The 142829-nt window shown below is 53.1% G+C and overlaps 2 protein-coding genes across 7 annotated transcripts in view; both read left to right on the top strand.

Moving 5' to 3' along the window:
- Nucleotides 1-39931, top strand: part of snapc4 (small nuclear RNA activating complex, polypeptide 4) — a 98896-nt gene extending 58965 nt beyond the window's left edge. For 3 of the 4 annotated variants that reach the window (XM_072488878.1, XM_072488877.1, XM_072488879.1), the window contains 15 exons: nucleotides 7171-7243; nucleotides 7996-8160; nucleotides 9939-10086; nucleotides 11817-11923; nucleotides 12531-12625; nucleotides 13063-13157; nucleotides 14333-14418; nucleotides 22437-22880; nucleotides 23680-23890; nucleotides 29539-29609; nucleotides 30740-30787; nucleotides 31379-31406; nucleotides 31498-33188; nucleotides 36252-36355; nucleotides 39583-39931. In XM_072488878.1, the coding sequence (XP_072344979.1) occupies nucleotides 7171-7243; nucleotides 7996-8160; nucleotides 9939-10086; nucleotides 11817-11923; nucleotides 12531-12625; nucleotides 13063-13157; nucleotides 14333-14418; nucleotides 22437-22880; nucleotides 23680-23890; nucleotides 29539-29609; nucleotides 30740-30787; nucleotides 31379-31406; nucleotides 31498-33188; nucleotides 36252-36353 (3364 nt within the window). In that variant the 3' untranslated portion in view covers nucleotides 36354-36355; nucleotides 39583-39931. The remainder of the gene's footprint in view (nucleotides 1-7170; nucleotides 7244-7995; nucleotides 8161-9938; nucleotides 10087-11816; nucleotides 11924-12530; nucleotides 12626-13062; nucleotides 13158-14332; nucleotides 14419-22436; nucleotides 22881-23679; nucleotides 23891-29538; nucleotides 29610-30739; nucleotides 30788-31378; nucleotides 31407-31497; nucleotides 33189-36251; nucleotides 36356-39582) is intronic. The other variant, XM_072488880.1, reaches the window with a different exon arrangement.
- A 17598-nt stretch (nucleotides 39932-57529) lies between these two features.
- On the top strand, nucleotides 57530-141401 carry card9 (caspase recruitment domain family, member 9). 3 transcript variants are annotated; one of them, XM_072488876.1, is made up of 13 exons: nucleotides 57530-57768; nucleotides 66313-66524; nucleotides 69319-69456; nucleotides 72267-72592; nucleotides 76477-76656; nucleotides 80914-81057; nucleotides 92875-93000; nucleotides 110603-110794; nucleotides 120421-120462; nucleotides 132359-132404; nucleotides 134232-134317; nucleotides 140417-140496; nucleotides 141143-141401. In XM_072488876.1, exons 2-13 carry the CDS (start codon nucleotides 66335-66337, stop codon nucleotides 141270-141272), a joined length of 1680 nt encoding a protein of 559 aa, XP_072344977.1. In that variant the 5' UTR covers nucleotides 57530-57768; nucleotides 66313-66334; the 3' UTR covers nucleotides 141273-141401. The 3 variants fall into 3 exon arrangements, with proteins under 3 accessions (XP_072344977.1, XP_072344975.1, XP_072344976.1); XM_072488874.1 differs by having other exon boundaries at nucleotides 57532-57768; nucleotides 140414-140496; XM_072488875.1 differs by lacking the exon at nucleotides 57530-57768 and adding an exon at nucleotides 65912-65976 and having other exon boundaries at nucleotides 140414-140496.
- Nucleotides 141402-142829: the final 1428 nt, after the last annotated feature.

Genomic DNA, 142829 nt, shown 5'->3' with positions numbered 1-142829 from the left:
GTGTGTGCCGGGGGGGGGGGGGGTCTGGGGCGTGTGTGCCGGGGGGGGGGGGTCTGGGGCGTGTATGCCGGGGGGGTCTGGGGCGTGTGTGCCGGGGGGGTCTGGGGCGTGTGTGCCGGGGGGGTCTGGGGCGTGTGTGCCGGGGGGGGGGGGTCTGGGGCGTGTGTGCCGGGGGGGTCTGGGGCGTGTGTGCCGGGGGGGGGGGGGTCTGGGGCGTGTGTGCCGGGGGGGGGGGGCGTGTGTGCCGGGGGGGGGGGGTCTGGGGCGTGTGTGCCGGGGGGTCTGGGGCGTGTGTGCCGGGGGGGGGGGGGTCTGGGACGTGAGTGCCGGGGGGGGGGGGGGCTAGGGCGTGGGGGGGGGGGTCTGGGGCGTGTGTGCCGGGGGGGGGGGGTCTGGGGCGTGTGTGCCGGGGGGTCTGGGGCGTGTGTGCCGTGGGGGGGGTCTGGGGCGTGTGTGCCGGGGGGGGGGGGGGTCTGGGGCGTGTGTGCCGGGGGGGGGTCTGGGGCGTGTGTGCCGGGGGGGTCTGGGGCGTGTGCGCCGTGGGGGTCTGGGGAGTGTGTGCCGTGGGGGGGGTCTGGGGCGTGTGTGCCGGGGGGGGGGGGGGTCTGGGGCGTGTGTGCCGGGGGGGGGGGGTCTGGGGCGTGTGTGCCGGGGGGGTCTGGGGCGTGTGTGCCGTGGGGGTCTGGGGCGTGTGTGCCGGGGGGGGGGGGTCTGGGGCGTGTGTGCCGGGGGGGGGGGGTCTGGGGCGTGTGTGCCGGGGGGGTCTGGGGCGTGTGTGCCGGGGGGGGGGGCTGGGCTGGGGCGTGTGTGCCGGGGGGGGGGGTCTGGGGCGTGTGTGCCGGGGGGGGGGTCTGGGGCGTGTGTGCTGGGGGGGGGGGGGGTCTGGGACGTGGGTGCCTGGGGGGTCTGGGGCGAGTGTGGCGGGGGGGGGGGTCTGGGGCGTGTGTGCCGGGGGGGGGTTGGCGTGTGTGCCGGGGGGGGGGCCTGGGGCGTGTGTGCCGGGGGGTCTGGGGCGTGTGTGCCGGGGGGTCTGGGGCGTGTGTGCCGGGGGGGTCTGGGGCGTGTGTGCCGGGGGGGGGGGTCTGGGGTGTGTGTGCCGGGGGGGGGGGGTCTGGGACGTGGGTGCCGGGGGGGGGGGGGTCTGAGGCGTGTGTGCCGGGGGGGGGGGGGGCGTGTGTGCCGGGGGGTCTGGGGCGTGTGTGCCGGGGGGTCTGGGGCGTGTGTGCCGGGGGGGGGGGTGTCTGGGGCGTGTGTGCCGGGGGGGGGGGGTGTCTGGGGCGTGTGTGCCGGGGGGGGGGTCTGGGGCGTGTGTGCCGGGGGGGGGTCTGGGGCGTGTGTGCCGGGGGGGGGGGGTCTGGGGTGTGTGTGCCGGGCCGGGGGGGGGGGTCTGGGACGTGGGTGCCGGGGGGGGGGGTCTGGGGCGTGTGTGCCGGGGGGGGGGGGTCTGGGGCGTGTGTGCCGGGGGGGGGGGGTCTGGGGCGTGTGTGCCGGGGGGGGTCTGGGGCGTGTGTGCCGGGGGGGGGGGGGTCTGGGGTGTGTGTGCCGGGGGGTCTGGGGCGTGTGTGCCGGGGGGTCTGGGGCGTGTGTGCCGGGGGGTCTGGGGCGTGTGTGCCGAGGGGTCTGGGGCGTGTGTGCCGGGGGGGTCTGGGGCGTGTGTGCCGGGGGGGGGGGGTTGGCGTGTGTGCCGGGGGGGGCCTGGGGCGTGTGTGCCGGGGGGTCTGGGGCGTGTGTGCCGGGGGGTCTGGGGCGTGTGTGCCGGGGGGTCTGGGGCGTGTGTGCCGGGGGGGTCTGGGGCGTGTGTGCCGGGGGGGGGGGGTCTGGGGTGTGTGTGCCGGGGGGGGGGGGTCTGGGACGTGGGTGCCGGGGGGGGGTCTGAGGCGTGTGTGCCGGGGGGGGGGGGGCGTGTGTGCCGGGGGGTCTGGGGCGTGTGTGCCGGGGGGTCTGGGGCGTGTGTGCCGGGGGGGGGGGGTCTGGGGCGTGTGTGCCGGGGGGGGGGGGGTGTCTGGGGCGTGTGTGCCGGGGGGGGGGGTCTGGGGCGTGTGTGCCGGGGGGGTCTGGGGCGTGTGTGCCGGGGGGTCTGGGGCGTGTGTGCTGGGGGGGGGTCTGGGACGGGGGGGGAGGGGGGTCTGGGGCGTGTGCCGGGGGGGGGTCTGGGGCGTGTGTGCCGGGGGGTCTGGGGCGTGTGTGCCGGGGGGGGGGGGGGGGTCTGTGGCGTGTGTGCCGGGGGGGGGGGGTCTGGGGCGTGTGTGCCGGGGGGGGGGGGGGGGGGGTCTGGGGCGTGTGTGCCGGGGGGTCTGGGGCGTGTGTGCCGGGGGGGTCTGGGGCGTGTGTGCTGGGGGGGGGGTCTGGGACGTGGGTGCCGGGGGGGGGGGGTCTGGGGCGTGTGCCGGGGGGGGGGGTCTGGGGCGTGTGTGCCGGGGGGTCTGGGGCATGTGTGCCGGGCCGGGGGGGGGGGGGGGGTCTGGGACGTGGGTGCCGGGGGGGGGGGGTCTGGGGCGTGTGTGCCGGGGGGGGGTCTGGGGCGTGTGTGCCGGGGGGGGTCTGGGGCGTGTGTGCCGGGGGGTCTGGGGCGTGTGTGCCGGGGGGTCTGGGGCGTGTGTGCCGGGGGGGGTCTGGGGCGTGTGTGCCGGGGGGTCTGGGGCGTGTGTGCCGGGGGGGTCTGGGCGTGTGTGCCGGGGGGGGGGGGGGGGTCTGGGGCGTGTGTGCTGGGGGGGGGTCTGGGACGTGGGTGCCGGGGGGGGGGGGGGGTCTGGGGCGTGTGTGCCGGGGGGGGGTCTGGGGCGTGTGTGCCGGGGGGTCTGGGGCGTGTGTGCCGGGGGGTCTGGGGCGTGTGTGCCGGGGGAGGGGGGGGGGGGTGCGGCGGAGGCTGGCAGAGGGTGTGGCATCTCTATATTCATCGACATGTATGTTGTGTGATCGGCATGAGTGTATGTTCTGTGTGTTCGGTGTCTGTGTTATCTGTGTGCCCGTGTGCAGTGTTGCTCCTCCCTTTGCAGAGTTGATACTATCCGTATTTACTGTTGCTGTTTTTTATGTTGTGGATTCCAGTATTTGAGGTATTACTTTTCAGTGACTTTGTGCTTAAAAGAAAAACTTGCTATTTTGTGAATGCAGCAGTGAGATGAGTGACGAGCTCTGGGGTTGTTGGGGACAGTGAATTGCCCAGGATCCTGGGAGATCTCCCTGCTCCTCATGGTGGGACCTGAAGAGTGTGTGTGTGTTGTCGAAAATGTCTCCTATGTCTTTAAAATTTGTTTTCACTTTAATATTGCTTGTGTGGTCCTCCAGTTTGCATGCTCTGTTTATACTGTGCAGCAAGCCAGGCTCTACAGGCCTCCCCCTCCCCTTTCGAGGGTAACCTCAAAGGCTTTTTGAGTGGACTGGAACGGAATGCTCCCAATGAGGAGCAGCAATGTATTCGGAGATGTTCTTATTTCCTTCATTTAAGCTGGGGGAGTGGTGTTGTGTGTGTCTTCCTGAGTGCTCCTCCCGAGTGCAAATGGTGTGTTCCCATCTGCCACACCGATTAACTGAGGCAAACGGCCTGCAAAGCCAGTTGTTGGCAAATCGAAATGTTGATTGTAGGTTTCTGGGGCCGGTTATCAAGACTGGGTTTGGGAGGCTCCTGTTGGGTGAAAAGCAACTGCCCAGAGCAGCCTTGTCTGACTGGATGAAGGAGCGGCTGAAGGGTCCAGCTCCTCCTCCTCCCTACGTTTTGCGGACAATATGGGACATGCGTTAAAATCATGGAAACATTGATTTGTAGCAGATCTAGGATATTTAATGCAAGTAGCTTTAAATAACTTCACTGTTCTGGTAGCGAAACGTTATCGAGTTAACACTTGTGTGCGGGCTTGGTTGCAAGCAAATGTCTTCTCAGGGTCGCAAGTTGATGAGACACAGGTGCCATTCGGCCCATCGAGTCTGCTCCGCCATTCTATCATGCGTTCCTCATCTGCTACCTACACTATTACAGACCCAAGAGCTGGATTGCGAAATCAGCCAGAGCATCTCCTCCCTACAACACATGACCTAGGAGCGGGAATAGGCAATTTAGCCTCCCATGGGTTTCTGCTCCTGCCGCCATTGCGTTCAGCAGCTAGTTTTGGTCATATGACTGACTTGGTGAGATTGCAATGCGTTACTTGTAGGTTCAGTGTTTTGAGGTCAGCTTGGGTGAACAGTGCATTTGCGACAATTTGCACTTATTTAGGGCCTTGGACACGGGAATGTGGCTAAAAGGATATCAGCAGAGAGTGTGCTGGGGCTGAACTGCAGCCCACGGGGAGGCTGGGAGAGGTCATTTTTTTTCTTTATTTATAAAATAAATTTAGAGTACCGAATTTCATTTTTTCCAATCAAGGGGCAATTTAGCGTGTTCAATCCACCTACCCTGCACACCTTCGGGTTGTGGGGGTGGGACCCACGCAAACACGGGGAGAATGCGCAAACCCCACACGGACGGCAACCCAGAGCCGGGATCGAACCCGGGTCCTCGGCGTCGTGAGGCAGCGATGCAACTGCGCCACCGTGCTCTTCACCCTGGGGGTGAAGAGGTGAATATCAAGCCTCGCTGAGAAATGGCTTTTTAGAAGAGTTGAGGGTGGACAGGGGGTGTAAGAGAGATCAGGAGGGATCAGAAAAAGGGAATCCTTGAACGGAAAGGGCCCAGATTTTCATCTCCATCTGTATTGGAGCTGAGGCTGAAGGACATTAAAAATGGTGGGCGGGATATAATTCCGGGATTCCTGTCTCCGTTCCTGCTTCCGGCATGGGATACACGACCCTTCACTCGCACCCTTATTGGTACATGCTGGTCCTTTACTGGGGTTTGTTCAAAGGTGACAAGCTCTTAGTATTTTGCCACAATTCTTCACTCTGAGAGTTAACACAGTGAATGTTGCTGAGTTATTTGACTGTGACTGGCATCGCAGACAAAGCTGATGTTGTTTTCACTCAATATTCGTACGTATGCAACTATCCCCAGTTGTCACTGACATCGTGATCAGAAACGCCAACCCTGACTGATTAACGGTAATCGTAGCCCACTGGCCACGACCAGCTCGCCCCTTTGTATCCAGTACACATTTTGGGCTTTAGGTTTTTTAACTTGCTAAGCTGTCACGACGACAATAGATCACCTCCAGGTGGAGAGAGTTCAGTGGAGCAGGATGTCTAATGATGTCCCTCTGCGTTGACGATCTCATTTCCCAAATCTCTCATTTCAAAGATGCTATAATTTTGGTGTCGGGACTTTGGAAATCCCTCTCCCATTCTCAATCTCCTCCGTGTCAACAAACCTTTAATTGAATTAATTCATAGATCTTCAAGCCAAATATTTTGACCGGGTGGATTGATAATACTGTGGGGTGAAAGATGGAAGGGGTATCCACCGCGTCGAAGAATAAGAGTCACTTTGTTTTGGATAATAATTTACAAGACTATAGGGATTGTGACAGGAAATTTAATATTGAATTTTGTTATGGGCCAGGGTTTAAAAAAACTCCAAAGTATATTATGAAGTTCACCTGACCGCAACTTTTTATTGATATTGGCTCGGGTGAGCAGAAGAACCTGCCTTTCAGGGTGTTAGTCAACAGACTTCTTGGGCACTTGTAATCAAAATAACAAGCTTTATTTGAAGAATTTAGTTAACATTTGTATAAACACAAGCACAGCAAGAATTTTTATCAACTACAAACATAAAGACCCCACACAGCTACAGTAATCTATGTATAACCCTTAATGAATTCCCCCTTAACTGTTCCAATTCAATAACAAAATCCAAGTAAAACCAGAAACCCCTTTTCAAAGACGTGGCCCAGCACACGGCATTCTCACTGTCTTTCTTAAGACTTGTTAGTGATACTCTGTTCCCCTTTTCAAACAGCAGATTTGAATTCCGTCCAGAAAGCAATTCTCTCTTTTAAGCAGTTTGGAAACAGCTTTCAAACTGAAGATAGAGGCAGGCCAAAAACACTTAATTCTCTGTCTGAGTCCATAGCAGCCAAATGTGAAAACGAAACCCCCCAAAAAACTCCCACAGCCCAGCTCCACCCACACTGTGACATCACTGAAGCCATGTGATAAGACAAAACCTTCCTTAAAGTGACACTCCCATGACAATTTACTGACTCTTGCTTGACTTGAGCAGAGTTAATTGTGGTGCCTTGTTGAATCAAACCAGGCAGTTACTTTATTTCCACGCATTCCGATTACTTTACCAAACCCTCCCATGATTAAGTCAGTGATATTTGTAGCTGATTTCTGGCTACCTTCGATCTTCTCCTTCATTGAAAATAAACATAAATTCACCCATAAAGATAAAATAACAAATGTAGCAAAGTAGACCGGAAAAGCAAAATAATTTGGCGTTGCCCCATTTGGGGGAGACGTTCGTGTCAGTGCTGGGGGAGGTGGTGATGCGCTGCGACACTGCGAGGGGCAAAGCAACAAATGTTGCCTCTGGTCCTTCGATCTGTTCTCCGGCGTTTGAACAACACGTCCATTGCTCCCTCCACAAGGGTTGCCGAGGGAATTGATTGTGGCTGGACCCCGTTAACCGAGTGGGGACTGACAGTCATATTTAGGCCTGACCCAGTGAGGTCTATCAAACCACGAGGGTTTATTGACAGAGTGGATACAGAAAAGGCCTTCTCACTGGCACAAGGATCAAGAGCAAGAGGGAGCAGATTTGAGGTAATTGGTAAAACAAACAATGGGGGCACGAGGAGAAACTTCACGCAGCAAGTGGCTGGCATCTGGAATGAGCTGCCCGGGTGTGTGGGAGAGGCAGAGTCGGTCAAGGCATTTGAGAGGAAATTAGATCATTATTAGAAATTTCCATCTGATGTATGAATAACCAGAGTGGAGCTGTCTGCTGACCGTGAAGTAGCTGAATCATGATGTATCAGAGCCATCATTCTGTTGCGTTTTGAAGAACCATCAGATATTTTGGCTGCAGTGAGTTCAACAAGGCCTCCTCCTTTCCTCCCGTCTTATACTATTGCATTTAATTCATGTTATTGAGTACAGTCATTAACGAGCGCTGACCTCAACGTTTCACCGAACTGAAACATGACGATGTGTACTTGCAGCTGGCTGAGTTTGAGCATTGCCAATAACTCGCTGAGCTTTATAAAAGAGTGTTACTCCTTAACTTTCTTATAGCCAGATGACGCAGCGGCAGTTGTTGGGAAATAGGTTTGATGATCACGACTGGATAAAGATCTCCAATATTGATGTAAGTATGTTCAGGTTTTATGGGTCTTTTTAAAACATCGATCCAGTACTTTCATGATCGTTTTTTAAAGAATTTTTCCAATTATGGGGCAATTTAGCGACACCAATCCACGCTATCTCTAGGTTGCGGGGGTGAGACCCACAGGGAGAATGTGCGTCCATTATCATTTTCTTTTTTTATTCAATTTTAGAACACCCAATTAATTTTTTCCCAATTAAGGGGCAATTTAGCGTGGTCAATCCACCTACCCTGCACATCTTTTGGGTTGTGGGGGCGGAACCCACGCGACACAGGGAGAATGTGCAAACTCCACACGGACAGTGACCCAGAGCCGAGATCGAACCTGGGACCTCGGCTCCGTGAGGCAGCAGGGCTAACCACTACCCCACCCTGCTGCCCTACCATGATCATTATTAAAGAGAGAGTTTATCCTGGGTTTATTAATTAATGGAATTTTAATTTGCCCCAGCTCCTGTGATGGGATTTGAATTTGTCTCCAAAGCACTGGTCCAGGCTTCTTGGGCCAATTGTGCTAGAATTACCTCCGTCCAGACCAGGGATTGAACCTGGCACCTCCTGGGCAAAGATGGTGGAAATGTACTTGCCAACTAACTCTTGGGAGTCTTTGAGGTCTTGTGGAGGAGCATTGAATATGTTGTTAAAACTGTCTGTCCCTCCAGCTTGCCTGTCCCCCTCGTGTTCAACGCCATCTTTTTGCACATTAGTGACGCAATGCTCGTTTGTGTTTGCAGTTTGACGGGAGTCGCAGAGCTGAAGATATTAAAAACCTCTGGCAGAACTCCGAGCACCCGAGCATCAACCAAGCAGAGTGGAGCAAAGAAGAGGTGGAGAAGCTCTTTCAGATCGCAGGTCTCAAAGGCTGTGTGGACTGGGAGTGGATCGCGAGCGAGCTGCAGGTACAGAGGTTTTTCTCCTGCCATGTCTGGCTTCCGTCCCGGGCGAACAGTGGCTTTGCCAGGTGCGTTGGTGGGGCAATTCATCAGCGGGAGGCTCCGCTGCTCAGCTTCACCCTCTTCCCTAGGAAACGACGAGCAGCACTTGCCACCGTAAACCCTGCTGGGTTTTCGGAACAGCGGTTAGAAAATAGGAGCCGGACGAGGCCATTCGGCCCTTCGAGCCTGCTCTGCCCTTCATTATGGTCATGGCTGATCATCCAGCTCAATAGCATAATCCCGCTTTCCCCCAATATCCTTTGCTCCCCTTTCGCCCCAAGTGCTAAATCTAACTGCTTCTTGAAACCATACAATGTTTTGGCCTCAACTACCTCCTGTGGTAACGAATTCCACAGGCCGACCACTCTCTGGGTGAAGGAATTTCTCCTCATCTCTGTCCGAAATGATCTACCCCGTATCCTCAGACTGACCCCTGGTTCTGGACACCCCCACCATCGGGAACATCCTTCCTGCATCTACCCTGTCCAGTCCTGTTAGAATTTTATAGGTTTCTATGAGATCCCCCCCCCCTCCCTCATTCTTCTGAACTCCAGCGAATATAATTCTAACCGACTCAATCTCTCCTCATCCTTCCTGCCACCCGGAGGAAACCCACGCAGACACTGGGAGAAGGTGCAGACTCCGCACAGACAGTGACCCAGCCGGGAATCGAAGCTGGGACCCTGGAGCTGTGAAGCAACTGTGCTAACCACTGTGCTACCGTGCTGCCTGCGGTAGCATAACACACTAGCCCGCTTCTGACTCCTTACACACTTGGCCACAATTAAATCATGGCTGATTCTATTTTTCCTGCTGGAACTTCCCACCAACTCCAGTGGGTTTGTACAAAAAAAAAACCACAGCTATCCCAGGAGTTAAATGTGTGGGTTTGAATTTTGGGTGGAATTGCCTCGGCGTTGCGATAGATTCCGAGTTTCCGGATGAAAGGGGGCAGGACCGTCTGTACGTGCAGCTGCCGTTTAAAGATCGCCCTTTCCGCTGCGATAGACTTAACCCAGGGAAGGGATGAAAGAAAGGCTTGCATTTCGCGAAGCCTTCTCATAGCCTTTAGTCACTGACGCAGGCAGTAAGATCCAAACAGATGGAAACGAGGGAATGGGTTGGCATGGGGGCAGTGGTTAGACCCGGGTTCAATTCTGGCCTCTGGTGACTGTGTGAAGTTTACACGCTCTCCCATTGTCTGCCCGGGTTTCCTCCGTGTGCTCCAGTCTCTTCTCGCATTCCAAAGATGTGCAGGTTCGGTGGATTGGACGTGATCAGTGTACGGGGGGTGAACCTAGGCAGGGTGCACTTTCAGAGGGCCGGTGCAGACTCAGTGGGCCGAATGGCCACCTACACTAGCGATTCTATTGATGACCATTTGAAATATCATTTGCCATTAATGCTGGTGGAGACCGATTTTGGGAAGTGGGAGCTCGGTGGCTACTAGTGGCTGTGGGATCCTTTGATCCAGCTGAGGCAAGTAAGCCTTTCTGACACCTCATCCAAAGCCCGTCAACAGCTCTGCACTCTCAGTAAGTTCTGTAGTCGCTCTTGAACCCGGACCGAGTGACTGAGACGAGAGTCACTGAGATGTGGCGGATATTCGGGAGGATGTGTGAACGAGTGAAATGAGAACCAAATAAACCGATCCAGCAGCTGTTCGAAAAGCGATTTAAGAATCTGCTATTCTTTATTCCACTTTCTCTCTCTCTTCCCCTCTCCTCCCTTTCCCACTACAGACAAACCGAACTGCTTTCATGTGCCTTCAGAAGTACCAGGAGTTGAATAAAGAACTGACGAAGAAGGAATGGACAGAGGAAGAGGATCACATGCTGATTGAGCTGGTGCAAAAGATGAGAGTTGGAAGCTTCATTCCGTACACTAAGAGTGAGTGCTCCTGGATTGCAGGGCAGCAAGTTGGGCTCGGACTCTGTAACCTGGCTTCAAATCCTGCCCCAGATCTGTCGCTGCTCAGCTTGTAAAGAGTGAAGTGAGGTGCACAGAGGCTGCTGCAGCAAGTGGCTGTGATGACTGGTAGCAGAGAGTGAAGCTGCGGATATAGTGATTTCTATGTTAATGTTAATCGACGGGGCCTCTGCTCTGCGTAATGTCTCCCTCCTGTTGTATATGAGGCTGCTTTAGCTCAGTTGGCTAGACAGTTGGTTCGTGATGCAGAGCGACTGAGGTTATTCATGAAGGACCCGCCTCTTCAACCTAGCCCCTCGTCTGAGGTGTGGTGGCCCTCAGGTTAAACCGCCACCAGTCAGCTCTCCCCCTCAAAAGGGGAAGCAGCCTCTGGTCATCTGGGACTTTTCGTGTAAGCCGAAGTATTTAATTTGTTGCAGTGAGGCTCTCTTTCTCTCTCTCTCTCTCTCTCTCTCTCTCTCTCTCTCTCTCTCTCTCTCTCTCTCTCTCTCTCTCTCTTCCCCCCCCCCCCACACACACACACCCACACACAGCTCAGAAATCACCATCTATCTTCACTCCAGCCCAAAGGCATCTCTCCCTGTTCCTTGTTGGAACAAATGCCCACATTTTCCCCCTCGAGGTGTCTGAACCTGCAGGTTCAGAAAGCCAGTATTAGTCAGAAATCCAACCATGGAAGGCATCGCAGGTCGTTTCCACCTCTGGCACTCCAGCACTGGATGGCTTACTGCTTTTCTGCACCCAGTACTCTTGAATGTCATCTCCTGTCCATTCGCAGCCCCCTTCGCACGCGGCAGAGATTCCGTTGGTCAATCGGGATATAGCTGGACTTTTCCAATCCTTTTTGGATCTGTTGCCAAGGGAGCCCCCATGCCTGTTGTCCCCCAGATGCCGATTTGGGAAGGAAATAGATTTCTAGACTCTAAAGGTGTTTGGGGAGGGGGGTGGGCTGCTGAGATCAGCCATAATCCTAGTGAAAGGTGGGGCAGGCTCGAAGGGCTGAATGGACTTACTCCTATTTTCTATGTTTAGCTCGAGGGGTGTCTGCTCCCAAGGTATTTGCGTTAACATCCCCCCTTGACAGCTCAATGGGTAAATACCCTGCCCCCTGGGTGGTGCTGGCTCTGCAAGGTTCCCGGTTCAATTCCTTGCCTGCACTGATCCAGTTTGTCTCCGTTAGCAGAAGCTGCAAATGACCTGGGCTACGGAGAACCTCCGTCCTGGTCCTGATCGCTGAGACCACCCCAGGTAGACGGAATCAGACTAGAAAACGTCTCCTGGTTTGAAACTGCTGATACTCACCTTACACCTGCCGAATGGCCAATGTGGGCAGGCTTTTATTAACTCTCAGGATCTGGACGCACCTGGTGAGGCTGGTGATTTCTGCCTATCCCTAACTGCCCCTTTAGAAGATGGTGGTGAAGAGCTACCACATTGGAGCTCTGCATTCTGTGTGATGAAGGTACTCCAAATGTAAGGAGAGAGTTCCAGAACTGTGACCCAGTGACTGAACTCCAACCCAAATCCGCCTCTTTAGAGGAGACGGGACAAGTACCATGATGGAAATAAACCAGAATCGCTTCAGTCTTTTGATGGGCACGTTCGCCAGCGCAGGCTGCAGGCTCCTGATGTGCGGTTGGCGCCTCTGGATACAATGCTGAACTGTAACTTAATGCTGTTCTTCACAACAGTTGCATACTTTATGGAGGGACGGAATAGCACGCAGCTGTTGTACCGCTGGTCAAAGACGCTCGATCCCATGGTGAAGAGAGGGAAATGGACACCAGCAGAAGATGAGGTAAGTTATCTCTTTTTTTTTTAGATATAAATTTTAGACTACCCAATTTTTTTTCCAATTAAGGGGCAGTTTAGCGTGGCCAATCCACATAACCTGCACATCTTTAGGTTGTGGGGGTGAGACCCACGCAGACACGGGGAGAATGTGCAAACCCCACACGGACAGTGACCCAGGGCCGGGATCGAACCTGGGACCTCGGCGCCGTGAGGCAGCAGTGCTAACCCACTGCGCCACCATGCCGCCCTGAGATAAGTTATCTCTGACTGTGGGCCACCCCCCATGCTGCCTTGCTTGTGGTGTCATGGTAGATTAGGACTGTGGGCCGTACCCACTCAGCCTCCCTTCTTCAGCGGGGGTGGTTATTCTCCCTCTCCTCCCTGCACCTTACCAGAGCTGTGACTGCAGTGGGTTTCCATTGAGCTTTGGGCCCCCCCATTATCAACAGAGCCTGAGCTGTGAGGAAGGTGCACCTTTGATTCTCGAGGTTATTACATTGGGTGAATAATGAGCTGGAGAAAGATTTGAAAGGTTTATGTTACCCTTCCATGGACTACAGGAGGATTAAAATCTGTCGCAATGGAGATCTTTACAGTGATTTGTTTTTCAGATGCTGCTGAAAGCAGTGGAAAAATATGGAATACGGGACTGGTTCAAAATCCAGGAAGAGGTTCCTGGAAGGGTCGATGCTCAGTGCAGAGGCAGGTGAGTGGTTTTGTCTTTGTAGAGCAGTGTGTCAAAGTCAGGGGAGAGGATTGTGTGTCTGTGTCACTCAATAGGCATGCCTTTCCCACCCAATGTTGACATTCCAGCAGGGTTTGCCAGATCGAGATGTGGAATGGTGCAGAACACTGACCCTCCCTCTCATCCCGTACCCCACAAATATCCAGACACAACTGAAGCCAATTGTGTGCCCATGCTGTCAGTCAGTTCTCTTGAGCCGAGGGAACCCACGCTGTGATTGGCGGTCGAGGGGCTGATGTGGGTGAGGCGAATTGCCCTGGTTGGGCGATGGAGGGGGGCGCTCAGGTGCCTTTTTAACTGTTATAATTGGTTTTTGAATAGGGGATGGATTGGCTGAGGACAGAGCCTTGAGGGTTGAAGCTGTGTGTTAGGTAATGGCGGTGTTTAATCTTTCACAGGTTCCGGAACACGCTGAACCAAAACGTCAGGAGAGGGAAATGGTCAGAAAAAGAAGTGAGCGATTTCAAAATGCTGGTCGAAAAGCATGGAGTTGGTAAGAGATGATTTGCACATGTACTGGCATACATGCACCACCATACATGCACCATCACATGTCATGCGTGTGCCACCGTACATGGCGTGCATGCGCCGTTGGGTAGGTCACATGCGCCATCAGAAAAGGCTATTTTGCTTTACTGCACATTTTTATCTTGTTCCCCCATTTTGTGACACCCCCTGAGGGGTGCATGTGCTCTGCCAAGCACACCGGATTCTGCCTTTCCATTAACTGTCCTTCATCATATCTTCAACTAACCTGTTAATTTATTCAGCGTGACTTGCCTTTATCAAATTTCTGGATACCCTTAATTTGCCCATAATTCAATGCCGTTTTATGGCCTACAGGTGTTCACCCAGTTCAAACTTGCCCACACTGAAAAACATGAAATAAACAATTTCTAACTTTGAACTGCAAAATGAAGCTGAAATACAAAGTATGTAAAATTTAACAAGTTGTCAGAGTAACTCGCGTTAAACAAGGAGCATGGCTGCTGCCTTCTGTTTCCCCCCCCTCCAGGCTCTGCAGCTAGACTAGTGTTCTCTTTGCCAACACAAATGCTTCATATCGTTTCTCCTCCTCCTCCAACCTGGTGAGCTAGGAGCAGACTGCGTTCTGAACCGATTGGTTTCAGCCGCTGAACATTGTGAGGAGGGAGCAGAAACCGACAATGCCTCCTCTTCCATGTGGACAGGAGGGTTCGCCGCTGCACCTCACACAGTGACAGGAGAAGGTGGATGCTGTGTGTGTGTGCAAGGGGCTGCATTAGGGCCAGCCTCCCCGAACAGGCGCCGGAATGTGGCGACTAGGGACTTTTCACAGTAACTTCATTGAAGCGTACTCGTGACAATAAGCGATTTTCATTTCCTTTTTCAAAAGGTGACGGTGCGGGTTTTCTGAAAGTGGGGAGGGAGGTAGCTATATCTGTGAAGTCGGAACCTGTGTTCTACTGCTCCATGTGGCCAGCATCTTCCACTATTTCCTTGGCTCAGGAACCTTGAGCTGGAGATATTCCCTGACCCTGAGTGCCCTGTTGTTCAAACTATGGAGCAGCAAAGTCTCCCGAGGTTGTCATGAGGAGTCTGTACGTGTGATGTGTGCCTCTGTTCCAGATGGTTTATTATTTCAATACTGTAACATACCATTTTCTTTTGAATGTCTATTTTTTACAGGTAAATGGGCCAAGATATCTGCAGAGTTGACCGGCAGAACAGAAATGCAATGTCTGCACAAATGGAAAGTAATATCAGGCGTTAAGGTCTGTAAACAATGGGCTCTCTTTCCTTTTAATATACTAAAAGTCAGCTTATAGTGAAATCCATTGCATCAGTATGTAAAGTGACCACAGTCCCAGATGACCAGAGGCTGCTTCCCCTTTGAGGGGGAGAGCTGACTGGTGGTGATTTAACCTGAGGGTCACCCACATTCGGGCACGGGGCAAGGTTGAGAAGGCTGGGCCTTCATGAATGACCTCAGCCCGTATAGGAATTGAACCCGCGCTGTTTACATAGATGATTTGGAGTTGGGGACCAAGGGCAATGTGTCCAAGTTTGCAGACGACACTAAGATAAGTGGTAAAGCAAAAAGTGCAGAGGATACTGGAAGTCTGCAGAGGGGTTTGGATAGGCTAAGTGAATGGGCTAGGGTCTGGCAGATGGAATACAATGTTGACAAATGTGAGGTTATCCATTTTGGTAGGAATAACAGCAAAAGGGATTATTATTTAAATAAAATATTAAAACATGCTGCTGTGCAGAGAGACCTGGGTGTGCTAGTGCATGAGTCACAAAAAGTTGGTTTACAGGTGCAACAGGTGATTAAGAAGGCAAATGGAATTTTGTCCTTCATTGCTAGAGGGATGGAGTTTAAGACTAGGGAGGTTATGCTGCAATTGTATAAGGTGTTAGTGAGGCCACACCTGGAGTATTGTGTTCAGTTTTGGTCTCCTTATTTGAGAAAGGACGTACTGGCACTGGAGGGTGTGCAGAGGAGATTCACTAGGTTAATCCCAGAGCTGAAGGGGTTGGATTACGAGGAGAGGTTGAGTAGACTGGGACTGTACGCGTTGGAATTTAGAAGGATGTGGGGGGATCTTATAGAAACATATAAAATTATGAAGGGAATAGATAGGATAGACGCGGGCAGGTTGTTTCCACTGGCGGGTGAAAGCAGAACTAGGGGGCATAGCCTCAAAATAAGGGGAAGTAGATTTAGGACTGAGTTTAGGAGGAACTTCTTCACCCAAAGGATTGTGAATCGATGGAATTCCTTGTCCAGTGAAGCAGTAGAGGCTCCTTCATTAAATGTTTTTAAGATAAAGATAGATAATTTTTTGAAGAATAAAGGGATTAAGGGTGATGGTGTTCGGGCCGGAAAGTGGAGCTGAGTCCACAAAAGATCAGCCATGATCTCATTGAATGGTGGAGCAGGCTCGAGGGGCCAGATGACCTACTCCTGCTCCTAGTTCTCATGTTCCGTTGGCCTCGTTCTGCATCATAAACTAGCTGTCTAACTAACTGCCCCTATCACTATGTACTACTTTTGATGAAATTGCTACAGACCTGATGAAAGTTTGCGTTTTCCTTCTTGATTTTCGTCTGTCTCAGTTTAGTGGAAGTAACTATCCCAAGTGACGGTAGTTTCCAGCTTTGACCTTTGCAGACACAGTTGAGATTTGTATCACACCCAGTGAAGACCAGACAGCTCAGGGGGCTTCTGGTTCAATTATGGCCTGTGATGCATTAGCTGATACCAGCCATGGGGAGGTTAGTTGAACTACATACACTTGGGGTGGAGGAAGAGTCAGGCTTCATGTATTTGAGAGATCTGTCTTTTTTTCTTTTTTAAATAAATTTAATGTACCCAATTATTATTTTTTTCCAATTAAGGGGCAGTTTAGCATGGCCAATCCACCTAGACTGCACATCTTTGGGTTGTGGGGGTGAGACCCACGCAGACGGGGGGAGAATGTGCAAACTCCACACGGACAGTGACCCGAGGCCGGGATCAAACCTAGATCCTGAGCACCACAATAATAATTGCTGATTGTCACAAGTAGGCTTCAATGAAGTTACTGTGAAAAGCCCCTAGTCGCCACATTCCGGCGCCTGTTCGGGGAGGCCGGTACGGGAATTGAACCCGCGCTGCGGGCATTGTTCTGCATTACAAGCCAGCTGTTTAGCCCACTGTGCTAAACCAGCCCATAGACAGCACTGCGTCACTGTGCCGCCCTTGAGTGCTCTGTCTGCCTTTAACCCAGGACCACTAAGTCCCAGCTGAAGTTGGCCAACTCTGTACTGACTGCAAATAAAAGCCGTTCGCCAGCTTAGCGGTTGGAAGCGATGGGCAATGTTTTAAATGTGCTTTTGTCTGTGTGCCGGTGAGCACTGAGATTTGGTGAGAATCCCTCGAGTTGAAACAGATTGAAACCGTGAACAGCTAGGTCAGTCGGAATCACTCCACTGTAGATACAACCGAGGCTTCAAAAGTACTTCACTGGTTGGAAAGCGCTTTTTAAAAAAATATATATATTTTATTCAAAATTTTTGGCCAACCATGACAGTACATTGTGTATCCTTTACACAGTAATGTAACAATATAAATAACAATGGCCAGTTTTAAGCAAGAAATAAATAATATATAAACAACATCGAAATTAAAAAAACAAAACTAAGTGGCAACTGCCTTGTCCCAAATAAATACTCTCCAAAAATGCAATTTAGCAGTCCAATATACAATTACCTATAACAACAACCTATACATATTTTACATATACACTAACATCCCTGAGAGTCCTTCTGGTTCCTCCCCCCCCCCCCCCCGGGTTGCTGCTACTGTCTTCTTCTTTTCCATTCCCTCTATCTTTCTGTGAGGTATTCGACGAACGGTTGCCACCGCCTGGTGAACCCTTGAGCCGATCCCCTTAGGACGAACTTAATCCGTTCCAACTTTATAAACCCTGCCATGTCATTTATCCAGGTCTCCACACCCGAGGGCTTGGCTTCCTTCCACATCAACAGTATCCTGCGCCGGGCTACTAGGGACGCAAAGGCCAAAACATCAGCCTCTTTCGCCTCCTGCACTCCCGGCTCTTCTGCAACCCCGAATATAGCCAACCCCCAGCTTGGTTCGACCTGGACCCCCACCACCTTCGAAAGCACCTTTGTCACCCCCACCCAAAACCCCTGTAGTGCCGGACATGATCAGAACATGTGGGTGTGATTCGCTGGGCTTCTCGAGCATCTCGCACACCTATCCTCTACTCCAAAAAATTTACTGAGCCGTGCTCCAGTCATATGCGCCCTGTGTAACACCTTAAATTGTATCAGGCTTAGCTTGGCACACGAGGACGATGAGTTTACCCTACTTAGGGCATCAGCCCACAGCCCCTCCTCAATCTCCTCCCCCAGCTCCTCTTCCCATTTCCTCTTCCCATTTCCCTTTCAGCTCATCTACCATAATCTCCCCCTCGTCCCTCATTTCCCTATATATGTCTGATACCTTACCGTCCCCCACCCATGTCTTTGAGATCACTCTGTCCTGCACCTCCTGCGTCGGGAGCTGCGGGAATTCCCTCACCTGTTGCCCTCAGTTGCATATACCGGAATGCATTCCCTTGGGGCAACCCGTATTTTTCGGTCAGCGCTCCCAGACTTGCAAACGTCCCATCTACAAACAGATCTCTCAATTGTGTTACTCCTGCTCTTTGCCATGTTCCAAATTCCCCCATCCATTCTCCCCGGAGCAAACCTATGGTTATTTCTTATCGGGGACCACACCGAGGCTCCCGTCTTACCCCTATGCCGTCTCCACTGCCCCCAGATTTTCAGAGTAGCCACCACCACCGGGCTTGTGGTGTATTTCTTCGGTGAGAACGGCAACGGCGCCGTCACCATAGCTTGTAGGCTAGTCCCCCTGCAGGACGCCCTCTCCAATCTCTTCCACGCCGCTCCCTCCTCTTCTCCCATCCACTTACATACCATTGAGATATTGGCGGCCCAGTAGTACTCACTTAGGCTCGGTAGTGCCAGCCCCCCCCTATCCCTACTACGCTGCAAAAATCCCCTCCTCACTCTCGGGGCCTTCCCGGCCCACACAAAACTCATGATATTCTTCTCAATCCTTTTGAAAAAAGCCTTCGTGATCACCACCGGGAGGCACTGAAACACAAAGAGGAATCTCGGGAGGACCACCATTTTAACCGCCTGCACCCTCCCTGCCAGTGACAGGGATACCATGTCCCATCTCTTGAAGTCCTCCTCCATCTGTTCCACCAACCGCGTTAAATTTAACCTATGCAATGTACCCCAATTCTTGGCTATCTGGATCCCCAAGTAGCGAAGGTCCCTTGTTACCTTCCTCAGCGGTAAGTCCTCTATTTCTCTGCTCTGCCCCCCTGGATGCACCACAAACAACTCACTTTTCCCCATATTCAGTTTATATCCTGAAAATTCTCCAAACTCCCCAAGTATCCGCATTATCTCTGGCATCCCCTCCGCCGGGTCCGCCACATACAACAACAAATCGTCCGCATACAGAGATACCCGGTGTTCTTCTCCTCCCCTAAACACTCCCCTCCACTTCCTGGAACCCCTCAGTGCTATTGCCAGGGGCTCAATCGCCAGTGCAAACAATAATGGGGACAGAGGACATCCCTGCCTCGTCCCTCTATGGAGCCGAAAATATGCAGACCCCCGTCCATTCGTGACCACGCTCGCCATCGGGGCCCTATACAGCAGCTGTACCCATCTAATATACTCATCTCCAAAGCCAAATCTCCTCAACACCTCCCACAAATAATCCCACTCCACTCTATCAAATGCTTTCTCGGCATCCATCGCCACCACTATCTCCGCTTCCCCCTTTGGTGGGGGCATCATCATTACCCCTAGCAGCCTCCGTATATTCGTATTCAGCTGTCTCCCCTTCACAAACCCAGTTTGGTCCTCATGGACCACGCCCGGGACACAATCCTCTATCCTCATTGCCATTACCTTGGCCAGAATCTTAGCGTCTACGTTCAGGAGGGAAATAGGCCTATAGGACCCGCATTGCAGCGGGTCTTTTTCTTTCTTTAGGAGAAGCGATATTGTTGCCTCTGACATAGTCGGGGGCAGCTGTCCCCTTTCCCTCGCCTCATTAAAGGTTCTCATCAGTAGCGGGGCGAGCAAGTCCACGTATTTCCTGTAAAATTCAACTGGGAATCCATCCGTCCCGGAGCCTTCCCCGCCTGCATGCTCCTAATTCCTTTCACTACTTCCTCCATTTCGATCTGTGCTCCCAGTCCCACCCTCTCCTGCTCCTCCACCTTAGGAAATCCCAGCTGGTCCAGAAAACACATCATTCTCTCCTTCCCATCCGGGGGCTTAGCTTCATATAATCTTTCATAGAATGCCTTGAACACTCCATTCACTCTCTCCGCTCCCCGCTCCATCTCTCCCTCCTCATCCCTCACTCCCCCTATTTCCCTCGCTGCTCCCCTTTTCCTCAATTGGTGGGCCAGCAACCTGCTCGCTTTCTCCCCATATTCGTATTGTACACCCTGTGCCTTCCTCCACTGTGCCTCTGCAGTACCCGTAGTCAGCAAATCAAATTCTACGTGTAGCCTTTGCCTTTCCCTGTACAGTCCCTCCTCCAGTGCCTCCGCATATTGCCTGTCCACCCTCCGAAGTTCTTGCAGCAACTGCTCCCGTTCCCTACTCTCCTGCTTTCCTTTATGTGCCCTGATTGATATCAGCTCCCCTCTAACCACTGCCTTCATCGCCTCCCAGACCACTCCCACCTGGACCTCCCCATTATCATTGAGTTCCAAGTACTTTTCAATACACCCCCTCACCCTTAGACACGCCCCCTCATCCGACATTAGTCCCATGTCCATTCTCCAGGGTGGACGCCGTTCTTTTTCCTCCCCTATCTCCAAGTCCACCCAATGTGGAGCGTGATCCGAAATAGCTATAGCCGTACACTCCGTCCCCCTCACCTTCGGGATCAGCGCCCTTCCCAAAACAAAAAAGTCTATTCGCGAATAAACTTTGTGGACATAGGAGAAAAACGAAAACTCCTTACTCCTAGGTCTACGAAATCTCCATGTGTCTACTCCTCCCATCTGCTCCATAAAGCCTTTAAGCGCCTTGGCTGCTGCCGGCCTCCTTCCAGTCCTGGACCTCGATCTGTCCAGCCCTGGTTCCAGCACCGTGTTAAAATCTCCACCCATTACCAACTTCCCCACCTCTAGGTCCGGGATACGTCCTAACATGCGCCTCATAAAGTTGGCATCATCCCAGTTCGGGGCATATACGTTTACCAAGACCACCGCCTCCCCCTGTAATTTGCCACTCACCATCACGTATCTGCCCCCACTATCCGCCACTATGGTCTTTGCCTCAAACAATACCTGCTTCCCCACTAATATAGCCACCCCCCTGTTTTTCGCATCCAGCCCCGAATGAAACACCTGCCCCACCCATCCTTTGCGTAGTCTAACCTGGTCTATCAGTTTCAAATGCGTCTCCTGTAACATAACCACATCTGCCTTAAGTTTCTTTAGGTGTGCGAGTACCCATGCCCTCTTTATCGGCCCGTTCAGCCCTCTCACATTCCACGTGATCAGCCGGGTTGGGGGGCTCTTTACCCCCCCCCCCCTTGTCGATTAGCCATCCCCTGTTACCCAGCTCCTCACCCGGTTCCCACGCAGCTGTGTCCCCCCCAGGCGGTGCCCGCCCACCCCACCCCATACCAGCTCCCCCTTCTCCCCAGCAGCAGCAACCCAGTAAATCCCCCCCCCCCAACCCCCCCGCTAGATCCCCCACTAGCGTAGTTACACCCCCCATGTTGCTCCCAGAAGTCAGCATACTCTGGCCGACCTCGGCTTCCCCCGTGACCTCGGCTCGCACCGTGCGACGCCCCCTCCTTCCTGCTTCCCTATTCCCGCCATAATTATCATAGCGCGGGAACAAAGCCCGCGCTTCCCTTTTGGCCCCGCCCCCAATGGCCAACGCCCCCAGCTCCTCCACCTCCCTTCCTCCCTTCCCCACAACCTGTGGAAGAGAGAAAAGTTACCGGGTCGCAGGATCAACAACATAAAAATCCTCTCTCCCCCCTTTTTCCCCCCCTCTTCGCCCCCCATATTCGCCCCACCACTTTGTCTCGAACGTTCTTTTTTAATAACCCACTCATTCCAATTTCTCTTCAACAATAAATGACCACGCCTCATCCGCCATTTCAAAGTAGTGGTGCTTCCCTTGATATGTGACCCACAGTCTTGCCGGCTGCAGCATTCCAAATTTGAAATTCTTTTTATGAAGCACCGCCTTGGCCCGATTAAAGCTCGCCCTCCTTCTCGCCCACCTCCGCACTCCAGTCTTGATATACGCGGATCACCGCGTTCTCCCATCTACTGCTCCGAGTTTTCTTTGCCCATCTTAAGACCATCTCTCTGTCCTTAAAACGGAGGAATCTCACCACTATGGCTCGAGGAATTTCTCCAGCCCTCGGTCTTCGCGCCATAACTCGATAGGTTCCCTCCACCTCCAGCGGACCCGTCGGGGCCTCCGATCCCATCAACGAGTGCAGCATCGTGCTCACATATGCCCCGACGTCCGCCCCTTCTGCACCTTCAGGAAGACCAAGAATCCTTAAATTCTTCCTCCTTGCATTATTCTCCAGCACCTCCAGCCTTTCCACACATCGTTTATGGTGTGCCTCGTGCATCTCCGTCTTCACCACCAGGCCCTGTATATCGTCCTCGTTCTCGGCAGCCTTTGCCTTCACGACCCGAAGCTCCCGCTCCTGGGTCTTTTGCTCATCTTTTAGCCCTTCAATCGCCTGTAATATCGGGGCCAACAGCTCCTTCTTCATCTCCTTTTTAAGCTCTTCCACGCAGCGTTTCAAAAACTCGTGTTGTTCAGGGCCCCATATTAAACTGCCACCTTCCGACGCCATCTTGGTTTTTGCTTGCCTTCCTTGCTGCTGCTCTAAAGGATCCACCGCAATCCGGCCACTTTCCTCTCCTTTTTCCATCCGTATCCAGGGGGGATTCCCTTCTGGTTTACCGCACAGTGCTTTTAGCCGTTAAAATTGCCGTTGGGGCTCTTATTGAGAGCCCAGAAGTCCGTTCCGCCGGGAGCTGCCGAAACGTGCGACTTAGCTGGTCATCGCCGCACCCGGAAGTCTGGAAAGCGCTTTTTAATGTCCTGGGATTGTAAGCGAGGAGAATCAAAGTCCTTTCTTTTCAAATTATGTTGTTTTTTTTTAAAGCAAGTGTTCATTTATTTTTAGGCCAAGCAATGGCACCAGGAAAAACACCGGAGAAAGAAGAGGTGGAAACGCATCAGGAGGAAGAAACGGAAAAGTAGCTCAGAGTCCTCGGAATTCTCCTCCGAGGATGTCAAACTTGTGGAGTCGGAGGAGGAGGAGGAGGGGCAGGAGGAAGAGGAGAGTCCAGTGAAAGCTCGGCAAGTGGAACCGAAGAAAAGGAGGGTGAGGTGCTGGAATCCAGTGCAGTCCATCGTGCTGGATGTGGACCGATGGGTCCCGGTTGTCGAAAGCAAACCGGTGCCCGCCAGGGAATCGGACAGCCGGCAGGGCTGTGACTCAGTGACTGTGAAGATGGAAGGTCAGAACCGCCCCGGGAGACCCAAATCTAGCAAGATCTGGAGAAACCTGTCCTGCGGGGACCGCGCTCTTCCAAAAGCTCGTGAACCTGAGAAGAAACTGATAGAGGTGAGAGTCCTCAACAGAAGAAATGGGACCCGTTCCTAATTTTGTATTATTTTAAATCAAAAATTAGTATTAAGCATTTACACGTGGTTTTTTTTGAGTTAATGAGAATGCTTCCTTGATCATTTATTTAAAATGCTAATGGTTTGGGAGAGGTGAAATTAGTATTCTGGATCAGCCTTAATCTCGCTCTTTCTCTCTCTCCACTTCTTTCACTCAGAAGATTGCTTTATTGTGTTAAAAGCTCACATTGTTTTATGTGTGGGGCATTGAGCATGAAGAATGGGAGGGGGCAATTTAGCGCAGCCAATCCCCCTACCCTGCACATCTTTGGGGTTGTGGGAGTGAGACCCACGCAGACACGGGGTGAATGTGGGAACTCCACACGGACGGTGACCCAGGGTCGGGATTGAACCTGGGGCCTCGGCGCAGTGAGGCAGCAGTGCTAACCACATGGCGGCACGGTGCCGTCCTGATCAATAATAACTTTGAAAACTGAATTGGATCGAAAATAATTTGCAGTCTTATGTGGACCTAGGGGAGTGGAGCTAATTGGATCACCCCTTCAGAGAGTTAGCACTGGCCAGATGGTTTCCTTCTGTAATGTTCTGTGATACTGAGTTCTGAAACCAGGTGAGGGTGTGTTACAGAGAAACCTGGCCCATCCCTGCCCGTCTGGGGAGCGGTGTGGCCGCGGAGCCATTGGGCAAATCACTTGCAGAGTGGCGGGTGTGGAGAAAGGCAGGAGGAGCCGGAACCAGTATTTTATAAAGATATCAATTCCCTTTCTATGTTTGCACAGGTGGAACGGGCCCTGCAAGATGATGGAGTACCGAATCCAACTGTGCCCGATACCACTACCCATTCAGCGGTGAGTGTCCCACGCAAGCCTCCGCGAGCCAGAAAGGAACCCAAGAAGGCGATACGCCAGATACACACGGCCAATCTGGAGAAGAAGCTGCTCGTGGAGATGTGTCGATGGACCGAAACAAAGATAGTCAACCAAAGGGGAGGTGAGACTCCACTCCCGGGTTCATCACCCCTGTGCTGGCTGACCTGCGCTTTCTCCCTGAGGGGGGGGGGGGGGGGTACGCCATTCTGCAATCCAGAATAAAAATGTTGGGAATGGAGAAGAGAGACTTGCATTTATAAAATAGTTTTCACGACCGTGTCAGCCTGAGGCACTTCACAACTAATGAAATATCGCCACTGTCACAACGTGGGATTGCACTGAGTGCTGAATTTGGTGCTTTTTGAGTGCGATAGTGAGAGTTTGGTGACCGAGGGAGTATAAGGCTTCATTTTTATCTAAAGTTTAGTCTTTCTTTTATTTAGTTAATTAACTTAAAAGTTGCTGTTTGGTTTAGAAGAAGGTGAATTTTCAATCAGCTTTAAACAGGCTTCTACTTCTAGGCACTTGCAGCTGGAGCTTGTTAATTAGTTAATTGGATTAGGCCAGTTTTTCAGAGGCTAGATTCACAGTATAAAAGTGATCCCCTACAGTGCAGACTTTGTTTGCACTGAGTGCTGAATTTGGTGCTTTTTGAGTGCGATAGTGAGAGTTTGGTGACCGAGGGAGTGAGGTGAGGAGGGAGTAAGGTGCTCCTTTCATTTTGTTTCCGACATTTCCGCAAAGAGTGCGAAGAGAGCCAGGAGTTTACAGGAAGTGTAGCTGACTGGGAGCAGAGTCGAAGGGCGGAGATCTAGTTAGTCCACACTGCAGCTATATTCTTTAAGGTAAGAGGGGATGGAGGCTAGGCCAGTTACATGCTCCTCCTGTAGGATGTGGGTGGTGAGGGATACCACCGGTGTCCCCACTGACTATACCTGCGGGAAGTGCACCCAACTTCAGCTCCTCAAAGACCGTGTTAGGGAACTGGAGCTGAAGCTGGATGAACTTCGGATCATCCGGGAGGCAGAGGGGGTGATTGAGAAGAGTTACAGGGAGGTAACCACACCCAAGGTACAGGACAAGAATAGCTGGGTTACAGTCAGGGGGAAAAAAACAAACAGGCAGACAGTGCAGGGATCCCTCGTGGCCGTTCCCCTTCAAAACAAGTATACCGTTTTGGATGCTGTTGGGGGGGATGACCTACCGGGGGAAGGCCCTAGCGGTCAGGTCTCTGGCACGGAGTCTGGCTCTGGGGCTCAGAAGGGAAGGGGGGAGAATAGAAAAGCAATAGTTGTAGGAGATTCAATGGTTAGGGGAATAGATAGGAGATTCTGTGGTCGCGAGCGAGACTCCCGGAAGGTATGTTGCCTCCCGGGTGCCAGGGCCAGGGATGTCTCGGATCGTGTCTTCAGGATCCTTAAGGGGGAGGGGGAGCAGCCAGAAGTCGTGGTGCACATTGGTACCAACGACATAGGTAGGAAAAGGGGTGTGGAGGTAATAAACAAGTTTAGGGAGTTAGGTTGTAAGTTAAAAGCCAGGACAGACAGAGTTGTCATCTCTGGTTTGTTGCCGGTGCCACGTGATAGCGAGGCTAGGAATAGGGAGAGAGTGCAGTTGAACACGTGGCTGCAGGAATGGTGTAGGAGGGAGGGCTTCAGGTATTTGGATAATTGGAGCGCATTCTGGGGAAGGTGGGACCTGTACAAGCAGGACGGGTTGCATCTGAACCAGAGGAGCACCAATATCCTGGGAGGGAGGTTTTCTAGTACTCTTCGGGAGGGTTTAAACTAATTTGGCAGGGGAATGGGAACCGGATTTGTAGTCCAGCAACTAAGGTAGCCGATATTCAGGACGCCAAAGCATGTAATGAGGCAGTGGGGAAGGGAACACTGACAAAGGAGAGTATTTGCAGGCACGGAGATGGGTTCAAGTGTGTATACTTCAACGCAAGAAGCATCAGGAATAAGGTGGGTGAACTTAAGGCATGGATCGGTACTTGGGACTACGATGTGGTGGCCATCACGGAAACTTGGATAGAAGAGGGGCAGAAATGGTTGTTGGAGGTCCCTGGTTATAGATGTTTCAATAAGATTAGGGAGGGTGGTAAAAGAGGTGAGGGGGTGGCATTATTAATTAGAGATAGTATAACAGCTGCAGAAAGGCAGTTCGAGGAGTATCACCCTATTGAGGTAGTATGGGTTGAAGTCAGAAATAGGAAAGGAGCAGTCACCTTGTTAGGAGTTTTCTATAGGCCCCCCAATAGTAACAGAGATGTGGAGGAACAGATTGGGAAACAGATTTTGGAAAGGTGCAGAAGTCATAGGGTAGTAGTCATGGGCGACTTTAACTTCCCAAATATTGAGTGGAAACTCTTTAGATCAAATAGTTTCGATGGGGTGGTGTTTGTGCAGTGTGTCCAGGAAGCTTTTCTAACACAGTATGTAGATTGTCCGACCAGAGGAGGGGCAATATTGGATTTAGTACTGGGTAATGAACCAGGGCAAGTGATAGATTTGTTAGTGGGGGAGCATTTTGGAGATAGTGACCACAATTCTGTGACTTTCACTTTAGTAATGGAGAGGGATAGGTACGTGCAACAGGGCAAGGTTTACAATTGGGGGAAGGGTAAATACGATGTTGTCAGACAAGAATTGAAGTGCATAAGTTGGGAACATAGGCTGGCAGGGAAGGACACAAGTGAAATGTGGAACTTGTTCAAGGAACAGGTGCTACGTGTCCTTGATATGTATGTCCCTGTCAGGCAGGGAAGAGATGGTCGAGTGAGGGAACCATGGTTGACAAGAGAGGTTGAATGTCTTGTTAAAAGGAAAAAGGTGACTTATGTAAGGCTGAGGAAACAAGGTTCAGACAGGGCATTGGAGGGATACAAGATAGCCAGGAGGGAACTGAAGAAAGGGATTAGGAGAGCTAAGAGAGGGCATGAACAATCTTTGGCGGGTAGGATCAAGGAAAACCCCAAGGCCTTTTACACATATGTGAGAAATATGAGAATGACTAGAGTGAGGGTAGGTCCGATCAAGGACAGTAGCGGGAGATTGTGTATTGAGTCTGAAGAGGTAGGAGAGGTCTTGAATGAGCATTTTTCTTCTGTATTTACAAATGAGAGGGGCGATATTGTTGGAGAGGACAGTGTGAAACAGATTGGTAAGCTCGAGGAAATACTTGTCAGGAAGGAAGATGTGTTGGGCATTTTGAAAAACTTGAGGATAGACAAGTCCCCCGGGCCTGACGGGATATATCCAAGGATTCTATGGGAAGCAAGAGATGAAATTGCAGAGCCGTTGGCAATGATCTTTTCGTCCTCACTGTCAACAGGGGTGGTACCAGGGGATTGGAGAGTGGCGAATGTCGTGCCCCTGTTCAAAAAAGGAACTAGGGATAACCCTGGGAATTACAGGCCAGTTAGTCTTACTTCGGTGGTAGGCAAAGTAATGGAAAGGGTACTGAAGGATAGGATTTCTGAGCATCTGGAAAGACACTGCTTGATTAGGGATAGTCAGCACGGATTTGTGAGGGGTGGGTCTTGCCTTACAAATCTTATTGAATTCTTTGAGGAGGTGACCAAGCATGTGGATGAAGGTAAAGCAGTGGATGTAGTGTACATGGATTTTAGTAAGGCATTTGATAAAGTTCCCCATGGTAGGCTTGTGCAGAAAGTAAGGAGGCATGGGATAGTGGGAAATTTGGCCAGTTGGATAACGAACTGGCTAACCGATAGAAGTCAGAGAGTGGTGGTGGATGGCAAATATTCAGCCTGGATCCCAGTTACCAGTGGCGTACCGCAGGGATCAGTTCTGGGTCCTCTGCTGTTTGTGATTTTCATTAATGACTTGGATGAGGGAGTTGAAGGGTGGGTCAGTAAATTTGCAGACGATACGAAGATTGGTGGAGTTGTGGATAGTAAGGAGGGCTGTTGTCGGCTGCAAAGAGACATAGATAGGATGCAGAGCTGGGCTGAGAAGTGGCAGATGGAGTTTAACCCTGAAAAGTGTGAGGTTGTCCATTTTGGAAGGACAAATATGAATGCGGAATATAGGGTTAACGGTAGAGTTCTTGGCAATGTGGAGGAGCAGAGAGATCTTGGGGTCTATGTTCATACATCTTTGAAAGTTGCCACTCAAGTGGATAGAGCTGTGAAGAAGGCCTATGGTGTGCTCGCGTTCATTAACAGAGGGATTGAATTTAAGAGCCGTGAGGTGATGATGCAGCTGTACAAAACTTTGGTAAGGCCACATTTGGAGTACTGTGTACAGTTCTGGTCGCCTCATTTTAGGAAGGATGTGGAAGCTCTGGAAAAGGTGCAAAGAAGATTTACCAGGATGTTGCCTGGAATGGAGAGTAGGTCTTACGAGGAAAGGTTGAGGGTGCTAGGCCTTTTCTCATTAGAGTGGAGAAGGATGAGGGGCGACTTGATAGAGGTTGAAAAGATGATCAGGGGAATAGATAGAGTAGACAGTCAGAGACTTTTTCCCCGGGTGGAACACACCATTACAAGGGGACATAAATTTAAGGTGAAAGGTGGAAGATATAGGAGGGATATCAGAGGTAGGTTCTTTACCCAGAGAGTAGTGGGGGCATGGAATGCACTGCCTGTGGAAGTAGTTGAGTCGGAAACATTAGGGACCTTCAAGCAGCTATTGGATAGGTACATGGATGACGGTAAAATGATATAGTGTAGATTTATTTGTTCTTAAGGGCAGCACGGTAGCATTGTGGATAGCACAATTGCTTCACAGCTCCATGGTCCCAGGTTCGATTCCGGCTTGGGTCATTGTCTGTGCGGAGTCTGCACGTCCTCCCCGTGTCTGCGTGGGTTTCCTCCGGGTGCTCCGGTTTCCTCCCACAGTCCAAAGATGTGCGGGTTAGGTGAATTGGCCAATGATAAATTGCCCTTAATGTCCAAATTGCCCTTGGTGTTGGGTGGAGGTGTTGAGTTTGGGTATGGTGCTCTTTCCAAGAGCCGGTGCAGACTCAAAGGGCCGAATGGCCTCCTTCTGCACTGTAAATTCAATGATAATCTATGATTAATCTAGGACAAAGGTTCGGCACAACATCGTGGGCCGAAGGGCCCGTTCTGTGCTGTATTTTCTATGTTCTATGTTCTATGATTGTCTGCACAGCAAGATCCCACAAACAGCGACGTGATCATGACCAGTGAAGCTGTTTCAGTGATGTTGACGGAGGGATAAATGTTGACCCAGGACAGGCAGGAGTGACCATTGTACCTCTTGCATCTACCCGAGGGGGCAGTAAGAGGGTCCTCTTTAATGTATGGCCCCAAAGGATGGCCCTCCCATGTTGCAGCATTCTTTCAGCGAGCTCTCAACCCTGCGTAGCTGGGGAAACAGAAGAGCAGCGAAGGAAGACATATTAAAAATAAATTTAGAGTACCCAGTTATTATTTTTTTCCAATTAAGGGGCAATTTAGCGTGGCCAATCCACCTACCCTGCACATCTTTAGGTTGTGGGGGTGAGACCCACACAGACGCGGGGAGAATGTGCAAACTCTACACGGACAGTGACCCGGGACCGTGGCGCCGTGAGGCAGCAGTGCTAACCACCGTGCCGCCCTCTAAGGAAGACACTTTTTACAGTGCTCGTGCAGTTCATTGAAGTTGTCACCTGACCTGCATGGCATGCATTTCCCAGAGAGGTTGACATCTAACTGGGCCTTGCACCTGCTGGAAGGGATGTGGCGTCCTGAGATTTTATGTCATTTTCTCAAACTGTTTCCTCTTCCCCATCCAGTTGACCGTGTACGTGAGAGACTGGAAGTGACTGGTTTAAAGAGTACATCGGTTTTTGCACTCCTGATACAGGTGAGATTTTTCTGTGGTGTTGAGGTGTCCTTTAAAGAATTCCTGTGTGGGACTTTGCCATGGTTGGGTTTGGAATCTGGATGGAATCATCTATCTTGACACCTGTCTACACATCGAGTTTGGCCAATTTCATAGAATCCTGACCGTGCAGCTGGAGGCCATTCGGCCCATCGAGTCTGCACCAATCCTCCGGAAGAGCACTCTACCTAGGTCCAGTCCCCCGTCCTATCTGTACAAAGCGGAGTATTGCGTGCAATTCTGGTCGCCGCATTATAGGAAGGATGTGGAAGCATTGGAAAGGGTGCAGAGGAGATTTACCAGAATGTTGCCTGGTATGGAGGGAAGATCTTATGAGGAAAGGCTGAGGGACTTGAGGCTGTTTTCGTTAGAGAGAAGAAGGTTAAGAGGTGACTTAATTGAGGCATACAAGATGATCAGAGGATTGGATAGGGTGGACAGTGAGAGCCTTTTTCCTCGGATGGTGATGGCTAGCATGAGGGGACATAGCTTTAAATTGAGGGGAGATAGATATAGGACAGATGTCAGAGGTAGGTTCTTTACTCAGAGAGTAGTAAGGGCGTGGAATGCCCTGCCTGCAACAGTCGTGGACTCGCCAACACTAAGGGTATTCAAATGGTCATTGGATAGACATATGGACGATAAGGGAATAGTGTAGATGGGCTTTAGAGTGGTTTCACAGGTCGGCGCAACATCGAGGGCCGAAGGGCCTGTACTGCGCTGTAATGTTCTATCCCATAACCCCATCAAAACCGTTGGACACTTCAGGGACAGTTTTGCAAGGCCAATCCACCTAAACTGCACATCTTTAGGCTGTGGGAGGAAACCGGTGCACCCGGAGGAAATCCCCCGCAGACACGGGGAGAACGTGCAGAGCCAAGGCTGGAGTCGAACCCTGGTCCCTAGCGCTGTGAGGCAGCAATGCAACCGCAGTTTTGTGCTCTGACTGTATGATGACCCCTGTTGGAAATTAATGTATATGGTCATTCAACAAGCAGGCTTAACGGTGATGCCTACCATGGTCTAATTGCCCTTTGTGCAATATGGGTCTGAGTACCCAGCCAGAATTAATCCCTTCACAAGTGCTGACTTTTCCATTGTGTTAATTGCAGGTGTATCGGATTGATAAAGAAGGCTGCATGCAGATCATCAAAGAAAAGGTAATTTGACTGCAGCAAACTGGCTAAGAGACAACTTGAAAAGGCCTTGTGCGAACTGACACCGGGCGAAGGGGCTTGTTACTTGGCCATAAATGGGGGGAGGGGGAAAGATTGGGGTTGAGGGGCAGATGTGGGGGTGGGTGAAGGCTTTTGGAGCAAATGTAGGCCCCAATGACTATCAAAACTGTGATCGGTAGCGCACTGCTACTCCCCCAGTGATTCAGGAGTTTAACTGAGGCACTTAGACCAAGACGGACCCAACTAGGCCAGTGACCGCATCGCATTTGGCTTCTGGGCCCCTGGGGTGCTGGAAGTCGATGGAATAAGCCAGAACTCGCTCCCTCTCTTACCCAAGCGCTATCTAGTGATTCCTGTTGGCAAATACACTTCGGGCAAGTCCATGATGAGGCTGGGTGCCCCTCACAGTCGAATAGCCGACCAACACTTCACCCGAGAATGCAATGGTAATAGTTTTGCTCATTTCAGTTTTTTTTAAATAGTAACTTGTTTGTACTGATGGGGTTCTATTGTATTGGGCTGCAGGACTGATGGGAAAATGTCACTTAATATGTTCCCTCTTCCCTCTTGTAGATGGACAGGAATGCGCAGAGTTTGGCAGGTGTGGTATAGTTTTTGATCCGGTCTCTTCACTGAATTTCGCGTGGGGGCACCTTTTATTTTTCACTCCTGTCTCTTTTTCCTCTGGTTAGAAAAGGAGCAGTGTGCTGCCCAGCTGAGGCAAGACGCCTGCTGCCTGCAACAGGTTAAAGACGACACCGTCGACGTGGGCAACGGACACACCATGGAAGTCACTCGGTTCAAGCTGGGCACTGCACCCCCGAAGGCGAAGCCAAAGTCCGTCCTCCAATTACTCGCCGAGAAGAGAAATGCCAAGGCCTCGGTCACCACCCCGGAGTCCCAATCGCTGGCAGCACTGGCAAAGCTGACAACCCCACCCAGCAGTCTGCCCTGCCCCAGTGGTCAAGGGTTGCCGGCCTGTAAGCAGACGCGCCCGCCTTCGCCTGTTGGAATCAAGTTGCCGAGGCGGAGAGTGAAGCCGGTGAGCCACTCTTCAGCCCGGCCAGTTGCTCGTGGCAGATCGGTGCCCGTCGCTCCTCCCGTTCAGCGTGACACTGCCAGTAACTGCCGTCGGCTGCAACCCATTGCCCCAATGCCGTCCAATATTCTGCAGCCCAACAGGGTGGTGGTACCGCTGATGCTCCCCAACTCCACTGTGCCCGTCATGGCAGTGCTCACCCCCAAGGGTTTGCTCTACGTCCCCCCGGGCTCGATCACAGCTCTACCCCCCCCAATAACCCAGGACCCTGCCGCAGCCAGCCAGGCCACGCCCTGCTCCACAGAGCAGGATAACACCCTGGCTCGTTCCATGGTGCCATCATGCAGCACACAGCCAGCGGGCACCACGGTTCTGGCACCAGCTCACGGCCTGGCTGCCAACAGCCAGGCTGATGGCTGTGTCTTTGTTCCGACGCAGTCCCCCTCTGGAACCAAATCAGAAGCAATGCAGCCCCTGACCTCCCCTTCACCGGCAATTCGCCTCACGCCGGCACCTGTACCCCCAGCCCCACTCCCCGTTGTAACACTGACCGCAGGCCCCCCAATTCCTGGACATGACCAGCTGCCAGCAGCCACCTCTGTCAATTCAACCGTGCACCTTAACCAGGGAGGGGGAGCATCGCTGTCTCGATGGGTTCCAGGTATCGACAGTTCAAGTGTAAACCCCAGCAGCCTGGCACAGCACGGTGGTGCTGACCCCCCTCTGACCAGCTCTCAGCCGCACAAACTCCCTGTTGACTTTAAGCTTTTGTCTAACGAGCCAGATGCGTTAATGAAAGACTGGCTCCAAGGCCAGGGTGGTGTGCGGGTGCCAGGCACGACCATTGCACTGCCCTACCTGCCGCCCTCTTCCTCCACGCTACGAGCCTTCTCGAAGCTGCTGCTGCACAAGAAAGTCTTGGAACAGAACCTGTCAGAGTTTGGGGCCCCTGAGGAGACTGACCCCAAAAAGAGACTGGAGGCAGCCAGGACAATGGTGTCTGGTCGGCTGCAGAGTAATCCTGCCTATCAACTCCTCAAATCCCGATTCCTCTCCACCTTTGTGCTGCCGGCATTCCTAGCTACGCTGCCACCACGGGGAACCCGCACCACAGTGGGACCGTTGTCCGGAGTCCCTGAGCAGGATTCTGAGGAAGAAAGTGAATATACGGACACAGACCGAGAGAGCGAGGACAGTATTGGAGATTCTCGGCTGCACTATTTCCCAGATGAAGGTGTCGTGAATGAAATGGTTGCAGATGAAGTGGCCGACAGAGAGTTGAACCAGCCCTTTGAAATCTCCTTCACCGATCTGGCGCTTGGCTGCAACTTGCCGGGCAGCCTGGTGAGTGAGAAAGTAGATCTCGTGTCTGAACTCTGCTCTTTGTTTCCTGATATCACTCACTCCCTCGCTCTCGCCCTCGCCCGCGCTCTCGCCCTCCCGCGCGCTCGCCCTCGGTCTCCCTCGTCCGCGCTCTCGCCCGCTCGCGCCCTTGTCCTCGCCCCCCTCCCTCGCCCTTGCCCCCTCCCTCGCCCTTGCCCCCTCCCTCGCCCTTGCCCCCTCCCTCGCCCTTGCCCCCTCCCTCGCCCTTGCCCCCTCCCTCGCCCTTGCCCCCTCCCTCGCCCTTGCCCCCTCCCTCGCCCTTGCCCCCTCCCTCGCCCTTGCCCCCTCCCTCGCCCTTGCCCCCTCCCTCGCCCTTGCCCCCTCCCTCGCCCTTGCCCCCTCCCTCGCCCTTGCCCCCTCCCTCGTCCTTGCCCCCTCCCTCGCCCTTGCCCCCTCCCTCGCCCTTGCCCTCGCCCTTGCCCCCTCCCTCGCCCTTGCCCCCTCCCTCGCCCTTGCCCCCTCCCTCGCCCTTGCCCCCTCCCTCGCCCTTGCCCCCTCCCTTGCCCTCGCCCTTGCCCCCTCCCTCGCCCTTGCCCCCTCCCTCGCCCTTGCCCCCTCCCTCGCCCTTGCCCCCTCCCTCGCCCTTGCCCCCTCCCTCGCCCTTGCCCCCTCCCTCGCCCTTGCCCCCTCCCTCGCCCTTGCCCCCTCCCTCGCCCCCTCCCCCTCCCTCGCCCTCGCCCCCTCCCTCGCCCTCGCCCCCTCCCTCGCCCCCTCCCTCGACCTCGCCCCCTCCCTCGACCTCGCCCTCGACCTCGCCCCCTCCCTCGACCTCGCCCCCTCCCTCGCCCTTGCCCCCTCCCTCGCCCTTGCCCCCTCCCTCGCCCTTGCCCCCTCCCTCGCCCTTGCCCCCTCCCTCGCCCTTGCCCCCTCCCTCGCCCTTGCCCCCTCCCTCGCCCTTGCCCCCTCCCTCGCCCTTGCCCCCTCCCTCGCCCTTGCCCCCTCCCTCGCCCTTGCCCCCTCCCTCGCCCTTGCCCCCTCCCTCGCCCTTGCCCCCTCCCTCGCCCTTGCCCCCTCCCTCGCCCTTGCCCCCTCCCTCGCCCTTGCCCCCTCCCTCGCCCTCGCCCCCTCCCTCGCCCTCGCCCTCGCCCCCTCCCTCTCCCTCGACCTCGCCCCCTCCCTCTCCCTCGACCTCGCCCCCTCCCTCTCCCCCGCCCCCTCCCTCGCCCTCACTCCCAGCCAGAGGCTGCAGGGTCCTTCCTGCAATCCCCTGCAGCTCCTCATCTGCATCTTCACACTTCATCGTCCAGCTCATGATCTCTGACCTTGGCCGGACGTCTGCTCCACACGCACACACTGGGCAGACGTGGACACGGGACGACTGCAGTGGGATACTTTGTTCCTGTACTCAGCCCCTCCCTCACTGGGGCAAAGGGCCCATTTGTTGCCCCTGGATCCGCTAACTGAATACAGACAGGAGAGCAAATTGGGACTTTTCCCGATCCACGCAGCCACAGGCAAATGTGGAACTTTGCAAAGTATTTTTATTAGTTCATTCTTGGGAGATGGGCATCACGAGTACGGCTGCCATGCCCATCCCTCCCTGCCCTGAGGAGATGGTGAGCTGCCTTCATCAATCACGGGTGGGTTTTATACAGTGTTTTAAAAGTATTTTTATTCAAGTTTTTAACATTTACAAAACATTACAACACAAAATATTTTAAAAAAACAACAACACAAGACGGGAGGCACGTGGCACGGCGGTTAGCACTGCTGCCTCACAGCGCCGAGGACTCTGGTTCGAAACCCGGCCCCGGGTCACTGTCCGTGTGGAGTTTGCACATCCTCCCTGTGTCTGCGTGGGTTTCGCCCCCACAACCCAAAGATGTGCAGGGTAGGTGGATGAAAAAATGAATTGGGTACTCTAAAATTTATTTTTAAAAAAGAAGAGGAAAAAAAAGAAATAAATTGCCCCTAAATTGGAAAATAAATAAATAATTGGGTACTCTAAATTTATTTTTTAAAAATCGACCTCTTCCGCCCCGCCCCCCCCCCCCCCCCCCCCCCCCCCCCCGCCCCCCGATGATACAACAATTTCATCCATGCCACAAACTGAAGCCCAATCCCAAACCTTTCCAACATAAAGTGTAGAAGATTGTAGTTTAGTCGGGCTTGGAGGGCCAAAGGGCCTGTTCCTGTGCTGTACTTTTCTTTGTTCTTTGTAACATAAGCTGCTTTGTAACTTCGCGAATAGCTCCAGTCCACTCGATCACGCGCCTTTCCACCCGATCACGCGCCCTCTCCGTATCCGGCACCACCACCCGGCCCTTGTGCCTTGCCCGTCTGCATTCTCCTTATCACCCCCTGCACCTGCACTTCACCCTCAGTGGCTCCGCCAACCCTGCCCCCTCCTCTCCTACTTTGGGGCACTCCAAACTGGATAAGGACATGAGGGGCATTGGTCTCCGAGTTGAGTTTGTTGCGACAATCCAGCAGCTTCATGGTTAATTCTCCAGGTTATTTTAAACCAACAACCACAAAGTATTCCAATCTACTGGAAACAATGACTCATTCTGTTCAGGGCGACTGCAGTGGGTTGTTTAACTGTTCAATGACATGGTATTGAGGCAAAAGCAAGTCCACGTTCAGTTGTCTGATTGAAAATTAAATGAAATGAAAATCGCTTATTGTCACAAGTAGGCTTCAATGAAGTTACTGTGAAAAGCCCCTAGTTGCCACATTCCGGCGCCTGTTCGGGGAGGCTGTTACGGGAATTGAACCGTGCTGCTGGCCTGCCTTGGTCTGCTTTCAAAGCCAGCGATTTAGCCCTGTGCTAAACAGCCCCTGCCAATGTGTGGCCCCTTCTAGCTCCTGGGAGGGCTGCAGGTGAATAGCTAAGCCAGCCAATTGTTCCAGCTCCTGGGTCACTTAATCCTTTCGGAAAGTCAGCTCTGAGGACAAGAGCGGAGTTACCTGCGATGCCCTCACAGTTGAGAAGCCGCCATTGAGGTCCACGTGAAGGACGGCTCCTTGTCTTTGCCTATTACTTTGCAGTTGTAAAACCCTCTTGTTTCTAAATTTTGGCAGGAAACTGAGAATCAGCTCAGCGCCCCAGAGCGGCCCTCTGCCCCCAAGGACGAGACGCGGGTAGTGACCAGATGGAACCTTCGCCCAAGGAAGAGACGCTGAGGGTATGGAAGCAGCTGTTGTTTGAAATTTCCAGTGACGGAGTGTGAAACTGGCTTTTGATGTTGCAATGTTTCTGTGGCTGTGTGTGGGGGGGGGGTTGGGAAACGCGCAGCGTTAAGGCAGTATCTTAAGATAAGCACTGAAGTTTAGTGCGAGGATGGTGCCCTGTTCTTGCTCGCTGATGGACTGAAATAGATTGCAGTGGGTAGGAACACGAAAGGAAGTCAAACCACATTGAAGAGCGAGGGTGGAATAGGTCCTTCAGTTACTCCACTGAAGGGCTTGCATTTCTGTAGAGCCGTTTGACATCCGAGGGCATCTCAAAATGCTCTGTAACCACTGAGGTACTTTGTGAAGTGCGGTGACTGTTGTAATCAGCCAATCAGTGCACATAAACAACAAAGTCGTGATGTCTAAATCTGGTTTTTTTTTTTGTAAGTGATGTTGGTCGAGGGATGAATGTTGGCCAGGACACTGGGGAGAACTCCCCAACCCCTTTTCAAATAGTGGCAATGGGATTGTTTATGTTTGCATGAGAGAATAGAAGTGGAGGTGGGTTTAGGAGGCCGATATTCCCATGCTTGGCATCAAGCTAAGGATATCTGTAGCAGTGAAGCAGCCGGAGCTCATGGAGAGGAGGAAGGCCGATGTCGTGGCCTTCGTCTCTCTGATTGCACGGCGGCGAATTTTGCTGGAGTGGCGGTCGGCATCGCCACCGGGGGTAGCGGCTCGGTTGGGTCACCTGTACGACTTCCTGCGATTAGATAAAATACAATATGAGTTACGGGGCTGCGCAGACGGGTTTGAGGAAAGGTGGGGGGTGTATGTGACCGTGTTTGAGGAGCTGTTTGTCAGTGGGGGGGGGGGTCGGTCTAGGGACCACCAATATGCGATAGACCCCAACAATCCACTGGTGAATTGAGGAGAAACCTGTACCCAGAGAGTGGGGCGAATGTGGAACCCGCTCCCACAGGGAGTAGTTGAGAGGAATAGTATCAATTCATTTCAGGGAAAGCTGAATAAACACGAGGGAGAAGGGAATAGAAGGATAGAGTGAGAGGATAGGATGCAGTAGGAGATGGGAGGAGCATAAAGACCAGCATTGACTGGGTCGGGTCGAATGGCCTGTTTCTGTGTTGTGAACAATTAGATCAATTAGCTCTTGTCTTATTGGCCAGTTTGTTGCTCTCCTGAACACCATTTTAGCAGGTTCTTCAGTTTATTGAAACAGTTGATAGAGAAAGAATGGATTAGTCGGTTCCCCACGACCATCCCATTGTCCTCCCACTCACCGATACCCCTGTGAGGTAGACGACTGACTCACCCCAAGGTCATTTTGTCACTGATTCGACTAACTGCCACTGCTATCAGCTGTGGTGTACTCGAAGCCCACAGGTTACCAGAATAGGAAAGATTGTTGAGGGAAGGTGAGATCAATTGGGGAGTGGACGGAGGTTAATCAAAAGACTGGAGCTCAAAAGCAGAATCGGAAGGATTTGCACGGTTGCAGGCATGTCAAAGGGGGAAGGTGGGTATGTGGCACTGGAGGGGCAACTTTGGGCGGCACGGCAGCACAGCGGTTAGCACTGCTGCTTCACAGCGCCAGAGTCCCAGGTTCGATTCCCCACTGGGTCACTGTCTGTGCGGACTCTGCACGTTCTCCCCGTGTCTGCGTGCGTTTCCTCCGGGCGCTCCGGTTTCCTCCCACAAGTCCCAAAAGACGTGCTGTTAGGTGAATTGGACATTCTGGATTCTCCGCCTGTGTACCTGAACAGGTGCCAGAATGTGGCGTCTAGGGACTTTTCGCAGTAACTTTAATGTAAGCCTACTTGTGACAATAAAGATTATTATTATTACTGACAACACTCCAGCGTACAGCAGCATAATGGGATCGGGAATTGGGCGAGCGTGTGTGTGTGTGTGTCGCGCACGTGTGTGGCCATGAACCGCTGCAGTCCCTGAGGTGTAGGTACACCCACTGTGCTGTTAGGGAGGGAGTTCCAGGATGTTGCGACAGTGAAGGAGCGGCCGATATATTTCCCAATCAGGGCGGTGAGTGACTCGGAGGGGAACCTCCAGGTGGTGGGGTGCCCAGGTATCTGCTGCCCTTGTCCTTCTAGATGGTAGAGGTTGTGGGTTTGGAAGGTGCTGCCTAAGGATCCTTGGCGAGTTACTGCAGTGCATCTTGTAGATGGTACACACGGCTGCCACTGTGCGTCGGTGGTGGAGGGAGTGAATGTTTGTGGAAGGGGAGCAATCAAGCGGGGCTGCTTTGTCCTGGATGGTGTCGAGCTTCTTGAGTGTTGTTGGAGCTGCACTCACCCAGGCAAGTGGAGAGTATTCCATCACACTCCTGACTTGTGCCTTGTAGATGATGGACAGGCTGTGGGGGAGTCAGGAGGTGAGTTACTCGCCGCAGGATTCCCAGCCTCTGACCTGCTCCTGTAGCCACAGTATTAATGTGGCTGGGTCCAGTTCAGTTTCTGGTCAATGGTAACCCCCAGGATGTTGATTGTGGGGGATTCAGCGATGGTAATGCCATTGAATGTCAAAGTGCAATGGGTGGATTCTTTCTTGTAGGAGATGGTCATTACCTGGCACCTATGTGGCACGAATGTAACTTGCCACTTGTCAGCCCAAGCCTGGATATTGTCCAGGTCTTGCTGCATTTGGACAGGGACTGCTTCATTATCTGAGGAGTTGCGAATGGTGCTGAACATTGTGCAGTCATCCGCAAACATCCCCACTTCTGACCTTATAATGGAAGGGAGGTCATTGATGAAGCAGCTGAAGATGGGTCAAGGACACTGCCCTGAGGAACTCCTGAAGTGACGTCTTCCTTTGTGCCGGGTATAAGAACATAAGAACTAGGAGCAGGAGTAGCCCATCTGGCCCCTCGAGCCTGCTCCGCCATTCAATGAGATCATGGCTGATCTTTTGTGGACTCTGCTCCACTTTCCGGCCCGAACACCATCACCCTTAATCCCTTTGAGTCACAGTATGACTCCAACCAGCGGAGAGTTTTCCCCTGATTCCCATCGACTCCAGTTTAGCTCGGGCTCCTACATACCCGGAGTGTGGTGTGTGTCTACCTGTGAGTGGGGGGGGGTTGTGGTTGTGGTGACGTGTGTGCCTGGGGGGGGGGGTGGGGGGGTGCATGTCTCAAATAACCTTGTGCTGAAACTTACCCACACTGCCAAAATGTAATGCTAATATTCTTTAATTTCAGGAATGGAAACCCCTGGTTTCTGGATTTTCTTCACCAGCGGGTGTTTGGAGACAGCGGTGTGAAGGAGCCCGACCCTGAACAGCTAATCTGCATTTAACCCACCTAACGAGGGATGGGGGGGGTCTAATATTGACTGATTTTTTTTAATGCTCTCTCTGATTTAATACTGGGGGGTGGGTTACAGCAGCTGACATTGTCCCTGTGCTCAAATTCTAGGCGACTGGTGTCTCAGGGAGTCGATGTGACAAATGCAGGATCGTGCGGCTCTCTGGAATCTTAATTGTTCCTTTTCGTATAATATCTGCAGCACCAATACAGCAAGTATTTTAATAAAGTTCTTTTTTCAGTTCCAAGTGTTTTTTTGTTGACCCTGCGGTGACCCAGAGAGGGTGGGGGCTGCGAAATGAAAAGGTGGACAGGCAGCAATTCTGTCTCGGGGAGCTGACACGGGATGTTCCCGAGCACCGAGTGTGGGAATCACACTCCAGAGGTGTGAAGAATTTTCTCAGCAGTGGCTGTGGTTCTGTTTCAGGACCAGTGTCTTCAGAGGTACTTGACCAGCAAGTCTCGTGTTCTTTGTCCCTCCGCTTCCTGCAGTGGGAGTGACATCTGCCCCTCCAACATTCAAACTAAAATCCTATTCACCATGTGTCAGCAGGACATTCAGCATAACGAACATCAGGGGACAGCCACAAACCCTGCTCTCAATCCATCTCCATACCAGCAGGAACTCTCGCTCACATTCCTTTCCTATCCTCCTCCCCTTCCTGGCATCTTCCCCACATCCCTGGCAATCTAGAGCACTCCAAGGATATTTTCAGGAAAGTAGCTGCATATTTTTTTCACTCCGAATTAAGTTCCTCTTTTGATGGTGTCAGTCTGCAAGAGATCATCTCACACAATCTACCACTTCCTTTAAAGGGAAATTGACCATTTGTATACGGGGCCCATTTCAGAAACCCAACTGCATCCAGCCACATTAATACTGTGGCTACAGGAGCAGGTCAGAGGCTGGGAATCCTGCGGAGAGTAACTCACTTCCTGACCCCCCAAAGCCTGTCCACCATCTACAAGACACAAGTCAGGAGTGTGATGGTTTACTCTCCACTTGCCTGGATGAGCGCAGCCCCAACAACACTCAGGAAGCTCGTCACCATCCAGGACAAAGCAGTCCCGCTTGATTGACACCCCGTCCACCACCTCCAACATTCATTCCGTCCACCATCGACCCACAGGGGCAGCCGTATGTCCCGTCCACAAGATGCACGGCCGAAACTTGCTAAAGCTCTTTTGAGCTTCCAAACTGCAATCCATGCAATCTGGAAGAACTCTGGCAACAGGTGCATGGGAGCACCGCCTGCAATTTCCCATTCATGTCACCTATCGGCCTGATTTGGAACTACATCATTGTTCTGTCTACCTCTCTGTCCTTGTTTGCACGATAATTCACTGTCTTCCAGTCCCTCTTTGCACCAGAGCCCACCCTGACCTCCTTCATATCTCCACCGTTTCTAACGAGCTCAAGGTTTGTGCCAGATCCACCTTTCTGCAAAGTTTGTTCATTCATTGATCAAAGGGTTAAGCTGAAACATCCGTCTGGATTCACTTAGATAACCAATCTGAACTGAAATGGAGAACTGGAAATGATGTTTTCATTATCTGTGATCTTAACCGCCTTCAGTGGCATCAAACTGGAAACAAAAGGGTGACAAATATTGGGAAGGAGCAGTCGGGTGACAGTGTGAATCTACACTTCCCACACCCACACCATCACTGTGCCAATCAAATACTCCTCCAGTGTCGTCGTCTTCAAACGCGTGCAGAACAGGTACAGCACGGGGTTAGATACAGAGTAAAGCTCCCTCTACACTGTCCCCATCAAACTCTCCCAGGACAGGTACAGCACGGGGTTAGATACAGAGTAAAGCTCTCTCTACACTGTCCCCATCAAACACTCCCAGGACAGGTACAGCACGGGGTTAGATACAGAGTAAAGCTCCCTCTACACTGTCCCCATCAAACACCCCCAGGACAGGTACAGCACGGGGTTAGATACAGAGTAAATCTCCCTCCACTCTGTCCCCATCAAACACTCCCAGGACAGGTACAGCACGGGGTTAGATACAGAGTAAAGCTCCCTCTACACTGTCCCCATCAAACACTCCCAGGACAGGTACAGCACGGGGTTAGATACAGAGTAAAGCTCCCTCTACACTGTCCCCATCAAACACCCCCAGGACAGGTACAGCACGGGGTTAGATACAGATTAAAGCTCCCTCCACTCTGTCCCCATCAAACACACCCAGGACAGGTACAGCACGGGGTTAGATACAGAGTAAAGCTCCCTCCACTCTGTCCCCATCAAACACAGCCAGGACAGTGTCCAAAGATGTGGGGTTACGGGCATCATAGAATTTACAGTGCAGAAGGATGCCTTTCAGCCCATTGAGTCTGCATCAGCCCTTGGAACGAGCACCGTATCTAAGCTTGCGTCTCCACTCCAACCCAGCAACCCCACCTAACCTTTTTGGCCACGAAGGATCTTTGAATCGGATGGTTGTCTTTAAGCAGACCTTCCTTCAAAGTAAGCTTTCAGATCCAGGTCTGTGCTTGCAGTTTCAGTAATACAGAAACTCACAGCCTTTCTGGAGAGAGAAGAAGAGCAAGTCCTTCCCCTGTGTGTCCAGGATTCAAACTGAGCTCCTTGGGTCTCTGGAAATTATTCCACTCGAATAGGACCTCATCGCCTGTTACCGGGTGGCGGATTACGGCCTTTTGGCCAATTCCTTGGTCACCAGCCAATCAATCGAACCGAGTCCCACCCCATCGCACAGGTGCCAAAACGTCTGGGTCCAAACATTGGATAGACATATGGACGATAAGGGAATAGTGTAAATGGGCTTTAGAGTGGTTTCACAGGGCGGCGCAACATCGAGGGCTGAAGGGCCTGTACTGCGCTGTTATGTTCTATGTTTTATTGTCCAAAGCTAGCAGCACATATTGTCTTGTAACTTCTTGAATTCGGAATTATTTTTGCTGCTTGGCCTTTTTAAAAAAAAAAGCGTGGCCAATCCACCTAACCTGTACCTCTCAGGCAGACACACAGACACGGGGAGAATGTGCAAGCTCCACACGGACAGTGACCCCGGGCCAGGATCGAACCCAGGTCCTCAGAGCTGTGAGGCAGCAGTGCTAACCACTGTGCCGCCCTCTGCTGCTTGACTTAAAGACACATGTCCATTAACCACCCATGGATCAAAAATGATAACAGCAAAAATAAAGAACGGGGAAATAAGGGAATCAGCAGGGAGGACCCTTGCACTAGTTTCATAAAAAAAATAACTTCGAGTCTTGTACGCTTATCATCAGAGGGACCTGTGTTCTTTGTTAAACGTTAGCGTCTCTGCTTCCACTGAGGTATGGCCATTTCAAACTTCCAGGACAAAACTTCTAACTGAGGCTAACAATTGTGACGAATTCAGTAAAGTTGTATCAACATTTTGCAGCAATTTGCTACGACCATTGATTCTTTGAAGTAAATTGTCCCACACATCCGTAAAAACTACAATTTCATACTTTTCAGACTTGGTTTCTCTGATTTTGATGTGGCTCTGTCTGATAAACATTCCTTTATATCGATAAAGTTCAGCCTCAAAGCCAGAACAGCGTCTGCACGAGCGAACCACCTGGTGTCACAAATTTGTTTGACGGTTAAGTGTTTCCCTGTGCCTGTTCCGAGTGTAATTGCAGCACGTGTGGAAACCGAAAAGAAGGCATACAACTTTTGAACAAATTCAAAAAGGAGCGACTGGAACACGGGGTGAATAATGCTCAGGGACTTGCATTGTTCAGTCTTGCTTGTAGACCTGAATATTTCCCTGCCATATTTGCAGTCTGATTGAAGCTCCGCCTACCGACGATTTTTGATGTTCAAATCTAAATTTGAAAGATTTCCAAAACCGTTGTCTTCAGGCACTGAGAAGTGTGGAATTCTAGCTGGACAAAACAGATAAATATTTCTACAACTTCACCATCACTGATCTACCTTGCATGTCTTTGGGTTGTGGGGGTTAGTTTACAAACATAACAGTGACTGCCTTGGAGGTTTCTGGAAAAAAATCAACCAGTTTCTCTTTTCCATCAGGTTATCCTCAGAAACTGGGACTAATGAAGAATCCAAACTACTTTCGGCCTCAAACCTCAAAGCACTTTTCTCAAATTTTCCATGTTACCTGTGTTCTCGGGTCTATTGTGAAATATTCAATCATACTCAACAGGCAATGTCTTCAGGGTAGGTTTCTTCCCTCACTTCAGCTGCAGAACAAGGAGCGTGAGCAGGATCTTATCGTTCCAGTCCCATTTCGGATCCATGTCTTGTTCAGGTTTTTCAGGTGATGTGCTGTCTCTGGGAATCAGCAGGTGGAAGTCATCGGACAAGTCACCAAAACTTACTGTGGCTGTTGTTTCAGATGTGCAGTTTGGGCTGTGCTCAATACTTCAAACCTTTGAAAGTAAAGTGCGAAACTATCCATTAAACTATCACAGCAGAGCATAAGGAGGCCACCGACCTTCTGAAAGAGAACCCTGCCCCACTCCCCGCTCTAACTCCACTAACCCTGCACATCCCTCGACATTAAAGGGGCAATTTTATCGCGGCCAAACTACCAAATCGGCACATCTTTGGACTGTCATTTTGATGATCTTTGTCCTCTTGCCTCTCCTTCAGTTTTCTGCGTTTTTGACTGTCAGATTCATGAGGCGGAATTCTCCGTTTCTGATGTGAAGTGCCAGCACCAACGGAGAACCCCTAACTGATTCCGGTACTGGTCAGGGGTTAGCACCGGTGCCGCGTGAAACACCCGCGGGTCGCACAGAAAGCGGCTGGAGAATGGCCGGGTCCTTGGCCGCGCAGGGCTGATGGCCTGCACCAGTCAGGCCAGGGAACATGGCGCTGGCCTTGCTGGAACCCTAACCCGCTCCCCCAGCCCGAGCAGAGGGCCCCCGGCCGGCGACACGGATCTCGGGCGAGTGTGGCGGCGCTGGATACCGTCCGCAGCCGCCACGCCGGGTTCCCGGCCGCGGAGACCACACGTGGCCCGCGCCATGGGGAACTCAGCCTCGGGGATGGAGCATCGTGGGTGGTCCGGCCGATGACGCGCCAACGGCCTTGCGATGTGTGTGCCGCGCGCCCCAATGATGCCGGTTTGGAGGGGGCTGAGCATCAAAGACTGGCGCCAAACAGGTGCTTGCCCTGGTGTAGCCATCTGGGATGGCCACATCCTGGTTACAAAATGGACACTTGCAAAGAATGCAGGGAAAATTGGACAATGCTAAGAAACAAGCAGGTGCAAACTGTCTGTTGATTAGAACCTTAAGCTCTCAGACAGGACAGAATCTACCAAACGATCTACATATTAATGAGCCATCTCCAGGGAAACATTTCGATACACAATGTTAGGACAGACTCCCCGGCGCCAGAAGAGACTAAAACAAAGCAGACCAGCGGTCACCTAGGACACGCCCTCAATCAGGGAACCAACGCTCTATTGGAGGAAGGTTGATACGACTGATTGGGAAAGACCCAATTAGTTGAGGCCATGTTCAAGGCCCGCCCAAAAGCGCGCGAAGCCCCTTTCAGTATAAAAGGTATCCCCCAAGGGAGAATCTTCCTCCTTGGGCTTTGGCTCTCACCGAAGAGAGAGACCTGCCTAGCAGCTGCACCAGACCAAGTAAGTCCCAAGTCAATGCACGCTACGAGATAGACGCTCCTAGTTGCTACCCTGTAAACAGCTCAACTCAGCAGCCTCCGAACCGAGCAACGGCCATTGTTCCTCTGACTGAGTGGGCACCCGAAGCCAAGTATAGGCTTTAGTAATAGTGGTAGTTTAGTTTGTAGAGTTTATGCATGAGTAGGTTTGACTGTGTGTAAATAAATGAGCTTTGCTTTTGAACTTACTAACTGGTGTATCGAGTCATTGATCAGTATTCGGTTCTGAACCTTGTGGCGGTGTCGAAAGATACCTGGAGACTCTTGAGCAAAAGTGATTAAACAGAGCCAAATTAAGAGCCAACCAAAAGTTAGCAACATTTGCTGGCGACATCTGACGGGACTCGATTTAGAAGTGGCTTAACCACTCCGAGAGAACCCAAAATTTGAATTGAGAATTCAATTGGGAACAGAAAGAAAAACCACAAGCGCCAAAACAGTACTGATCAAGCCTCTGAGATTCGGAAGTGTGTTAATGCATGCGTACTAACAGGGATACAAGGTAAACCTGAGAGATTTTGTTGCGAGAAACTGTCGGGAGTTTTGTAGGCCGGAAATTAGCCTAAGCCATACCCGTGTTTACATCACCACTTTATCACCCCCTGTTCCAAATTCGTTAGAGATCCTAGTAGAGAGAATGGCAATGAAGGCAATGGAACGCCTTATGAACCCCCAGGAATTTGAGGTCGCAGTGACCAGTAGAGTAGGACAGTGTCCCGTTTGGGAGGAAGAGATCAGGAAATATCTCAAAGGGAAAGGATGGCCCCTTTGGAGTGAATTCTGTGATAACGAGGAAACCGGTCCCGGGAGTATAGGACATACTTGGTGGGAGAACCTGTCAGGGATCCACAAGAAGAGCTTGGGAAAAGCTCGCAAGCCAATGGCAATCGTGTCCTGTTTGGCACAATTGCGAGGCACAGAGGAGGTCGTTAGGACGCTCCATAGAGAGATAGAGGAGAGAGACATAACCAGTGAGGTAGACGTGAGTGAGGTAGAGAAAGAGAATCGAGACCTGAAAGAGCAGTTAGCAGCAAGGGACAGAGAGGTGGATGATGCCAAGCGGTCACATCAGTCTTGTCTCGCACATTTGAACAGCTTTCAGATACAATACGATAAGGCCTACTAGGACACGCAACATGCGGTCTTGGTAAGACAAGAAACAGAACAGCAAGTTGAGAAATTGCAGAAACAATGCAACGATTTAAAAGCAGCCCTACGAGCACCCCATACTTCCACAACGGAACAAAGGCAGAGCTCCGTCGACCACGCAAAGTGCCGGAAGCAAATTGCAGAATTGCAATCTCTGCTGTCCGTGCAAAATGGATTTCAGAGTACAGTCTGACCCCAATTAGATAAGAAAACGGTCCTGATTGGCAGGAATTGAACGAGACTGCCCATAGATGCGTACATGGGACATGAACGCAGGAAAAAAACCAGAAAAGGAAAGCGCCCCAACCCCCAACCGAACAGGCAGAACACACCCCCATGAATCCTGTGACCACACACCGCAGGAGAAGGAGAAGCAGACTTCCTTTACACAACCCCGTTAACCGTGACCCAATTACGGGACGCGTGTGGAAAAATTACACCCTTCCCACTTCAGACCCCCACCAATTTTTCGCGCAAGTCAGACAACAGGCAACCATGTACGGCCTGGACGAAAAGGAGCAAGTGAAGCTCACAGTTTTAAGCCTCGACCCTTCAGTCGTAGCAGCCCTTCCCGACCCACAGAATGTAGGAGGAGGCACACTCCAAGAGATGCACACAGCGATCCTTGATGCGATCGGCTTTAACAGAGGAGACCCCGTAGAAGGCCTAAATAAGTGTAGGCAAAAGAAGACAGAGCACCCCACAGCGTTTGCTGGACATTTGTGGATTCACTTTACCGCAGTTTTTGGAGAGTTAGCCCGCGCCCATTTGTCCCCAGATAATATGGCCAAATGGACCCAAATTCTAGTCTCCCACGCAGGCAAAACCGCATTTATAACACCCGATGAAGAGCAGGTAGAAATGAACCCAGTTAAGGCACACCAGAACCCCGCATGCGTAAATGAGGGCAGGAACAGCCAACCCCAGGCCAAAGCTCAGGAATGTTATAATTGTGGACAGCTAGGGCAATTTGCACGAGAGTGCAACGTGCCCCAGAAGCAGCAGAGAAACCAACAGACAGGCACCCTAAACAGGAATAGGACAAAGTCGATCCATAGTGTTAGCGCCAGTTCAGAGAATGCAGACATGAATGGCACCGACTGACGGTGTTCGGGCTCCCCAACTTGGGTCTGCGACACCCTTTGGGACAAGTCTGGTCGACCGGTAGTAGCAGGCAAAGTTCGGGGACAACCCATGGAATTTCTTTGGGACAAAGGAGGGTCCCGCACCACACTCAATTCCTCCACGATGTTCCAGCGAGACACGTGGCCCACAACAGACACCATCACACTCAGGGGTTTTACAGGCCATTTACAACAGGGACACATCACAGCCCCTGTAGCAATACAGATAGGGAACATCGCAACCTAGCACCCCGTAGTTTTAGTAGATCTGCCCCAGACAGCAGAACATATCCTTGGGATCGATTTCATGAGCTCCCATAACCTCTCTTGATCCAGTTAACAAGTGTGTTTGGAAAATGGCAAAGGCAGCACGAGCCCCCGCCACGCTCACAGTAGGAGAGCACGTAAACCGGATTGGCTCAGTAGGAGACTTCTGGTTTGACCCTCGAGCCATTAGTGCAGACAAACAGGTTAGGGCAGTCCTGCAGGAACATAAAGCAGCATTTGCACAGCACAAGCACGACTGGGGCAGTTTGACTGGCTTTGTGAACATTACAGGTCCCGACCCTAAACCCAAGAAGCAGTACGGATTTCCCCAGGAAGCAGAGGGAGAAATCTCCAAAGTAATAGAGAGTTTGTTGGATCAAGGCGTACTCAGATCAGTAGCCTCCACAAACAACACACCGATTTGGCCCGTCAGGAAACCGGATGGATCATGGCGACTGACCATTGATTACCAGGAACTGAACAAAGTAACCCCAGCAGCAGCCCCCACCGTAGCCACGAGTCCCGAGACCATGCTCAAACAGGGACTCAAGTCAAAAAGAATTTCGGTTTTGGACATTAGTAACGGCTTTTGGACATTAGTAACGGCTTTTGGTCCATTCCATTGGCTAAAGCGTGCCAGCACAAATTCACCTTTACATTCCAAGGGCAACAGTACACGTGGACGTGCCTTCCACAAGGCTTCCACAACTCCCCCTCCATTTTCCACCAACAGCTGGCAAATGGTTTAGCAAACTTTTCCCGCCCCGATTGTCTGGTCCAGTATGTAGACGACTTGTTACTACAGACAGACACAAAGGGAGAGCACATTTTGCTTCTCGCCGAACTCCTAGGACTCCTAAAAGAAATTGGTTGTAAAGTCAACCCCAAGAAGGCCCAGATTCTGAAAGAAAAAGTGATTTACTTGGGAACAGTGATCACTCATGGTAAACGCGAGATCGAGCACAAGAGAATTTACTCTATCGTCAAATTGCCCCTTCCCCACAATGTCTCAGCCCTCCGGTCATTTTTAGGACTGGTTGGCTACTGCCAAAACCATATTGATGGTTTCACCACTAAAGCAGCGCCCTTTTCCGAACTTCTCAAGAAGCAGGCACCTTGGGAATGGCTTCCACAGCATACGGATGCTGTGGATGCTTTAAAAAGAGCCCTCAGCACAGCCCCCGCACTACAGGTCCCAGATCCACATTCCCCGTACGCTATCGAAGTTGCAAGCACCGACTGAACCCTTTTGGCCGTGCTCCTCCAGGAATGCCACGACAGTTACGCCCCGTAGCATACGCTTCACGCGTGTTAGACCCCGTAGAGCAAGGATTTTCTGCCTGTGAAAGGCACCTGCTCGCAGTTTTTTGGGCAGTGCAATACTTCGCCTACATTACAGGACTCAACCCCATCACCATTCTCACTGAACACACCCCGACACAACTATTGTTAGACGGCCGACTTAAAGATGGCACAGTCAGCCAAATCCGCGCAGCCCGTTGGACCCTTCTTTTACAGGGACGGGACATCACGGTAAAGAGAACCAAAACCCACACCTTCCTTGCCGATAATTTGCAGTATGCAGGCACCCCTCACGAATGTGAGATCATCACCACGAAGCAGAACACAGGCCTTTTTATTCCCAAAACACCCCCCCCCCCCCCCAGGAAAACAGGTAGTACACCCCAGAGACCCAGCCCACAGACACGTGCGCACTCCTAAGGATTTATGTGGATGGCTCATCCACAGTGTTAAATGGAGAGAGAATTACCGGTTGCGGTATATATGTAGAGGACGCGCAGGGACGCACCATAGATGAAATTTTCTTGAAGTTGCCAGGACACTTAGGCAGCAGAGCTGGCAGCAATTGCGTATATTGTAGACCACCCAGACTCGTTCCCGACCCCAGCAGACATCTATTCAGACAGCTTGTATGTCTGTAATAGTTTGACAGAGTTCCTACCACTCTGGGAAACAAGAGGATTTGTTTCCGTGGACGGTAAACCCTACCCTCCGCCCCATATCTTAGAGACAGCGAAGGATAGGAAATACGGAATAATTAAGGTCCGCAGTCATCACCGTTCTTCCCCCCCCCCCCTGGAAACGTTAAAGCAGACGCACTAGCGAAGGCAGGCTCCAGGCATGGTTATTTTTGGAACCCCTCCGAAAGCACCCCAGTACACGCAGTTCAGGTCTCACAGACCAACATTCAGGATTTAGCGAAGGCACAGAAAGAAGACGAGAAACTCGGAAGTTTTAAAGGGAACCTTCCCAACCCCGTATGACAAGTTTAGAAACGCAATCACCACACACGACGGTGTGATTTTAAAGGATGGCATTTATATAGTTCCCAGCCAGGACAGGAACCAGATCATTTGTCAGTTCCATGACAATCATGGACACCAAGGAATTGAACCCACCCTAGCCCACCTGAGACCGCTCTGCTGGTGGCCTGATTTAAAAACCGATGTCTCACACTACGTAGAGAATTGTTTAATCTGTGCCCAGAACAATCCGGACAGATATGCTAAAAAGGCTCAATTTAGTCATACCCGCCCCGTTAATGGACCCTGGACAAATCTCCAGATAGATTATATAGGACCCCTACCCCTGTGCAGAAATGGTTACAAGTATGTGTTGGTGGTCATAGACACCTTCACAAAGTGGGTGGAAGCATTTCCATCACGAACTAATACGGCCAAGACAACGGCTAAAATATTAACACACCACATCTTTACAAGATGGGGCCTCCCACGCAGTATAGAATCCGACCAAGGCTCCCATTTCACCGGACGTGTAATGAAAAACGTCCTCACCATTTTCGGAATTACACAAAAGTTCCATATCGCAGACCGCCCCCCGTCGAGTGGTATTGTAGAACGAATGAATAGGACATTGAAAGCCACCCTCAGGAAAATGGTACAGCAAAATAATAGCACCTGGGGTTCAGTACTCCCATTTGCTTTGATGTTTTTAAGAAACACGGTATCCACATCCACAGGATACACCCCACACACCCCCATGACCGGATGCCCCATGAAAGGCACTGAGTATTTATTAGGACTGGATTTGGCCAGCCCCGCAGTTACAGCCCTCACGCCTGAAAATGCGGTTACACAACTAGTACAGAACATAAAGGCAGCCCAACTCGCCGCAGCAGTGAGACTTGGAACCAGGAAGAAACAGAGCAAGGCCTGTTTCGACAAAACAGTACACGCCACTGAGTTTACAGTAGGGCAACAAGTTATGCTTTCCCTTTACAACCCCAGTTCATTCCTTTCCCCAAGATTTTCCGGACCGTACTCCATTTCGGACAAAGTCAGCCCCTCAGTATACAAAATAACCTATCCCAATGGTAAGTCTGTGTGGTTTCATATAAACCATCTCAAGGCTTACGGCTCACAGAATAACCACACACACCACATCCTGCTCGCAGCAGCAGACGATCATGCCCCACCCACAGATGATGTATTCCTACCCTCCCCCAACCACTCCAGCCCACCCTCAGACACAACTTCAACTCCGCCCCCAGAGGCACAACTCCGCCTCTCCCTTCCCTCAACCGACAGCGACAGCGATCACAATGACGACAGCCACAGCACACCACGATACGACTACACCCCTGCACCAGGCCCCACTCCCAGTGAATCTGAGCATGATTCTACTGACCCATTTGAAATCACTTACATCAAAGCCCCTGACCCAGATCCACCGCCCGACGATTACGGATTGAAGCATAGTAGCTCCAACCTCGACACATGATTCTGGCACCGAGACAATTCGTTCAGGCTCATCCGGAATGATGAGATGGACCCCAATTCGCCCCAAGCAGCTTTAGCACGGTTACTACAGACAAGAGTTTGGCAGCCGGGAGAAGATGATGACTTAGAGTCTGACTCCCAACAAACAAATCCCTTTGCGACCCTGTTCGCTATTGAGCAGTGAGGTGTCCAGATGATGGAGAAAAAGGAACTGATGGAGAGATACGGTGTCCTTTCTGATGGAAACTGCACCATGTTTGTTGAATGTTTGTTCATTAGTGTTATCATTAAGTGTTGTGTGTAAACTTGGAAAGTTTCTCACGGCCCCACGTCACCACTCCCTTTGACGGCCGATGGCTGTTAGCGGATCTAGTTTGTCCCCAGAAACTTGTTAATGGAACAAGTTTGTCCCAGACAATAGTTCAGAGGAACTAGTTTGTCACCAGAACCTTGTTAAAGGTACAAGTTTGTCCCAGATAATAGTTCAGAGGAACTAGTCTGTCGACAGAACATGACTCATAGTTGCTCTCCTAATTCGAGAGGCAGCCCCCACGACGACCACATTCTTACCCGTTCTTGCCGGTTGCTCAGGCAGTGGAGAAACGGCATTGGTCCCCGCCCTGCTTGATGACCCCCCCTCTGGTCAGCTACGCTCTGGTAGAGCACATACCAGATCACCGTCCTACCCGGGGATTCCACCCATTTCTTACCCACCACGGCCCATACGCACCCCATTTTGGCTCATTACGTTTGAAATTCTTTTGTTTGGCTTTGGCAACCCTTAGGTTGCTTCCCTCTGCTATTTACATCCTCCAACACTGGGATGGTAAATCTCACAGGCTGCGAGACGGCTCGCAGTACGGCAGTGTTTTCTTAGATGTCTTGTCCAAATATTCGGGGTTTTTTTTTAAATGAGGGAGTCACAGATGGTGACCAATTATAAAGGGAAATTGGCAGCAAAGGACAGACAGACAGACATCCGAGATCCTAAGCAAGACAATAACAGAAATTACGCTTGCGTTCACAGAACTCCAGAAACCCAGGAACCACAGAGGAAGACAAAGAAGTCCGACAAAGATGAAGACAGCCTTCGTGTTCACATGGATCTTAGCGGGATCCCTTCAGTTGCGCGCGGACGCTACCCCCCTGACCCCTACCACACAAACCGTAAATGACTCTCACCCCTGCAATACACGGAACCCCAAGAATACTAGCCCAGCGACAGCGAGCAGTACCCCGACCTGGTGTGATACGTTTATCACCTGGTACTCACTCTCATATGTAGTCGAAGCACTCTTGGTGCTGGCGATACTTTGCAGTGTCGTGCAAACGTTTAGAGTCAGGAAATGGCGAAAGAGAGCATATCGCTCTCACACCCCAGTATACAGATTTAGGTCCCCCATTTTCGGATTTCACCAGACCCCCGAACCCATTGGGACGGATTAAAGAGCATCCATTTTCTTTAATGTATTCTATGGAATAAAGAGATGTAAACCTCGGTGTCTGACTGCCTAGCCAGATAAATTTGTGTGCTGCTATTTTGTACAGTTTAAAATGCATAGATTATTTTTGGATTGTTTAAATGAGGATAGTTTATTGAGAATAGTTAGAGGTTCCAGTTTTTTATTTTTCTGTAATTCATGTGTTAATGTCATAGCGCCCCGTAGAACTTTTTGATAATGAATGTATTTAAAATGGTTCAGGTAAAATTGTGTTGCATAGGATAGGACAGTGTAGAGCCTACGCATGGGTGCCCCGGGGATCAGAGGATGAAGACGCCATGGTAATGTGATCCTTCACGCTTCGGAGGGAGTGTAGCCATCTGGGATGGCCACGTCCCGATTACAAAATGGACACTTGCAAAGAATGCAGGGAAAATTGGACAATGCTAAGAAACAAGCAGGTGCAAGCTCGGTCTGTTGATTAGAACCTTAAGCTCTCAGACAGGACAGAAACTACCAAACAATCTACAGACTAATGAGCCATCACCAGGGACAAAAGGGAAACATTTCGATACACAATGTTAAGGTAGACACCCCGGCGCCAGAAGAGACTAAGACAAAGCAGACCAGCGGTCACCAGGACACGCCCAGCGATCAGGGAACCACCCCTCTATTGGAGGAAAATCTATACCGATGATTGGGAAAGACCCAATTAGTTGAGGCCAAGTTCAAGGCCCGCCCAAAAGAGCGCAAAGCCCTTTTCAGTATAAAAGGTATCCCCCAAGGGAGAACGCCCTCCTTTGGCTTTGGCTCTCAGTGAAGAGAGAGACCAGCCTAGCAGCTACACCAGACCAAGTAAGTCCCAAGTCAACGCACGCTACGAGATAGACGCTCCTAGTTACTGCCCTGTAAACAGCCCAACCCAGCAGCCTCCGAACCGAGCAACGGCCATTGTTCCTCTGACTGAGTGGGCACCCGAAGCCAAGTATAGGCTTTAGTAATAGTGGTAGTTTCGTTTGTAGAGTTTATGCAGGAGTAGATTTGACTGTGTGTAAATAAATGAGCATTGCTTTTGAACTTACTAACTGGTGTATCGAGTCATTGATGAGTATTCGGTTCTGAACCTTGTGACGGTGTCGAAAGATACCTGCCGACTCTTGAGCAAACGTGATTAAACAGAGACAAATTAAGAGCCAACCAAAAGTTAGCAACACCGGATCCGGTGTCGGAATCCATTCTCCGTCTGATCGCCGATCCCGATTTCAGCATTGGGCTATGGAAAATCCCAATCCACTTTTAAATGCAGTTAGCTCTCAGGAATACCTGTTGTACAGAGATGTGTTGGATCCTCCACTTTGAGAAAGAGAGATCTTTTGAGATTGCTTGAAAGAAAGAGACCTGACCCGCTGTCAGAATAATGCAGAATCTCTGGCTGTATTTCTTCAGAAACCTTCTCAGCTCACCTTCCGGTCAAAAAATAACCCTGAAAACCTCAACATCTGACTGCTTCCATCCATGCTCCTCCCAGTAACTACATCATCTCACTAAGCTGAACACAATGTCTCTAATTATCTACTCCCCAGGGGACCCTCTTAATATAAAATAAAAGCCCATTAACCCAAACTTTTACGATGCTTTAATTGTACCTCTGTCTCCGAAAGGTCTACTGTCATTCAAACCAGGATTTTTAAAACATGACTGCAGCAGTCACACACACTAACCCAGGCTTTTAACCCTTACAGCACCAAATACATATCATACAATATATCAGAAATCCCCGCGTTCATCATAAATGAGAAGGGAATCATCGGCAGTTTAGTTCGAGGTCCCTTGAGGATGAGTGACCATAACATGACAGAATTCTTCATCAAAATGGACGATTGGGAAATATTACTAACAGGGATGACAGTCGATAGGCAATGGCAAACATTCAAAGAATGCATGGGTGAACTGCAGCAATTGTTCATTCCTGTCTGGTGCAAAAATAAAATTGGAAGATGTCCAGACCATGGCTTACAAGGGAAATTAGAGACCGTATTAGAGCCAAGAAAGAGGCAGACAAATTGGTCAGAAAAACAGCAGATTATTGGGAGCAGTTAGAATTCACGAAAGGAGGACAAAGGGATTGATTAAGAAGGGGAAAATGGAGTCCCTTACAGTCAGAAACAAGGAGATGTATAATGTGAAACAAAGAAATGGCTGAGCAATTACAGACTAACTTTGGTTCTGTCTTCACAAATGAAGACACAAATAGCACATCCAGAATGTTGGAGAACAGGGTTTAGTGAGGGAGGAACTGAAGGAGATCAACATTAGTAGAGAAATGGTGTTGGAGAAATTGATGGGGTTGAAGGCTGATAAATTCCCAGGGCCTGATAATCCCCATCCCAGAATACTCAAGGAAGTAGCTCTAGAAATATTGGATGCATTGGTCGTCAAAAGTTCCTGCAGATTGGAGGGTAGCTAATGTTACCCCACTACTTAAAAATGCAGGTAGAGAGAAAACAGGGAATTATAGACCAGTAAGCCTGACAACGGTGGTGAGGAAAATGCTGGATAAAAAGATTTTATAGCTGAGCACTAAGAAAACAATGGCAGGATCGGACAGAGTCAGCATGGATTTATGAAGGAAAAATCATACTTGACAAATCGACTGGAATTCTTCAAGGATATAACTAGTAGAGTTTTTTTTTAATTTAAATTAAGGGGCAATTTAGCGTGGCCAATCCACCTACCCTGCACATCTTTGGATTGTGGGGGTGAGACCCACACAGACACGGGGAGAATGTGCAAAGTCCACATGGACAGTAACCCTGGGCCGGGAGTAACGAGTAGAATTGACAAGGGGGAGCCAGTGGATGTGGTTTATTTGGACTTTCAGTGTGATTTGGACAAGTTGAATGAGTGGGCAAATGAATGGTAGATGCAGTATAATGTGGATAAATGGGAGGTTATCCACTTTGGTAGCAAAAACGAGAAGGCAGACGATTATCAGAATGGCCACATATTAGGAGAGGGGAGTGTACAACAAGACCTGGGTGTCCTCGGACACCAGTCACTGAAGGTAAGCATGCAGGTGCAGCAGGGGGTAAAGAAGGAAAATGGTAAGTTGGCCTTCATTGCGAGAGGATTCGAGTACAGGAACAGGGATGTGTTGCTGCAATTATACAGGGTCCTGGTGAGACCACACCTGGAGTATTGTGGGCAGTTTTGGTCTCCTTACCTGAGGAAGGATGTTCTTGCTCTCGAGAGAGTGCAGCGAAGGTTTACCAGACTGATTCCTGGGATGGCGGGACTGACGTATGAGGAGAGATTGAATCAGTTAGAATTATATTTGCTGAAGTTCAGAAGAATTGGATTGGATTTGTTTATTGTCACGTGTACCGAGGTACAGTGAAAAGTATTTTTCTGTGAGCAGCTCAACAGATCATTAAGTACATGAAATGAAATGAAAATTGCTTATTGTCACAAGTAGGCTTCAAATGAAGTTACTGTGAAAAGCCCCTAGTCGCCACATTCCGGCGCCTGTTTGGGGAGGCTGTTACATGGGAAGAAAAGAAAATACATAATAGGGCAACACAACATATACAATGTAACTACATAAGCACTGGCATCGGGTGAAGCATACAGGGTGTAGTGTTAATGAGGTCAGTCCATAAGAGGGTCATTTAGCAGTCTGGTGACTGGGGAAGAAGCTGTTTTTGAGTCTGTTCGTGCGTGTTCGCAGACTTCTGTATCTCCTGCCCGATGGAAGAATGAGGGGGGATCGAGAAACCTATAAAATTCTAACAGGACTGGACAGGGTAGATGCAGGAAGGATGTTCCCGATGGTGAGTGTCCAAACCGAGGGGCCCCAGTCTGAGGATACGGGGTAGACCATTTAGGACAGAGATGGGGAGACATTTCTTCACCCAGAGAGCGGTCGGCCTGTGGAATTCGTTACCACAGGAAGTAGCTGAGGCCAAAACATTGTATGTTTCCAAGGAGGAGTTAGATTCAACTCTTGGGGAAAAGGGGATGAACGGTTATGGGGGGAAGTGGCAACAGGTTGGCTGATCCCCCATATCCGAGCAGGCCTCAAGGTCTCCCAGATTTTTATGTTGCTATACATGGGGTCACCTCCAGCTGCAAGTGGAGATGCAAGCATTTAATTTTCAGGATTGACCCTCCTTTATATTTGAGGTTACCAGTCCAGTAACATACTCATCCCTCGCCAATGCCCTCGATGTCAAAATCATTATTTTCTATGGCTACCAAATTCAGGGAACCAGCACAGGCTTGATGGGCTGAATGGCCTCCTGTACTGTCTGATTGATAAATGCAGTCATATGACAGTGAATTGGTGACCCCAGCCAGCGTTGTTCATGACCGAGCGAAACTTCCTCTTTGTGGAGCTTGCCTGCCGCTCAGAACCTCCTTCCAAGATTCACTTCCAATTGTTGCTGAAACCTCTGAATGTGAGTTTGAACGGGGAGCCGAGATCTTCCGGCGAATCGCTGAATCAGGGCCACAGGAGGGTGGGTGAGTGAGTTTCTTCTGTATCCAACTGACCATTTCGACGGCAAAGCTGAAAAAAAAACCCACAGTCTGAGGTTTTCACACCTGACCGCACAGGAGTGCCAGGACAGCCGGACTCCGCAACGACTGAGCACGGCCGCGTTGTGTCGGGTTTACAGGTAGGAGGCTTCGTGCAAAACTCACTGGCAACACTTGTAATTGTGGATGTATTTCATTTGTTGACACAAATACTTCACTTCTGCTCCTGATCAATGCTCTCAGCATATAAGTGACAGCTGCCACTCACTGACTCTCACTGGGGTACGGGTCCCACACATTGACTCTCACTGGGGTACGGGTCCCACACACACTGACTCTCACTGGGGTACGGGTCCCACACACACTGACTCTCACTGGGGTACGGGTCACACACACACGGACTCTCACTGGGGTACGGGTCCCACACATTGACTCTCACTGGGGTACGGGTCCCACACACACTGACTCTCACTGGGGTACGGGTCCCACACATTGACTCTCACTGGGGTACGGGTCCCACACACACGGACTCTCACTGTGGTAAGGGTTCCACACACACTGACTTTCACTGGGGTACGGGTCCCACACACACTGACTCTCACTGGGGTACGGGTCCCACACACACTGACTCTCACTGGGGTACGGGTCCCACACACATTGACTCTCACTGGGGTACGGGTCCCACACACATTGACTCTCACTGGGGTACGGGTCCCACACACACTGACTCTCACTGGGGTACGGGTCCCACACACACTGACTCTCACTGGGGTACGGGTCCCACACACACTGACTCTCACTGGGGTACGGGTCCCACACACACTGACTCTCACTGGGGTACGGGTCCCACACACACTGACTCTCACTGGGGTACGGGTTCCACACACACTGACTCTCACTGGGGTACGGGTCCCACACACACTGACTCTCACTGGGGTACGGGTCCCACACACACTGACTCTCACTGGGGTACGGGTCCCACACACACTGACTCTCACTGGGGTACGGGTCCCACACACATTGACTCTCACTGGGGTACGGGTCCCACACACACTGACTCTCACTGGGGTATGGGTCCCACACACACTGACTCTCACTGGGGTACGGGTCCCACACACACTGACTCTCACTGGGGTACGGGTCCCACACACACTGACTCTCACTGGGGTACGGGTCCCACACACACTGACTCTCACTGGGGTACGTGTTCCACACACACTGACTCTCACTGGGGTACGGGTCCCACACACACTGAGTCTCACTGGGGTACGGGTTCCACACACACTGACTCTCACTGGGGTACGGGTCCCACACACACTGACTCTAACTGGGGTACGGGTCCCACACACACTGACTCTCACTGGGGTACGGGTCCCACACACACTGACTCTCACTGGGGTACGGGTCCCACACACACTGACTCTCACTGGGGTACGGGTCCCACACACACTGACTCTCACTGGGGTACGGGTCCCACACACACTGACTCTCACTGGGGTACGGATCCCACACACACTGACTCTCACTGGCGTACGGGTCCCACACACACTGACTCTCACTGGGGTAAGGGTTCCACACACACTGACTCTCACTGGGGTACGGGTCCCACACACACTGACTCTCACTGGGGTACGGGTCTCACACACACTGACTCTCACTGGGGTACGGGTCCCACACACACTGACTCTCACTGGGGTACGGGTCCCACACACACTGACTCTCACTGGGGTACGGGTCCCACACACACTGACTCTCACTGGGGTACGGGTCCCACACACACTGACTCTCACTGGGGTAAGGGTTCCACACACACTGACTCTCACTGGGGTACGGGTCCCACACACACTGACTCTCACTGGGGTACGGGTCTCACACACACTGACTCTCACTGGGGTACGGGTCCCACACACACTGACTCTCACTGGGGTACGGGTCCCACACACACTGAGTCTCACTGGGGTACGGGTCCCACACACACTGACTCTCACTGGGGTACGGGTCCCACACACACTGACTCTCACTGGGGTACGGGTCCCACACACACTGACTCTCACTGGGGTACGGGTTCCACACACACGGACACTCACTGGGTTACGGGTCCCACACACACAGACACTCACTGGGGTACGGGTCCCACACACACTGACTCTCACTGGGGTACGGGTCCCACACACACGGACACTCACTGGGGTACGGGACCCCCACACACTGATTCTCACTGGGGTACGGGACCCACACACACTGACTCTCACTGGGGTACGGGTTCCACACACACGGACACTCACTGGGGTACGGGTCCCACACACACGGACACTCACTGGGGTACGGGTCCCACACACACTGACTCTCACTGGGGTACGGGTCCCACACACACTGACTCTAACTGGGGTACGGGTCCCACACACACTGACTCTCACTGGGGTACGGGTCCCACACACACTGACTCTCACTGGGGTACGGGTCCCACACACACTGACTCTCACTGGGGTACGGGTCCCACACACACTGACTCTCACTGGGGTACGGGTCCCACACACACTGACTCTCACTGGGGTACGGATCCCACACACACTGACTCTCACTGGCGTACGGGTCCCACACACACTGACTCTCACTGGGGTAAGGGTTCCACACACACTGACTCTCACTGGGGTACGGGTCCCACACACACTGACTCTCACTGGGGTACGGGTCTCACACACACTGACTCTCACTGGGGTACGGGTCCCACACACACTGACTCTCACTGGGGTACGGGTCCCACACACACTGACTCTCACTGGGGTACGGGTCCCACACACACTGACTCTCACTGGGGTACGGGTCCCACACACACTGACTCTCACTGGGGTAAGGGTTCCACACACACTGACTCTCACTGGGGTACGGGTCCCACACACACTGACTCTCACTGGGGTACGGGTCTCACACACACTGACTCTCACTGGGGTACGGGTCCCACACACACTGACTCTCACTGGGGTACGGGACCCACACACACTGACTCTCACTGGGTTACGGGTCCCACACACACAGACACTCACTGGGGTACGGGACCCACACACACTGACTCTCACTGGGGTACGGGTCCCACACACACAGACACTCACTGGGGTACGGGACCCCCACACACTGACTCTCACTGGGGTACGGGTTCCACACACACGGACACTCACTGGGGTACGGGTCCCACACACACGGACACTCACTGGGGTACGGGACCCACACACACTGATTCTCACTGGGGTACGGGACCCACACACTGACTCTCACTGGGGTACGGGTCCCACACACACTGACACTGACCGGGGTGCGGGTTCCACACACACTGACTCTCACTGGGGTACGGGTTCTACACACACTGACTCTCACTGGGGTACGGGTCCCACACACACTGACTCTCACTTGGGTACGGGTCCAACACACACTGACTCTGACTGGGGTACGGGTTCCACACACACTGACTCTCACTGGGGTACGGGTCCCACACACACTGACTCTGACTGGGGTACGGGTTCCACATACACTGACCCTCACTGGGGTACGGGTCCCACACACACTGACTCTGACTGGGGTACGGGTCCCACACACACTGACTCTCACTGGGGTACGGGTCCCACACACACTGACTCTCACTGGGGTACGGGTCGCACACACACTGACTCTCACTGGGGTACGGGTTCCACACACACTGACTCTCACTGGGGTATGGGTCCCACACACACTGACTCTCACTGGGGTACGGGACCCACACACACTGACTCTCACTGGGGTACGGGTTCCACACACACGGACACTCACTGGGGTACGGGTCCCAGACACATTGACACTCACTGGGGTACGGGACCCACACACACTGACTCTCACTGAGGTACGGGCCCCACACACACGGACACTCACTGGGTATGGGACCCACACACACTGACTCTCACTGGGGTACGGGACCCACACACACTGACTCTCACTGGGGTACGGGTTCCACACACACGGACACTCACTGGGGTACGGGTCCCACACACACGGACACTCACTGGGGTACGGGACCCACACACACTGACTCTCACTGGGGTACGGGACCCACACACACTGACTCTCACTGGGGTACGGGTCCCACACACACTGACTCTCACTGGGGTACGGGTCCCACACACACTGACTCTCACTGGGGTACGGGTCCCACACACACTGACTCTCACTGGGGTACGTGTTCCACACACACTGACTCTCACTGGGGTACGGGTCCCACACACACTGAGTCTCACTGGGGTACGGGTTCCACACACACTGACTCTCACTGGGGTACGGGTCCCACACACACTGACTCTAACTGGGGTACGGGTCCCACACACACTGACTCTCACTGGGGTACGGGTCCCACACACACTGACTCTCACTGGGGTACGGGTCCCACACACACTGACTCTCACTGGGGTACGGGTCCCACACACACTGACTCTCACTGGGGTACGGGTCCCACACACACTGACTCTCACTGGGGTACGGATCCCACACACACTGACTCTCACTGGCGTACGGGTCCCACACACACTGACTCTCACTGGGGTAAGGGTTCCACACACACTGACTCTCACTGGGGTACGGGTCCCACACACACTGACTCTCACTGGGGTACGGGTCTCACACACACTGACTCTCACTGGGGTACGGGTCCCACACACACTGACTCTCACTGGGGTACGGGTCCCACACACACTGACTCTCACTGGGGTACGGGTCCCACACACACTGACTCTCACTGGGGTACGGGTCCCACACACACTGACTCTCACTGGGGTAAGGGTTCCACACACACTGACTCTCACTGGGGTACGGGTCCCACACACACTGACTCTCACTGGGGTACGGGTCTCACACACACTGACTCTCACTGGGGTACGGGTCCCACACACACTGACTCTCACTGGGGTACGGGTCCCACACACACTGAGTCTCACTGGGGTACGGGTCCCACACACACTGACTCTCACTGGGGTACGGGTCCCACACACACTGACTCTCACTGGGGTACGGGTCCCACACACACTGACTCTCACTGGGGTACGGGTTCCACACACACGGACACTCACTGGGTTACGGGTCCCACACACACAGACACTCACTGGGGTACGGGTCCCACACACACTGACTCTCACTGGGGTACGGGTCCCACACACACGGACACTCACTGGGGTACGGGACCCCCACACACTGATTCTCACTGGGGTACGGGACCCACACACACTGACTCTCACTGGGGTACGGGTTCCACACACACGGACACTCACTGGGGTACGGGTCCCACACACACGGACACTCACTGGGGTACGGGTCCCACACACACTGACTCTCACTGGGGTACGGGTCCCACACACACTGACTCTAACTGGGGTACGGGTCCCACACACACTGACTCTCACTGGGGTACGGGTCCCACACACACTGACTCTCACTGGGGTACGGGTCCCACACACACTGACTCTCACTGGGGTACGGGTCCCACACACACTGACTCTCACTGGGGTACGGGTCCCACACACACTGACTCTCACTGGGGTACGGATCCCACACACACTGACTCTCACTGGCGTACGGGTCCCACACACACTGACTCTCACTGGGGTAAGGGTTCCACACACACTGACTCTCACTGGGGTACGGGTCCCACACACACTGACTCTCACTGGGGTACGGGTCTCACACACACTGACTCTCACTGGGGTACGGGTCCCACACACACTGACTCTCACTGGGGTACGGGTCCCACACACACTGACTCTCACTGGGGTACGGGTCCCACACACACTGACTCTCACTGGGGTACGGGTCCCACACACACTGACTCTCACTGGGGTAAGGGTTCCACACACACTGACTCTCACTGGGGTACGGGTCCCACACACACTGACTCTCACTGGGGTACGGGTCTCACACACACTGACTCTCACTGGGGTACGGGTCCCACACACACTGACTCTCACTGGGGTACGGGTCCCACACACACTGAGTCTCACTGGGGTACGGGTCCCACACACACTGACTCTCACTGGGGTACGGGTCCCACACACACTGACTCTCACTGGGGTACGGGTCCCACACACACTGACTCTCACTGGGGTACGGGTTCCACACACACGGACACTCACTGGGTTACGGGTCCCACACACACTGATTCTCACTGGGGTACGGGTCCCACACACACTGACTCTCACTGGGGTACGGGTTCCACACACACGGACACTCACTGGGGTTCGGGTCCCACACACACTGACTCTCACTGGGGTACGGGTCCCACACACACAGACACTCACTGGGGTACGGGTTCCACACACACAGACACTCACTGGGGTACGGGACCCACACACACTGACTCTCACTGGGTTACGGGTCCCACACACACAGACACTCACTGGGGTACGGGACCCACACACACTGACTCTCACTGGGGTACGGGTCCCACACACACAGACACTCACTGGGGTACGGGACCCCCACACACTGACTCTCACTGGGGTACGGGTTCCACACACACGGACACTCACTGGGGTACGGGTCCCACACACACGGACACTCACTGGGGTACGGGACCCACACACACTGATTCTCACTGGGGTACGGGACCCACACACTGACTCTCACTGGGGTACGGGTCCCACACACACTGACACTGACCGGGGTGCGGGTTCCACACACACTGACTCTCACTGGGGTACGGGTTCTACACACACTGACTCTCACTGGGGTACGGGTCCCACACACACTGACTCTCACTTGGGTACGGGTCCCACACACACTGACTCTGACTGGGGTACGGGTTCCACATACACTGACCCTCACTGGGGTACGGGTCCCACACACACTGACTCTGACTGGGGTACGGGTCCCACACACACTGACTCTCACTGGGGTACGGGTCCCACACACACTGACTCTCACTGGGGTACGGGTCGCACACACACTGACTCTCACTGGGGTACGGGTTCCACACACACTGACTCTCACTGGGGTATGGGTCCCACACACACTGACTCTCACTGGGGTACGGGACCCACACACACTGACTCTCACTGGGGTACGGGTTCCACACACACGGACACTCACTGGGGTACGGGTCCCAGACACATTGACACTCACTGGGGTACGGGACCCACACACACTGACTCTCACTGAGGTACGGGCCCCACACACACGGACACTCACTGGGTATGGGACCCACACACACTGACTCTCACTGGGGTACGGGACCCACACACACTGACTCTCACTGGGGTACGGGTTCCACACACACGGACACTCACTGGGGTACGGGTCCCACACACACGGACACTCACTGGGGTACGGGACCCACACACACTGACTCTCACTGGGGTACGGGACCCACACACACTGACTCTCACTGGGGTACGGGTCACACACACACTGACTCTCACTGGGGTACAGGTCCCGCACACACTGACTCTCACTGGGGTACGGGACCCATACACACTGACTCTCACTGGGGTACGGGTTCCACACACACTGACTCTCACTGGGGTACGGGTCCCACACACACTGACTCTCACTGGGGTACGGGTCCCACACACACTGACTCTGACTGGGGTACGGGTTCCACACACACTGACTCTCACTGGGGTACGGGTCCCACACACACTGACTCTGACTGGGGTACGGGTTCCACACACACTGACCCTCACTGGGGTACGGGTCCCACACACACTGACTCTGACTGGGGTACGGGTCCCACACACACTGACTCTCACTGGGGTACGGGTTCCACACACACTGACTCTCACTGGGGTACGGGTCCCACACACACTGTCTCTCACTGGGGTACGGGTCCCATACACACTGGCTCTCACTGGGGTATGGGTCCCACACACACTGACTCTCACTGGGGTACGGGTCCCACACACACTGACTCTCACTGGGGTACGGGTCCCACACACACTGACTCTCACTGGGGTACGGGTTCCACACACACTGACTCTCACTGGGGTACGGGTCCCACACACACTGACTCTCACTGGGGTACGGGTTCCACACACACTGACTCTCACTGGGGTACGGGTTTAGAAAGGAGCTGGATTGGTAGAGATACAAATAAAACAGGAAATGCTGGAAACCTCAGCGGCACTAATACCATTTGTGGAGGGAGATACAGAGTTAACGTTTCGAGTTGGTATGATTCATCCTCAGAGAGGAAGAGTGGGTGAAATGTGATATATTTAATACTGTTTCAGAGGGGATCGGACAGAGTACGCGGCCTGGGACAGGGGGAGCTGGGGGAGATTTAACTAAGATGTGATGAACACCAGACAAAGGGAGAGTTAATTGTCGTGTTAAAGACTAAAGTAGGTGTTGATAGTGGAATAAAGGTAACATAACAAGAATGCGTTCTGAGCAGATCGAGGGTCGATTATCTGTGAAAGCAGAAGTTAAGATCGAGTGATGGCTCCGTGGGAGAGAGGGGTGGACACTGGGATTGACAAATTGGATTTTAAAAGGGCATTGAGAAGGAGAGAGTTCATTGGGCTGAAGTTGTTGAACTCACTATGAGTCCTTAGCGGTGTATTGTGCGTCATCGGGAGGAAGGGGGCGTTGAGGGAGTGCGGGGGAGCAGAGCAGCGGAGGGGCCATTGACGTTTTGACAGTGCCATTTATTTTGCAATTCCTTCCCTCCGGAATAGATTTACAGGAACTGGAGTCAGAATGTCGGATCAGAGTGATACTGACGCCAGTGAATTGTGGAGCAACCTGGAGAATTATCGGGCGAAGTTAACCTCAATGATTGAGCCGTCCAGGATCACTGCCTACCTGCGACAGTGCAAAGTCCTCATCTATGAGGACGAAGAACAAATCTTCAATGACCCTAACCTGGTCACCAGGCGACGGAAAGTAGGTGTGTCCTCAGAGGAATCTCGGGGAGGGTGCGGTGGAGGTTTACCAGAAAGTTCCAGGAACGAGGGACTTCAGTTAATGTGGAGAGAATGGAGACGCTGGGATTGTTGTCCTTACAGCAAAGAGGGTTAATCGAGGCGTTCAGAATCAGGAGTGTTTTGATCGAGTAAACGGGGAGAAAGTGTTTCCAGAGGCGGAATAGCCGGAAACCAGAGGTCAGAGATTCAGAATCATTACCAGGAGAATTAGAGGGAAAATTAGGAGATCTTTCTTCACACAGAGGTGTGTTAACATCTGGAAACACAATCTGCAAGAGTGGCAGAACTTTCAAAAGACTATTGGCTATTTGGTTGCAAAAGATTAATTTATAAGGTTGTGGCAAATAACCTGAGGGATGATTCCAAGCGGAGCTTTCAAAAAGCCAGCGTGGACAAGATGTGCCACACTGTCAGAGGGTCAGTACTGAGGGAGTGCTGCACTGTCAGAGGGTCAGTACTGAGGGAGTGCTGCACTGTCAGAGGGTCAGTACTGAGGGAGTGCCGCACTGTCAGAGGGTCAGTACTGAGGGAGTGCTGCACTGTCAGAGGGTCAGTACTGAGGGAGTGCCGCACTGTCAGAGGGTCAGTACTGAGGGAGTGCCGCACTGTCAGAGGGTCAGTACTGAGGGAATGCCGCACTGTCAGAGGGTCAGTACTGAGGGAGTGCCGCACTGTCAGAGGGTCAGTACTGAGGGAGTGCTGCACTGTCAGAGGGTCAGTACTGAGGGAGTGCCGCACTGTCAGAGGGTCAGTACTGAGGGAATGCCGCACTGTCAGAGGGTCAGTACTGAGGGAGTGCCGCACTGTCAGAGGGTCAGTACTGAGGGAATGCCGCACTGTCAGAGGGTCAGTACTGAGGGAGTGCTGCACTGTCAGAGGGTCAGTACTGAGGGAGTGCTGCACTATCAGAGGGTCAGTACTGAGTGAGTGCCACACTGTCAGAGGGTCAGTACTGAGGGAGTGCCGCACTGTCAGAGGGTCAGTACTGAGGGAGTGCCGCACTGTCAGAGGGTCAGGACTGAGGGAGTGCTGCACTGTTAGAGGGTCAGTACTGAGGGAGTGCAGCACTGTCAGAGGGTCAGTACTGAGGGAGTGCCGCACTGTCAGAGGGTCAGTACTGAGGGAGTGCTGCACTGTCAGAGAGTCAGTACTGAGGGAGTGCTGCACTGCCAGAGGGTCAGTACCGAGGGAGTGCTGCACTGCCAGAGGGTCAGTACCGAGGGAGTGCTGCACTGTCAGAGGGTCAGTACTGAGGGAGTGCTGCACTGTCAGAGGGTCAGTACCGAGGGAGTGCCGCACTGTCAGAGGGTCAGTACTGAGGGAGTGCTGCACTGTCAGAGGGTCAGTACTGAGGGAGCGCCACACTGTCAGAGGGTCAGTACTGAGGGAGTGCTGCACTGTCAGAGGGTCAGTACTGAGGGAGTGCTGCACTGTCAGAGGGTCAGTACTGAGGGAGTGCCGCACTGTCAGAGAGTCAGTACTGAGGGAGTGCCGCACTGTCAGAGGGTCAGCACTGAGGGAGTGCCGCACTGTCAGAGGGTCAGTACTGAGGGAGTGCTGCACTGTCAGAGGGTCAGTACTGAGGGAGTGCCGCACTGTCAGAGGGTCAGTACTGAGGGAGTGCCGCACTGTCAGAGGGTCAGTACTGAGGGAGTGCTGCACTGTCAGAGGGTCAGTACTGAGGGAGTGCTGCACTGTTAGTGATGCTGTCTTTTAGATTCAAAATTAAGTCAGGTCTCTGTCTGCCCTCTGAGCTGGATGTAAGAGTTCTCACTCCTATTTATTTGAAGAAGAAAAGGTGGTCCTACGGTGGCTAGTAGTAATTCTGAAAACGTATCGAAAAAACACATGATTTGGACACTGTCATTTTGCTGTTTCTGGAATCTTGCTGTGCAGAAATTGGTTGTAGTGTTCCTTTCATCACATCAGTTTCTGCAGGGCCTTGCCTGGACAATCTCTGGGAACAGCCTGTGGTGATAAAAGGTGCCATCTAAATGCAGAGTCTCTCTGATTCAGGGCTGAAACCTCCAAATCTGGTTCTGAGCCAAGAGTGATGTATTGGGTGTTCTGGATCACATACAGGTCACCAACACTTGAAATAGTGCAACACTATTTTATTGAATCATTAACTGTTTCACCATACTTAGACTGTGGGTTAACACAATACTAGCTTTAACTAAAGACCTCTGCCTTGTCCTAACCAGTCGATGCACTCAGCACTTGGTGAATGTCTGTGCTGCAGGCTGTGAGCTCTGTGCTCCTAGCTAGCTGCAACTCGAATGAGCGGGAACTCTGATGCCCCCTGTCTTTATAGTGAGTGTGCTCTCACTGGTGATTGGCTGCGGTGTTGTGTATGTTGATTGGTCCCACTGTGTGTCCATCAGTGTGTGTCTGCACCATGATATACTGGTGTACATTATGACAAAGAGAACACTTTGAGCTGAACCGGGTGGAGAGTGGCATTGCCTCAGGCCCTGCCAGCCCCTCCGAGCCCAGGAACCGGGCGGAGAGGGACGTTGCCTCAGGCCCTGCCAGCCCCTCCGAGCCCAGGAACCGGGTGGAGAGTGGCATTGCCTCAGGCCCTGCCAGCCCCTCCGAGCCCAGGAACCGGGCGGAGAGGGACGTTGCCTCAGCTCCTGCTGCTCCCTTGGGGCGGGTAGCAGAGATTTGATGGCAGGTTGCAGCTATGAAAGGACAGGTGCTGAAAAAGCAGGTGCTTCCGTCGAAATACTGACCATCTCCTCGTTATGTTTGTAGGCACACTGCTGGACATTCTTCAGCGAACTGGCTGCAAGGGATACATTGCTTTCCTGGAAAGCCTGGAGCTGTACTATCCCGAACTTTACAGGCGGATAACCGGACAGGACCCTACTCGCACATTCTCCGTCATCCTTGGTAAGACAAATCTTTCTCTAATGCTCATCCAAAGCTCCATTGTGTCGCGTTCAAACTTGGTCCATGACCCTGAGAAACATTGGCTGCCAGTTTAGCCGTGTCTTGTTTCGGAATTCTCCTCATTCTATCCTCCATAGCCTTGCCCTCCCTATCTCAGCAACCTCCTGCCTGCAACCTCACAAACCTCTGAGATCTCCTTCTCCTCAAATCCTCCCGTGCCTCCCCGATTGGAATGGAATCACAGCTGGCAGCAGTGTCAACAGCTGTCTGAGCCTCAGTACCCGGAACTCCCTGTCTAACTGCAGCCTCTCTCCTGCTATAGACGGGACGAGGTGGCGGGAAGAGGTGGCGGGGCGAGGTGGTGGGACGAGGTGGCGGGAAGAGGTTCCTCCTCTTTTCCTCAGCTTTTGGTGGAGTGGCACAAGGGTTTTTGTTTAGAAATGTTATAACCTGCCTGCTTACCATTGGCTGGGGACTAATGACAATCCCACAATCCTGTGGGAGTATGAGCTTCCCCAATGAGGGGGGGGGGGCGGAGAAATCATTAGCAGACTCCCTGTGTAAATAAAGCTGGCCAGTTCGGAACCAGGAGGAAGGAGTGGCCCTGTGTCACTCGCTGCGTGGAATTCGCCCCATGTCTGTGTGGGTCTGAACCCCATAAACCCAAAGATGTGCAGGGTAGGTGGATTGGCCACGCTAAATTGCCCCTTAATTGGAAAAAATGAATTGGGTACTCCAAATTTATATAAAAAAGGAAAAGATGAGTTCTAGAGATGAAACATGCACTTAGATTACTAAGAGAGTAACAAGTCATGTGTTCTTATTGTGAGCCTGCATTATGGCCTGAAGGATTCTCTCTTTTGATTCTTTGAAGAAGGTGGGGTTTAGACATTTCTCGGTTTTTCCTGCACAATTGGAGCTGAACATCTGTGGAGCGCAGGTGAAAAGAATGAGTGCCTCTTTTGTGTGCCTGAGAGGACTGTCTGTTTGAGGCAGGGTTCATTCCTTCCTGCTGGAGGATATTCTCTGCATTGCTGCTCTCCACACCGCCTTGCTGAGTTCCCTTGTGGAGTAATAAGATGTTGTCTCGCCCCCCCCACTCCCCACTCCAGCTCGTTTCAGTCATGTGATGGCAGTTTCGACATGTCCTGTTGTGGATGCTGTCGAATGGAGCCGTGATGATTCATATGCAATAACTGAGATCCCATCAACCTAACAGTCATGATTAGCTCGCTGAGGGCAGCACGCTGGCGCAGTGGTTAGCACTGCTGCCTCACGGCACTGAGGTCCCAGGTTCGATCCCGGCTCTGGGTCACTGTCCGTGTGGAGTTTGCACATTCTCCCAGTGTCTGCGTGGGTTTTGCCCCCACAACCCAAAGATGTGCAGGCTAGGTGGATTGACCATGCTAAATTGCCCCTTAATTGGAAAAAATTAATTGGGTACTCTAAACTTATTTAAAATTTTTTTTAAATGTTTTTTTAAATGATTAGCTCTCTGAAATCCCTTTCCTGACATTCCCCCTTCACAGAGCTGACAGCACTTTCTACAGAGAGCCCATTAACCAATTACCTTCATACTGGAGTTGCCAACCCTCCAGGACTGCCCTGGAGCCTCCAGCGATTGAAGGACAATCTCCAGGATCCTCTGCAACCCAGGAGAAAAATCATTCGGAAATTAACAATGATTATTTTTCTACAAAATTATTTTTGTACGTTTCGCTTTACCCGACAAAAAAGTGTGGAAAATGGGACAAAGTGTGGCTCCTGGTCAAGCACGTGTAATTGGGTAACGACTCCCTTTGCTTTCCAAGGGACGTAGGAGGTTCTCAATGATTGGACGTCTTGGCCGCCCAGTGCCAGGGTGTGGGGGTGACGAATGTGATTAAATCTCCGGGAACACCTTTAATCCCAGTTGCCAACCCTACTTTAGCGCGATGACTATCACACACCTCCTCGTAACTCCTGTCAGAGGGTCAGTACTGAGGGAGTGCCGCACTGTCAGAGGGTCAGTACTGAGGGAGTGCTGCAGAGGGTCAGTACTGAGGGAGTGCCGCACTGTCAGAGGGTCAGTACTGAGGGAGTGCCGCACTGTCAGAGGGTCAGTACTGAGGGAGTGCCGCACTGTCAGAGGAAATCCCATGTCAGTCATAGACGAGCAGGGAAATTTGCACTCGTATCCTGCTGGATATTTAACCCGCACAAGTTATGTTGTTGCTGACAGTGGGATCTTGCTGTGTACAATGCGGTTACTGTGGTTCCTACATTACAAAAGTTCCTAAAGTACTTTTTAAAATTAAATTTAGAGTACACAATTATTTTTTTCAATTAAGGGCCAATTTAGCGTGGCCAATCCACCTACCCTGCACATCTTTGGGTTGTGGGGTAAAACCCACGCAGACACAGGGAGAACATGCAAACTCCACACGGACAGTGACCCAGGGCCGGGATTCGAACCCGGGTCCTCAGCGCTGTAGGCAGCAATGCTAACCACTGTGCCACCGTGCTGCTCCGCAAAAGTACTTGATTGACTGATAATTTGGGATGTCTCCTTGGCCCTTTGATTTGATGTCAGTTGAGGAGAGAATTGGTTGTCAATGTGCCGCCTCTCCCAGAGGAATAACCAGGGATGCTAAGCGTATAGATTCCCAGGTGGAGACTGTGGGGCGAGCTGCCCTGTGTGATTGAGCCTTCCCGTCAGTCTGACCCTCAGAGCTCACATCTCACTCCGAGAAGCTGACGAAAGGGAAGATGTTGACTGTTTGGCTGGCTGGGATTATCGGAGTAATGAGAGGCTCTTTGTTTTTGTTGAGATGCCGGGGGCGAGTCCAGCCTCACCCAGCTCCTGATGGCCGAGGTACAGAAGCAGCAGCAGGCAGTTGTCCAGGCCAACAAGCACCTTCAGGAGACAACCATTGGGCTGTCCAAGAAGGACGATCAGATCAAACAGCTGCAGGTCAAAGTCAGCGAGCTGCAGAAACATCGGGAACGTTTCTGGAAGATGCGGGAAGAACGGAATAATTTCAGCGAGGAGCTGAAGGGCTGTAAGGAGGAGAATTATAAGTGGGCGAAGGATTTTGCGAGGCAGGGTGAAGAGAAAAATACAGCAATGATGAGGAACAGGGATCTACAGCTGGAGGTGGGTCTGACGAAAGGTACAAAATCTTTCTCCTTAATCCCACTTCTGCCAGATTGCCAATGGATTCCCCTCTCTCATCGCCCGACAGGAATGTTTCCTTGTTTCTGCGTGTATCAGGCGTGTGTAGATCCTTCTCAACTGCAAAGAGCAGTTTCTAATTTTCCAATTCCACCCTTGAAGCAGCCTCCTGAACTTTGTAATAAAATCAGAAAATGCTGCAAACCCTCACAAGGTTTGTCAGCGCGTGTGCAGAGAGAGACAATATAATAATAATCATAATCATTATTGTCACACGTAGGCTTACATTAACACTGCAATGAAGTTACTGGGAAAAGCCCCTAGTCGCCACATTCCGGCGCCTGTTCGGGTACACGGAGGGAGAATTCAGAATGTCCAATCCACCTAACCTGCATGTCTTTGGACTGTGGGAGGAAACCGGAGCATCCGGAGGAAACCCACGCAGACACGGGGAGAACGTGCAGACTCCGCACAGACAGTGGCCCAAGCCGGGAATCGAACCCGGGACCCTGGAGCTGTGTAGCAACAGTGCTAACTGCTGTGCTACCGTGCTGCCCACCTGTGAAACCTTTGGAATGAAAATTCACAGAGATGCAGCATTAACTCAGGTTCTGTCTCCACAGACGCTGCTAAACCGGCCGCGTGTTCCCAGCAGTTTCTAAGTTTATTTCAGATTTGCAGCATCTGCAGGATTTTGCTTTTGTGTTTGTGAATTTTTGATTTGCGTCTCCCAGATTTTAATCACTTCCATTGTGCACAGTCCTATTGGATCAACCCCCTTCCCATTCACTCCTATTGAACTCAATCTCAGTGGGTTAAACCCCTTCCCATTCACTCCTATTGAACTCAATCCCAGTGAATCAAACCCCTTCCCATTCACTCCCATTGTACACAATCCCAATGGATCAAACACCTTCCCATTCACTCCCATTGTACACAATCCCAATGGATCAAACCCCTTCCCATTCACTCCCATTGTACACAATCCCAATGGATCAAACCTCTTCCCATTCACTCCCATTGTACACAATCCCAATGGATCAAACTCCTTCCCATTCACTCCCATTGTACACAATCCCAATGGATCAAACCCCTTCCCATTCACTCCCATTGAACTCAATCCCAATGGATCAAACCCCTTCCCATTCACTCCCATTGAACTCAATCCCAATGGATCAAACCCCCTCCCATTCACTCCCATTGAACTCAATCCCAATGGATCAAACCCCTTCCCATTCACTCCCATTGTACACAATCCCAATGGATCAAACCCCTTCCCATTCACTCCCATTGTACACAAACCCAATGGATCAAACCTCTTCCCATTCACTCCCACTGTACACAAGCCCAATGGATCAAACCCCTTCCCATTCACTCCCATTGAACTCAATCCCAATGGATCAAACCCCCTCCCATTCACTCCCATTGAACTCAATCCCAATGGATCAAACCCCTTCCCATTCACTCCCATTGTACACAATCCCAATGGATCAAACCCCTTCCCATTCACTCCCATTGTACACAAACCCAATGGATCAAACCTCTTCCCATTCACTCCCACTGTACACAATCCCAATGGATCAAACCCCTTCCCATTCACTCCCATTGTTCACAATCCCAATGGATCCAAACCCCTTCCCATTCACTCCTCTATGCACACAATCCCAATGGATCAAACTCCTTCCCATTCACTCCCATTGAACTCAATCCCAATGGATCAAACCTCTTCCCATTCACTCCAATTGTATACAATCCCATTGGATCAAATCTCTTCCCATTAACTCCCATTGTACACAATCCCAATGGATCAAACTCCTTCCCATTCACTCCCACTGTACAAAATCCCAATGGATCAAACCCCTTCCCATTCACTCCCATTGAACTCAATCCCAATGGATCAAACCCCTTCCCATTCACTTCCATTGCACGCAATCCCAATGGATCAAACCCCTTCCCATTCACTCCCATGGAACTCAATCCCAATGGATCAAACCCTTTCCCATTCACTTCCATTGTACACAATCCCAATGGATCAAACCCCTTCCCATTCACTCCCATTGAACTCAATCCAAATGGATCACACCCCTTCCCATTCACTCCTAATTTACACAATCCCAATGGATCTAACCCCTTCCCATTCACTTCCATTGTACACAATCCCAATGGATCAAACCTCTTCCCATTCACTCCCATTGTACACAAATCCAATGGATCAAACCCCTTCCCATTCACTCCCATTGTTCACAATCCCAATGGATCAAACCCCTTCCCATTCACTCCCATTGCATACAATCCCAATGGATCAAACTCTTCCCATTCACTCCCATTGTACACAATCCCAATGGATCAAAACCCTTCCCATTCACTCCCATTGTACACAATCCCAATGGATCAAACCTCTTCCCATTCACTCCCATTGTACACAATCCCATTGGATCAAACCTCTTCCCATTCACTTCCATTGTACACAATCCCAATGGATCAAACCCTTTCCCATCCACTCCCATTGAACTCAATCCCAATGGATCAAACCCCCTCCCATTCACTCCCATTGAACTCAATCCCAATGGATCAAACCCCTTCCCATTCACTTCCATTGTACACAATCCCAATGGATCAAACCTCTTCCCATTCACTCCCATTGTACACAAATCCAATGGATCAAACCCCTTCCCATTCACTCCCATTGTTCACAATCCCAATGGATCAAACCCCTTCCCATTCACTCCCATTGCATACAATCCCAATGGATCAAACTCTTCCCATTCACTCCCATTGTACACAATCCCAATGGATCAAAACCCTTCCCATTCACTCCCATTGTACACAATCCCATTGGATCAAACCTCTTCCCATTCACTTCCATTGTACACAATCCCAATGGATCAAACCCTTTCCCATCCACTCCCATTGAACTCAATCCCAATGGATCAAACCCCCTCCCATTCACTCCCATTGAACTCAATCCCAATGGATCAAACCCCTTCCCATTCACTCCCATTGTACACAATCCCAATGGATCAAACCCCTTCCCATTCACTCCCATTGTACACAAACCCAATGGATCAAACCTCTTCCCATTCACTCCCACTGTACACAATCCCAATGGATCAAACCCCTTCCCATTCACTCCCATTGTTCACAATCCCAATGGATCCAAACCCCTTCCCATTCACTCCCATTGCACACAATCCCAATGGATCAAACTCCTTCCCATTCACTCCCATTGAACTCAATCCCAATGGATCAAACCTCTTCCCATTCACTCCAATTGTACACAATCCCAATGGATCAAACCTCTTCCCATTCACTCCCATTGTACACAATCCCAATGGATCAAACTCCTTCCCATTCACTCCCACTGTACACAATCCCAATGGATCAAACCCCTTCCCATTCACTCCCATTGAACTCAATCCCAATGGATCAAACCCCTTCCCATTCACTTCCATTGCACACAATCCCAATGGATCAAACCCCTTCCCATTCACTCCCATTGAACTCAATCCCAATGGATCAAACCCCTTCCCATTCACTTCCATTGCACACAATCCCAATGGATCAAACCCCTTCCCATTCACTCCCATTGAACTCAATCCAAATGGATCACACCCCTTCCCATTCACTCCCATTGTACACAATCGCAATGGATCAAACCCCTTCCCATTCACTTCCATTGTACACAATCCCAATGGATCAAACCTCTTCCCATTCACTCCCATTGTTCACAATCCCAATGGATCAAACCCCTTCCCATTCACTCCCATTGATCTCAATCCTAATGGACCTGACCAATAGAAGAATGTTGGGTGAGGAGTCTCTGATGTTGCCGTGGTGATGATGTGAGGTATTACACATTGCTACAGATTGAGAAGTTGAAACACAGAGTGATGCTTGCGGAAGATGGTTGTAAAGTGGAACGTACGCACACCATGAAACTCAAACATGCCATGGAGCAGAGACCCAAACAGGAGCTGATCTGGGAAGTTCAAAAGGAAAACGATTTACTGAAGGCAAAAATCCAGGATCTGATGCGTCCTCTACAGGTGAGGAGGGCGGGAATTTTCTGCTTGGATTATTCCTATTCCAGTCGCTGATTTGTGACGTTTGCTCTGTGGACAGGATTACACTTTGTAACTCACTCTGAAATCGCTTCTCCTCACCCTCATTCTCCTCACCCTCATTCTCCTCGCCCTCATTCTCCTCACCCTCATTCTCCTCACCCTCATTCTCCTCACCCTCATTCTCCTCACCCTCATTCTCCTCACCCTCTTACTCCTTACCCTCATTCCCCTCACCCTCATTCTCCCCGCCCTCATTCCCCTCGCCCTCATTCCCCCGCCCTCATTCCCCTCGCCCTCATTCTCCCCGCCCTCAGTCCCCTCGCCCTCATTCCCCTCGCCCTCATTCTCCTCACCCTCATTCTCCTCACCCTTATTCTCCTCACCCTCATTCTCCTCGCCCTCATTCTCCTCGCCCTCATTCTCCTCACCCTCATTCTCCTCACCCTCATTCTCCTCACCCTCATTCTCCTCACCCTCTTACTCCTTACCCTCATTCCCCTCACCCTCATTCTCCCCGCCCTCATTCCCCTCGCCCTCATTCCCCCGCCCTCATTCCCCTCGCCCTCATTCTCCCCGCCCTCATTCCCCTCGCCCTCATTCCCCTCGCCCTCATTCCCCTCGCCCTCATTCTCCTCACCCTCATTCTCCTCACCCTCATTCTCCTCACCCTCATTCTCCTCGCCCTCATTCTCCTCGCCCTCATTCTCCCCGCCCTCATTCCCCTCGCCCTCATTCCCCTCGCCCTCATTCCCCTCGCCCTCATTCTCCTCGCCCTCATTCTCCTCGCCCTCATTCTCCTCGCCCTCATTCTCCTCACCCTCATTCTCCTCACCCTCATTCTCCCCGCCCTCATTCCCCTCGCTCTCATTCCCCTCGCCCTCATTCTCCTCACCCTCATTCTCCTCGCCCTCATTCCCCTCGCCCTCATTCCCCCGCCCTCATTCCCCTCGCCCTCATTCTCCCCGCCCTCATTCCCCTCGCCCTCATTCCCCTCGCCCTCATTCCGCTCGCCCTCATTCCCCTCGCCCTCATTCCCCTCGCCCTCATTCCCCCACCCTCATTCCCCTCGCCCTCATTCCTCCGCCCTCATTCCCCTCGCCCTCATTCCCCTCGCCCTCATTCTCCCCGCCCTCATTCCCCTCGCCCTCATTCTCCCCGCCCTCATTCCCCTCGCCCTCATTCCCCCGCCCTCATTCCCCCGCCCTCATTCCCCTCGCCCTCATTCTCCCCGCCCTCATTCCCCTCGCCCTCATTCCCCTCGCCCTCATTCCCCCGCCCTCATTCCCCTCGCCCTCATTCCCCTCGCCCTCATTCCCCTCGCCCTCATTCCCCTCGCCCTCATTCCCCTCGCCCTCATTCCCCCAGCCCTCATCCTCCCCGCCCTCATCCTCCCCGCCCTCATCCTCCCCGCCCTCATCCTCCCCACCCTCATCCTCCCCGCCCTCATCCTCCCCGCCCTCATCCTCCCCGCCCTCATTCTCCCCACCCTCATTCTCTCCGCCCTCATTCTCCCCGCCCTCATTCTCCCCGCCCTCATTCTCCCCGCCCTCATTCTCTCCGCCCTCATTCTCCCCGCCCTCATTCCCCCCGCCCTCATTCCCCCCGCCCTCATTCCCCCCGCCCTCATTCCCCTCGCCCTCATTCCCCTCGCCCACATTCCCCTCGCCCTCATTGCCCCCGCCCTCATTCCCCTCGCCCTCATTCCCCTCGCCCTCATTCCCCTCGCCCTCATTCCCCTCGCCCACTTTCCCCTCACCCTCATTCCCCTCGCCCACATTCCCCCGCCCACATTCCCCCGCCCTCATTCCCCCGCCCTCATTCCCCTCGCCCTCATTCCCCTCGCCCACTTTCCCCTCGCCCTCATTCCCCTCGCCCACATTCCCCTCGCCTCCATTCCCCTCGCCCTCATTCCCCTCGCCCACTTTCCCCTCGCCCTCATTCCCCTCGCCCACATTCCCCTCGCCTCCATTCCCCCCGCCTTCATTCCCCCGCCCTCATTCCCCTCGCCCTCATTCCCCTCACCCACTTTCCCCTCGCCCTCATTCCCCTCGCCCACATATCCCCACCCTCATTCCCCCCGCCCTCATTCCCCCCGCCCTCATTCCCCTTGCCCACTTTCCCCTCACCCCCATTCCCCTCGCCCCCATTCCCCTGCCCTTATTCCCCCCGCCCTCATTCCCCTCGCCCCCATTCCCCTCGCCCCCATTCCCCTCGCCCTCATTCCCCCGCCCTCATTCCCCTCGCCCCCATTCCCCTCGCCCCCATTCCCCTCGCCCCCATTCCCCCCGCCCCCATTCCCCCCGCCCTCATTCCCCTCGCCCACTTTCCCCTCGCCCCCATTCCCCTCGCCCCCATTCCCCTCGCCCTCATTCCCGCTTTGGTTTAATCCAGGCTCCTGGCTGATGCCCCACCTCCTAACCTCCATAAACGTCAACTCATCCTAAACTCTGCTCCCGTCTCCCAACTCAATCCGTGTCAAGTTTGCTGCTGAATGTCTAGAATCTAGTTTTAGTTAAAAGTGGCAGTGCCGCCAGTGGAATTAATTCTGGGCGGAATTAATAGGAACAGGGGGACAGGAGTAGGCTATTCGGCCCTTAGAGCCTTCAACACCATTCATACCAATCATGGCCGATGATCGCACTTTCCTTGCTACCCCCAGATCCCTTTGTTTCCAAACATCTGCCTTGATCTTCCACATCCTCCCTGGTTAGAGAATTCCCAAGATTCCCCACACTCTGAGTGAAGAAATTCCCATTCATCTCAGTCTGAAATGGCCGGCCCCTTATTCTGGGATTATGTCCCCTGGTTCTAGACCCCCAGACAGAGGAAACGTCCCCTCCACATCGGGCCTGTCACATCCCGTAAGAATCGTGGAAGTTTCGATGGTCACCCCTCGTTCTTCGAAACTTTGAGAATACTGATCCAGTCTCCCCAAACCCTCCTCATCAGACAATCCCGCCATCCCAGGAGTATTCTGGTGAACCTCCATTCGCTCCCTCTATGGCAACTATATCCTTCCTCAGATAGAAGTCTTACAACACCAGGTTCAAATGAACATTTGAAACAAACCTGTTGGACTTTAACCTGGTGTTGTAAAACTTCTTACTGTGCTCACCCCAGTCCAACGCCGGCAACTCCACATCATGGCTACCACAGATAAGGGGACCAAATTCTGAAGGGGGAGAACCACTGGCCCCCGTCTGACTCATTGAAAGAAACGGCTGCTTTTACCACCGACCACTGCCCCATTGCGTTCAGACTTTTGTGAATTTAAGCTGTTGAAGTTATTTGGTGCATTGTGGGTTGAGAATGCCGTGTATATTTTAGTTACTTGGGTTTCCTTTTTAGCCTGTGGTGGGATGTGGGTGTCGCAGGCTGCTAATCCCTAATTGTCCTTGAACTGAGTGGCTCGTAAGGCCATTGCAGTGGGCAGCACAGTGGCATAGTGGTTAGCACAGTTGCTTCACAGCTCCAGGGTCCCGGGTTCGATTCCCGGCTTGGGTGACTGTCTGTGCGGAGTCTGCACGTTCTCCCCGTGTCTGCGTGGGTTTCCTCCGGGTGCTCCGGTTTCCTCCCACAGTCCAAAGATGTGCAGGTTAGGTGGAATGGCCGTGATAAATTGTGGGGTTACTGGGTTACGGGGATAGGGTGGAGGCGTGGGCTTGAGTGGGGTGTTCCTTCCAAGGGCCGGTGCAGACTCGATGGGCCAAATGGCCTCCTTCTGCACTGTAAATTTGATGATCTATGATCTATGATGTGTCAGGCACTTTGCTGTGGGTCTGGAGTGACCTGTAGGGCAAGGGTGGCAAGGGCGAGGTAAGGGTGGCAGATTTCCGTCCCGAAAGGATCATTAGTGAACCAGATGGGTTTTGTTGTTTGTTGCAATGGTCACCCTTACTGAGACTAGTTTTTAATTCCAGAGTTTATTAATTGAATTTAAATTCCACCAGTTGCTGTGGTGAGATTTGAACCCCTGTCCCCAGAGCATTAACCTGGGACTCTGCATTAGTAGCCAATTAGTGGTGGAGTGACATTACCACAACACAAAACCTCCCCAGTGAGTCTCAGTCTTTAGGGAGTGTTCATTTTAACCATCTCCACTGTACTTCCATGTAATCAGTTGCTTTATAATTAACTCCATATGTCCACTTAACCTGTATATTGTAGCTAAGAGACAGAAACAATCTGCGATGCTCGGTGATCTAATCTGGGTTAATTTGATTGTCACACAAATTGCAGGTTGACAAAGTTGATAAAAATAAGACGTATATCCAGATTTTGGAAGATGATCAGAGGACAGCGCTGGAGGAACACCAAGAACTTGTCAACAGTATTTACAGTCTTCGCAAAGAGCTTCGGGATGTTGAAGAAATACGGGATACGGTGGGTTTTTCCTTTCCGTATTCTGGGATGTGGGTGTCACTGGCAGGGGCGGCATTTATTTCTGATCCCTAGATGCCCCGGAGAAGGTGTTGGTGAGTTGCCATCTTGAACCACAATTAGCAGGTTTGATACAAAGAAGGGACCATTCGCGACTCCTCAGATAATGAAGCAGTCCCCGTCCAAATGCAGCAAGACCTGGACAATATTCAGGCTTTGGGCTGACAAGTGACAAGTTACATTTGCACCACACAAGTGCCCGGCAATGACCATCTCCTACAAGAGAGGATCTAACCACCGCCCCTTGACATTCAATGGCATTACCATCGCTGAATCTCCCACAATCAACATCCTGGGGGTTACCATTGATCAGAAACCTAACTGGACTAGCCATATAAATATTGTGGATGCCGGAACAGCTGCCTAGGAACTCCACCACCTGGAGGCTCCCCTCCAAGTCACTCACCAACCTCCCTTGGAAATATATCACCGTTCCTTCAGGGTAAAAATCCTGGCACTCCCCCCCTAACAGCACTGTGGGTGTACCTACTCCACATGGACTGCAGCGGTTCAATAAAAGAGCTTACGCCTATCTTCTCAAGGGGCAATTAGGGATGGGTAATAAATGGTAGCCTTCCTCCATCTCAACTCATTTCCTGCTGAAACCCTGGACAGGCCTTTCTTATCATCCAGGTGCGACCAGTCAAACTGCCCCACTGGCTACTTACCCTGTCCATAAACCTCAGCTCATTCAAAACACAATCGATGGTTCAATGCAATTCCAATTCAACCCTGTGTTCACTAACCTAGTAACACAGTAACCTAGTAACCTGATAACCTAGTAACACAGTAACCTAGTAACCTGATAACCTAGTAACACAGTAACCTAGTAACCTGATAACCTAGGAACTTCCGAACCGGCATTATCTCAAAATTAACATATTCATTCTCATGTTTAAATCTCTCTCGAGCATCTTTATCTCCTCCATCCCCTATACCCCTCCCTATCTCTGTAACCTCCTCCAGCCTCTCCACCCCTCCCTATCTCTGTAACCTCCTCCAGCCCCTACACCCGTCCCTATCTCTGTAACCTCCTCCAGCCCCTACACCCCTCCCTATCTCTGTAACCCCCTCCAGCCCCTACACCCCTCCCTATCTCTGTAACCCCCTCCAGCCCCTACACCCCTCCCTATCTCTGTAACCTCCTCCAGCCCCTACACCCCTCCCTATCTCTGTAACCTCCTCCAGCCCCTACACCCCTCCCTATCTCTGTAACCTCCTCCAGCCCCTACACCCCATCCTATCTCTGTAACCTCCTCCAGCCCCTACACCCCTCCCTATCTCTGTAATTCCAGCCCCTACCCCCCTCCCTATCTCTGTAACCTCCTCCAGCCCCTACACCCCTCCCTATCTCTGTAACCTCCTCCAGCCCCTACTCCCTACCTAACTCTGTAAACACCTCCAGCCCTACAACACTCCAAGATCTCTGCGCTCCCCCAATTCCGGCCTCTCGAGCACCCCTCGATTCCCATCGCTCCATCATTGGCAGCCTGAGGCTCTAAGCTCCAGAATGCCCTCCATAAACCTTGGACTGTCTTCTCCCAAAGCCTCATTAAAGTGCATCCCATTTTCCATTGTTTATGGAATGTTTTTGAACTCTGCAAAGAGCATTGCAGAAATGTAAGTTGTTATGGGAAGGCCTCCTTGGTGACACTTACTGGGACATGAGTAAAATAGCCCGTTCCCAGGAACTGATTGGGAGAGGGATAATCAACCAAAGTCTTTCCTCCTAATAACGGTCTCCTGTATCAGTGCAGCGACTTTTGGGGAAGGGATTTGGTGTGAAGCCCCATGTGGTGGAACAGCCTACTGACACTCCGTTCCAGGGTTTCGCAAAACAGGCACCTGAATTGTTAAGGCGCAGAAGGAGGCCGTTCAGCCCATCGCGTCTGCACCAACTCTCCGAATGAACAATTTTCCTTCACCCCTTAACCCGGCACATTCTTGCTTTTCAGATAACGGTCTTGAGAGCTTCAATTGAACCGCCCTCCATCAGACTCTGGGGCAGAGCCTTCCAAAACCCAACTTTTCCTCACATCTCTCTCGCTTCTTTTTCTATGTATTTTAAATCTGCCCCCTCTCGTTTCCTACCCTTTCATCAATGGGAACAGTTACATATTAATTTTATTTCCCTTCACACTTGAATGGATCTCAAGTACTCTGCTGGGAAACAGACCGCAATGTTTATAAAATTTTGGCTATGATTGACCGCTCTTGACCACATCAAAAGCAGTAAAGTGCTTTTCTTTGAGCAGAAAGCACCATGTATGAGTCCTCAGATACTGAAGTAGTCCATGACTGCATGCAGTAAAACCTGGACAACATTCAAACTTGGGCTGATAAGCGTTAAGTAATAGTTGCACCACGTAAATGTCAGGTAATGACCATATGAACATACAAATGTATGAAATCTGTCCAGACCCCTCGGGATTTTGAACACTTCAGTCTGTGCGGAGTCTGCACATCCTATCGTGTGTACGTGGGTTTCCTCCGGGTGCTCCGGTTTCCTCCCACAGTCCAAAGATGTGCAGGTTAGGTGGATTGGCCATGATAAATTGCCCTTAGTGTCCAAAATTGCCCTTAGTGTTGGCTGGGGTTATGGGGATAGGGTGGAGGTGTTGACCTTGGGTAGGGTGCTCTTTCCAAGAGCCGGTGCAGACTTGATGGGCCGAATGGCCTCCTTCTGCACTGTAAATTCTATGAAATTGCCTCTCAATCTATCTCCCAAAGTTTCTCATTCCTGGAACCATTCTCGGGAATCTTCTCCACACCCTCTCACATCCGTCCAAAAGTGCGGCGTCCCGAACTGGATACAATACTCCAGCTGAGATAGAAATAACAGACTTGTACAAATTCAACATCACCTCCTCGCTCTTGTACTTTATACCTTTATTCATAAAGCCCAGGGTACTGTTTGCTTTATTAACCATTCCCTCAAGCTGCCCTGCCACCTTCAATGATTGAAGCACAAAAACACCCAGGTTCCTCTGCCCCTGCACCCCCTTAAGAATTTTACACCTTATTTTGTATTTTCTCTCCGCATTCTTCCTACCAAAATGCAACACCTCACAACTTCTCCACATTGAACTTCATCTGCCACCTCTCTGCCCACTCCAACAACTTATCTGTGACCGTTGGAAGTTCTACACTGTCCTCCTCACAGTTTACAATACTTCAAACATAGAAATGTAGAGAATAGAAGCAGGAGGAGGCCATTCGGCCCTTCCAGCCTGCTCTCCATTCATTGTGATCATGGCTGATCATCAATTTCAATACCCTGATCCCCCCCCCCCCATATCCCTTAATCCCTTTCCCCAAGAGCTGTATCAAATTCCTTCCTGAAATTTCACAATGTTTTGGCCTCAGCTACTTTCTGTGGGAGTGAATTCCACAGATTCCCCGCTCTCTGTGTGAAGAAATTTCCCCTTACCTCAGTCATAAAAGGTTTACCCCTTATCCTCAGACTGTGACCCCTAGTTCTGGACTCCCCCACCCGACAGGAAACAAAAAGGTGGAATAAGTGGATCTTTTTCTGATTAGCAGGCGTTGACTAGTGGGGTACCACAGGGATCTGTGCCAGGATCTCAACTGTTTACATTATATATTAATGATTTGGACACGGAAACTAAATATATTATCTCCAAAATTTAGTCGCTGGTGTCATGTGAGAGCACCTTTAAGAAATGGGTGTTTATTACTGCAGTGATGTCAGAGAGTGGGTGGAGCTGGGCTGTCTGTCAGCTTTTTACTTTCGTTTTAGGCTGTTTGCTGCAGCGTGTGTTTTAGTTTTGTTTTCAGAGCTGGATAGCTGCAGTCACAGCCAGAAGGTGTATGAATCTCTCTCTGTAATCTAAAGACAGGGGGCGAAATTCTCCCCCAACGGCGGGATGCCCGCCGACTGGCGCCAAAGCCGGCGCAAATCAGACGGGCATCGCGCCGGCAAAAAGGTGCGGAAGTCTCCGCATCTTTGGGGGCCGAGCCCCAACATTGAGGGGCTAGGCCGACGCCGGAGGGATTTCCGCCCCGCCAGCTGGCGGAAATGGCGTTTGTTGCCCCGCCAGCTGGCGCGGAAATGCGGCGCATGCGCGGGAGCGTCAGCGGCCGCCGACAGTTTCCCGCGCATGCGCAGTGGGGAGAGTCTCTTCCGCCTCCGCCATGGTGGAGGCCGTGGCGGTGGCGGAAGGGAAAGAGTGCCCCCACGGCACAGGCCCGCCCGCGGATCGGTGGGCCCCGATCGCGGGCCAGGCCACCGTGGGGGCACCCCCCGGGGTCAGATCGCCCCGCGCCCCCCCCCAGGACCCCGGAGCCCGCCCACGCTGCCTGGTCCCGCCGGTAAATACCAGGTTTGATTTACGTCGGCGGGACAGGCAATTCCTGGGCGGGACTTCGGCCCATCCGGGCCGGAGAATCCAGCGGGGGGTCCCGCCAACCGGCGCGGCTGGATTCCCGCCCCCGCCCAATCTCCGGGAGCGGAGACTTCGGCGGGGGCGGGGGCGGGATTCACGGCGGCCAACGGCCATTCTCCGACCCGGCGGGGGGTCGGAGAATGACGCCCTATAAATCGATCCTGGTGATTTAAAACTAATAACAGTAGTGACTTTAACCTGATGTGCTTCTGGGAAAAGGTGTTTTAAGTCTTATGGATGTTAAAAGGAAAGCTTAAAGGATTACTTAGTGTTGTATTCTTTGGGGGTTGTATTTGAATTGATGGTTGCTAAGATGTTCACTGTATGTTTTAAAAAGGTTAACTTGAGTTCATAGAATAAACATTGTTTTGTTTTAAAAAATACTTTTCCATTTCTGCTGTACCACACCTGTAGAGTGGGCCGTGTGCTCCCCATTCCACAATCTGGGTCGGGTGAACTCCATGAGACACTTTGGGGTTCTCTGAACCCTGGCCCATAACACTGGGTTTATCTTTACATCCTTTTTTTGAACAAGGGTGTAATGTTTACAATTCTCTATTCCTCTGGGACCATCCCTGAGTCTAAAGAAAACTGAAAAATGATGGCCGGTGCCTCTGAAATTTCCATTCTCACTTCCCTCAGTATCCTTGGGTGTTTCTCATCTGATCCTGGTGCCTTGCCAGCTTTAAGTGCGGACAGCATCTCCAAAAACTCCTCCTTATCAATTTTAGACACATCTAGTATTAGAATTCCTCCTCGGTCACCATGTCCTGGGTAGATCTTCTCCCGTGCAGCTGTTTAAAACTTAGTTAGGCCACACTTGGAGTATAGTGTTCAATTCTGGTCGCCACACTACCAGAAGGATGTGGAGGCTTTAGAGAGGGTGCAGAAGAGATTTACCAGGATGTTGCCTGGTATGGAGGGCATTAGCTATGAGGAGCGGTTGAATAAACTCGGTTTGTTCTCGCTGGAACGAAGGAGGTTGAGGGGCGACCTGATAGAGGTCTACAAAATTATGAGGGGCATAGATAGAGTGGATAGTCAGAGGCTTTACCCCAGGGTAGAGGGGTCAATTACTAGGGGGCATAGATTTAAGGTGCGAGGGGCAAGGTTTAGAGTAGATGTACGAGGTAAGATTTTACACAGAGGGTAGTGGGTGCCTGGAACTCGCTACCGGAGGAGGTGGTGGAAGCAGGGACGATAGTGACATTTAAGGGGCATCTTGATAAATACATGAATAGGATGGGAATAGAGGGATACGGACCCAGGAAGTGTAGAAGATTTTAGTTCAGACGGGTAGCATGGTCGGTGCAGGCTTGGAGGGCCGAAGGGCCTGTTCCTGTGCTATACTTTTCTTTGTTCTTTATCCTTGGTAAAGTCAGGTGCTAAGTATTCACTTAATACCTCAGCCAAGCTCTCTGTGTAAATCCTCATTTTGGTCACTAATCGGCCCCATTCTCCCCTTTACTATTTCGGAGCCTACAGAATACCTTGGGGATTCCATTTCATCTTCGCTGCCAGTATCATTGAACATAGAACATTACAGCGCAGTACAGGCCCTTCGGCCCTCGATGTTGCGCCGACCTGTGAAACCACTCTAAAGCCCATCTACACTATTCCCTTATCGTCCATATGTCTATCCAATGACCATTTGAATACCCTTAGTGTTGGCGAGTCCACTACTGTTGCAGGCAGGGCATTCCACGCCCTTACTACTCTCTGAGTAAAGAACCTACCTCTGACATCTGTCTTATATCTATCTCCCCTCAATTTAAAGCTATGTCCCCTCGTGCTAGACATCACCATCCGAGGAAAAAGGCTCTCACTGTCCACCCTATCCAATCCTCTGATCATCTTGTATGCCTCAATTAAGTCACCTCTTAACCTTCTTCTGTCTAATGAAAACAGCCTTAAGTCCCTCAGCCTTTCCTCATAAGATCTTCCCTCCATACCAGGCAACATTCTGGTAAATCTCCTCTGCACCCTTTCCAATGCTTCCACATCCTTCCTATAATGCGGCGACCAGAATAGTACAGCACAGAACAGGCCCTTCGGCCCTCGATGTTGTGCCGAGCATTGTCCGAAACCAAGATCAAGCTATCCCACTCCCTGTCATTCTGGTGTGCTCCATGTGCCTATCCAATAACCGCTTGAAAGTTCCTAAAGTGTCCGACTCCACTATCACAACAGGCAGTCCATTCCACACCCTAACCACTCTCTGAGTAAAGAACCTACCTCGGACATCCCTCCTATATCTCCCACCCTGAATCTTATAGTTATGCTCCTTTGTAACAGCTACATCCACACGAGGAAATAGTCTCTGAACGTCCACTCTATCTATCCCCCTCATCATCTTATAAACCTCTATTAAGTCGCCTCTCATCCTCCTCCGCTCCAAATAGAAAATCCCTAGCTCCCTCAACCTCTCCTCATAAGACCTATCCTGCAAACTAGGCAGTGTCCTGGTAAATCTCCTTTGCACCCTTTCCAATGCTTCCACATCCTTCCTATAGTGAGGTGACCTGAACTGCACACAATGCTCCAAATGTGGTCTCACCAGGGTCCCCCGCGGCTCTTAAACTCAAGCCCCCTGTTAATAAACGGTAACACATTGATGCACGATCAATTGCACAGAGACGAGAATTGAATACAACTGAGGCTTTATTACTCTAAGATGTGTGGCCTCCTACAGCTGGTGAAATGGCTGCTGCATAGGGAGCACACATATTTATACTCCACCTACTGGGCGGAGCCAGCAGGCAGGGACTAACCCCATACCTGTAATACAGGGTCTTACCACACATCTAATATATACAACAGTGGTGATTACCACACACTTCTTCACGGCTCTATCCACTTGAGTGGCAACCTTCAGAGATCTGTGGACATGAACCCCAAGATCTCTCTGTTCCTCCACATTCCTCAGAACCCTGCCGTTGACCCTGTAATCCGCATTCAAATTTTTTCTACCAAAATGAATCATCTCGCACTTATCAGGGTTAAACTCCATCTGCCATTTTTTGGCCCAGCTCTGCATCCTATCAATGTCTCTTTGCAGCCTACAACAGCCCTCCACCTCATCCACTACTCCACCAATCTTGGTGTCATCAGCAAATTTACTGACCCACCCTTCAGCCCCCTCCTCCAAGTCATTGATAAAAATCACAAATAGCGGAGGTCCCAGCACTGATCCCTGTGGTACACCGCTGGTAACTGGGCTCCAGTCTGAAAATGTTCCATCCACCACCACCCTCTGTCTTCTAGGTGATAACCAGTTACTTATCCAATTGGCCAAATTTCCCTCTATCCCACACCTCCTTACTAAAATCCATGTATACAACATCAACTGCTCTACCTTCATCTACACACTTAGTTACCTCCTCAAAGAATTCAATCAAATTTGTGAGGCAAGACTTACCCTTCACAAATTCGTGTTGACTATCCCGGATTAAGCTGCATCTTTCCAAATGGTCATAAATCCTATCCTTCAGGACCTTTTCCATTAACTTACCGACCACCGAAGTAAGACTAACTGGCCTATAATTACCAGGGTCATTCCTATTCCCTTTCTTGAACAGAGGAACAAGATTCGCCACTCTCCAATCCTCTGGCACTATCCCTGTGGCAGTGAGGACCCAAAGATCAAAGGCAATGGCTCTGCAATCTCATCCCTTGCCTCCCAAAAAATCCTTGGATATATCCCATTTGGCCCAGGGGACTTATCGACCCTAAGGTTTTTCAAAATTGCTAATACATCCTTACTCAGAACATCTACCTCCTCCAGCCTACCCGCCTGTATCACACTCTCATCCTCAAAAACATGGCCCCTCTCATAGTTTACATAGAAGTTACATTGCAGAAGGAGGCCATTCGGCCCATCGAGTCTGCACCGGCTCTTGGAAAGAGCACCCTACCCAAGCCCACACCTCCACCCTATCCCCATAACCCAGTAATCTCACCCAACACTAAGGGCAATTTTGGACACTAAGGGTAATTTAGCATGGCCAATCCACCCAACCTGCACATCTTTGGACTGTGGGAGGAAACCGGAGCACCCGGAGGAAACCCACGCACACACGGGGAGAACGTGCAGACCGTCCGCACAGTCAGTATCCCAAGCCGGGAATCGAACCTGGGACCCTGGAGCTGTGAAGCAAGTGTGCTAACCACTATGCTACCGCGCTGTCCTTGGTGAACACTGAAGAAAAGTATTCATTCAACGCCTCTCCTATTTCTTCTGACTCCACGCACAAGTTCCTACTACTGTCCTTGACCGGCCCTAACCTCACCCTGGTCATTCTTTTATTTTTCACATAAGAGTAAAAAGCCTTGGGATTTTCCTTGATCCGACCCGCCAAGGACTTCTCATGCCCCCTCCTAGCTCTCCCAAGCCCTTTTGTCAGCTCATTCCTTGCTAACTTGTAACCCTCAAGCGACCCAACTGAACCTTGTTTTCTCATCCTTACATACGCTTCCTTTTTCCTCTTGACAAGACATTCAACCTCTTTTGTGAACCATGGTTCCCTCACACGGCCATTTCCTCCCTGCCTGACAGGGACATACCTATCAAGGACACGCAGTATTTGTTCCTTGAACAAGCTCCACTTTTCATTTGTGCCTTTCCCTGACAGTTTCTGTTCCCATCTTATGCTCCCTAATTCTTGCCTAATTGCATCATAATTACCCCTCCCCCAAATATAAACCTTGCCCTGCCGTATGGCCCTATCCCCTCCACTGCAATAGTGAAAGACACCGAATTGTGGTCACTATCTCCAAAGTGCTGTCCTACAAGCAAATCTAACACTTAGCCCGGTTCATTACCCAGTACCAAATCCAATGTGGCCCCCCCTCTTGTCGGCCTATCCACATATTGTGTGAGGAAAGCCTCCTGCACACACTGTACAAAAACTGCCCCATCCAAACTGTTCGACCTATAGAGGTTCCAATCAATTTTTGGAAAGTTAAAGTCACCCATGACAACTACCCGGAGACCTCCACACCTATCCATAATCTGTTTTGCAATTTCTTCCTCCACATCTCTATTACTATTTGGGGGCCTATAGAAAACTCCTAACAATGTGGCCGCTCCTTTCCTATTTCTAACTTCGGCCCATATTACCTCAGTAGGCAGATCCCCTTCGAACTGCCTTTCTGTAGCCGTTAAACTATCCTTGATTAACAATGCAACTCCTCCACCTCTTTTACCACCTTCCCTACTCTTACTGAAACATCTATACCCCGGAACTTCCAACAACCATTCCTGTCCCTGTTCTAACCATGTCTCTGTAATGGCCACAACATCGTAGTCCCAAGTACCAATCCACGCTCCAAGTTCGCCTACCTTATTCCTGATGCTCCTTGCATTGAAATAGACACACTTCAACCCACCTTTCTGACTGCCGGTACACTCCTGCGACCTTGATACCCTCCTCAGTACCTCACTACTCTCAACACTGGCTTCTGGACTACAGCTCGTTTTCCCAGCCCCCTGACAAATTAGTTTAAACCCCCCCCCCCGAAGAGCCATAGCGAATTTCCCTCCCAGGATATTGATGCCCCTCTGGTTCAGGTGCAAACCGTCCTGTCTGTACAGGTTCCACCTTCCCCAGAATGTGCTCCAATTATCCACTCCTACACCATCCCTGCAGCCACGTGTTTATCTGCACTCTCTCCCTGTTCCTCACCTCACTAGCACGTGGCACCGGCAACAAACCAGAGATGACAATATGGTTTGTCCTGGCTCTCAGCTTCCAACCTAGCTCCCTAAATTCCTGTTTTAATCTTCTCTTACCTATGTCATTGGTACTGATGTGCACCACGACTTGTGACTGTTCCCCCTCTCCCTTAAGGATTCTGAAAACACGGTCCGAGACGTCACGGACCCTGGCACCCGGGAGGCAACATACGATCCGTGAGTCTCTTTCATTGCCACAGAACCGTCTATCTGCCCCTCTAACTATCGAGTCACCAATAACTATTGCTCTCCTGCTCCCCCTCCTTCCCTTCTGAGCCACAGGGACGGACTCAGTGCTGGAGATCCGTTCACCGTGACTTACCCCTGTGGTCGTTCCCCCTCAACAGTATCCAAAGCGGGATACTTGTTACTAAGGGGAACGACCACAGGGGATCCCTGTACTGACTGCTTCCTCCCAGCCCCTCTCACTGTCACCCATCTATCTTTATTCTTCGGAGTAACTACATCCCTGAAGCTTCTATCTATGACCACCCCTGCCTCCCGAATGGTCCGAAGTTCATCCAGATCCAGTTCCCTAATGCGGTTTCTGAGGAGCTGGAGATGGGTGCACTTCCCACAGATGAAATCAGCAGGGACACTGACGGCGTCCCTCACCTCAAACATTCTGCAGGAGGAACATTGCACTACCTTCCCTGCCATCCCCTCTAGATAAAACAAGAAAAAGAAAGAAAGAGCTTACCTGTTATTCACTCTACCCCTTAGTTTAAAGGAGGTGGAAGGGTGGGGGACACTACAAGTGTAGTGTCTAGGGTTTAGGAACCGCCCAACTTAAATACAGGTAAAAATAAAACACTTAACCAGCAACCACTGCGCCCCGCACGAGAACAGCAATCAGCTGTTATCGTCCTGCGCAAACAATTTAAATCTTACCCAGAAGTCACTCTGTCCTCACTCCGACCGGATTCAGCTGGAAACTCCCAACAGTAAGTTTTTTAAAAATTTACTCCCCTTCTCAGCAAGCACTCACTCAGCAACCACTGCGCCCCGCACGATAACACCTCAGGGAAAAGAAAAACTACTTACCAGTCACCAGCAAATCACTTACCTGCTGGCTGTGACATCACGGTTCAACTTCTTTCTACTTCGACCTGCCCTCGAGTCTCCCTCTTGATCTTTTCTCAGCTGGGATCATGACAGTGATTGTTTTTTTTTGGTTAGAGGAGGAGGTAGGGAGGGAAACACTGAAGAAATATCCCTTCATACTCGCTCTTTGCCTCTCTTATTTTCTTCTTCACCGCCCTTCTGAACCTTTGGCTAAGTTATGGCTAGGTTACACTTTAAATAAATAATAAATTATAAATGTATTCATAATTTAATAAAATCAATGATTAGATTGAAGTCTGACAGATGTTTAATCTACAAGGGAATCTGGGATAATGGAAATGAAATTGAGGTAATAAACACATTAACCATCATTTGATTGGATGGTGTGACAGGATCGAAGGGCTGAATGGTCCTCAGTCCTATATTCCGGTGACTTCCCATTTTCTGGAGTCACTGAGTCAGCTCATTCCAGGGATAATATTCTCCAATCGGTCCAGCCGCAGTGTGACAGCTGCTTGATAATCCTTATTCCCATCTTTCTCTCATTCTGTGAAGATCCTGGAGGAGAAGGAGGTGTTTGAGCTTCAGTGCATGACTTTGCAGAAGGAATCCCAGATGTACAGAGATCGCATTGAGTCAACTCTGCAGCAAATGCAGGAAGTGGCGATAGAGAGAGATCAGGTAACTGGAAAAAGCCAGTGAGGTTTGAACGGTAATAATAATTGTAATGATCTTGCTCCATCATCAGCAGACAGTTAAATATAATGATAGAATTGGCAGTGTTCCTGTCAACTGCACCCTGGGATTATTATTCTGCATTATAACAGTTCCCATGATGCGTTCCTGCAGAGGGATGTGTGATTATGTCTGAATCCTCTCTGACCCACAGACTGGCCATTATTGAGAGAGGACATGGGTGAGATTCTCCATTGGCCGACTCCGGAATCGGGAAACGCGATTGGGCGGAGAATCGGTTCCAATGCCAAAATCCCGGCTGGTGTCGGTTTCACGTCAAATTGCAATTCTCTGCCGCCTCGACAACGGCGTCAATGTGTTCCGGAACGCACGTGCAGTAAACACCCATGACATATCATTCGCGGGCACGACCCGGTATTCCCGGGGTCTCCGTGATTCTCCGCCTCCGATGGGCCGAGTTCCCGGCGGCTCACTTCAGGGGCGGAATTCTCCCCCAACGGCGCGATGTCCGCCGGCTGGCGCCAAAAACGGCGGCAATCAGACGGGCATCGCGCCGGCCCAAAGGTGCGGAATGCTCCGCATCTTTGGGGGCCGAGCCCCGACATTGAGGGGCTAGGCCGGCGCCGGAGGGATTTCCGCCCCGCCAGCTGGCGGAAATGGCGTTTGGTGCCCCGCCAGCTGGCGCGGAAATGCGGCGCATGCGCGGGAGCGTCAGCGGCCGCTGTCAGTTTCCCGCGCATGCGCAGTGGGGAGAGTCTCTTCCGCCTCCGCCATGGTGGAGACCGTGGCGGAGGCGGAAGGGAAAGAGTGCCCCCACGGCACAGGCACGCCCGCGGATCGGTGGGCCCCGATCGCGGGCCAGGCCACCGTGGGGGCACCCCCCGGGGCCAGATCGCCCCGCGCCCCCCCCAGGACCCGGAGCCCGCCCACACCGCCTGGTCCCGCCGGTAAATACCAGCTTTGATTTACGCCGGCGGGACAGGCAATTTCTGGGCGGGACTTCGGCCCATCCGGGCCGGAGAATCGAGCGGGGGGTCCCGCCAACCGGCGCGGCCCGATTCCCGCCCCCGCCGAATCTCCGGTACCGGAGACTTCGGCGGGGACGGGGGCGGGATTCACAGCGGCCAACGGCCATTCTCCGACCCGGCGGGGGGTCGGAGAATGACGCCCCTGCTTTGAAAAGTCATGAATCCGGTGCGGCGGCTGCTGAGGGAGAGAGAGGGGGTAGGGAAAGTGTCCAGCGTCTCCTCAGTGCGCTGACAGCTGTGCCATTGGCCAGGGGGCTTCTGGCAGGGCCGGGGGGAGTAGTGGGGGCTGACGCGGAGGTGGGCTGTGGGATGGGGTTGGGGTGGACGGGCACGGAACACCATTGCCGCAGCCGGCAAGGCACCAATGCAGCTGCGAACACGCTAACAGCCCACTGTGAACTCAGGGCCACGGGTCGTATAGGTGTCGTCGTCCCCCCCCCACCCAGGGCACACCCCCCCTGGGGAGTGTAATACGTGTGGGGGGTGTAATGCGTGTGGGGGGTGTAATGCGTGTGGGGGGGTGATGCGTGTGGGGGGTGTGATGCATGTGGGGGTGTGATGCGTGTGGGGGGGGTGATGCATGTGGGGGTGTGATGCGTGTGGGGGGTGTGATGCGTGTGATGCGTGTGGGGGGTGTGATGCGTGTGGGGGGTGTAATGCGTGTGGGGGGGTGATGCGTGTGGGGGGTGTGATGCATGTGGGGGTGTGATGCGTGTGGGGGGTGTGATGCGTGTGGGGGGTGTAATGCGTGTGGGGGGGTGATGCGTGTGGGGGGTGTGATGCATGTGGGGGTGTGATGCGTGTGGGGGGTGTGATGCATGTGGGGGTGTGATGCGTGTGGGGGGTGTGATGCGTGTGATGCGTGTGGGGGGTGTGATGCGTGTGGGGGGTGTAATGCGTGTGGGGGGTGTAATGCGTGGGGGGGCTGTAATGCGTGTGGGGGGGTGATGCGTGTGGGGGGTGTGATGCATGTGGGGGGTGTAATGCGTGTGGGAGGTGGAATGCGTGTGGGGGGGTGATGCGTGTGGGGGGGTGTGATGCATGTGGGGGTGTGATGCGTGTGGGGGGTGTGATGCGTGTGGGGGGTGTGATGCATGTGGGGGTGTGATGCGTGTGGGGGGTGTGATGCGTGTGGGGAGTGCGATGCGTGTGGGGGGGTTATGCGTGTGGGGGGTGTGATGCGTGTGGGGGTGTGATGCGTGTGGGGGGTGTGATGCGTGTGGGGGGTGTGATGCGTGTGGGGGTGTGATGCGTGTGGGGGGTGTGATGCGTGTGCGGGGTGTGATGCGTGTGGGGGGTGTGATGCGTGTGGGGAGTGCGATGCGTGTGGGGGGTGCGATGCGTGTGGGGGGTGTGATGCGTGTGGGGTGTGATGCGTGTGGGGGGTGATGCGTGTGGGGGGTGATGCGTGTGGGGGGTGATGCGTGTGGGGGGTGTGATGCGTGTGGCGGGTGCGATGCGTGTGGGGTGCGTGATGCGTGTGGGGGGGTGTGATGCATGTGGGGAGTGTGATGCGTGTGGGGGGTGTGATGCGTGTGGGGGGTGTGATGCGTGTGGGGGTGTGATGCGTGTGGGGGTGTGATGCGTGTGGGGGGTGTAATGCGTGTGGGGGGTGTAATGCGTGTGGGGGGTGATGCGTGTGGGGTGTGTGATGCGTGTGGGGGGTGTGATGCGTGTGATGCATGTGGGGGGTGTGATGCGTGTGGGGGGTGTGATGCGTGTGGGGAGTGTAATGCGTGGGGGGGCTGTAATGCGTGTGGGGAGTGTGATGCGTGTGAGGGGTGTAATGCATGTGGGGGGTGTAATGCGTGTGGGGTGTGTAATGCGTGTGGGGGGTGTGATGCGTGTGGGGGGTGTGATGCGTGTGGGGGGGTGATGCGTGTGGGGGGTGTGATGCGTGTGGGGGTGTGATGCATGTGGGGGGTGTGATGTGTGTGGGGGGTGCGATGCGTGTGGGGAGTGCTATGCGTGTGGGGGTTGTGATGCGTGTGGGGGGTGTGATGCGTGTGGGGGTTGTAATGCGTGTGGGGGGTGTGATGCGTGTGAGGGGTGTGATGCGTGTGGGGGGGGTGATGCGTGTGGGGGGGTGATGCGTGTGGGGGGGTGATGCGTGTGGGGGGGTGATGCATGTGGGGGGTGTGATGCGTGTGGGGGGTGTGATGCGTGTGGGGGGGTGATGCGTGTGGGGGGTGTGATGCGTGTGGGGGGTGCGATGTGTGTGGGGAGTGCGAAGCGTGTGGGGGTTGTGATGCGTGTGGGGGGTGTGATGCGTGTGGGGGTTGTGATGCGTGTGGGGGGTGTGATGCGTGTGGGGGGTGTGATGCGTGTGGGGGGTGTGATGCGTGTGGGGGGTGTGATGCGTGTGGGGGGGTGATGCGTGTGGGGGGTGTGATGCGTGTGGGGGGTGCGATGCGTGTGGGGGTTGCGATGCGTGTGGGGGGTGTGATGCGTGTGGGGAGTGTGATGCGTGTGGGGGGTGTGATGCGTGTGGGGAGTGTAATGCATGTGGGGGTGTGACGCATGTGGGGGGTGTGACGCGTGTGGGGGGTGTAACGCGTGTGGGGGGTGTAATGCGTGTGGGGGGTGTAATGCGTGTGGGGGGTGTAATGCGTGTGGGGGGTGTAATGCGTGTGGGGGGTGTGATGCGTGTGGGGGGTGTGATGCGTGTGGGGGGTGTGATGCGTGTGAGGAGTGTGATGCGTGTGTGGGGTGTGATGCGTGTGTGGGGTGTGATGCGTGTGTGGGGTGAGATGCGTGTGGGGGGTGTGATGCGTGTGGGGGGTGTGATGCGTGTGGGGGGTGTGATGCGTGTGGGGGGTGTGATGCGTGTGGGGGGTGTGATGCGTGTGGGGGGTGTGATGCGTGTGGGGGGTGTGATGCGTGTGGGGGGTGTGATGCGTGTGGGGGGTGTGATGCGTGTGGGGGGTGTGATGCGTGTGGGGGGTGTGATGCGTGTGGGGGGTGTGATGCGTGTGGGGGGTGTGATGCGTGTGGGGGGTGTGATGCGTGTGGGGGGTGTGATGCGTGTGGGGGGTGTGATGCGTGTGGGGGGTGTGATGCGTGTGGGGGGTGTGATGCGTGTGGGGGGTGTGATGCGTGTGGGGGGTGTGATGCGTGTGGGGGGTGTGATGCGTGTGGGGGGTGAGATGCGTGTGGGGGGTGTGATGCGTGTGGGGGGTGTGATGCGTGTGGGGGGTGTGATGCGTGTGGGGGGTGTGATGCGTGTGGGGGGTGTGATGCTTGTGGGGGGTGTGATGCGTGTGGGGGGTGTGATGCGTGTGGGGGGTGTGATGCGTGTGGGGGGTGTGATGCGTGTGGGGGGTGTGATGCGTGTGGGGGGTGTGATGCGTGTGGGGGGTGTGATGCGTGTGGGGGGTGTGATGCGTGTGGGGGGTGAGATGCGTGTGGGGGGTGTGATGCGTGTGGGGGGTGTGATGCGTGTGGAGGGTGTTATGTGTGTGTGCGTTAGCAGTTTGTCAGCCACCTGAGTGCCAATCGCGGACACGACAAATCCCGCACCGTTTCTCATTGGAATCGATTGTGCCCCAGGCCAGAATCGGCCCCTCAACGGTAACAGAAGCGGGCCAGGTACCACACCAGTTTTGCTGTTGAGGAAATCCATGAATCCTGCCCGGCGCCAACACTGTGCCTCTGGACCGGAAGTCCCAGCCGCATATCTGTGGAGCTTTACTCTGTATCTAACCCCGTGCTGTACCTGTCCTGGGAGTGTTTGATGGGGACAGTGTAGAGGGAGCTTTACTCTGTAACTAACCCCGTGCTGTACCTGTCCTGGGAATGTTTGATGGGGATAGTGTAGAGGGAGCTTTACTCTGTATCTAACCCTGTGCTGTACATGTCCTGGGAGTGTTTGATGGGGACAGTGTAGAGGGAGCTTTATTCTGTATCTAACCCCGTGCTGTACCTGTCCTGGGAGTGTTTGATGGGGACAGTGTAGAGGGAGCTTTACTCTGTATCTAACCCCGCGCTGTACCTGTCCTGGGAGTGTTTGATGGGGTCAGTGTAGAGGGAGCTTTACTCTGTATCTAACCCTGTGCTGTACCTGTCCTGGGAGTGTTTGATGGGGACAGTGTAGAGGGAGCTTTATTCTGTATCTAACCCCGTGCTGTACCTGTCCTGGGAGTGTTTGATGGGGACAGTGTAGAGGGAGCTTTACTCTGTATCTAACCCCGTGCTGTAGCTGTCCTGGGAGTGTTTGATGGGGACAGTGTAGAGGGAGCTTTATTCTGTATCTAACCCCGTGCTGTACCTGTCCTGGGAGTGTTTGATTAGGACAGTGTAGAGGGAGCTTTACTCTGTATCTAACTCCGTGCTGTACCTGTCCTGGGAGTGTTTCATGGGGACAGTGTAGAGGGAGCTTTACTCTGTATCTAACCCCGTGCTGTACCTGTCGTGGGAGTTTTTGATGGGGACGGTGCAGAGGGAGCTTTACTCTGCATCTAACTCCGTGCTGTACCTGTCCTGGGAGTGTTTGATGGGGACAGTGTAGAGGGATCTTTACCCTGTATCTAACCCCGTGCTGTACCTGTCCTGGGAGTGTTTGATGGCGACAGTGTAGAGGGAGCTTTACTCTGTATCTAACCCCGTGCTGTACCTGTCCTGGGAGTGTTTGATGGGGACAGTGTAGAGGAAGCTTTACTCTGTATCTAACCCCGTGCTATACATGTCCTGCGAGTGTTTGATGGGGACAGTGTAGAGGGAGCTTTACTCTGTATCTAACCCCGTGCTGTACCTGTCCTGGGAGTGTTTGATGGGGACAGTGTAGAGGGAGCTTTACTCTGTATCTAACCCCGTGCTGTACCTGTCCTGGGAGTGTTTGATGGGGACAGTGTAGAGGGAGCTTTATTCTGTATCTAACCCCGTGCTGTACCTGTCCTGGGAGTGTTTGAGGGGACAGTGTAGAGGGAGCTTTACTCTGTATCTAACCCCGTGCTGTACCTGTCCTGGGAGTGTTTGATGGGGACAGTGTAGAGGGAGCTTTATTCTGTATCTAACCCCGTGCTGTACCTGTCCTGGGAGTGTTTGATTAGGACAGTGTAGAGGGAGCTTTACTCTGTATCTAACTCCGTGCTGTACCTGTCCTGGGAGTGTTTCATGGGGACAGTGGAGAGGGAGCTTTACTCTGTATCTAACCCCGTGCTGTACCTGTCGTGGGAGTTTTTGATGGGGACGGTGCAGAGGGAGCTTTACTCTGCATCTAACTCCGTGCTGTACCTGTCCTGGGAGTGTTTGATGGGGACAGTGTAGAGGGATCTTTACCCTGTATCTAACCCCGTGCTGTACCTGTCCTGGGAGTGTTTGATGGGGACAGTGTAGAGGGAGCTTTACTCTGTATCTAACCCCGTGGTGTACCTGTCCTGGGAGTGTATGATGGGGACAGTGTAGAGGAAGCTTTACTCTGTATCTAACCCCGTGCTGTACATGTCCTGGGAGTGTTTGATGGGGTCAGTGTAGAGGGAGCTTTACTCTGTATCTAACCCCGTGCTGTACCTGTCCTGGGAGTGTTTGATGGGGACAGTGTAGAGGGAGCTTTACTCTGTATCCAACCCCGTGCTGTACCTGTCCTGGGAGTGTTTGATGGGGACAGTGTAGAGGGAGCTTTATTATGTATCGAACCCCGTGCTGTACCTGTCCTGGGAGTGTTTGATGGGGACAGTGTAGAGGAAGCTTTACTCTGTATCTAACCCCGTGCTATACATGTCCTGCGAGTGTTTGATGGGGACAGTGTAGAGGGAGCTTTACTCTGTATCTAACCCGGTGCTGTACCTGTCCTGGGAGTGTTTGATGGGGACAGTGTAGAGGGAGCTTTACTCTGTATCTAACCCCGTGCTGTACCTGTCCTGGGAGTGTTTGATGGGGACAGTGTAGAGGGAGCTTTATTCTGTATCTAACCCCGTGCTGTACCTGTCCTGGGAGTGTTTGATGGGGACAGTGTAGAGGGAGCTTTACTCTGTATCTAACCCCGTGCTGTACCTGTCCTGGGAGTGTTTGATGGGGACAGTGTAGAGGGAGCTTTATTCTGTATCTATCCCCGTGCTGTACCTGTCCTGGGAGTGTTTAATTAGGACAGTGTAGAGGGAGCTTTACTCTGTATCTAACTCCGTGCTGTACCTGTCCTGGGAGTGTTTCATGGGGACAGTGTAGAGGGAGCTTTACTCTGTATCTAACCCCGTGCTGTACCTGTCGTGGGAGTTTTTGATGGGGACGGTGCAGAGGGAGCTTTACTCTGCATCTAACTCCGTGCTGTACCTGTCCTGGGAGTGTTTGATGGGGACAGTGTAGAGGGATCTTTACCCTGTATCTAACCCCGTGCTGTACCTGTCCTGGGAGTGTTTGATGGCGACAGTGTAGAGGGAGCTTTACTCTGTATCTAACCCCGTGCTGTACCTGTCCTGGGAGTGTTTGATGGGGACAGTGTAGAGGGAGCTTTACTCTGTATCTAACCCCGCGCTGTACCTGTCCTGGGAGTGTTTGATGGGGTCAGTGTAGAGGGAGCTTTACTCTGTATCTAACCCTGTGCTGTACCTGTCCTGGGAGTATTTGATGGCGACAGTGTAGAGGGAGCTTTATTCTGTATCTAACCCCGTGCTGTACCTGTCCTGGGAGTGTTTGATGGGGTCAGTGTAGAGGGAGCTTTACTCTGTATCTAACCCCGTGCTGTACCTGTCCTGGGAGTGTTTGATGCGGACAATGTAGAGGGAGCTTTACTCTGTATCCAACCCCGTGCTGTGCCTGTCCTGGGAGTGTTTGATGGGGACAGTGTAGAGGGAGCTTTATTATGTATCGAACCCCGTGCTGTACCTGTCCTGGGAGTGTTTGATGGGGACAGTGTAGAGGAAGCTTTACTCTGTATCTAACCCCGTGCTATTCATGTCCTGCGAGTGTTTGATGGGGACAGTGTAGAGGGAGCTTTACTCTGTATCTAACCCCGTGCTGTACCTGTCCTGGGAGTGTTTGATGGGGACAGTGTAGAGGGAGCTTTACTCTGTATCTAACCCCGTGCTGTACCTGTCCTGGGAGTGTTTGATGGGGACAGTGTAGAGGGAGCTTTATTCTGTATCTAACCCGTGCTGTACCTGTCCTGGGAGTGTTTGATGGGGACAGTGTAGAGGGAGCTTTACTCTGTATCTAACCCCGTGCTGTACCTGTCCTGGGAGTGTTTGATGGGGACAGTGTAGAGGGAGCTTTATTCTGTATCTAACCCCGTGCTGTACCTGTCCTGGGAGTGTTTGATTAGGACAGTGTAGAGGGAGCTTTACTCTGTATCTAACTCCGTGCTGTACCTGTCCTGGGAGTGTTTCATGGGGACAGTGTAGAGGGAGCTTTACTCTGTATCTAACCCCGTGCTGTACCTGTCGTGGGAGTTTTTGATGGGGACGGTGCAGAGGGAGCTTTACTCTGCATCTAACTCCGTGCTGTACCTGTCCTGGGAGTGTGTGATGGGGACAGTGTAGAGGGATCTTTACCCTGTATCTAACCCCGTGCTGTACCTGTCCTGGGAGTGTTTGATGGGGACAGTGTAGAGGGAGCTTTACTCTGTATCTAACCCCGTGGTGTACCTGTCCTGGGAGTGTTTGATGGGGACTGTGTAGAGGGAGCTTTACTCTGTATCTAACCCCGTGCTGTACCTGTCCTGGGAGTGTTTGATGGGGACAGTGCAGAGGGAGCTTTACTCTGTATCTAACCCCATGCTGTACCGGTCCACGGAGTGTTTGATGGGGACAGTGTAGAGGGGGCTTTACTCTGTATCTAACCCCGTCCTGTACCTGTCCTGGGAGTGTTTGATGGGGACAGTGTAGAGGAAGCTTTACTCTGTATCTAACCCCGTGCTATACATGTCCTGCGAGTGTTGATGGGGACAGTGTAGAGGGAGCTTTACTCTGTATCTAATCCCGTGCTGTACCTGTCCTGGGAGTGTTTGATGGGGACAGTGTAGAGGGAGCTTTACTCTGTATCTAACCCCGTGCTGTACCTGTCCTGGGAGTGTTTGATGGGGACAGTGTAGAGGGAGCTTTATTCTCTATCTAACCCCGTGCTGTACCTGTCCTGGGAGTGTTTGACGGGGACAGTGTAGAGGGAGCTTTACTCTGTATCTAACCCCGTGCTGTACCTGTCCTGGGAGTGTTTGATGGGGACAGTGTAGAGGGAGCTTTAGTCTGTATCTAACCCCGTGCTGTACCTGTCCTGGGAGTGTTTGATTAGGAGAGTGTAGAGGGAGCTTTACTCTGTATCTAACTCCGTGCTTTACCTGTCCTGGGAGTGTTTCATGGGGACAGTGTAGAGGGAGCTTTACTCTGTATCTAACCCCGTGCTGTACCTGTCGTGGGAGTTTTTGATGGGGACCGTGCAGAGGGAGCTTTACTCTGCATCTAACTCCGTGCTGTACCTGTCCTGGGAGTGTTTGATGGGGACAGTGTAGAGGGATCTTTACCCTGTATCTAACCCCGTGCTGTACCTGTCCTGGGAGTGTTTGATGGGGACAGTGTAGAGGGAGCTTTACTCTGTATCTAACCCCGTGGTGTACCTGTCCTGGGAGTGTTTGATGGGGACAGTGTAGAGGGAGCTTTACTCTGTATCTAACCCCGTGCTGTACCTGTCCTGGGAGTGTTTGATGGGGACAGTGCAGAGGGAGCTTTACTCTGTATCTAACCCCATGCTGTACCTGTCCTGGGAGTGTTTGATGGGGACAGTGTAGAGGGGGCTTTACTCTGTATCTAACCCCGTGCTGTACCTGTCCTGGAAGTGTTTGATGGGGTCAGTGTAGAGGGAGCTTTACTCTGTATCTAACCCTGTGCTGTACCTGTCCTGGGAGTGTTTGATGGGGACAGTGTAGAGGGAGCTTTACTCTGTATCTAACCCTGTGCTGTACCTGTCCTGGGAGTGTTTGATGGGGACAGTGTAGAGGGAGCTTTACTCTGTATCCAACCCCGTGCTGCACCTGTCCTGGGAGTGTTTGATGGGGACAGTGTAGAGGGAGCTTTATTCTGTATCTAACCCCGTGCTGTACCTGTCCTGGGAGTGTTTGATGGGGACAGTGTAGAGGGAGCTTTACTCTGTATCTAACCCCGTGCTGTACCTGTCCTGGGAGTGTTTGATGGGGACAGTGTAGAGGGAGCTTTACTCTGTATCCAACCCCGTGCTGTACCTGTCCTGGGAGTGTTTGATGGGGACAGTGTAGAGGGAGCTTTATTCTGTATCTAACCCCGTGCTGTACCTGTCCTGGGAGTGTTTGATGGGGACAGTGTAGAGGGATCTTTACCCTGTATCTAACCCCGTGCTGTACCTGTCCTGGGAGTGTTTGATGGGGACAGTGTAGAGGGAGATTTACTCTGTATCTAACCCCGTGGTGTACCTGTCCTGGGAGTGTTTGATGGGGACTGTGTAGAGGGAGCTTTACTCTGTATCTAACCCCGTGCTGTACCTGTCCTGGGAGTGTTTGATGGGGACAGTGCAGAGGGAGCTTTACTCTGTATCTAACCCCATGCTGTACCTGTCCTGGGAGTGTTTGATGGGGACAGTGTAGAGGGGGCTTTACTCTGTATCTAACCCCGTGCTGTACCTGTCCTGGGAGTGTTTGATGGGGACAGTGTAGAGGAAGCTTTACTCTGTATCTAAGCCCGTGCTGTACATGTCCTGGGAGTGTTTCATGGGGACAGTGTAGAGGGAGCTTTACTCTGTATCTAACCCCGTGCTGTACCTGTCCTGGGAGTTTTTGATGGGGACGGTGCAGAGGGAGCTTTACTCTGCATCTAACTCCGTGCTGTACCTGTCCTGGGAGTGTTTGATGGGGACAGTGTAGAGGGAGCTTTACCCTGTATCTAACCCCGTGCTGTACCTGTCCTGGGAGTGTTTGATGGGGACGGTGCAGAGGGAGCTTTACTCTGCATCTAACTCCGTGCTGTACCTGTCCTGGGAGTGTTTGATGGGGACAGTGTAGAGGGAGCTTTACCCTGTATCTAACCCCGTGCTGTACCTGTCCTGGGAGTGTTTGATGGGGACAGTGTAGAGGGAGCTTTACTCTGTATCTAACCCCGTGGTGTACCTGTCCTGGGAGTGTTTGATGGGGTCAGTGTAGAGGGAGCTTTACTCTGTATCTAACCCTGTGCTGTACCTGTCCTGGGAGTGTTTGATGGGGACAGTGTAGAGGGAGCTTTACTCTGTATCTAACCCCGTGCTGTACCTGTCCTGGGAGTGTTTGATGGGGACAGTGTAGAGGGAGCTTTATTCTCTATCTAACCCCGTGCTGTACCTGTCCTGGGAGTGTTTGACGGGGACAGTGTAGAGGGAGCTTTACTCTGTATCTAACCCCGTGCTGTACCTGTCCTGGGAGTGTTTGATGGGGACAGTGTAGAGGGAGCTTTAGTCTGTATCTAACCCCGTGCTGTACCTGTCCTGGGAGTGTTTGATTAGGACAGTGTAGAGGGAGCTTTACTCTGTATCTAACTCCGTGCTGTACCTGTCCTGGGAGTGTTTCATGGGGACAGTGTAGAGGGAGCTTTACTCTGTATCTAACCCCGTGCTGTACCTGTCGTGGGAGTTTTTGATGGGGACCGTGCAGAGGGAGCTTTACTCTGCATCTAACTCCGTGCTGTACCTGTCCTGGGAGTGTTTGATGGGGACAGTGTAGAGGGATCTTTACCCTGTATCTAACCCCGTGCTGTACCTGTCCTGGGAGTGTTTGATGGGGACAGTGTAGAGGGAGCTTTACTCTGTATCTAACCCCGTGGTGTACCTGTCCTGGGAGTGTTTGATGGGGACTGTGTAGAGGGAGCTTTACTCTGTATCTAACCCCGTGCTGTACCTGTCCTGGGAGTGTTTGATGGGGACAGTGCAGAGGGAGCTTTACTCTGTATCTAACCCCATGCTGTACCTGTCCTGGGAGTGTTTGATGGGGACAGTGTAGAGGGCGCTTTACTCTGTATCTAACCCCGTGCTGTACCTGTCCTGGGAGTGTTTGATGGGGACAGTGTAGAGGGAGCTTTACTCTGTATCTAACCCCGTGCTGTACCTGTCCTGGGAGTGTTTGATGGGGACAGTGTAGAGGGAGCTTTACTCTGTATCTAACCCCGTGCTGTACCTGTCCTGGGAGTGTTTGATGGGGACCGTGTAGAGGGAGCTTTATTCTGAATCTAACCCCGTGCTGTACCTGTCCTGGGAGTGTTTGATTAGGACAGTGTAGAGGAAGCTTTACTCTGTATCTAACTCCGTGCTGTACCTGTCCTGGGTGTGTTTCATGGGGACAGTGTAGAGGGAGCTTTACTCTGTATCTAACCCCGTGCTGTACCTGTCCTGGGAGTTTTTGATGGGGACGGTGCAGAGGGAGCTTTACTCTGCATCTAACTCCGTGCTGTACCTGTCCTGGGAGTGTTTGATGGGGACAGTGTAGAGGGAGCTTTACCCTGTATCTAACCCCGTGCTGTACCTGTCCTGGGAGTGTTTGATGGGGACAGTGTAGAGGGAGCTTTACTCTGTATCTAACCCCGTGGTGTACCTGTCCTGGGAGTGTTTGATGGGGTCAGTGTAGAGGGAGCTTTACTCTGTATCTAACCCTGTGCTGTACCTGTCCTGGGAGTGTTTGATGGGGACAGTGTAGAGGGAGCTTTACTCTGTATCTAACCCCGTGCTGTACCTGTCCTGGGAGTGTTTGATGGGGACAGTGTAGAGGGAGCTTTATTCTCTATCTAACCCCGTGCTGTACCTGTCCTGGGAGTGTTTGACGGGGACAGTGTAGAGGGAGCTTTACTCTGTATCTAACCCCGTGCTGTACCTGTCCTGGGAGTGTTTGATGGGGACAGTGTAGAGGGAGCTTTAGTCTGTATCTAACCCCGTGCTGTACCTGTCCTGGGAGTGTTTGATTAGGACAGTGTAGAGGGAGCTTTACTCTGTATCTAACTCCGTGCTGTACCTGTCCTGGGAGTGTTTCATGGGGACAGTGTAGAGGGAGCTTTACTCTGTATCTAACCCCGTGCTGTACCTGTCGTGGGAGTTTTTGATGGGGACCGTGCAGAGGGAGCTTTACTCTGCATCTAACTCCGTGCTGTACCTGTCCTGGGAGTGTTTGATGGGGACAGTGTAGAGGGAGCTTTACTCTGTATCTAACCCCGTGGTGTACCTGTCCTGGGAGTGTTTGATGGGGACTGTGTAGAGGGAGCTTTACTCTGTATCTAACCCCGTGCTGTACCTGTCCTGGGAGTGTTTGATGGGGACAGTGCAGAGGGAGCTTTACTCTGTATCTAACCCCATGCTGTACCTGTCCTGGGAGTGTTTGATGGGGACAGTGTAGAGGGGGCTTTACTCTGTATCTAACCCCGTGCTGTACCTGTCCTGGGAGTGTTTGGTGGGGTCAGTGTAGAGGGAGCTTTACTCTGTATCTAACCCTGTGCTGTACCTGTCCTGGGAGTGTTTGATGGGGACAGTGTAGAGGGAGCTTTACTCTGTATCTAACCCTGTGCTGTACCTGTCCTGGGAGTGTTTGATGGGGACAGTGTAGAGGGAGCTTTACTCTGTATCCAACCCCGTGCTGCACCTGTCCTGGGAGTGTTTGATGGGGACAGTGTAGAGGGAGCTTTATTCTGTATCTAACCCCGTGCTGTACCTGTCCTGGGAGTGTTTGATGGGGACAGTGTAGAGGGAGCTTTACTCTGTATCTAACCCCGTGCTGTACCTGTCCTGGGAGTGTTTGATGGGGACAGTGTAGAGGGAGCTTTACTCTGTATCCAACCCCGTGCTGTACCTGTCCTGGGAGTGTTTGATGGGGACAGTGTAGAGGGAGCTTTATTCTGTATCTAACCCCGTGCTGTACCTGTCCTGGGAGTGTTTGATGGGGACAGTGTAGAGGGATCTTTACCCTGTATCTAACCCCGTGCTGTACCTGTCCTGGGAGTGTTTGATGGGGACAGTGTAGAGGGAGCTTTACTCTGTATCTAACCCCGTGGTGTACCTGTCCTGGGAGTGTTTGATGGGGACTGTGTAGAGGGAGTTTTACTCTGTATCTAACCCCGTGCTGTACCTGTCCTGGGAGTGTTTGATGGGGACAGTGCAGAGGGAGCTTTACTCTGTATCTAACCCCATGCTGTACCTGTCCTGGGAGTGTTTGATGGGGACAGTGTAGAGGGGGCTTTACTCTGTATCTAACCCCGTGCTGTACCTGTCCTGGGAGTGTTTGATGGGGACAGTGTAGAGGAAGCTTTACTCTGTATCTAAGCCCGTGCTGTACATGTCCTGGGAGTGTTTGATGGGGACAGTGTAGAGGGAGCTTTACTCTGTATCTAACCCCGTGCTGTATGTGTCCTGGGAGTGTTTGATGGGGACAGTGTAGAGGGAGCTTTACTCTGTGTCTAACCCCGTGCTGTACCTGTCCTGGGAGTGTTTGATGGGGACAGTGTAGAGGGAGCTTTACTCTGTATCTAACTCCGTGCTGTACCTGTCCTGGGAGTGTTTCATGGGGACAGTGTAGAGGGAGCTTTATTCTGTATCTAACCCCGTGCTGTACCTGTCCTGGGAGTGTTTGATGGGGACAGTGTAGAGGGAGCTTTACTCTGTATCTAACCCCGTGCTATACATGTCCTGCGAGTGTTTGATGGGGACAGTGTAGAGGGAGCTTTACTCTGTATCTAACCCCGTGCTGTACCTGTCCTGGGAGTGTTTGATGGGGACAGTGTAGAGGGAGCTTTACTCTGTATCTAACCCCGTGCTGTACCTGTCCTGGGAGTGTTTGATGGGGACCGTGTAGAGGGAGCTTTATTCTGAATCTAACCCCGTGCTGTACCTGTCCTGGGAGTGTTTGATGGGGACAGTGCAGAGGGAGCTTTACTCTGTATCTAACCCCATGCTGTACCTGTCCTGGGAGTGTTTGATGGGGACAGTGTAGAGGGAGCTTTACTCTGTATCTAACCCTGTGCTGTACCTGTCCTGGGAGTGCTTGATGGGGACAGTGAAGAGGGAGCTTTACTCTGTATCCAACCCCGTGCTGCACCTGTCCTGGGAGTGTTTGATGGGGACAGTGTAGAGGGAGCTTTATTCTGTATCTAACCCCGTGCTGTACCTGTCCTGGGAGTGTTTGATGGGGACAGTGTAGAGGGAGCTTTACTCTGTATCTAACCCCGTGCTGTACCTGTCCTGGGAGTGTTTGATGGGGACAGTGTAGAGGGAGCTTTACTCTGTATCCAACCCCGTGCTGTACCTGTCCTGGGAGTGTTTGATGGGGACAGTGTAGAGGGAGCTTTATTCTGTATCTAACCCCGTGCTGTACCTGTCCTGGGAGTGTTTGATGGGGACAGTGTAGAGGAAGCTTTACTCTGTATCTAAGCCCGTGCTGTACATGTTCTGGGAGTGTTTGATGGGGACAGTGTAGAGGGAGCTTTACTCTGTATCTAACCCCGTGCTGTACGTGTCCTGGGAGTGTTTGATGGGGACAGTGTAGAGGGAGCTTTACTCTGTATCTAACCCCGTGCTGTACCTGTCCTGGGAGTGTTTGATGGGGACAGTGCAGAGGGAGCTTTACTCTGTATCTAACTCCGTGCTGTACCTGTCCTGGGAGTGTTTCATGGGGACAGTGTAGAGGGAGCTTTATTCTGTATCTAACCCCGTGCTGTACCTGTCCTGGGAGTGTTTGATGGGGACAGTGTAGAGGGAGCTTTACTCTGTATCTAACCCCGTGCTGTACCTGTCCTGGGAGTGTTTGATGGGGACAGTGTAGAGGGAGCTTTACTCTGTATCTAACCCCGTGCTGTACCTGTCCTGGGAGTGTTTGATGGGGACCGTGTAGAGGGAGCTTTATTCTGAATCTAACCCCGTGCTGTACCTGTCCTGGGAGTGTTTGATTAGGACAGTGTAGAGGAAGCTTTACTCTGTATCTAACTCCGTGCTGTACCTGTCCTGGGTGTGTTTCATGGGGACAGTGTAGAGGGAGCTTTACTCTGTATCTAACCCCGTGCTGTACCTGTCCTGGGAGTTTTTGATGGGGACGGTGCAGAGGGAGCTTAACTCTGCATCTAACTCCGTGCTGTACCTGTCCTGGGAGTGTTTGATGGGGACAGTGTAGAGGGAGCTTTACCCTGTATCTAACCCCGTGCTGTACCTGTCCTGGGAGTGTTTGATGGGGACAGTGTAGAGGGAGCTTTACTCTGTATCTAACCCCGTGGTGTACCTGTCCTGGGAGTGTTTGATGGGGACTGTGTAGAGGGAGCTTTACTCTGTATCTAACCCCGTGCTGTACCTGTCCTGGGAGTGTTTGATGGGGACCGTGCAGAGGGAGCTTTACTCTGTATCTAACCCCGTGCTGTACCTGTCCTGGGAGTGTTTGATGGGGACAGTGTAGAGGGGGCTTTACTCTGTATCTAACCCCGTGCTGTACCTGTCCTGGGAGTGTTTGATGGGGTCAGTGTAGAGAGAGCTTTACTCTGTATCTAACCCTGTGCTGTACCTGTCCTGGGAGTGTTTGATGGGGACAGTGTAGAGGGAGCTTTACTCTGTATCCAACCCCGTGCTGCACCTGTCCTGGGAGTGTTTGATGGGGACAGTGTAGAGGGAGCTTTATTCTGTATCTAACCCCGTGCTGTACCTGTCCTGGGAGTGTTTGATGGGGACAGTGTAGAGGAAGCTTCACTCTGTATCTAACCCCGTGCTGTACATGTCCTGGGAGTGTTTGATGGGGACAGTGTAGAGGGGGCTTTACTCTGTATCTAACCCCGTGCTGTACCTGTCCTGGGAGTGTTTGATGGGGTCAGTGTAGAGGGAGCTTTACTCTGTATCTAACCCCGTGCTGTACCTGTCCTGGGGGTGTTTGATGGGGACAGTGTAGAGGGAGCTTTACTCTGTATCCAACCCCGTGCTGTACCTGTCCTGGGAGTGTTTGATGGGGACAGTGTAGAGGGAGCTTTATTCTGTATCTAACCCCGTGCTGTACCTGTCCTGGGAGTGTTTGATGGGGACAGTGTACAGGAAGCTTTACTCTGTATCTAACCCCGTGCTGTACATGTCCTGGGAGTGTTTGATGGGGACAGTGTAGAGGGAGCTTTACATTGTATCCATCCCCGTGCTGTACGTGTCCTGGGAGTGTTTGATGGGGACAGTGTAGAGGGAGCTTTACTCTGTATCTAACCCCGTGCTGTACCTGTCCTGGGAGTGTTTGATGGGGACAGTGTAGCGGGAGCTTTATTCTGTATCTAACCCCGTGCTGTACCTGTCCTGGGAGTGTTTGATTAGGACAGTGTAGAGGGAGCTTTACTCTGTATCTAACTCCGTGCTGTACCTGTCCTGGGAGTGTTTGATGGGGACAGTGTAGAGGGAGCTTTACCCTGTATCTAACCCCGTGCTGTACCTGTCCTGGGAGTGTTTGATGGGGACAGTGTAGAGGGAGCTTTACTCTGTATCTAACCCCGTGGTGTACCTGTCCTGGGAGTGTTTGATGGGGACTGTGTAGAGGGAGCTTTACTCTGTATCTAACCCCGTGCTGTACCTGTCCTGGGAGTGTTTGATGGGGACAGTGTAGAGGGAGCTTTACTCTGTATCTAAGACTTGATGTCCGCTCACTCTCGCAGGCTCTGAAGTCCAGGGAGGAGTTTCACAAACTGCACACCCAGATGTTGCAGCAGAATGATACGTATCGGAAGCTCATTCGTGAGCAGTGCGAGAAGTGTGATGAGCTACAGATCGATCTCTTCCGGCAAGAGGAACATTTGCTTAGTCTCCAGGTCAAGCTGAAGAGGATCAGACAAGCTCCTGGAAGCCTGGTAATGTCCAGAGAGCTACATAGTCAACCTGGGACCAGCCTGGGATGTTCAGGTTCCGCTGTGATTTAGACTGGGATTTTGGCATTTAATCTCACATGTTGTGGTTCATTTTGGAATTTGGGCAATGATTGTGGGATTTGGGGGTTCCGTTTGTGATTCTGGGGTACATTTGGAAATTTTGTCTGGCTTTGCAGGCTTCAGTTTGGAGTTTTGTGGATCAGTTTAGGATTTCAGGGATTGATTTGATGTTTTCGGATCAGTTTCGGGTTTGGGGATTAGTTTGGGATTTTGGGGGTCGGTTTGGGGGATCAGTTTGGGATTTTGTGGGTCAGTTTGGGGTTTCGGGATCAGTTGGGATTTTGGGGGTCAGTTTGGGATTCTGGGGGTTAGTTTGGGATTTTGGGGGCCTGTTTGGGGTTTGGGGGATCATTTTGGGATTTTGGGGGTCAGGCTGGGATTTTGGGGATCAGTTTGGGATTTTGGGGATCAGTTTGGGATTTTGGGGGTCAGTTTGGGATTTGGGGGTCGGTTTGGTATTTGAGGAATCAGTTTGGGGTTTGGGGAGTCAGTTTGGGGTTTTGGGGGTCAGTTAGGGATTTGGGGGGTCAGTTTGGGGTTTGGGGATCAGTTTGGGGTTTTGGTGGTCAATTTGGGATTTGGGGGATCATTTTGGGGGTTTGTTGGTCAGTTGGGGGTTTTGGGGGTCAGTTTGGGATTTGGGGGATCAGTTTCCGGTTTTGAGTGTCAGTTTGGGATTTTGGGGATAAGTTTGGGGTTTGGGGGGTCAGTTTGGGATTTTGGGGGTCGGTTTGGGGATTAGTTTGGGATTTTGGGGGTCATTTTGGGGTTTGGGGATTAGTTTGGGATTTTGGGGGTCAGTTTGGGATGTTGGGGGTCAGTTTGGGATTTTGGGGGTCAGTTTGGGATGCTGGGGGTCAGTTTGGGGTTTTGGGGGTCAGTTTGGGATTTTGGGGGTCGGTTTGGGGTTTGGGGATCAGTCTGGGATTTTGGGGGTCAATTTGGAGGTAGGTTTGGGATTTTGGGGGTCCAATATGGGGTTTTGGGGATCGGTTTGGGGTTTGGGGGTCAGTTTGGGGTTTTGGGGGTCAGTTTGGGATTTTGGGGGTCGGTTTGGGGATCAGTTTGGGATTTTGGGGATCAGTTTGGGATTTTGGGGATCAGTGTGAAAATTTGGGGCCGTTTTGGGGATCAGTTTTGGATTTTGGGGACCAGTTTGGGGTTTTAAAGATCATTTTTGGATTGGAAGATCAGTTTAGGGTTTTGGGGATCAGTTTGGCGTTTGGGGGATCAGTTTGGGGTTTTGGGGATCAGTTTGGGGGTCAGTTTTGGATTTTGGGGGTCGGTTTGGGGTTTTGGGATCAGTTTGGGATTTTAGGGAGTTTGGGATTTTAGGGATCCGTTTGTGGATTTGAGAGTCAGTGTGGTGTTTTGGGGATCAGTTTGGGGTTTTGGGGATCAGTTTAGGAGTTTGGAGGTAGGTTTGGAATTTTGGGGGTTCAATATGGGGTTTTGGGGATCAGTTTGGTGTTTTGGGGATCAGTTTGGGGGTTTGGGGGTCAGTTTTGGATTTTGGGGGTCGGTTTGGGGTTTTGGGATCAGTTTGGGATTTTGGGGGTCGGTTTGGGGTTTGGGGATCAGTTTGGGATTTTGGGGATCAGTTTGGGATTTTGGGGATCAGTGTGAAAATTTGGGGCCGTTTGGGATTTGGGGGACCAGTTTGGGGCTTTGGAGATCATTTTGGGATTTGGGGGATCAGTTTAGGGTTTTGGGGATCAGTTTGGTGTTTTGGGGATCAGTTTGGGGTTTTGGGGATCAGATTGGGGGTTTGGGGGTCAGTTTTGGATTTTGGGGGTCGGTTTGGGGTTTTGGGATCAGTTTGGGATTTTATGGAGTTTGGGATTTTAGGGATCCGTTTGTGGGTTTGAGAGTCAGTTTGGGATTTTGGGGATCAGTTTGGGGTTTGGGGGATCATTTGGGGATTTGGGGGATCAGTTTAGGGTTTTGGGGATCAGTTTGGTGTTTTGGGGATCAGTTTGGTGTTTTGGGGATCAGTTTGGGGGTCAGCTTTGGATTTTGGGGGTCGGTTTGGGGTTTTGGGATCAGTTTGGGATTTTAGGGAGTTTGGGATTTTAGGGAGCCGTTTGTGGGTTTGAGGGTCAGTTTGGGATTTTGGGGATCAGTTTGGGGTTTGGGGGATCAGTTTGGGATTTTGGGGGTCAGTTTGGAGGTAGGTTTGGGATTTTGGGGGTTCAATATGGGGGTTTGGGGATCAGTTTGGTGTTTTGGGGATCAGTTTGGGGTTTGGGGGATCAGTTTGTGATTTTGAGGGTCGGTTTGGGATTTTGGGGGATCAATATGGGTTTTTTGGGATCAGTTTGGTGTTTTGGGGATCAGTTTGGGGTTTTGGGGGTCAGTTTGGGATTTTGGGGGTCGGTTTGGGGTTTGGGGATCAGTTTGGGATTTTGGGGATCATTTTGGGGATCAGTGTGAAAATTTGGGGCCGTTTTGTGGATCAGTTTTGGATTTTGGGGACCAGTTTGGGGTTTTGGAGATCATTTTGGGATTTTGGGGATCAGTTTAGGGTTTTGGGGATCAGTTTGGTGTTTTGGGGATCAGTTTGGGGTTTGGGGGATCAGTTTGGGGGTCAGTTTTGGATTTTGGGGGTCGGTTTGGGGTTTTGGGATCAGTTTGGGATTTTAGGGAGTTTGGGATTTTAGGGATCCGTTTGTGGATTTGAGAGTCAGTGTGGTGTTTTGGGGATCAGTTTTGGGTTTTGGGGATCAGTTTAGGAGTTTGGAGGTAGGTTTGGAATTTTGGGGGTTCAATATGGGGTTTTGGGGATCAGTTTGGTGTTTTGGGGATCGGTTTTGGGTTTTGGGGATCAGTTTGGGGGTCAGTTTTGGATTTTGGGGGTCGGTTTGGGGTTTTGGGATCAGTTTGGGATTTTAGGGAGTTTGGGATTTTAGGGATCCGTTTGTGGGTTTGAGGGTCAGTTTGGGATTTGGGGGATCAGTTTGGGATTTTGGGGGTCACTTTAGAGGTAGGTTTGGGATTTTGGGTGTTCAATATGGGTTTTCTGGGATCAGTTTGGTGTTTTGGGGGTCAGTTTGGGGTTTTGGGGGTCAGTTTGGGATTTTGGGGGTCGGTTTGAGGTTTGGGGATCAGTTTGGGATTTTGAGGATCAGTTTGGGATTTTGGGGATCAGTGTGAAAATTTGGGGCCATTTGGGATTTGGGGGACCAGTTTGGGGTTTTGGAGATCATTTTGGGATTTGGGGGATCAGTTTGGGGTTTTGGGGATCAGTTTGGGGGTTTGGGGATCAGTTTGGGGGTTTGGGGGTCAGTTTTGGATTTTGGGGGTCGGTTTGGGGTTTTGGGATCAGTTTGGGATTTTAGGGAGTTTGGGATTTTAGGGATCCGTTTGTGGGTTTGAGAGTCAGTTTGGGATTTTGTGGATCAGTTTGGGGTTTGGGGGATCATTTTGGGATTTGGGGGATCAGTTTAGGGTTTTGGGGATCAGTTAGGTGATTTGGGGATCAGTTTGGGTTTTGGGGATCAGTTTGGGGGTCAGCTTTGGATTTTGGGGGTCGGTTTTGGGTTTTGGGATCAGTTTGGGATTTTAGGGAGTTTGGGATTTTAGGGAGCAGTTTGTGGGTTTAAGGGTCAGTTTGGGATTTTGGGGACCAGTATGGGGTTTTGGAGATCATTTTTGGATTGGAAGATCAGTTTAGGGTTTTGGGGATCAGTTTGGTGTTTTGGGGATCAGTTTGGGGTTTTGGGGATCAGTTTGGGGGTCAGTTTTGGATTTTGGGGGTCGGTTTGGGGTTTTGGGATCAGTTTGGGATTTTAGGGAGTTTAGGATTTTAGGGATCCGTTTGTGGGTTTGAGAGTCTGTGTGGTGTTTTGGGGATCAGTTTGGGGTTTTGGGGATCAGTTTAGGAGTTTGGAGGTAGGTTTGGAATTTTGGGGGTTCAACATGGGGTTTTGGGGATCAGTTTGGTGTTTTGGGGATCAGTTTGGGGGTTTGGGGGTCAGTTTGGTGTTTTGGGGGTCAGTTTTGGATTTTGGGGGTCGGTTTGGGGTTTTGGGATCAGTTTGGGATTTTAGGGAGTTTGGGATTTTAGGGATCCGTTTGTGGGTTTGAGAGTCAGTTTGGGATTTTGGGGATCAGTTTGGGGTTTTGGGGATCAGTTTGGGATTTTGGGGGTCAGTTTGTGGGTTTGAGGGTCAGTTTGGGATTTGGGGAATCAGTTTGGGATTTTGGGGGTCACTTTAGAGGTAGGTTTGGGATTTTGGGGGTTCAATTTGGGTTTTTGGGGATCAGTTTGGTGTTTTGGGGGTCAGTTTGGTGTTTTGGGGGTCAGTTTGGGATTTTGGGGGTCGGTTTGGGGTTTGGGGATCAGTTTGGGATTTTGGGGATCAGTTTGGGATTTTGGGGATCAGTGTGAAAATTTGGGGCCGTTTGGGATTTGGGGGACCAGTTTGGGGTTTTGGAGATCAGTTTGGTGTTTACGGGATCAGTTTGGGGTTTTGGGGATCAGTTTGGGGTTTTGGGGATCAGTTTGGGGCTTTGGGGGTCAGTTTTGGATTTTGGGGGTCGGTTTGGGGTTTTGGGATCAGTTTGGGATTTTAGGGAGTTTGGGATTTTAGGGATCCGTTTGTGGGTTTGAGAGTCAGTTTGGGATTTTGGGGATCAGTTTGGGGTTTGGGGGATCATTTGGGGATTTGGGGGATCAGTTTAGGGTTTTGGGGATCAGTTTGGTGTTTTGGGGATCAGTTTGGGGTTTTGGGGATCAGTTTGGGGGTCAGCTTTGGATTTTGGGGGTCGGTTTGGGGTTTTGGGATCAGTTTGGGATTTTAGGGAGTGTGGGATTTTAGGGAGCCGTTTGTGGGTTTGAGGGTCAGTTTGGGATTTTGGGGATCAGTTTGGGGTTTGGGGGATCAGTTTGGGATTTTGGGGATCAGTTTGGGATTTTGGGGATCAGTGTGAAAATGTGGGGCCGTTTGGGATTTGGGGGACCAGTTTGGGGTTTTGGAGATCATTTTGGGATTTGGGGGATCAGTTTGGGGGTTTGGGGGTCAGTTTTGGATTTTGGGGGTCGGTTTGGGGTTTTGGGATCAGTTTGGGATTTTAGGGAGTTTGGGATTTTAGGAATCCGTTTGTGGGTTTGAGAGTCAGTTTGGGATTTTGGGGATCAGTTTGGGGTTTGGGGGATCATTTTGGGATTTGGGGGATCAGTTTAGGGTTTTGGGGATCAGTTAGGTGATTTGGGGATCAGTTTGGGTTTTGGGGATCAGTTTGGGGGTCAGCTTTGGATTTTGGGGGTCGGTTTTGGGTTTTGGGATCAGTTTGGGATTTTAGGGAGTTTGGGATTTTAGGGAGCCGTTTGTGGGTTTGAGGGTCAGTTTGGGATTTTGGGGATCAGTTTGGGGTTTGGGGGATCCGTTTGGGATTTTGGGGGTCAGTTTGGAGGAGGTTTGGGATTTTGGGGGTTCAATATAGGGGTTTGGGGATCAGTTTGGTGTTTTGGGGATCAGTTTGGGGTTTTGGGGATCAGTTTGGGATTTTGAGGGTCGGTTTGGGATTTTGGGGGTTCAATATGGGTTTTTTGGGATCAGTTTGGTGTTTTGGGGATCAGTTTGGGGTTTTGGGGGTCATTTTGGGGATCAGTGTGAAAATTTGGGGCCGTTTTGGGGATCAGTTTTGGATTTTGGGGACCAGTTTGGCGTTTTGGAGATCATTTGGGGATTTGGGGGACCAGTTTAGGGTTTTGGGGATCAGTTTGGTGCTTTGGGGATCAGTTTGGGGTTTTGGGGATCAGTTTGGGGTTTGGGGGTCAGTTTTGGATTTTGGGGGTCGGTTTGGGGTTTTGGGATCAGTTTGGGATTTTAGGGAGTTTGGGATTTTAGGGATCCGTTTGTGGGTTTGAGAGTCAGTTTGGGACTTTGGGGATCAGTTTGGGGTTTGGGGGATCAGTTTGGGATTTTGGGGGTCAGTTTGGAGGTAGTTTTGGGATTTTGGGGGTTCAATATGGGGTTTTGGGGATCCGTTTGGTGTTTTGGGGATCAGTTTGTTGTTTTGGGGATCAGTTTGGGGTTTTGGGGTTCAGTTTGGGGGTCAGTTTTGGATTTTGGGGGTCGGTTTGGGGTTTTGGGATCAGTTTGGGATTTTAGGGAGTTTAGGATTTTAGGGATCCGTTTGTTGTTTTGAGGGTCAGTTTGGGATTTTGGGGATCAGTTTGGGGTTTGGGGGATCAGTTTGGGATTTTGGGGATCAGTTTGGGATTTTGGGGGTCAGTTTGGAGGTAGGTTTGGGATTTTGGGGGTTCAATATGGGGTTTTGGGGATCAGTTTGGTGTTTTGGGGATCAGTTTGGGGTTTTGGGAATCAGTCTGGGATTTTGGGGGTCAATTTGGAGGTAGGTTTGGGATTTTGGGGGTTCAATATGGGGTTTTTGGGATCAGTTTGGGGTTTTGGGGGTCAGTTTGGGGATCAGTTTGAGATTTTGGGGATCAGTTTGGGATTTTGGGGATCAGTTTGGGATTTTGGGGATGTGTGAAAATTTGGGGCCGTTTTGGGGATCAGTTTTGGATTTTGGGGACCAGTTTGGGGTTTTGGAGATCATTTTGGGAATGGAAGATCAGTTTAGGGTTTTGGGGATCAGTTTGGTGTTTTGGGGATCAGTTTGGGGTTTTGGGGATCAGTTTGGGGGTCAGTTTTGGATTTTGGGGGTCGGTTTGGGGTTTTGGGATCAGTTTGGGATTTTAGGGAGTTTGGGATTTTAGGGATCCGTTTGTGGGTTTGAGAGTCAGTGTGGTGTTTTGGGGATCAGTTTGGGGTTTTGGGGATCAGTTTAGGAGTTTGGAGGTAGGTTTCGAATTTTGGGGGTTCAATATGGGGTTTTGGGGATCAGTTTGGTGTTTTGGGGATCAGTTTGGGGGTCAGTTTTGGATTTTGGGGGTCGGTTTGGGGTTTTGGGATAAGTTTGGGATTTTGGGGGTCGGTTTGGGGTTTGGGGATCAGTTTGGGATTTTGGGGATCAGTTTGGGATTTTGGGGGCCGGTTTGGAGTTTTGGAGATCATTTTGGGGATCAGTTTGGGGTTTTGGGGATCAGTTTGGAATTTTGGGGGCCAGTTTGGGGGATCAGTTTGGGATTTTGGGGTTCAGTTTGGGGGATAAGTTTGGGATTTTGGGGGTCCGTTTAGAGGTTTGGGTGTAGGTTTGGGATTTTGGGGATCAGTTTGGAGGTTTGGGGGTACGTCTGGGATTTTGGGGGTCAGTCTGGAGGTTTGGGGATCAGTTTTGGATTTTGGGGATCAGTTTGTGGTTTTGCATGTCAGTTTGGGGCTTTTGGAGTCAGTCTGGGATTTTGCGGATCAGTTTTGGATTTTGGGGATCAGTTTGGGGTTTTGCATGTCAGTTTGGGGCTTTTGGAGTCAGTCTGGGATTTTGGGGATCAGTTTGGGATTTTGAGGATCAGTTTGGGGTTTTGTGGGGTCAGTTTGGGGTTTTAGGGATCAGTTTGGGTTTGGGGGGTTTAGTTGGGGTTCAGTTTAGGGGTTTGGGGTCAGTTTGGGGGCTTTGGAGTCAATTTATGGTTTGGCGGTCAGTTTGGGGTTTTGGGGATCAGTTTGGGTTTTTTGGAGTCAGTTTGGGGTTTTGGGGGTCAGTTTGGGGTTTTTGGAGTCCGTTAGGGTTTTGGGGGTGGGTTTGGGGTTTTGGGGGTCAGTTTGGGGTTTTGTGGGGTCAGTTTGGGGTTTTAGGGATCAGTTTGGGTTTTGGGGGTTTAGTTGGGGTTCAGTTTATGGTTTTGGGGGTCAGTTTGGGGGTTTGGAGTCAATTTGGGGTTTTGGGGGTCAGTTTGGAGTTTCTGGAGTCAATTTGGGGTTTTGGGGGTCAGTTTGGGGTTTTGGGGGTCAGTTTGGGGTTTTGGGGTCAGTTTGGGGTTTTGGGGGTCAGTTTGGGGTTTTGGGGTTGGGGTCAGTTTAGGGTTTTGGGGGTGGGTTTGGGGTTTTGGAGATCAGTTTGCGGTTTTGGGGATCAGTTTGGGGTTTTGGGGATCAGTTTGGGGTTTTGGGGATCAGTTGGGGGTTTTGGGGGTCAGTTTGGGGTTTGGGGGATCAGTGTGGGGTTTTTGGGGTCAGTTTGGGGTTTTGGGGGTGGGTTTGGGGTTTTGGGGGTCAGTTTGGGGTTTTGGGGATCAGTTTGGGGTTTTGGGGGTCAGTTTGGGGTTTTGGGGATCGGTTTGGGGTTTTGGGGATCAGTTTGGGGTTTTTGGGGTCAGTTTGGGGTTGTGGGGGTGGGTTTGGGGTTTTGGGGGTCAGTTTGGGGTTTTGGGGGTCAGTTTGGGGTTTTGGGGATCAGTTTGGGGGTGTGGGGATCGGTTTGCGGTTTGGGGATCAGTTTGGGGTTTTGGGGGTGGGTTTGGGGTTTTGGGGATCAGTTTGGGGTTTTGGGGGTCAGTTTGGGGTTTTGGGGGTCAGTTTGGGGTTTGGGGGATCAGTTTGCGGTTTGGGGATCAGTTTGGGGTTTTGGGGGTCAGTTTGGGGTTTGGGGATCAGTTTGCGGTTTGAGGATCAGTTTGGGGTTTTGGGGGTCAGTTTGGGGTTTTGGGGATCAATTTGGGGTTTTGAGGATCAGTTTGGGGTTTTTGGGGTGGGTTTGGGGTTTTGTGGGTGGGTTTGGGGTTTTGGGGATCAGTTTGGGGTTTGGGGGATCAGTTTGGGGTTTGGGGATCAGTTTGCGGTTTGGGGATCAGTTTGGGGTTTTGGGGATCAGTTTGGGGTTTTGGGGATCAGTTTGGGGTTTTGGGGGTCAGTTTGGGGTTTGGGGATCAGTTTGGGGTTTTGGGGGTGGGTTTGGGGTTTTGTGGGTGGGTTTGGGGTTTTGGGGATCAGTTTGGGGTTTGGGGATCAGTTTGGGGTTGGGGTCAGTTTGGGGTTGGGGTCAATTTGGGATTGGGGTCAGTTTGGGGTTTTGGGGATCAGTTTGGGGTTGGGGTCAGTTTGGGGTTTGGGGATCAGTTTGGGGTTTGGGGATCAGTTTGGGGTTGGGGTCAGTTTGGGATTGGGGTCAGTTTGGGGTTGGGGTCAGTTTGGGATTGGGGTCAGTTTGGGGTTGGGGTCAGTTTGGGGTTTTGGGGGTCAGTTTGGGGTTGGGGTCAGTTTGGGATTGGGGTCAGTTTGGGGTTGGGGTCAGTTTGGGATTGGGGTCAGTTTGGGGTTGGGGTCAGTTTGGGGTTTTGGGGGTCAGTTTGGGGTTGGGGTCAGTTTGGGATTGGGGTCAGTTTGGGATTGGGGTCAGTTTGGGATTGGGGTCAGTTTGGGGTTGGGGTCAGTTTGGGATTGGGGTCAGTTTGGGGTTGGGGTCAGTTTGGGGTTTTGGGGGTCAGTTTGGGGTTGGGGTCAGTTTTGGGTTGGGGTCAGTTTGGGATTGGGGTCAGTTTGGGGTTTTGGGGGTCAGTTTGGGGTTGGGGTCAGTTTGGGGTTGGGGTCAGTTTGGGGTTTTGGGGGTCAGTTTGGGGTTGGGGTCAGTTTGGGAGATTGAATTGAAATATTTGAGCTGATTTGAGGATGTGTAATTCAGTTGAACTTGTTTTATTTCAGGCCTCAGATGCGGATGAAATGTCTCCCAGATCTTCTCAGGAGGTCAGTCTCTCCCTGTTCTCAACACTTTCACTGAACCATCACCGAGCGGCGGTTCCACAGGGAAACACAACCCCCCCACCCCCCGAGGTGATCAATCCTTAGCTGTACCTGACAATAACTATTCAACTGTGGACTGTATCACACCGTCCAAATCGAAGGCACGCACTTAAACACACACACGGAGTGATTGGATTGGATTGGATTTGATTTATTGTCACGTACTGAAGTGCAGTGAAAAGTATGTTCCTGCGGCCGAGGGACCGTACACAGTCCGTACAGAGTAGACAAAAGAATAATCAACAGAGAACACTGACAAATGGCACATCGACAAACAGTGATTGGTTACAGTGCGGAATTCAGGGGCCGGGATTCTCCGCTATCCGGCGGGTGGGGCGTACCGGCACTGAGGGGCGGTGTGACCCACTCCGGCGTCGGGCCGCTCGGAAGGTGCAGAATCCTCCGCACCTTCAGGGGCTAGGCCGGCCCCAGCGGGGTTAGCACCACGCCAACTGCCGTCATCAGGCCTCCGCCGGCCGGCTCAAGTTGGCACATGCGCGGGAGTGCCAGCGTGTTCTGGCGGGATCCCAGCGCATACGCAGGGGGTTCTTCTCCGCGCCGGCCATGGCGGACGTTTACAGAGGCCGGCGCGGAGGGAAAGAGTGCCCCAAGGCACAGGCCCGCCCACAGATCGGTGGGCCCCGATCGCGAGCCAGGCCACCGTGGGAGCCCCCCCCCGGGACCAGATACCATCACGTCCCCCCCGGGGACTCCGCACGCCGCCTGCAGAGCCAGGTCCCGCCGGTAAGGACCTTGTTTGATTTACGCCGGCGGGACTGGCCGAAAACGGGCGGCCACTCGGCCCATCACGGACCGGAGAATCGCCAGGGGGAGCTGTCCGGCGCGGCGCGATTCCCGCCCCAGCCGACAAACCGGCGCCAGAGAATCCGGCAGCCGGGCGGGATTCACGCCGCCCCCTACAGTGATTTTCCGGCCCGTCGGGGGGTTGGCAAATCCCGCCCAGGATGTTCAATTCACCTAACAGCCCATCTTTCGGGGCATGTGGGAGGAAACTGGTGCACCCAGAGGAAACCCACACAGACCCAGGGAAAACATGCAGACTCTGCACAGACAGTGATTCGAACCTGGGATCTTGGCGCTGTGAAGCAACAGTGATCACCACTGTGCTACTGTCCAAGAGACGGGGCGATACCTGACCTACATTTAGGGAACGATGCTGGGCAGATAATAGAGGTTTTACTGGGGAGCAATTCGGTGATAGTCACCATACTCGGTAAGATTTAGATTTAAGGTAGTTACGGAAAAGGACAAATATGGACCAGAAATAACGGGGGTGATTTTCCGGCTGTTCTTGCCAGTGGGACCATCCGGTTCCGGAGACGGTGAACCTCGCCTCGGATTTCCCGGAAAATCACCGCGGGGCCCACCTGGAAAATCACTGCGGGGCCCACCCGGAACATCACCGCGGGGGACACCCGGAACATCACCGCAGGGCCCACCCGGAAAATCACCGCGGGGGACACCCGGAACATCACCGCGGGGCCCACCCGGAAAATCACCGCGGGGGACACCCGGAAAATCACCGCGGGGCCCACCTGGAAAATCACTGCGGGGCCCACCCGGAACATCACCGCGGGGGACACCCGGAACATCACCGCAGGGCCCACCCGGAAAATCACCGCGGGGGACACCCGGAACATCACCGCGGGGCCCACCCGGAAAATCACCGCGGGGGACACCCGGAACATCACCGCGGGGCCCACCTGGAAAATCACCGCGGGGCCCACCTGGAAAATCACCACAGGGTTCACAAGGAAAATCACCACAGGGCCCACGTGGAAAATCACCACAGAGCCCACGTGGAAAATCACCCCAGGGCCCACGTGGAAAATCACCCCAGGACTCACGTGGAAAATCACCCCAGGGCCCACGTGGAAAATCACCACAGGGCCCACGTGGAAAATCACCACAGGGCCCACATGGAAAATCACCACAGGCCTCACACAGAAAATCACCACAGGGCCCACGTGGAAAATCACCACAGGGCCCACGTGGAAAATCACCACAGGGCACACATGGAAAATCACCCCAGGGCCCACGTGGAAAATCACCACAGGGCACACGTGGAAAATCACCACAGGGCCCACGTGGAAAATCACCACAGGGCCCACGTGGAAAATCACCACAGGGCCCACGTGGAAAATCACCCCAGGGCCCACGTGGAAAATCACCACAGGGCACACGTGGAAAATCACCACAGGGCCCACGTGGAAAATCACCACAGGGCCCACGTGGAAAATCACCACAGGGCCCACGTGGAAAATCACCCCAGGGCCCACGTGGAAAATCACCACAGGGCCCACGTGGAAAATCACCCCAGGACTCACGTGGAAAATCACCCCAGGGCCCACGTGGAAAATCACCACAGGGCCCACGTGGAAAATCACCACAGGGCCCACGTGGAAAATCACCACAGGGCCCACGTGGAAAATCACCCCAGGGCCCACGTAGAAAATCACCACAGGGCACACGTGGAAAATCACCACAGGGCCCACGTGGAAAATCACCACAGAGCCCACGTGGAAAATCACCCCAGGGCCCACGTGGAAAATCACCGCGGGGCCCACCTGGAAAATCACCACAGGGTTCACAAGGAAAATCACCACAGGGCCCACGTGGAAAATCACCACAGAGCCCACGTGGAAAATCACCCCAGGGCCCACGTGGAAAATCACCCCAGGACTCACGTGGAAAATCACCCCAGGGCCCACGTGGAAAATCACCACAGGGCCCACGTGGAAAATCACCACAGGGCCCACATGGAAAATCACCACAGGCCTCACACAGAAAATCACCACAGGGCCCACGTGGAAAATCACCACAGGGCCCACGTGGAAAATCACCACAGGGCACACATGGAAAATCACCCCAGGGCCCACGTGGAAAATCACCACAGGGCACACGTGGAAAATCACCACAGGGCCCACGTGGAAAATCACCACAGGGCCCACGTGGAAAATCACCACAGGGCCCACGTGGAAAATCACCACAGGGCCCACGTGGAAAATCACCCCAGGGCCCACGTGGAAAATCACCACAGGGCACACGTGGAAAATCACCACAGGGCCCACGTGGAAAATCACCACAGGGCCCACGTGGAAAATCACCACAGGGCCCACGTGGAAAATCACCCCAGGGCCCACGTGGAAAATCACCACAGGGCACACGTGGAAAATCACCACAGGGCCCACGTGGAAAATCACCACAGGGCCCACGTGGAAAATCACCACAGGGCTCACGTGGAAAATCACCCCAGAGCCCACGTGGAAAATCACCACAGGGCCCACGTGGAAAATCACCACAGGGTTCACACAGAAAATCACCACAGGGCCCACGTGGAAAATCACCCCAGGGCCCACGTGGAAAATCACCACAGGGCCCACGTGGAAAATCACCACAGGGCCCACGTGGAAAATCACCCCAGGGCCCACGTGGAAAATCACCCTAGGGCTCACGTGGAAAATCACTCCAGGGTCCACGTGGAAAATCACCACAGGGCCCACGTGGAAAATCACCACAGGACTCACACAGAAAATCACCACAGGGCCCACGTGGAAAATCACCCCAGGGCCCACGTGGAAAATCACCCAGGACCCACGTGGAAAATCACCCCAGGGCCCACGTGGAAAATCACCCCAGGGCCCACGTGGAAAATCACCCCAGGGCCAACGTGGAAAATCACCACAGGGCCCACGTGGAAAATCACCACAGGGCTCACACAGAAAATCACCACAGGGCCCACGTGGAAAATCACCACAGGGCCCACGTGGAAAATCACCACAGGGCCCACGTGGAAAATCACCCCAGGGCCCACGTGGAAAATCACCACAGGGCCCACGTGGAAAATCACCACAGGGCCCACGTGGAAAATCACCACAGGGCCCACGTAGAAAATCACCCCAGGGCCCACGTGGAAAATCACCCCAGGGCCCACGTGGAAAATCACCACAGGGCCCACGTGGAAAATCACCCCAGGGCCCACGTGGAAAATCACCACAGGGCCCACGTGGAAAATCACCCCAGGGCCCACGTGGAAAATCACCCCAGGGCCCACGTGGAAAATCACCACAGGGCCTACGTGGAAAATCACCACAGGGCTCACACAGAAAATCACCACAGGGCCCACGCGGAAAATCACCCCAGGGCCCACGTGGAAAATCACCACAGGGCCCACGTGGAAAATCACCACAGGGCCCACGTGGAAAATCACCACAGGGCTCACACAGAAAATCACCACAGGGCCCACGTGGAAAATCACCACAGGGCCCACGTGGAAAATCACCCCAGGGCCCACGTGGAAAATCACCACAGGGCCCACGTGGAAAATCACCCCAGGGCCCACGTGGAAAATCACCCCAGGGCCCACGTGGAAAATCACCCCAGGGCCCACGTGGAAAATCACCACAGGGCCCACGTGGAAAATCACCACAGGGCTCACACGGAAAATCACCCCAGGGCCCACGTGGAAAATCACCACAGGGCCCACGTGGAAAATCACCACAGGGCCCACGTGGAAAATCACCACAGGGCTCACACAGAAAATCACCACAGGGCCCACGTGGAAAATCACCACAGGGCCCACGTGGAAAATCACCACAGGGCCCACGTGGAAAATCACCACAGGGCTCACACAGAAAATCACCACAGGGCCCACGTGGAAAATCACCACAGGGCCCACGTGGAAAATCACCACAGGGCCCACATGGAAAATCACCACAGGGCTCACACAGAAAATCACCACAGGGCCCACGTGGAAAATCACCACAGGGCCCACGTGGAAAATCACCCCAGGGCCCACGTGGAAAATCACCACAGGGCACACGTGGAAAATCACCACAGGGCCCACGTGGAAAATCACCACAGGGCCCACGTGGAAAATCACCACAGGGCTCACGTGGAAAATCACCCCAGAGCCCACGTGGAAAATCACCACAGGGCCCACGTGGAAAATCACCACAGGGTTCACACAGAAAATCACCACAGGGCCCACGTGGAAAATCACCCCAGGGCCCACGTGGAAAATCACCACAGGGCCCACGTGGAAAATCACCACAGGGCCCACGTGGAAAATCACCCCAGGGCCCACGTGGAAAATCACCCTAGGGCTCACGTGGAAAATCACTCCAGGGTCCACGTGGAAAATCACCACAGGGCCCACGTGGAAAATCACCACAGGACTCACACAGAAAATCACCACAGGGCCCACGTGGAAAATCACCCCAGGGCCCACGTGGAAAATCACCCAGGGCCCACGTGGAAAATCACCCCAGGGCCCACGTGGAAAATCACCCCAGGGCCCACGTGGAAAATCACCCCAGGGCCAACGTGGAAAATCACCACAGGGCCCACGTGGAAAATCACCACAGGGCTCACACAGAAAATCACCACAGGGCCCACGTGGAAAATCACCACAGGGCCCACGTGGAAACTCACCACAGGGCCCACGTGGAAAATCACCCCAGGGCCCACGTGGAAAATCACCACAGGGCCCACGTGGAAAATCACCACAGGGCCCACGTAGAAAATCACCACAGGGCCCACGTGGAAAATCACCCCAGGGCCCACGTGGAAAATCACCCAGGACCCACGTGGAAAATCACCCCAGGGCCCACGTGGAAAATCACCCCAGGGCCCACGTGGAAAATCACCCCAGGGCCAACGTGGAAAATCACCACAGGGCCCACGTGGAAAATCACCACAGGGCTCACACAGAAAATCACCACAGGGCCCACGTGGAAAATCACCACAGGGCCCACGTGGAAAATCACCACAGGGCCCACGTGGAAAATCACCCCAGGGCCCACGTGGAAAATCACCACAGGGCCCACGTGGAAAATCACCACAGGGCCCACGTGGAAAATCACCACAGGGCCCACGTAGAAAATCACCCCAGGGCCCACGTGGAAAATCACCCCAGGGCCCACGTGGAAAATCACCACAGGGCCCACGTGGAAAATCACCCCAGGGCCCACGTGGAAAATCACCACAGGGCCCACGTGGAAAATCACCCCAGGGCCCACGTGGAAAATCACCCCAGGGCCCACGTGGAAAATCACCACAGGGCCTACGTGGAAAATCACCACAGGGCTCACACAGAAAATCACCACAGGGCCCACGCGGAAAATCACCCCAGGGCCCACGTGGAAAATCACCACAGGGCCCACGTGGAAAATCACCACAGGGCCCACGTGGAAAATCACCACAGGGCTCACACAGAAAATCACCACAGGGCCCACGTGGAAAATCACCACAGGGCCCACGTGGAAAATCACCCCAGGGCCCACGTGGAAAATCACCACAGGGCCCACGTGGAAAATCACCCCAGGGCCCACGTGGAAAATCACCCCAGGGCCCACGTGGAAAATCACCCCAGGGCCCACGTGGAAAATCACCACAGGGCCCACGTGGAAAATCACCACAGGGCTCACACGGAAAATCACCCCAGGGCCCACGTGGAAAATCACCACAGGGCCCACGTGGAAAATCACCACAGGGCCCACGTGGAAAATCACCACAGGGCTCACACAGAAAATCACCACAGGGCCCACGTGGAAAATCACCACAGGGCCCACGTGGAAAATCACCACAGGGCCCACGTGGAAAATCACCACAGGGCTCACACAGAAAATCACCACAGGGCCCACGTGGAAAATCACCACAGGGCCCACGTGGAAAATCACCACAGGGCCCACATGGAAAATCACCACAGGGCTCACACAGAAAATCACCACAGGGCCCACGTGGAAAATCACCACAGGGCCCACGTGGAAAATCACCCCAGGGCCCACGTGGAAAATCACCACAGGGCACACGTGGAAAATCACCACAGGGCCCACGTGGAAAATCACCACAGGGCCCACGTGGAAAATCACCACAGGGCTCACGTGGAAAATCACCCCAGAGCCCACGTGGAAAATCACCACAGGGCCCACGTGGAAAATCACCACAGGGTTCACACAGAAAATCACCACAGGGCCCACGTGGAAAATCACCCCAGGGCCCACGTGGAAAATCACCACAGGGCCCACGTGGAAAATCACCACAGGGCCCACGTGGAAAATCACCCCAGGGCCCACGTGGAAAATCACCCTAGGGCTCACGTGGAAAATCACTCCAGGGTCCACGTGGAAAATCACCACAGGGCCCACGTGGAAAATCACCACAGGACTCACACAGAAAATCACCACAGGGCCCACGTGGAAAATCACCCCAGGGCCCACGTGGAAAATCACCCAGGGCCCACGTGGAAAATCACCCCAGGGCCCACGTGGAAAATCACCCCAGGGCCCACGTGGAAAATCACCCCAGGGCCAACGTGGAAAATCACCACAGGGCCCACGTGGAAAATCACCACAGGGCTCACACAGAAAATCACCACAGGGCCCACGTGGAAAATCACCACAGGGCCCACGTGGAAACTCACCACAGGGCCCACGTGGAAAATCACCCCAGGGCCCACGTGGAAAATCACCACAGGGCCCACGTGGAAAATCACCACAGGGCCCACGTAGAAAATCACCACAGGGCCCACGTGGAAAATCACCCCAGGGCCCACGTGGAAAATCACCACAGGGCCCACGTGGAAAATCACCCCAGGGCCCACGTGGAAAATCACCACAGGGCCCACGTGGAAAATCACCCCAGGGCCCACGTGGAAAATCACCCCAGGGCCCACGTGGAAAATCACCACAGGGCCTACGTGGAAAATCACCACAGGGCTCACACAGAAAATCACCACAGGGCCCACGCGGAAAATCACCCCAGGGCCCACGTGGAAAATCACCACAGGGCCCACGTGGAAAATCACCACAGGGCCCACGTGGAAAATCACCACAGGGCTCACACAGAAAATCACCACAGGGCCCACGTGGAAAATCACCACAGGGCCCACGTGGAAAATCACCCCAGGGCCCACGTGGAAAATCACCACAGGGCCCACGTGGAAAATCACCCCAGGGCCCACGTGGAAAATCACCCCAGGGCCCACGTGGAAAATCACCCCAGGGCCCATGTGGAAAATCACCACAGGGCCCACGTGGAAAATCACCACAGGGCTCACACGGAAAATCACCCCAGGGCCCACGTGGAAAATCACCACAGGGCCCACGTGGAAAATCACCACAGGGCCCACGTGGAAAATCACCACAGGGCCCACGTGGAAAATCACCACAGGGCTCACACAGAAAATCACCACAGGGCCCACGTGGAAAATCACCACAGGGCTCACGTGGAAAATCACCACAGGGCTCACACAGAAAATCACCACAGGGCTCACGTGGAAAATCACCACAGGGCTCACACAGAAAATCACCACAGGGCCCACGTGGAAAATTCCTCCAACATTTGTGAATTGGGGGAAAGCTGATTTTAATAGAGGATAAAAGTGGATCTGGCCAAAGTGGAGGGGCAGCAACTCCTTGTAGGAAAATCCACCTCAGAGTGGTGGGAGACATTAAAAAGGAAATGCAGAGCGAGAGAGAGAGAGTGCAAAGGTAAAGGGTGGGACCAACAAATCCAGAGAAGCCTGGATGTCAAAGGATATAAAGGGCGCGATCCTCCGGCAGCTTGCCATTGTACAGGGTGGCCAGTGAAAGCCGGGAGACCCCGCTCCCGGGATCTACCCGGCTTCGAATGCCTCACGAGATTCAGCGCAACCTCACGAGACGTTGCAAGGGAAATCTTGCCCACAATGGGCGGGATCGCTTTTTAACCAATCTGCATATTAGAGCGAGGCAGTGTGCAGATTGCTGAGGTACCGGAGGCTTTGGGATTCAATCCCTTCGTCTAGGAGACCTTGGGCGAGCGCCGATTGGTGCTGGTCCCCACACACCGGGACCAGACGTAACAGTACTCGCGGGGATCGCCAAGGGGATTGGAGGCTGCGTGCCCTTTGGGCAGGGTGCTGCCCTGGGTGCCAGCCTGGCACTGCCAAGGTGGCGGTCTTGTGACTGGAAGTCCAGTGGTGTACCACAGGGATCTGTGCTGGGTCCCTTGCAGTTTGTGGTGTACATTAATGATCTAGACATGAAAGTAGGAGGTATGATCAGCAAGTTTGCAGATGACATGAAAACTGGTAGTGTGGTAAATAGCGAGGAGGAAAGATGGCAGGACAATATAAACGGGCTGCTCAGATAGACAGAACAGTGGCAAATGGAATTTAACCCTGGAAAGTGTGAGGTGATGCATTTCGGGAGGACTATCAAGGCAAGGGAATAGACAATGAACAGCAGAACGCGAGGAAATACAGAGGACCAGAGGGACCTTGGGGTGCATATCCATAGGTCCCTGACAGGTAAGGTGGTTAAGGAGGCCTATGGGATACTTGTCTTTATTAGCTGAGCACAGTAAGAATTCTTACAACACCAGGTGAAGGAGCAGCGCTCCGAAAGCTAGTGATTTGAAACAAACCTGTTGGACTTTAACCTGGTTTGTAAGACTTCTTACTGTGCCCACCCCAGTCCAACGCCGGCATCTCCACATCATGGCTGAGGCACCGAATATAAGAGCAAGGAGGTTATGATGGGGCTGTATAAAACGCAGGTTAGGCCACAGCTAGAGAACTGTGTGCAGTTCTGGTCACCACACTATAGGAGGAATGAGATTGCATTAGAGAGGGTGTAGAGGAGATTCACCAAGCTGTTGCCTGGGCTGCAGCGTTTCCGCTATGAAGAGAGGCTGGACAGGCTGAGGCTGTTTTCCTTGGAGCAGAGAAGGCTGAGGGGGACGTGATTGAGGTGTATAAACTACGAGGGACATAGATAGGGGGCGCGAATCCCCCAGCCCCGCGCCAGGCCGCTGTACGAGGCTGGGCCGCCGATTCTCCGGCCCGGATGGACCGAGCGGCCGCGTGGGAAAAGCAGAGTCCCGCCGGAGCCGTCCACACACCTGGTCGCTGCCGGCAGGAACTCTGCGCAAAGGGTCGGGGGGCGGCCTGTAGGGGAGGAGGGGGGCTCCGTCCCCGGGGGGGGGGGGGGCCTCTGATGGGGTCTGGCCCGCGATCGGGGCCCACCGATCGGAGGGCCGGCCTCTTCCCACCCCCCAGGCCTACTTTGTTGCGCTTCCAGCCACAGAACCCCCGCGCCATGTTGCGTCGGGAGCGCCGCGTTCCGTTAAGCCACCGCGCAGGCGCCTGTTAGCGCGTCACCAGGAAGGCTGAACTGCTGCAGCGCCGTGCGAGCCCCCGGTGGGGGACAGAATCGCTAGTGCCCGTGACGCTTCGCTCCGTCGGGAAACGGGACGGCGTTCACGACGGCACGGGCGTTCTGTCCCGCGATCGGAGAATCACGCCCGGCGTCAATAGGAAGAAACAAAGGGGCAGCACGGTAGCATTGTGGATAGCACAATTGCTTCACAGCTCCAGGGTCCCAGGTTCGATTCCCGGCTTGGGTCACTGTCTGTGCGGAGTCTGCACGTCCTCCCCGTGTCTGCGCGGGTTTCCTCCGGGTGCTCCGGTTTCCTCCCACAGTCCAAAGATGTGCGGGTTTGGTGGATTGGCCATGATAAATTGCCCTTAGTGTCCAAAATTGCCCTTAGTGTTGGGTGGGGCTACTGGGTTGTGGGGATAGGGTGTGGTGTTGACCTTGGGTAGGGTGCTCTTTCCAAGAGCGGGAGCAGACTCGATGGGCCGAATGGCCTCCTTCTGCACTGTAAATTCTATGATCTATGAAACCATTCCCCTTGGTGGAGGGGTCAATGACCAGGGGGCAGAGATTTCAAGTCGGGGCAGGAGGTTTGGAGGGGATTTGAGGAAAGACGTCTTCACCCAGACGGGGGTGGGAATCTGGGACTCGCTGCCCGAAAGGATGATCGAGGCGGGAACCCTCACAACTTTTAAGAAGCATTTAGATAAGCATTTGAAACACTGCAGCAGACACGCAACGGACCGGGCGCTGGGAAGTGGGGTGAGAAGAGATCGGTGCTTGATGGCTGCTGCAGGTATGATGGTGATAATCTTTATTGTCACAAGTAGGCTCACATTAACACTACAATGAAGTTACTGTGGAAATCCCCGCGTCGTTTAGGTTTTTTGCGAGTGTCGGCCCCCGCTGTTGTTTCAGGAATGTTAAACCGTTGAACTGTAAACTGTGAAAATTACAAATACTTCAATAAAATATTTTCTGAAAAAAAGAACACACTCCGGCGGCTGCTCGGGGACACGGAGGGAGAATTCAGAATGTCCAATTCACCAATTCTTTCGGGACTTGTGGGAGGAAACCGGGGCACCCGGAGGGAACCCACGCAGACACGGGGAGAGCGTGCAGACTCCGCACAGACAGCGACCCAAGTGGGAATCAAACCCAGGTCCCTGCCGCTGTGCAGCAACAGTGCTAACCACTGTGCTACCGTGCCGCCCTTTGACGTGATGGACCGAAGGGTCTCTATCTGTGCTGTAAATATTTTGTGCCTCTCTGACTCAATGTGTGATTAGCTCAGTGAACGAGGGCCAGAGGGTAGATTCCAAAACTCAACAGAACAAAACACTGCGTTTCACATGGAGGCAGAATGGATTTTTATTGTGAGGCTCAGAGCTGTTTATTGTTAGGAGTGAGATTGTGCGGGGCAGCACGGTGGCCCAGTGGTTAGCACTGCTGCCTCACGGCGCCAAGGACCCAGGTTCGATCCCGGCCCTGGGTCACTGTCCGTGTGGAGTTTGTACATTCTCCCCGTGACTGCTGGGTCTCAACCCCACAACCCAAAAAGTTCTGCAGGAGAGGCGAATTGGCCACGCTAAGTTGCCCCCTAATTGGAAAACAAATAATAGGAGTGAGATTGTGCTGACAGGCCCTAACCCACCCTGACACACTCCCTCTCTGATCAGATCACTGTTACAGGAATCCAGGATGGCGAGCAGGGGTCTGCAGAACGTGAGTATCAGCAACCTTTATTTTTCAATCTAATCTACTCCGGATAGACCGTGGCTCAGCAACTCACCGATACAAACACCGATACAGAGACGTGAGCACAAAATCCAGCCGGACGCTCCCAGTGCAGTACTGAGGGAGTGCCGCACTGTCAGAGGGTCAGTACTGAGGGAGTGCCGCACTGCCAGAGGGTCAGTACTGAGGGAGTGCCGCACTGTCAGAGGGTCAGTACTGAGGGAGTGCCGCACTGTCAGAGGGTCAGTACTGAGGGAGTGCTGCACTGTCAGAGGGTCAGTACTGAGGGAGTGCCGCACTGTCAGAGGGTCAGTACTGAGGGAGTGCCGCACTGTCAGAGGGTCAGTACTGAGGGAGTGCTGCACTGTCAGAGGGTCAGTACTGAGGGAGTGCCGCACTGTCAGAGGGTCAGTACTGAGGGAGCGCCGCACTGTCAGTGGGTCAGTGCTGAGGGAGTGCTGCACTGTCAGAGGGTCAGTACTGAGGGAGTGCCGCACTGTCAGAGGGTCAGTACTGAGGGAGTGCTGCACTGTCAGAGGGTCAGTACTGAGGGAGTGCCGCACTGTCAGAGGGTCAGTACTGAGGGAGTGCCGCACTGTCAGAGGGTCAGTACTGAGGGAGCGCCGCACTGTCAGCGAGTCAGTACTGAGGGAGTGCTGCACTGTCAGAGGGTCAGTACTGAGTGAGTGCCGCACTGTCAGAGGGTCAGTACTGAGGGAGTGCTGCACTGTCAGAGGGTCAGTACTGAGGGAGTGCCGCACTGTCAGAGGGTCAGTACTGAGGGAGTGCCGCACTGTCAGAGGGTCAGTACTGAGGGAGTGCTGCACTGTCAGAGGGTCAGTACTGAGGGAGCGCCGCACTGTCAGTGGGTCAGTGCTGAGGGAGTGCTGCACTGTCAGAGGGTCAGTACTGAGGGGGTGCCGCACTGTCAGAGGGTCAGTACTGAGGGAGTGCCGCACTGTCAGAGGGTCAGTACTGAGGGAGTGCCGCACTATCAGAGGGTCAGTACTGAGGGAGTGCCGCACTGTCAGAGGGTCAGTACTGAGGGAGTGCCGCACTGTCAGAGGGTCAGTACTGAGGGAGTGCCGCACTGTCAGAGGGTCAGTACTGAGGGAGTGCTGCACTGTCAGAGAGTCAGTACTGAGGGAGTGCCGCACTGTCAGAGGGTCAGTACTGAGGGTGTGAATGAGGGAGGGGGTTGTGGCAAGGTGTGTGTGTGGGGATTTGGGTGTGCGATATGGTTCTGAGTCTGAGTGGCAGGGGCAGTGGGTCTGTGAGAGGGGCAGTGGGAGGGGGGCTGTGGGAGGGGCAGTGTGAGGGGGTCAGTGGGAGGGGGGCTGTGGGAGGGGCAGTGGGGGGCAGTGGGAGGGAGGGGCAGTGGGACAGGCAGTGGGGGGGCAGTGGGAGGGGGGGCAGTGGGGGGGGGCAGTGGGAGGGGGGCAGTGGGAGGGGGGACAGTGGGAGGGGGGACAGTGGGAGGGGGGCAGTGGGAGGGAGGGGCAGTGGGGCAGGCAGTGGGGGGGCAGTGGGAGGGGGCAGTGGGAGGGGGCAGTGGGGGGGCAGTGGGAGGGGGGGCAGTGGGAGGGGGGGGCAGTGGGAGGGGGGCAGTGGGAGGGGGGGCAGTGGGAGGGGGGCAGTGGGAGGGGGGGCAGTGGGAGGGGGGCAGTGGGAGGGGGCAGTGGGAGGGGGCAGTGGGAGGGGGGGCAGTGGGACAGGCAGTGGGGGGGGGGGGCAGTGGGACAGGCAGTGGGGGGGGGGGGCAGTGGGGCACTGTGCCTGTTTCCGATGTGTCTAAAGCAAGTGTTTCTCTTTCAGAAAGTTGGACTGTGAGCTCCCAGAGCGCTCAGGAACTGGGCACCAATCAGCTCTCAGCATCTGACAGACACACCGCCCTGAAGACAGTGAGTTACTGAATGTTTCCTGACCCTGTTCGTCACCACATCCCACTCCCACACTCCTCAATCCTCCAACCTGTGCTGTCAGGAGACAGCATTGATTCTGTGACATGAGGGGCTGAATGACCTCCTCCTGCGACTAATACTCTCCCATTGAGCACAGCTTTGCTGGGTACATTTCTATGTTTCCGAGTGTTTTAATATATTTGTAAGTTCGATACCTTTCCTTTTGAGATATTTTTTCCATTTCTCTCACTCCTTCGGTTAAAAGAAAATTTCAGGATGTGGCCTTCGCTGGTTATGCCCAGCATTCATTACCCTTCCCTAGTTGCCCTTGAGGTGGCGGTAGTGAGCTGCCTTCGTGAACCGCTGCAGTCCCTGTGGTGTAGGTACACCCTCAGTGCTGTTAGGGAGGGAGTTCCGAGATTGTGTCCCAGCGACAGTGAAGGAACGGCCGATATATTTCCCAGTCAGGGTGGTGAGTGACTCGGAGCGGAACCTCCAGGTGGTGGGGTTCCCGGGTATCTGCTGCTCTTGTTCTGGGTTTGGAAGGTGCTGTCGAAGGAGCCCCGGTGAGTTGCCGCAGATCATTGATCAATCTTCACCCCTGTGGAAAGTGAGTGTTGACAGGATAGTTGTCCCCAGGGTCAGTTGGAGGCCATTTCATCCCTCAAACTTGTTCCTTCATTCAAGTCGATCAGGCCTGATGTTCCAATCCCAGCTGATGTTACTACCTGATCAGGTCCCAGAGTGGAACCCTGGGTCCGAAAACCAGAATTTTTACTTTTTTTGTAAAACATGGATGAATAAAGTCATGGGGCTGCCAATTAGCTTTTCATAACAAAAAACATTTCTTAAACGTGACACGTTTGACTAGAATACAACAATCCTTCACTCCCGTTCATCTTCACAAATGTAGATTTAAATGGTGACACAGGTTACAAAATAAATTTTATGTTGTGATGTTCTCAGTAAATACACAGTCCCCGTAAACCAACAGGCCAACTGTGGTCAGACACACCCCACTCTGAAACCACGTGCTGGATGCCACCGAATTGATGTGTTTCTCCTCAAATCCCCCCCCAATGATTATTACACTATCAGCCAATTGGCTGTTTAGCACAGGGCTAAATCGCCGGCTTTGGAAGCAAACCAAGGCAGGCCAGCAGCATGGTTCGATTCCCCGAACAGGCGCCGGAATGTGGCAACTAGGGGCTTTTCACAGTAACTTCATTTGAAGCCTACTTGTGACAATAAGCGATTTATTTCATTTCATTTCATTTGGTGTCCGGTTTCCACATGACTGTTGTTAAGTAATGGGTTAAGAGACATTCCAATTACTTGTCTCATTTATGTTAAGTATCCAATAATTGACACTGATGTGTAAAGAGGCTTCAGGTGGCCTTTGTGTCAGGTGATGTGAAGGTAGAGTTTTGTGCAGAGTCTGTCAATGGGAAATAAAGGGGTTTGTAAAAAGGAGCAGTACCTTTCACTCTTTATACAACAGCAGCTAAATGTCTAACAACTGTATCTGAACTCCACTTTTCGAACAGACCCGCCTTAGAATCTTCTTTCAAAAACTGCTTCCTCTCAGCCTTTCCCTGCAAGGATCCACCTCCAGGATTTACAACTCTCCTTTCATTATTCCTTTGCCACGAGCTTTCAATCTTTCACATAATCGCTCAGTACTCAGTCCCTAACAGAATACTATTGCTCCAAAAACTGGAATAAGGACACCAACACTATGATTGCTTCAGACATCGTCTGCAGGATCCTCCGCTTTGCCGGCAGTGCACCCATACTCACGGGTTTCCTGACAGCTGCCGGAACAGAGGAATCCGCTGCCGGTGGGGGTGCGCCGTGCCGGAAAACGGGGCTGGCGGGACGGAGAGTCCTGCCCCTGGCTTTTCTCAGCTGATTTCACCCAGTCAGACGTTTCACCTTCAGTGAGCAGAACCCTGTTCAAATTCCAGTTCCTGTTTTCCTTCAATCTTCTTGAAAACTTCTCTTCATTCTCTAGTTTCTAGAACTAGCTGTCTTTTAATTTCTGGGACTAACCTTCTTCTGTATTATTCCATTCTGTGGTTTCCGTGCTTCTCGAGAGACTGAGAGCTGCCTTCTCTCTCAGACTCGAGGGGCAGGAGGGGGGGCAGTGGGAGGGGGGGCGTTGGGAGGAAGTAGGAGCGGCTGTGGGAAGGGCAGTGGGAGGGACTGTTGAGGGGCTATTGAGGGGCTGTGGGAAGGCAGTGGGTGGGGCTGTGGGAAGGGCAGTGCGGGGGGGGGCAGTGGGGGTGGGCTGGGGGGGGCAGCGGGAGGGGGGCAGTGTGGGGGGGGGGGTAGTGGGGGGGGTATCTCCCGCCAAGCACAATCAAGAAACCTTTTTTTGCTCTGGGAGTTTGGGGATTGCAGAGGTTGTTGGGGGGGGGGGGGTGCAGGGAGAGGGTGTGGGTGCGAAGTGAGGAGGTGGGTGTGAGGGGAGAGAGGTTCGAGGGGAGGGGGTGTGAGGGGATGCGAGGGGATGGTTGGGTGTGAGGGTCGGTGTGTGAGGGGAGGGGGTGCAAGGGGAGGGGAGGGGAGGGGAGGGGAGGGGGTGCGAGGCGAGGGGAGGGGAGGGGGTGCGAGGGGAGGGGAGGGGGTGAGGGGAGGGGAGGGGGTGCGAGGGGAGGGGGTGCGAGGGGAGGTGAGGGGGTGCGAGGGGAGGGGAGGGGGTGCGAGGGGAGGGGAGGGGAGAGGGTGAGGGGAAGGGAGGGGGGTGAGGGGAGGAGGTGAGGGGATGGGGTGCGAGGGGATGGGGTGCGAGGGGAGGGGGTGCGAGGGGAGGGGAGGGGGTGAGGGGAGGGGTGGGGAGGGGGTGCGAGGGGAGGGGGTGCGAGGGGAGGGGGTGCGAGGGGAGGGGGTGCGAGGGGAGGGGGTGCGAGGGGAGGGGAGGGGGTGCGAGGGGAGGGGGTGCGAGGGGAGGAGGGGGTGCGAGTGGAGGGGGTGCGAGGGGAGGGGGTGCGAGGGGAGGGGGTGCGAGGGGAGGGGGTGCGAGGGGAGGGGGGTGAGGGGAGGGGGGGGAGGGGGTGAGGGGAGGGGGGTGAGGGGAGAGGGTGAGGGCAGGGGGTGAGGGCAGGGGGTGCGAGGGGAGGGGAGGGGGTGCGAGGGGAGGGGAGGGGGGGGAGGGGGGGGAGGGGAGGGGAGGGGAGGGGAGGGGAGGGGGTGCGAGGGGAGGGGAGGGGGTGCGAGTGGAGGGGAGGGGGTGCAAGGGGAGGGGAGGGGGTGCGAGGGGAGGGGGTGCGAGGGGAGGGGGTGAGGGGAGGGGGGTGAGGGGAGGGGGGTGAGGGGAGGGGGGTGAGGGGAGGGGGTGAGTGGAGGGGGGTGAGGGGAGGGGGTGAGTGGAGGGGGGTGAGGGGAGGGGCTGAGGGGAGGGGGTGAGGGGAGGGGGTGCGAGGGGAGGGGGTGCGAGGGGAGGGGAGGGGGTGCGAGGGGAGAGGGAGGGGGTGAGGGGAGAGGGAGGGGGTGAGGGGAGAGGGAGGGGGTGAGGGGAGGGGGGGTGAGGGGAGGGGGGTGAGGGGAGGGGGTGAGGGTGAGGGGAGGGGGGTGAGGGGAGGGGGTGAGGGGAGGGGGGTGAGGGGAGGGGGGTGAGGGGAGGGGAGGGGGGTGAGGGGAGGGGGTGAGGGGAGGGGGTGAGGGGAGGGGGTGCGAGGGGAGGGGGTGCGAGGGGAGGGGTGCGAGGGGAGGGGAGGGGGTGAGGGGAGGGGGTGAGGGGAGGGGGTGAGGGGGGTGAGGGGAGGGGGGAGGGGGGTGAGGGGAGGGGGTGAGGGGAGGGGGTGAGGGGAGGGGGTGCGAGGGGAGGGGGTGAGGGGAGGGGGTGAGGGGAGGGGGTGAGGGGAGGGGGTGAGGGGTGGGGGTGCGAGGGGAGGGGAGAGGAGGGGGGGAGGAGAGGGGGGTGAGGAGAGGGGGGGTGAGGGGAGGGGGGTGAGGGGAGGGGAGGGGGGGGAGGGGGGTGAGGGGAGGGGAGGGGGGTGAGGGGAGGGAGGGGAGGGGGGTGAGGGGAGGGAGGGGAGGGGGGTGAGGGGAGGGGGGTGAGGGGAGGGGGTGAGGCGAGGGGGTGAGGCGAGGGGGTGAGGGGAGGGGGTGAGGGGAGGGGGTGAGGGGAGGGGTGAGGGGAGGGGGTGAGGTATGGGGGTGCGAGGGGAGGGGAGAGGAGGGGGGGAGGGGAGGAGAGGGGGGTGAGGGGAGGGGGGGTGAGGGGAGGGGGTGAGGGAGGGGTGAGGGGAGGGGGTGAGGGGAGGGGGTGAGGGAGGGTTGTGATGGAGGGGGGTGAGGGGAGGGGGTGAGGGGAGGGGGTGAGGGGAGGGGGTGAGGGGAGGAGGGTGAGGGGAGGGGGTGAGGGGAGGGTGTGAGGGGAGGGGGTGAGCGGAGGGGGTGAGCGGAGGGGGTGAGGGGAGGGGGTGAGGGGAGGGGGTGAGGGGAGGGGGTGAGGGGAGGGGGGTGTGGGGAGGGGGGTGAGGGGAGGGGGGTGAGGGGAGGGGGTGAGGGGAGGGGGTGAGGGGAGGGGGTGAGCGGAGGGGGTGAGGGGAGGAGGGGGTGCGAGGGGAGGGGGTGAGGGGAGGGGGTGAGGGGAGGGGGTGAGGGGAGGGGGTGAGGGGAGGAGGGGGTGCGAGGGGAGGGGGTGTGAGGGGAGGGGAGGGGGTGAGGGGAGGGGGGTGAGGGGAGGGGGCGAGGGGAGGGGGGTGAGGGGAGGGGGGTGAGGGGAGGGGGGGTGAGGGGAGGGGAGGGGGTGAGGGGAGGGGGTGAGGGGAGGGGGTGAGGGGAGGGAGTGAGGGGAGGGGAGGGGGTGAGGGGAGGGGAGGGGGTGAGGGGAGGGGGGTGAGGGGAGGGGGGTGAGGGGGTGAGGGGGAGGGGAGAGGGTGAGGGGAGGGGGGTGAGGGGAGGGGGGTGAGGGGGTGAGGGGAGGGGAGGGGGTGAGCGGAGGGGGTGAGGGGAGGGGGGTGAGGGGAGGGGAGGGGGTGAGCGGAGGGGGTGAGGGGAGGGGGGTGAGGGGAGGGGGGTGAGGGGAGGGGGGTGAGGCGAGGGGGGTGCGAGGGGAGGGGTGCGAGGGGAGGGGGTGAGGGGAGGGGGGTGAGGGGAGGGGAGGGGGGTGAGGGGAGGGGGGTGAGGGGAGGGGGGGAGGGGAGGGGGGGGAGGGGAGGGGGTGAGGGGAGGGGGTGAGGGGAGGGGGTGAGGGGAGGGGTGAGGGGAGGGGGTGAGGGGTGGGGGTGCGAGGGGAGGGGCGGAGAGGGGGTGAGGGAGGGGAGGGGGGTGAGGGGAGGGGGGGTGAGGGGAGGGGGTGAGGGAAGGGGGTGAGGGGAGGGGGTGAGGTGTGGGGGTGCGAGGGGAGGGGAGAGGAGGGGGGGAGGGGAGGAGAGGGGGGTGAGGGGAGGGGGTGAGGGGAGGGGGTGAGGGGAGGGGGTGAGGGGAGGGGGGTGAGGGGAGGGGGGGAGGGGAGTGGGGGAGGGGGGGAGGGGAGGGGGGTGTGGGGAGGGGGGTGAGGGGAGGGGGGTGAGGGGAGGGGGTGAGCGGAGGGGGTGAGGGGAGGGGGTGAGGGGAGGGGGTGAGGGGAGGAGGGGGTGCGAGGGGAGGGGGTGTGAGGGGAGGGGGTGTGAGGGGAGGGGAGGGGGTGAGGGGAGGGGGTGAGGGGATGGGGTGAGGGGAGGGGGTGAGGGGAGGGGGTGAGGGGAGGGGGTGAGGGGAGGGGGTGAGGGGAGGGGGGTGAGGGGAGGGGGGGAGGGGTGAGGGGAGGGGAGGGGGTGAGGGGAGGGGGTGAGGGGAGGGGGTGAGGGGAGGGGGGTGAGGGGAGGGGGGTGAGGGGAGGGGGTGAGGGGAGGGGGTGAGGGGAGGAGGGGGTGCGAGGGGAGGGGGTGAGGGGAGGGGGTGAGGGGAGGGGGGTGAGGGGAGGGGGTTAGGGGAGGGGGCGAGGGGAGGGGGCGAGGGGAGGGGGCGAGGGGAGGGGGCGAGGGGAGGGGGTGAGGGGAGGGGGGTGAGGGGAGGGGGCAATGCTGCAGGAAGAGGTGGGGATGTAACTCCGCAGCCTGGGGTTGTGCTGTGTGCCCTGACTTGTGACCCCGTTCATCTCTTCAGCAGTGTCCTCCCCTTGCTGAGGAGCATTTGGATGTGAAGAACAGCCGATGGAGAATGAAGAAAAGTTTTGAAGATTACAGAAGGTATTTAACTCAACTCAATATTCTGCTGTGAAAAATAAAAATACATTTTGCAGTATCTTATACACATGTTCAACTTTTACTCTGTCCGTCTGCATCTCTGTCCCTATGGTGTCTACCTTTTCTGTCTGCCTGTCTCCCCATCCGTCTGTCTCTCTCCCTGTCCGTCTGCCTGTCTCTCTGACTGTCTCGCCCCGTCTCTCTCTGTCTGTCTGTCTACCTTTCGGCCTTTCTCCCTGTCCGTCTGCTGTCTGTGTCTCTCCCTGTCCGTCTCTCTCGCTGTCTGTCTCTCCCCCTGTCCATCTGCTTCTCTCTCTGTCCGTCTGCCTGTCTGTCTCTCTGTGTGTCTGTCTCTCTCTCCCTGACCGGTGTGTCTTTCCCTGTCTATCTGCATTTCTGACTCTCTGTGTCTGTCTCTCTCTCTTTCTGCCTGTCTGTCTCTCTCCCTGTCCATCTGTGTCTTTCCCTGTCTGTCTGCCTGCCAGTCTCTCCCTCTCCCTGCCAGTCTCTCTTTCTCCCTGCCTATCGGTCTGTCTCACTATCTGTCTATCCATATGACTGTCTATTGGGATAGGAAGGGATTTAAACCTCTTCAGTAAATCCTGCAACTAAAATCATTTTCTTGTCTCTTAAAACACTTCTTGACCAGGAAACGTGCAATCCGGCTGAACAAACAGGAGAAGGAATGGAAGCAGGAAAACTGGGAGAACACGACTGGGAGTGAGAATTCCGATACCGACTTCTCGGACAGGGATGGGAAGAGCGAGATCAGGAGATGATCCCCTCATTCCATGGAGACTCAGGAACTGCCAAGGCTCCAGCTCTGCACCAAACCTATCACCATCACAGAGTGTTACGGACAGGAGGGGGTTAATTTAAGCGGCACTAAATTTTCTGCTCGTCACCCATCTGTAAACAAAAAGTTGTTTTGATTTATTTCTCTCTTTTCAAGTATTTCCTAGCCCCTCAGTTTTTACACGATCACAGCTTCTATCAATAACCCCACAGAAAACTCGAGATAGGATGAACTCAAATGGTTAGTTTATTGGCACACACTCAAAAGGCAGGAGAAGGTTCACAACATCGCCTTCACAATCCGACTCAGTAAAGAGAATAGAGAAAAGCAGGATTGGCAGTACAGTGGCCACAGCTAAAATAAATATTGGTTTAGGTGGGTTCCAGAGTCCAGAATCAAAGTCGACTGAGGCATTCCTTCACCACGTTTGGCAGGCTGAAAAACGATGCTGGATAATTCACTTTTCTGGTGGTGTTGACTTCACACGATGAGATAGGCACGTAGAGATCAAGCAGCCTTGTTGGCGATGGTACAGAATTTCCAGCAGAAACCGTGTAGAAGGGGCCATGTGTCCAACCTGGGCTAGAACTCCTACAGTCGACCGCCGACAGTGCGACCTGCCAGCCAGCTGTTAAAGCAGCAGACTGAGCTCTGCAGTTCAGCAAGGCAATATTACCTGTTCCACCAGCCTTAGGGCCATGTCACATGACCTTACCTCTCCAGAATGTTTTCAACAAAGAACTTTTAATCAGTGTCTGGAAATTGTGTTCCAGGCTAATAACATCCCACCATGATGGGTTAAAAGGACTGTTTGAGAGGCCATTCTCTGTCGGTGCTCCATCTCTTGCTGGCCAGCCTGGGCTATCAAATGCAAACCTCTTTGGCTCTCTCTGAAGTTGGTCTGTGCAGTCCCCAGGTGAACATTAGTACCTCCTCAGAGATAACGAGGTATGAGGTTCCCTGAAACCTCAACATGGCTCCTTTTGTTTAGGGCTCACAGACAGGCACAAATTGAAGCATTTCACAGGTCTTGGTTCAGTTTCAAAACGTTTTAGAGCTAGCGATTGTCATGATATTCAAACACACACATCATGATGGACACACTGACAGGCAAATCAGAGTACACAACACCACAACCAATCACAGACAAGAACACCAACCACATAAAAAGCACGAGCACGACACCTGGAGGTCAGTAGGTCTGGGGAGAAGGAAGCATGAAAGAGCTGTTGAAACACCACAAGCAGGGAGCCCCCCACGTGCAGAGTGCAAAGACCAAGTTGTAAATAGTGAGTTTAAATAAACAAGCGTTGTACCATATGCAACTGTGTTGGCTCTTCTGTGTGTTAGAACACCCAACACCACATGGTACAGGAGTGGATCGATACCTGCCTACCAACCTGCCATTCTGGACATGGACCACACCGGCAAACCGCAGCCGATGCAAGTCACGGGGAACCTAGGCACCAACTGGAAGCTCTACAGGCAGCGATTTGACCTGTACATCCGTGCCACCGAAAAACAGAATGTCTCGGATGAT

This window comes from Scyliorhinus torazame, chromosome 22, assembly GCF_047496885.1.
Source record: "Scyliorhinus torazame isolate Kashiwa2021f chromosome 22, sScyTor2.1, whole genome shotgun sequence".
Classification (NCBI taxonomy): domain Eukaryota; kingdom Metazoa; phylum Chordata; class Chondrichthyes; order Carcharhiniformes; family Scyliorhinidae; genus Scyliorhinus; species Scyliorhinus torazame.
Note: the sequence above shows the minus strand (reverse complement) of the source record. Positions and strands in the feature narration are given on the sequence as shown.

Bases quoted from the DNA above. Each gene is read 5' to 3' on its own strand.
- card9 (XM_072488874.1), top strand. From the start codon at position 66,335: ATGTCGGATCAGAGTGATACTGACGCCAGTGAATTGTGGAGCAACCTG. The intron at 134,318-140,413 runs GTGAGTTACTGA...TCATCTCTTCAG, and splicing joins GACACACCGCCCTGAAGACA to CAGTGTCCTCCCCTTGCTGA. The intron at 140,497-141,142 runs GTATTTAACTCA...CTTCTTGACCAG, and splicing joins AGTTTTGAAGATTACAGAAG to GAAACGTGCAATCCGGCTGA.